Consider the following 143,623-nt stretch of genomic DNA (forward strand, 5'->3'; position numbering starts at 1 on the left):
GGAGAGCTCTGGAGAGCTGGGATGGGCCGTGTCCATCCTGGGAAGCAAACAAGAAATACAAAGGAAGAGGAGGGAATAAAAAAAAAAAAGAAAATAAAAAAACACGAGCTCGAGAAGAGAATGAATTAAAAGAAAAGATAATAACAATAATATTAATGACAAATTTTAATTAATAAGTGGCTAATTAATTTTCTAAGCACCATAAAATTGCCATAGCAGCCTAACTGCTTTGCTAGTCTTGCCACCAGGCAGGGAGGGGATGAAGAGCTCTAATCCCCTGGATTTCCAGGCGGGAGGTGCTGATGAAGGGGCCACGCTGGGGTCTGCAGGGACAGTGCCACCACACGGGGACCTGGCCCGGTCCCCACGAGGTGCCACTGTCACCTGGGCAGGAGGAGCAGGGCTGGGCCAGCTCCGGGGTCACCTGGGCGGTGCCTCTGACCCCCACAGGGACCACAGGTGGCTTGCAAATGGATTTCCAGTTTGCCATCATTCTGGAAAGGCATGAAGACACCGTGGGATTACTGCAGCTGCTTTCATCCTCTCTTTCAAGCCCTCTTACCCTTTTGAAAATATTTTTTGACTTCACGCCAGCACAGATTATTGGTTTTATGCTTCTTGCTCTGTAACAACCACGTACTTATAGGAAATTACTTGCAGGAGCTCACTCACAGGAACTGGGGGTGTGGAGATATCCAGCTTCCAAAGCCACAGGAGCTCCTCTTGATGCCCTTCAGGAGAGCCCACAACACCTCAGACTCGTGGGGTTTGTTTCTCTGGGCTGCCTGGTGTGCACAGCCCAGCCACCTCTTGTCCAGGGCACTGTTCTGGGGACAGCATGGTCACCTTTGAAGTAGTCATTCAATTAAATGGATTTTTTTTTTCTTCCTGAGCTGTTTTTGCCTTCAGTTCTGTGATGAGCAATTTGGATTCATCTGCATTAACCCCTCTCATGTGCTGGGTGTGTTTTTAGGAATGAGTCCTTTCTTTTCCTAAAGGTGGTAATCAATGAAACCGCACCATCATTTGCCATAATCTTATTACTAAATGAGATTTCATCTCATCCCACAATTCCTGAATAAAAAAAGCAATGTCTGGTTGGGGGCTGTGGATCCTGTAGGGTACAGCACAAATTCTATTATTTCACACAATTTGTGCTGCTGACTCTCCTGTCTCTGCATATTTATCTTCCTCCCATTCCTAACAAACTTGTTTTTTCAGCACTTCTTTGTCATAAGGATGATGAGGATTAACTAAATGCATGTAAACATAACCATAAAAAGGGGGGAAATTACACTGCATGAGCAAACCTGATACTCTTCCCAGTTCATTAGAATTTAATGAAGAAATACTCAGTGCCCAACAGGGGAATCCTAATTCATTATGTCTTTTGAATTCTCATTAAGCATATGCATGGTGACTACTGGAAACCCGCACCCTTTCAGCTCTGTTGTCCATTACCCTGACTAATAAATAGTCATTATACTTAAACACTGATGAGGAGACTCAAGGAAGTTTTATTCCTGTAATTAATTTTCCCTGGTTAACTCCTGATGATTTCCCAGTGCTTCTGGTGGTGGCTGAATCAAAATCCTTGCACAGGTGAGGTCAGAGAGAAGCTGCCCTAAAAGTGGTTGGAAGATGGAGAAGAGGATGGACCACAACAAAACCTCTCCACACCCACACAGGGCCACATTCTCCCCACCTTGAGGGTGTTGCTTTAGCTTTGAGGGGCTCTGCCGGGTTTTTTTTCCTAGGGGAAAAAACTTTTTATCCATTTAAATCACTGGAAGTGTCCAAGGCCAGGTTGGACAGGGCTTGGAGCACCCTGGGATTGTGGCAGGTGTCGCTGCCCGTGGCAGGGGGTGGCACTGGAGGGGCTTTAAGGTCCTTCCAAACCAAACCAATCTGGGATTTTAAATGAACTGGTTTGGGCCCAGTACCTGGCTGATGATGGATGTTGGCTGAAGTTTTCCCAGAGCTGATGCTTTGCACAGTTTTCCACAGTTTTGGGTGAAAGCTTTCAAAGAAAGGCTGTGTCAGGGAACATGGAATTACTGAATCCTTCCGACTTCTTATGTAGCTTAAGGTAATGTTTAAAAACTTTAAAATGTTTAAAATGTTTCATCACTTGGAGCTGCATTTTACTCCATAAGTGGGCAAAGGGTTTGTTCATTCCTGTATCCTTTCCCAGTTATTAATACTTTTTGTCTTTTACCTTTATTACTGAAGCTGGCTGATAGCTCTGGGAGGAATCTCTGGTGTGCTGGAGCCCAGAAATGACTGCTTTTGTCACAGCTGCTTTCCTGGGGTCTTTCTTCCACTCTTCCCAGCAGTTCAGCTTTGGGGGTATGTGGGGAATGTTTAGGGGGCTTTGTCTGTCAGGTGCTTGGGGGGTGCCAGCCCCCCAAAAATCCCCAGTGATGTAAATGCCAGGAATGGTTCACTGGGGTAGACAGGACCTGGAGCCAGGGGTGGGACACTTTTGTCCACATGGGAATTCTGAGGTGGCCCAGGGACTGAGAGGCAGCAGATGAACTTGAAATCAGAGCCAGAGCGGTGAGAAATGACTGGTCTAGGAACTACAAGTCCCCTGAAAGTTGGGATGAGCCATTCCTGGTGCTCCCAGCCCCCGGAGCAGCCAGGGCAGAGGAGAGGAACACTGGAGTTGTTGTTTACAGAGCTCGGGCTGGCCCTTGGCGTTGGATCAAAGCAGATCCTGAAAGGAGCACAGCGGGAATGCCAAACCCGGCTCCCAGCAGGATCCGGCTCCAGCACCAGCCTGGGAGCTCCCGGGGACAGGAGCATCCCCCTGGACTGTTACAGCTCCTTCTGTGGTCTTTCATGGAATTATACCTGGCATTAGACCTGAGAGCCCTCCCGGTGCCTGAAGGGGCTCCAGGAGAGCTGGGCAGGGACTTTGGGCAAGGGATGGAGGGACAGGACACAGGGAATGGCTTCCCACTGCCAGAGGGCAGGGATAGCTGGGGTATTTGGGAAGGAATTTTGGGCTTGTCCTTTGCAGGATAACTTTAAATCATTCAGTGTTTTCACAGTGATGATAGCCCTGTCAAACAAAGGATTCTTCAGTGCATGTGAAAATCAGCAGTGTCTCTGACCCGAAATCAATGGGATTAATTAGGAAATTGATCCAAAGCAGACTGGAGTTAATGGGTGTGTTTTGAGCAACCTCAGTGGCCTTCCCAAAGCTTCCCAGCAGCCCTGCAGGGATTCAGGTGAGTTCCCTGGTGGAGATGGAGCTGCTGCCCACAGGTTCCTCTTATTGTCCAGATATTCTGCGTGGGAAGGGCTGTCCAGCCCAGGGCAGGGGTGGAGTTCCCATCCCTGGAGGGACTCAAAAGCCCTGTGGATGTGGCACTTGGGGACACGGGACAGTGGTGGCCTGGCAGTGCTGGATGAATGATTTGACTGGATGATCTTTTCCAACCTAAACAATTCTGTGATTCCATCTTGTCCTGGGCTGAGTTTCCTTCACTGCTCCGAATGATATCCACTTTCCCAAGGCATGTGAGTTCTTCTCACATTTTTAGTGTTTTATATTAGATTTTATTTTTCTTATAAAGGTGCAAGTGACTGTAAATCTATAGATAAAAACAAACAATATTTGTTGGTGTCTTCTGACCTCTGGATTGCTCTTGACATGCCCAAAGAGCCCAGGCTCCCTCTCACTCTCCCAGGCTTTAGGAATCAGTCATTATTTGCGTCACTCCAATGACAAATCACCACTATCATCCTTTTAAAACAAAATAACTTTTATTAATTCCTTGATTTAATAATTGAAGCCTTGACTTTTAAAGGGAGGGGCAGGTGTTTGTTGTGATTAATAGGACACATTCCCTGCATATCACAGAACTTTACTAAATCTTAGTAAATGGTGTGGGGGTCAGTGTCACTGTTATTATAGAAATGATAATTATATCTTTGGGAAGCTGTCAGAAAAGTATCTTTTCTAGGAGTCAGAGCAGTGTAAACAGACTGTACAGGCAGGCACTACCCTTTCCATCAATAGGTAAACAATCTTTGTTAAGCTCATCTTGATAGTCTTATTTTGTTGCCACATTTTAATTACTCATCCTGTCTGTTTATATTCCGCTGCATTTTGCTGAAGATACAAGCTTTAAAAATCATTGGTATTTAGGAAAATCCAAAGCTGGGGTGATGCATGCTCAGGTGCTAATTTATTTACATCAATTAATTTCAGGCCCCTGATGTAAACCAATTAGTATTCAACACTTAATGGAGTCATTATCTGTCAGATTAGCTTTTAGAAATGCTTGTCACTGCTACAGGACCAGGCAGCAGAACTTTGCTAATAAAACTAGCAGAATTAATGGAGTGAACAGCATAGATAATGACTTAATGTGGAACATACAGTATAGAAAAGAGACTGAACAACTGTCTTCAAGAAATTAAGATATCATTGAGCCGGCTACTTTATTCCAAAACTGAGCTCAGATGGGCTCTTTGGAAGCATCAAAGGTGTCTCGCTAAGCCTTTGCAAAGTTTATTTCATAATAAAAAACTTCCACCCTTTGTGCCCCCACGTGCTCCAGCCCAGCTTGGTGTGGCACACAAAGAGAAGATTCCTGCTGCTGCTCCTTCCCAAGGCTTGGGAATTATTGGGAGCATCCAGGTTAGAGCTGTGCCTGAGTGTCACCTGCAGCTTCCCCAGGTGAGACCTTTGGGGGATGCACTCATCTCCTGCAGGGCACTGCAAAATGGGTTCTATGTGGGCAGCAATATCTGCCCATTGTTTTGTTCTTCCAGGCTGAATTTGGGTTTTTTGTGTGCGTTTTGTAATTTTCTGGGTGCACTCTGAGGTCAGTCTGGTCGTTCTGGTGCCTTGGGGAGAGATGACACCTGTGCTAAGTCATCCCTGCATGGAGGGGAAATCACAGAGCTTAATTCCTATTTGAGCTTTGAAAAGAAATGCAAGTACATCCTAAAAAAATCATAATGGTGTATTTGTATAGCAATTCCTGTGATTTGTGGCACCAGCCTGCAGATGAGTCTGATATCACTGATCTCACTGCAGGGACAGTCCTGCACCTTCACCCTCTCTCCTGTCCTGATTCAGGGATTAGGGGCTGCACTGGGGGCCATGGGGTCATCAATGTATTCATAAATGGCAAGGGGAATTCCTCTACATAATTATATCTGTGCCTGCATTTGAAGAAAAGTCACTAAAAGTGATTAAGCCACAGTGATGCTGTTCATGTTCAGGTGCTCTCCTCCTTGTCACAGCACCAAAACTTGAACTCTGTCACAAAATAAGAGAGAATAAAGCTGTGATAAAGCTGTGTTATTTACTGTTCTTAGAACAAATTGTGATGTCCTGCCAGCTCCATGCTGCCCACCTGAGCTCTTGTTCTTGCTGGGTAACCAGAGCAGCTCGAACAGTTTTAGGTTTTGCACCTTTCAGGAAACACTGGGAGAGTTGTCTTCAACCTCAGGGATAATTTCACACATTTTTTAAAGTCTTCCTTCTTTAGATAATTGCCTTAACACCCTGTGTATCTCCCCTGTCCTTACAGAGATGACGTACATTGATGGCCATTTATGCCTAGTTTACAATTATATTGGTTTTTGCATTGATTGTGCTTGTTCTCCTTGATAGTTTTTCATCTTTCCAGAGGGACTCGGTTTATGGCACAAAATCAACATTTACATTTGATTTTCAGCACAGTGAGTGGCTGCTGAGAGTGACTGAGTGGGAAATGGGTGCCTGTGCACCTCCCTCCAGGAAAACCACCTCGTTTCAGCTCCTCTGCCCAAGGAATTTCTCACCTTCCCCAGTCCCTAAGGCTTTCCAGGAGTGTTCCAAAGGAGGAGGGAGACCAAATGTGACTCTAAGGGTGTAGAGGAGGTGATGTTGCACTGCCCTGACTTCCAATATTGGGGAAATCCCTTGATGACAGCTAGACATGAGGCATCCTGTCCCCATCATATCCATCCCCTGTGGAACCACAAACATCCACTGTCCCAACACCCCCAGAGGTGACAGAGGTTTTAGAAATAGCGGTGACACAGAGTATCTGTGGATTTGTTTCTCAGTAATTGCAGCAGAAAATCCTCAGCAGTGTGATTTTCTCCCCCAGCTGTTTGTCAGTGGGATCCCAGGAGTGGCAGAACTTGGACCATGAGGAAGGAGACGTTTGGAAGCAGCCTCAGGAAGGTCCAAGTGGTGACAGAGGGACGTGTTTCGTGTCTGGGTAAGCTGGGCATCACTTTGGAGGGGCGGAAGACCAACAACCAGAGCATCTCTGTCATCTTTGTGAGCAGGAGAAGCTGATTTTATGAACTTCTGGCTCAGCTGAACTTCATTTTAATTTCTGTAAAGAAATTTCAACCTGGATTAACCTCCACTACACTCGGATTTCATTGTGAACATTTTTTACAGCTGTTCAGAGTTTTTTGCTGTTGCAAAGAACAATTAATTTGGGGAACAATAATTCCTGTCTTCAAAGCCTATATCCATATGGCTATCAAGGCAGTTTGTAATCCCATAATTGAAATCATAGATGACTGCTGCAGCATCCTCAGAGGGGCTGGGCTTTTTTGAATGGCTTTTTTTTGTTTTTCTACTACTTACCCTTTCTCATCAGCCCAAATATTTGCTGGTCTTACCTCAGGACTGGTGATGTGACCCTGCTGTGTCCTTTGTAGGGCACAATATGAGGTGTCACGATTCAGATGCTGCTTTGTGGTCCTACCTACTGGAGATGCCCCTTTGAAAGGAGAGGAAATTGCTGCTGGATAACACCACTCCCTCCACCACAGCTGCCACTGGCTGGTGCAGATACGTGTTTACATTTTGCTTGGAAAATGTAAACACTAATTAAGCATTAATGTTAATGGGGCCTGGGCCCCCAGCTCTGCTGCTGGCACTGCCCTGGCTCCTGTCCATCTCACCCCACTCACTATCTGTGTTTCCTGGCAGAAAATAAGGATAATTATTTATTCCTTTCCAAAGAGGGAGGGAAGGGACACCGGGGAGGGTCACGTAAGGACAAAATATTGTGTTACTGGGAATAAAACCAAATCCTATCAGCCTGAGAGAAAGGCAGGAGTGGTTGCTATCCCAGGTCCCACCGTGGATGTGATCACTCAATATCCTCTCTATTTCCTGTTCAGGCAGTTTGCTGGGAAAAGCCTCTCCAATTTGCCGTAAAACAGGGATAGGATGGATCAGCAGCGAGTGCAGGGGATGTGGAGCAGCATCCAGTCCTGCCATGGTGCAGAAAATCTACCTTTTGGTTTTAATTCTCTGTAAAAAAAGACTTTCCTGTGCCTGTTCCCTCTTTGTGCACCGCTGGGGATGAACTGGTCACCGAGGAGCCTCCAGCCCTGTCTGCTCCTGCCGTGGCTGTGGCCGTGGCCGTGGCAGGGCTTTGATGGCAGATTTCCCATTTTCCCTTTGCCAACGGCGGCGCTTCTAATTAGGGAGGGTAATTTCTCCCAAACGGGTCCTCTCCTTTTGTGAGCCCTTGGGTTTGCCAAGAGAATAAAAGCGCCCTGATTGTCCCCTCCTTTCAGCCCTTCCCCTGATGAGGAGTGTTGCTACACCTAATAAATTAAAGGACACAAAGTTAATGAATTTTTCATTTGAACTCACAGCTAGGTATGGATTAGCGAGGCTGACGTTGCTGAAGAGCTCAGAATTAGGAAGGGTCCTACAGGGACATTTTCCTCTTTGCTAAAATCTTTTCATTCACCTTTTCAAGCATTATCTTGCTGGGCAGAAAGAGTTCTTTTCACGCCGTATAGCCCGTGGGGTCTGCTTTTTTTTCCACATAAATGTGATCATTCATTTTGTTTGTCTAATGGATAAAAATAAAGGGCAGTGTGAGTGACATTCAGACAGCTTTTCTCCTCAAAGAGAAGGGATTCATGCGATCCTGAGCACTCTGGAGCACACTGAGCATTCAGAGTTCCAATTCCTTTAAATTCCAGTTGACACCAGCGGAAGGTTGGTTTTCCTCCCACTTGAGCAGGGCTGGGAGCTTGGCCTTGTAAACAAAACTACACTCAATTTACTTACAATTAATTTTTAAGTTAATGTCAAAGAACCTGAATGATTCAGAATTATTTTCTGAATATGGATTTCAAATGATTACATCTGCTTTTAGTGTGCAAAATGAGTTTTGCTTCCTGGAGCCAAACCTGCACAGGCTCCACTCAGAAAGAAACATTAATTTGTTATCCCTGTATTCCCTGCCCAAATTAAGCCTTTCCTTAAGAACTTCAGTTTGCCTTCCCTTGCTTTCTCTGAAAGACTCATTAGAAGAGTGAATCAGGTTTTTGGTTAAAACCAGAAGCTGTTGGAGTGCACATGAGGCTGGGGAGGGTGGTGGGACTGGGGTCTCTTCCCTCATGGAGTCCTTACTCTGGACCAACCTGAAACCCCATTCCCACCCCTCAAAAACATGGCTGAATTAACTTAGACATCATTTCTAATTAGAGCAGAGCCAACTGGGATCCCTTGTGATGCTGCAAGACAGGATGGGGAGGAGGGACAGAAATGACTGCCAAAACAAAAAGAATAAAAAGAGGGAAACCCCAAAGTAAATCCCAGCAGACTCTTGCAGAAGCCCTGGTGTCTGACACGTAGATCCATGGGGAAAGGGGGAAGCTGGAGCTGCTGGGCAGCAGGATGCACAGCATGAGGATGCTCCCTTCAGCCCCTGCTTGTGGCAACTTTTCCCAGCAATCTCTTTCTGCCTCTGGGCTTTCACCAGCCTTCACTACAAGAGGTGGCAGTGGGTGTTTCCCATTGGAAGAGTGTTTGCCCAAATCCTCCTGTTGGGATCCCACTGTATCAGTTTTACTGTTCAAACTGGAAATTGTTTTTATTCGATTTCTGCCCTAAGCCTTTAAGTTTTATTGCTGACTGCTTTTATAATAACTGCATGTTGCAGCTATAAATGCATTTCAGCAACAGATTATTTTATGCAATAAAGGTGCAAAGGCCTTTGGGAAGAGCCTATGGCCCATTTCAAGCAGAAATACCCCATGCAGGAGACATTTCCCCACCTCATAAATAATTTGGGATCAAAGATCCTGGCACTGGGTGAGACAGAGGTGAGCGTAAATCTGGCTTTAACTGAGATTCATGTTTCTATTAAAAAGTAATTGCAAAGAACAAATCCTGATTGTCTTAATAACTGATATTTATGTTCCTCAAGCAGCAGAATGGATACATCATTTTATATACAGCTCTGAAGAAAGGATTAGCATTCCTTGTATCCCTTTTTCCATTGCTGCTCCTACCCCTGTGCCCCCCATTCCCTTGTCTTGGATCTCCCAGAGCCCATACAAGCTACCTAGAATTCCTTTTCCTAACCTAGAAACTACTGTCACTTCCAATTCAGGTAAGAAAGAGCTGGAAAATGATCCCAAGTAGTGAAAATTGCATTTCTGGTCTTGGTGACAAGTTTCAAAACCCCCAGCAGGAGTGGTGATGAACAATTCCCCGTGCCTGTGGACCTGCCTGTGTTTGCACCATCTGCCAGTGGGAGCATTTGGGAAACTTTTGGGGGTGGAGGAAGGTTGTTCTGCAGGGAAATATTCCTCTAAGGATTAATTTTGTGTGCAAATCTCGCTGTCAAACACTCCAAAAGCTGATGCCCTTGTCAGTGGTGCTCTAACCAAGGTCTCTCCTGCTCTAATGGCAAAGGAGAAGGTTCCCCAACAGCTGCCAAGGGGACACCTTGAAGCTGCAGAGCAAAGTAGCAGAGATTAATCAAAATCATTAGTGAAAACTAATTATAAATGATGTCTCAGGGATTCAGGTTTTTTGCTTATAGAATAAGCAAAATTCTATTCTATTCTTCTGATTTTTTTTTCCCTAATATGAAAAGGAAGTTATTACAATCTGTTGATGGCATAAGCACAGAGTGGGAGCGATATTCCAATGATTGCTTCTCCAGTTAAAATATTTCCAAATGTTGTTCTTTCCTTTTTTTTCCAGGATGACTACTCTTACTGAGTATCTCTGTGGGTTGTTTTCTGATTAATTTTTTTAAAGTGAATGTAGCTTCTTGGATCAGAGAGAATTTCAGTGTGCACATTTGCTTTGTGGCGCTTCCTAATCTGTCCAGGCTGATTTGCAACTCAAATATTAAAAAAATGTAATTCTAGAAGTACTTTTTAATGGAACCAAAAGAGATTCCAGAGGAAATATTCAGAGAAAGCCAACACTTCTGCATCATAAACGTGCTGTGTTTCTTCTTATTTCCTCCATTCATTATCACACCCGCAAACAATTCGTCGTTGATAATTAATATTAATTCCATTCGCTTAATTGACAGAATTACCAGGGGGTGACGAGATCAGCTTCCCAGTATTAAATAATTTTTACCAATTTGTTGTGCTCAGCTTGCTGCTCTGCTGATTTCCCAGTTGCTCCATCTCCTGCATCCCCAGGCAGACACGGGGGGAACCACGGAGGTTTGGAATCCGCAGCTCGGCAGCCGGAGCCGGCAGAACTTCTCTGGGACACCACCGAGCTCGTGCCTGATTATCCAGCCATGGGATCCTCCTCCTGCTGCTGCTGCAACACCAGAGATTTCCACCATATATTGTTTGGGTACCATTTTTGTCTAATCAGGAGCTTTTCTGCTCAGCTTAACAGCGCTGCTGCGCACCCTTCATCACCTTCATCCGCAGCTGCGTTTGCTGTTATTACATTAATACTTTCATCTTCAGACACAGCAAAAATTGCATGGGCAGCCTGAGTATTTCTTGTGCAAGAGCTCGGAGAACCCCCCCAAAAAAATTTACAAAGAAAAATTAATTTCTGTTCTAGAACACAGACCAAATATTTAGCACATGGAACGGAATGAAAAAAATCCTGCATGAGGAATTCAGTTTGATTTTTTTTCAATTAATTGAATTTGTAAAGGCTCTTTTCTGTAGTACAAGAATAGTTACTCCTAGAAGAACCTTTTAGTGATGATTTCACTGCACAGGTGGTTCTGGAGTGCAAAGAGCTGTGTTGGCACCACAGATGTTCAGAAACTGCAGCGCTCACTAACAGCCTCAAAACTTTGCTGTCTGACCCCAGCACTGCCCTCACACTCCAAAGCACCCCCACGCTTCAGCCCACACCCCAGTGAATGGTTTTTTCACTTTTTTAATGTTCTTTCTCATTTTTACCTCCCCTAGGTTGTGCTGTGCCAAAGCACACCCAGCTGGGCACGGGTGGGGCTGAAACCCTCCCATCTCCTGGCTGATCCTTTTGGGCTGCCCTGTTCCCATCCCTCTACTTCCCTTTTCCTCCTCCCTTGTTTTGCAGAACAGGAGGAATTTCCCTTGCTCAGGAGGACAATGGGAACCCATCACTGCAGGGATGGCACTCGAGGAGCTGCCCCAGGGACACCTGGCCCTGCTTGGGAATTTCAGTTTATTTCAACACAGGAGGTAAATGATGTGCAAAGCCCGAGAAGCAGCACTGAATTCCTGTGACCAGGTTTAAAAGGCTGTGAAACCTGGTGGAACTTTCTCTTTTAATTTTCTTTTCCTTCTTTCTTTAAGTTTTTGGTTTCCATAAAGCACTTGGGGTGTAAAGTTTGGGATAACTGATTGAACCATACACCTTTTCTCACCTGTCAGCCCAGCTCTTCCTGTCCTCCTGTGTCCAGGTATCTCAGTCCTGGCTGGGTACCACATATTAGTTAACATTAAATTATGTATTTCTATTTATGTGATCTAATCCTGGCTTGGTAACTACCCTATGTTCTTAATTCTTCACAACTGATAGCATTTTATGTACATATATTTATTTTTTAATACTCTATTACAAAACAAATAAAAAAGGGTGTTAGCAATATAACAGAAAATAAAATAAATATCAATGACATCATTATATTTGATGTTTTGGCTTCACTTTTCATACACTTGTAATAACTGCCATTTTAATGACCTGTTATTTTCATTACCAACTATCAGATCAGATGTGATTTTGAAAAAACAGTGTAATTTTCCAGAGTAATTTGTTTGGGGTAATAGTAGGAAATAACACACTTAATGATTTTGCATATTTTACTTTCACAGCTCTTCTTAAGCAGGAGTTACCTCAAGCTCAGTCTTTGAGTAGCTCTCAGTAGCCCAGGGCTGCTGCTGGTTTGGGAGCTTTTGTCTCCAGACTGAATTTCTTCATCCTTTAGAGCTGACAGAAAGTTTATTTTCCTGCCAGGAAAATTCAGTGTAAATCCAGCGATTTGTGGTGGCAGGCAGAGGTTTTACAGGGCTGGGATGAGACCTTTGGGGCTGTCTGGATGTTTGTGAATTGTCCCTGTTTGTGGACACTCGTGGATGTACCGCGGGCATCTCAGGACACACAGTGAAATTAGGATGTGATGTATTTAGAAGAGAAAAGAAGCAAAAAATCTGCTGTGTTTGATGGGGCTGTACAGCCACTGTGAGATGTGAGAGCCCAGCAAGGAGCTCGCAGGGAGCTGAGCAGCCCCTGGGACAGGAGTGGTCTCCCAGCAGCCTCCAAAATGGTTCATTTTTATGTGTTTCAACTTAAAACCTCTGAGGACTGACGACAGGCACGTCTGCTCTCTGTTTGGCCTTCCCAATTTCTGCAGCTGGGGATGGGGTTGGGTGATCTGTGGTGTCACCCAGGCTTGTGATGTCACCAGTTTCTTTTTGGCTGTTTCACAGCAGCGAGTGAATATTGCGCTGGCTTTGTGTCCTCATTGCAACAACCCTGATACAAAGTGTTCACAAAGGAAACAATTCAGTGGTGGGAATTCTGCCCATGTCAAGCTTTTGCAAGCTTGGAATCCTTCTGTTCAATCCTGCTTTTCACTTCAGTGGGCAGATCTCTGTAGGTGATGCAACACAAACCCCACACAGCACCTTATAAACACAAAATCCTGCCCTGCTCAGCCCAAACTTCTCCCAGCTGCAGCAGAGAGAGGTGGAACCCACTCCCTCACTGCCCTCAGAGCAGCACCTCCAACCAGCCCCACGCTCTGCCCTTTTCCCTTCTCATTCCAGTGTTTGTTATGGGAACGAGGTATCATAATTTTAATGCCTGCTACGGCCTGTGAAAGACCATAAACATTTAATAGACCCATAAACACTGATTTAACCTTTTCACTGCGCTGTACAGGACCGGCCCCGCTGCCTGGCGTTCCCCAGGTCACCGCTGTGGACACGAGGGATCAAACAGCACCAATCCCAAAAAGGTCAGAGCAGCCCGGTTTATTATCCTCTCCCTTGGAATATATGAGGCGTTACAATTCCCACAGCGCGTTTTCCTGGCTTAGGCTGGGGCAAGAGGAAGAAATGGCATGGAATAAATCCCTTGGGAAGATAGCTGTGGTGATGGGGATTGAAACAGGCACCACTGAACTCATCCCTTTTACCATCCTTTTACCACAAGAACTAGCAACAACTCAGGATGAGAGGCGGATGTGTTTTCTGTAGGAAATAAGGAAAAAAACCTCAAGTCTTTTCTGCTACAAGAATTGTTTGGTATTCTTTCATTTGACGTGCTTTATATTGGACAAACCAGCAAAGAAAGTATTTTATAGTCAAGGATGAAGAATGTTACCGAGCAGGAAATGTTCACAGTGAATTTGACATTTGGAGATCTCAAACTGGTGTGCAGCACAGAAAATGGGCACAAAGCTGGGCAGAGTTTAGTTTGTAACCTGGATTTAGGATGAAGATCCTGTAACAAGGCAGAGTTTAGTTTTTGACCTGGATTTTTAGGTCCTGTAACAAGGCAGAGTTTAGTTTTTGACCTGGATTTTTAGGTCCTGTAACAAGGCAGAGTTTAGTTTTTGACCTGGATTTTTAGGTCCTGTAACAAGGCAGAGTTTAGTTTTTGACCTGGATTTTTAGGTCCTGTAACAAGGCAGAGTTTAGTTTTTGACCTGGATTTTTAGGTCCTGTAAGGGGTGCTCTCTCTCACTGGACCAGGTTGGAATTGCTCCAGGACTGTTTCTGTCCGAGGAGTGGCATTCAGAGAAATTCCACAGGGCTTTCCCAGGAAGGAAAAGTCCTGCACAAAGGGTTGAGAGCCAACATGGGTGTGAGATGCGCAGGTTGCTGTGCCCTGAATACCCAACCCCATGGAGTCAGAGGCAGGAGAGCAGATTACAGGGAGGGGAGCCTGGGACCTTTCCCAGCATCTGTTGTGCTCATCTGCATCTCATCCTGACATGGCTGGGAAAGGGCCACGATTTTCCCAGGTCCAGCTGAGACAGCTCCAAGTGATGCTTTACCACAAAGGTTTTCCACCACAGAGAACTGTGAACTCAAAATAAAAAATCAGAGTTTGTCATTTTCTCGTGCGCCATCCTGAAAAATCTTTGAACTTGGGCTTTGTACTTGAAATCTAATCCTGTTATAAATATCTTACTATGCAACTGCAAATTTTTCTGAGCAAACCACTGCCAGCCACATCACCATGTATTCATTTCTGCAGAGATCTTGTTACAAAGGCAGATTTTCTGAGGCTCTACTACAGATTTACTACAGTATGAAGAACACAAGAGAGTAAACCCCACACCATTACATTTTCCATTAAAAGCTCCTCATGGCTGAATAACTGGGAGTGTGTTGCATGCTCTCTCTGCTGCAGCTGGGAGAAGTTTGGGCTGAGCAGGGCACGATTTTGTGTTTATAAGTTGCTGTGTGGGGTTTGTGTTGCATCACCTACAGAGATCTGCCCACTGAAGTGAAAAGCAGGATTGAACAGAAGGATTCCAAGCTTGCAAAATCTTGACATGGGCAGAATTCCCACTACTGAATTGTTTCCTTTGTAAAGAATTTATATCAAAGATAATAAAGTTTTAAATCAATAGTCTGAACATATGCAGAGCTATAATCTTTGTAGATTTGGTAATCCCCCGTGACATTTACAGGACAGTTTCTGCAAACTCAGAATTCCAGAGCTGAATTAGCATTTCTGAGGTGTGGGAGATCCCCTGTGTCCGTGTGATGTGTGTGCAGCAGCAAAGAATCATAAACTCACGTCTGACAGTGTTTGTATTTAAGCGTTAGCAACTCCATTTCAAGATGCAGGGTGGAATAAAAAGAGGCTGTGGCTGATTTTCCCCTTCTGGGAGTGTTTTCTGGCAGGATTTGGACGTTTTCCCTGTCTCCCCCAGCTGTGGGGAGCCTTGGGAAGCCCGGCACAAGGCCAGCCCTGCTTTGCCCCCGTAACTCACGGAATTTGTGCCACCAAGTCGGACCCCCAGCACCTGCTGGGCGCCTTTCAAGCTGCTTTAACTGGATCACAAGTTCCCAACTGTAGATAGATGTAACAGAGACTAATCCCATAATCTGGACAGAAGTACAAGCCCTGGATGGGGAGCAGCTCGTGTTACCTCCAGTTGCCCTTCAGTGATGGCAGGGCAGCTCAGACACTCTCATCTCCCCCGGACATTTTTTTTTTTTGTAAGACCTGTGGGCTGATTTGACTTAATTTGATTTGATTTTTTCCTTCCCAAAGTCTGAAGATGAATATGCAAAACAAAACTTCATGCTTTGGCCAAAAAGGAAAACAACTTGGGCTCAGAAATGGCGCTCCTATGCTGGGTAAATATTATTTGTACTCGAGGAGCAGAAGTCAAGGACTGGCATAGTTTAAAAAAAAATAAAATCCAGTGATGGAATAATGGAGCAGCATTTTGGGTGTCTAAATAACACCAGAGGTGAGGAGAGCTGCTGCCCAGCTTTTCACAGTCTCTGTTGGGAATATCCCCATTTTCAAAGCCACTTTAGCAGCCCCCAGCTCCTGGGCTGTGCCAGCAGAGCATCGACCAGGAGCCTCTGAGCCCGGAGCCGCCGGTCGATGGCTCTGCAAACCCAGAGCTCCCAGAAATGAGATTTACCATTGGCTTTTTCACTTCTTGTTGACAGGCTCTCACCAGTGACAGCTCTTCCTCGCTCTCCTCTTTCTCTCCCATTCCAAGATTTAATACTGTTTTACCACTCTAATTGAGGATGTGATTCTACAAATATTTGCAAGGCGCCGAGGCGCTCGCTGGGAATGGGGAGCTGCGGATCCACCTACAGATCCCATCTCAGGCGTGTGCAAACCGTCCCTGCTCCCATCCCCACCACGAAAATGGGAGTTTTAAATCCTGCTGCTTGTCCTGCAAACTCTTTCAAACTCAACCCAAAACCCACTTGGGGTGGGATTTCCTAAACTGCTCTTCAGCACAGAAGTCTGCCTTTCTTTCCATGACATTGAACCAAAAGTTCTTTACTTTGGCCCTTTCCATCTCCTACAATGTTAACAAAAATAGATGCTTATTGCTTTAATAAAGGTTTTGATTTGGAAATTATTTACCATTTAGACTTTGTATGCTCTAATTGCTTTTGATTCTTTGGAATATCTCTAATGCAAAGCAGCTGAAAGACTGAGGTTTAAAAATGGGCTCTTGCACATTTGAAGTAAATTTTATCCTGCAATCAGTCGTAAAGATCTTAACTGCAGCTATCACATATCCTAAATATGTAATTGCTGTGGAGCCTTTCCAGTCTATTGGTTACAGGATGCTGGAAAAAGGGGAAAGTGAGCACAAATGTAGGCCCTGATGTCTGTGGGTATTTTGGGGGGATATTGAGCAGGATTGGTCACCTGCCTGAAATATTGTATATTTATTTTTTCCAGGATGGAACCCTGGAATTCAGTTGTGCAAAGATTAATTAATAACTCCATTTGCATGGTGAGCTCACTGATTACAGAGAAGCTGCTCTGGTGAGTAAACAATGAATTTTGTCTGGGTTTGGGGATCAGGGCATCCACCCTCAGCCCCACGAGCTCCTGGGGGAAGGACTGAGGTTTTAAATGTGCCTCCATGCACATGTGGCCCTAAAATCGGTGGTGGTTTTGGTACATGGATGCAGCCCAAGAAGACCTGGCTGCTCTCATCTGTTCTTCCTGAACCTAGGGGATCAATACCTAAAAAAAAAGAAAGAAAAACTTGAAATACTTGATTTTGAGAGATTTTAAAAACATCTTGGTCAAATGTAGCCTCAAATCAAAGGTATGGATTGACTAGTTCATATTTTGAATGCTCTATAATGACCAGTCTAAAGTGAAATGGCATCTCTGCTTACTTCTAGTAATTTTTTGCTTTCAAGAGAACCCTCTCCCATGTCCTGGCCATCTTTAAAGAGCACACCTTACAAATATTTAAAACTTAACCCAAAGGAAGCCACTGGTTCTTTTTCCATTTTCTTTCTTTTTTTTTTTTTTTTTATTATAATATGAAAAGCTTGGAACATTCAGCCTCAAAAATTGCTGAAGATGTTTAACGCTCACCATGAAAATCACAAAACCAGTGCAATTTATTGTCATCAGAGAAACACTTGCTTTCAGCCCTTTCTTTAAAGGATTGTGTGAGATATTTACATACTAAATTAATGTGAATGGCTGCAAAGTACACACCAAAATTCTTCCAGCTGGGAGACACGGGTGTGCAAAGGCCAGGCCACTTGGGTTCTTGAGGAGAGCGGAGGGAGAAGCTCCCCCAAGCCCAGAGGCTGCTGAGATGGAGCTTGGGGGTGGGCAGCTTATATAAACCCTGGATGTGCTCGTTCTGCAGCTACTTTTTTATAACAAAGCCCAAATTTGGAGTCTCTCATTCTTATGATCCTACCCCGTGCTTCTCTCCACCCCCTCCCGAGTTCTTTTTTTAAAAAAAAAAATCCCTAAATTCAGAAGGTAACTGTGAAGCTGAAGTTTCTCTCTTCCCTGCCCTTGGTTTGCTGGGACTTTGGGATGCTGAGCTCCACCCTGATGGGCTCAGCACCCCGAGGCCTCCCCACGCTCACCGTGATGATGGGCAGCAAAGAAGACAACAGTGATCTGTACTTAACATTAGGTGGCACAAAAGAGTTTCCTTTTGCTAGCAGGAACACTGAAATCGATGGGCAACAACCAGCGGAGATTTTCCTTTCTTTAAACGAAATTCTCCTATTTCTCCAGCTTTCCAGCAGCCTTTGAAGTGCTTCTGTTTATAAACTTATTTGATTTCGTCTTTCATTGCATCTCTTTTGTCTCAACCTAATTTGTTTTAAAATAAGACATAACCCAGCCCTCGCTGTGGTTGTATTTACAGAGCAGCCAAAGGGCTCTAAAACGGGCTAATTTCAGTGAAACGCCTTCTGTCCCTCCTCCAAAGCAAGGCTGCCTTTAGGAGCTTTGCCTCCCTGGGCCCTGCATGTTGGGAGGCACCGTGAGCCCGCAGGGCTGCTCTGAACCTGGAGCTTTTCCTGGTGTCCTCAGCTGGGGCTGTTTACAAACCACGGCTGTTCACTCCTGCTTTGGTCCCCACGCCACATTCATCCTGTTCTTGGAGCTGACTGAAAAAACGGGCTTTGGGGGCTTATATTTCCTTTCTGCCGCTGCTGTAATCCTTCTGGAGAGAGCTGGAGGTGGTGGTCCCGCTGCCCAGCGCAGGGGCGGCCGCAGGCCCGCTGCCCCCAAGGCCGCGCTGCTGCAGCTCAGAGAGATTTACCAATGAAATAAATCAGTTTTATGGTTCAGAAACAATGCATCGCCCACTGTTCGCATCCCAAATCCCTCTCGCTCCCAGGTGCAGGAGGGTTGGTGTGCTGGCAGTGCGGTGGGAAGGCGCCTGTCCACTCGCGTGCTGCTGCTGCTCATTGAAGACGAGAGCTCTCTCCCTGCTCGGGCCGCTTCTCAGGATTCCTAAAGGTAAATTTTTTTCCCCCCTACACTGCTGGCAGAAGGGTTGGGTATTGTTTTCTCCGAGGTTCGGCTTCAGAAAGGGGGAGAAGAAAAAAATAAAAAATAAAAAATAAAAATAATAAAAGGGTAGATTCGCTGGCGATCCCTCGAAGTTTTCTGCCGTTTCCCTGCCTCCCCCAGCACCCACCCGGCCGCCGGGGCCGGAGCTCCCCGCTTTGACGGCGCTGGATGTGATTAAGTGTTATTGTTCCTCCCGCACGCTGCCCTCCCCGCCGGGGGGAGCGGCCCGGGGCGGGGACGGGGCTCGGCTTCGCGGCCCCTCCGCTCCCGGCGGGCGCGGCCCGGCCCCGGTGGGCGGGGGGACGGGCGGAACAAAAGGAACTCGCCCGGTGCCCCGCTCGCCGCCGCTGCCCGGGGCCGGGACCCCCGGCCGGGCCGGCGGGGGCAGCGCCGGGACGCGCACAAATATTGATACACACACACACACACACACAACGCGGCTCCGGACACACGCTGCCCGGCTCCGAAAAAACCGCATAGATCCTTTTTTTCCACCCCAAAAGAGCTTTTTCCACCCCAAAGGCTGCGGCAGGTGCCGGCGGCACTGCCGGGATCGGCCCCTCGAGCCCCCCCGGCCGTGCCCGGGGCTGGGGGCCCGGAGGAGCCCCCGCAGCCCGGCTGGGCCAGCGCACAAACCACGCACCCGCACTTTTCTGGCTATTTTGTTTTTCTTTCGTAAAAATGTTTATTTAAATATTTTTTCTTTTCTTTTTTTTTTTTTTAATTTTTTTGTTTTCCTTTTACAACAATAAAATATTGCGTCAATATAAACCCCTTGACTAAAACTGCTCGACAACCAAACGTTACAGCCATTCGTGTGTTTCGTTATTATTTTTATCCGACACCCATTTAGACTTTTTTTATTTTGTTCTTGTTTCTTTCTGAAACGTTTTTTTTTCTTTTTTTTTTCTTTTTTTTAAACATAATGCGGAATTTATTGAAAATAAATAATTGTTGGCAACTGCAATAGGCAATTTTGGATAAAATAGTTGAAAAAAGCAACCTTTAATGAAAATAGCGTTTATTATACATCAGTTACTAAATGAATAAACTAAATGATCTTTCTTTAAATTAATAACTTCCAAAAAACGTTTAATATACAAAACTGTACAGTTATAAAGTTGGCAGAAATAGGCAGGTCCTCAGTGTCGAGTTATTTTTTTTTTCTTTTTCTCTTAATTTCTTTTTTTTTTTCCTCTTTTTTTCCCTTTTTTTTTTTTTTTTCTTTTTTTAAGCGCTTACTGAAAAATACTTGAAAAATATAAATGTCGAAAGGAAAAAATCTGGAGGAGGGGAAGGGGGAGAGGAAAGGAGGAGGGGGATGCTGTGCGGGAGCTGCGGAGCGGGGACCGGCCCGGCCCTCGGGGGGCCGCGGGTGCAGCCCCGGGAGCGGGGGGGGGAGCCCGGCCCTGCCCGGCGGCCCCGGGGGTGCGGGAGCAGCGCGGGGCTCGGGGGGTGCGCGCACACACGGACAGACAGACAGACACACGCGGACCCCCCGCCCTTGGGGACAACGCAGCCACGGGCTGGGAGGGACAGGGGGAGAGGGGGCGGGTGCAGCTCGGCACTTCCCTGCGCCCGAAAAACGGCTCCTGGCGTGAGCATTTTAGCCACTTTGTTTTGGTGGTTGAGGGGTTTTTGTTGGGTTTGTTGGGTTGGTTTTTTTTCTCCCTGTTTTGTTTTGTCGATGATTATTATGATTATTTGGTTTTTTTTTCTTCCCCCTCCCCCTAGAAAAGCTTTTCCACAAATCCAGCATCTCCCTGCGACGCGGAAAGAAGCTCAGCGTGAACCAAATGCGGGCGTTTTCTGTCCCCATCCCTCCCTCCCCCCGACACCTCATTCCTCTTCACTATCGAAACAAAATACAGAGAAACCGATTTCCGAAGCGAAAGCGCAGAAGGATAAAGGTGTTTTACTACAGACCTCTCAGTCTGGCGCTGATCAAAAAGCCCAACTCATCTTCGGAAAGAAAAAGACTGGCAAATGCCACGGGTTTGGCTGTGATGCTTAATTTCGGGTAAATCTCTTAGAAATAATTATTTTATATATATATATATAAATTATTTTTTTTTCCCTTGGGAGAAGAAAGCGGGGGGAGGTCAGGCTTGCGACCCGACCGTTTTACGGTGTTGGGAAGTTCTTGAAAAGGAAGAAAAAAAAAAGCTGCAACAAATAAAGCCTGTTCTTCACATCGGTGCGGGGCTCCGCGGGCGCGGAGGGAGCCCCATCTCCTCGGGGGGGGTGAGGAAGGGCCGCGGCCGCCCTGCCCCGGCCCCGCTGGGTGACATTGCCGGTGCTCGGGGAAGGGAGGAACGTTTGGACTGCTCAATTCGATACAAATTAGGTCACAAATATTGTGTACAGTTTGTAGTAAAACACCTCAGACATTTAAAAACGCTATATAAGTCTTTAAAAATGCAAAACTAGTCTATTGTAAAACAGATTCACCTGAAATACAGCTGATATAACCAAGGCGCTGGAAGGTTATTCATAGGCACACATCTGTCTTTCCTTTTTTCCTTTTCTGTCGGGTTTTCCGTTCTTTTTTTTTTTTTTAATTTTCTATTTTTCCGTGGGTTTTCCCTTTTTTTTTTTTTCCTGTTTTTTTTTCTTTTTTCTTCCTTTTTGTTTAGATTTTGTTTTGCGATGGGGTTGGTTTTGTTTTTTTATATATTTTTTGCGTCTTTCTTTTTTCGTTTTTTTTTTTTTTCCTTCGTTTTAGCGGAGACCGAAAACAAACCTTGTCTGCGAGTAAACACCGTGTGTGATCAGCGGAGAGAGGAAAAAAAAAAAAAAGAAATAATAATATTGCCGAGGCGGCGGCGGGCGGGGACCCCTCGCCGCGTCTCCCGAAACCATAAGTTAAAGCCCGGCGGGCAGTCCCGCGGCCGGACAGTCCCGTGGCCGGAGCCCGCGGTCAGAGGTCGTGGCAGGCCGTGTCCGTTTTCACGCCGTGCGAGTACACGTCGTGCTGAGGCTGCTCGCCCGGCGGGGTCATCCGCTTCTCCTTCTGCCGCCGGTTGCAGAACCAGACCCGCACCACCTCCTTCTCCAGCTGCAGGCTGTCCGCCAGCGAGGAGATCTCCTGGGCGGCCGGCTTGGGGCACTTGAGGAAGTGCGTCTCCAGCACGCCCTTGACACTCACCTCGATGGAGGTCCGCTTCTTCCTCTTCCTCCCCTGCGCCGCGATCTTGTCGATGCTCGTGGGGCTGCCGGTGGAGGAGTCGGCCTCCTCCAGCCACTTGTTCAGCAGCGGCTTCAGCTTGCACATGTTCTTGAAGCTGAGCTGCAGGGCCTCGAAGCGGCAGATGGTGGTCTGCGAGAAGACGTTCCCGTACAGGGTGCCCAGCGCCAGCCCCACGTCGGCCTGGGTGAAGCCCAGCTTGATGCGGCGCTGCTTGAACTGCTTGGCGAACTGCTCCAGCTCGTCCGAGGTCGGCGTCTCCTCGTCCGAGTGGTCCTGGCAGTGGTGGCCGCCCAGCTCGCCGTGCTCGCCGCCGGCCTCGCCGCGCAGCCCCGGGTGCAAGCCCTGGCCGGCGGCGGCGGCGGGCGGCGGGGTGAGCCCGCCGTGCTCCAGCATGCCGCCCACCGCGAACCCGCCCTGCGAGTACACGCTCAGGGGCTGCCCGGCGGCGGCGGCGGCGGCGGCGGGGGGGGGGGCGGCCAGCGAGGCGCTGTGAGCCGGGCTGGCGCCCCAGGCGCTGGGGTGGTTGGCGTGGGGCGAGTGGTGGGAGACGTGGGGCGAGCGGTGGTGGATGATGGCGCCCAGCTGCAGGTCCTCGCGGCCCGGCTTCACGTCGGGCTGCTCCAGCGGGCCGCCCGCCAGCGCCGCGGGCCAGGGCGCGCCGTCGCTCAGGCTGGTCACCCAGTGATGCCCCAGCGGGTGCCCATTGCCGGGGACGCCCTGCAGGTACTCGCTCTGCAGCAGCTTCTGCGGGCTGCGGAACGGGCTGCCCTGCTGCATGCCCGCGCCCTCGGCGTGGGCGAGCGCGCCGGCGCCCAGCAGGCCGTAGGGGTTGGAGGCGGCTGTGGCCATGGCCGCGGCAGCCCCACGAGTTATACTGTGCCGCCGCCGCCGCGCCAGCCTTTGACATCCACCGGCACGGCGGCCCGGCGGCGGCCGCGCCACGACTGGCACCCACGCCGGCCAATGGGAGCGCGCCGCCGGCCGAGGCGACCAATGGAAGCTGCGCGGGGGCGGGGCGAGCCCTTGTGGGGCGGGGCCTCGGGGCCGCGCGGGCGCGAGGCAGGAAGTGAATCACTCCGCCGGCACCGGGGGCCGGGCGCGAGGCGGCCCCGCCGCTTAACTCCTTCCGCGCTGGGCGGGGAGCGGCGGGGCCCGAGGTGGGGGGGGGGGCACGGCTTACACGGGGAGCGCCTGGGAACGGGGGGGCGCGGGGGGCACGGCTTAAATGGGGAGCGATTAGCGGCGGGCAGAGGTTAAACGGCGGCGCCCCGGCGGGAGCCCCGCGGGACCACCCCGGCGCTGCCCCCGCCCGCCGGCCCGGGCGCGCTCCGGGTGCGCGGCGCCCGCTCCGCTCCTCCCCCGGTGCGGCTGCCCCGTGTCTCCGCCTGTCCCGGGCCGTTCGGTCGGCAGGAAAAAAAATCTGAGAAAAGCCCCAAATAATAATAAAAAAAGAAGCCCCCAATGACAGGAGCTCCCCGCCGGTAAATCCCGGTGGATGCTCCTCAAAGTTCGCAGCGCGGGCGCGGTGCGCCGCCGGTGCGCGCCTGGCGGGCGGGCTGCAGGGCAAAACAGGGGAAAAAAGGAGAAAAAGGAGCGAGGGGTCGCGGGAAGGGGAGGGGGGGGGGAGGTGGGAGAAAAACGTGAGAAAAGGGAAAAGAATGGGGGGAAAAGGCGCGTGCGGTGGCCGGGACCCCCCCGCGGGAGGAGCGGGGGGAGCGCGGAGCCCCCGGCGCGCTCGGGCCCGGCGGGCAGAGCTCCGCACCCGCGGAGCCCCGGCGGGGCGGGCAGAGGCGCAGCCCCGGGACCCCCGACCCGCTCCCGAGTTCCAAAATGACCTTTCCCTGCATCGTTTTGGAGGTAACCGAGCTGCGTAATTATATTTGCACTTCCAGAAGACTGCATCAGAGTCCCCTTATTGGTTTGAAATTCCATTAAATATATTGCAAGAGCTCCTAGGTTAAGCTTGATTTAAATTTGCATACATTTTCATATATTTAGCAGAAATAAAAGAAGGCTTGCAGCTACCAGAAAGTCATTAAGGCATTAGTTTCTCTGAGAAGACAGATCTGAAGAAAATTCAAGAAAATGAGAAAATAGATCTAAATAAGGTGAGCGCTCCTCCGGTTCCTTCCGAGCCGGGTCCCATCGCTTTCCTCATTATAATAATAATAATCACAATAATTTCTCGCCGGGGCAGCGTGTGAGAGGGGTAAAGGCAGGGCTGGGTGGTGAGGAGCAGAGCGGGCTGGGGCAAATCGCGATATATCGGGGACTCCGCGGGTCCCCGCCGGGCGAGCGCTGCGCTGCGCACCCGCGGGGGTGCGGGGAGGGGGGGCGGCGACTCGGAAAATAAACCAAAAAGAAGGAAAAGTAAATAAAAAAATGAAGTTTGCGGGTAGAGTGGCGGCGGTGGGGGGGGGGTTGTGAGGCGGGGGGGTCGGCGGGGGGTTCGGGAGATGGGAGTGCCCCCGCTGGAGCCGCGCTCCCGGTGCGGGGCTGTGCGGGCGGTGCGGGGCGCGCAGCTCCGCGGCCGAGCCCTCCCGAGCGCGGGGAGGGCAGGGAAGGAGTTCTAGCAGCAGTTTCTTCCTCTTTAGTGTTTTTTTTAGCCTTTCCTTTTTATTTTTTCCCTTTTCCTTTTTTAATTTTTTTTTATCTCTCCCCCCCCCCCCCTTCTTTCCTTTATTTTTTTTTCCCCCCCACTCTCCGCCTTCACAAGCTCCTCGAAATAAACATCACCGCAGCCCGCGGGGGAAAAAAAGAAAACGAAAAAAAACCACCCAAAAAACCCCCCCAACAACATCAAATCCGCACTGTACAAAAACGTAACTAAATTATTTAAAATTAATTTGCACTTTAACTTCCGAAACAATTTTTCAAATCCCATTGCCCGTGAAAATAGATGTTCAGATCCGCCGTTTAATTAAGGCAGAGTCTCTGGCAGGGAAATAAAACCCCGAATGTCCCATTTTAATCTTTGCTGCAAACGTAGCTAAGGCAGAACCCGGCTCTGCTCCTGCCGAGGCGGCTCTCACCTCGCCTATAGCAGAGTATGGTGGATTTTATAGTGTTTTTATCTGCATATAGTTAAATCTTCTTGCTGTTCTAACTAATCTGCTGGAGAGGGTTTCTTTAGCTCTTTCCTGTCAGTCTAACTTCCCAAGTGTAACAGATGCCGCTCTCAAGCGGTCCTTTCTGCTGCTTTTCTTTATTCAGCCTCGCATATTTCTCCCCATGATCTGGGTTTCCATAGAGAGAGGAATAAAAGGGGGACCATGGCCACAAATCCCCTGCCCCATGCAGAATAAAAGAGCCTTATTCAATAGCCGACCCCGTCTGGACATGGGAGAAAAATAAGTACATGCAAAGCTACTGTTGCAAGAATTTGTAACTTATTTTTCATAGACCGAAACCCATTAAAGTTTTTATTATTATTATTATTATTATTATTGAAAAAAAATTTTTAAAAAGTTTTTGGGTTCCACTGTGCGCTCGACCCCTTTGGCTCTGGGTTTCCCCCGCCCCGGAGGGACCCGCGTTTCCTCAGCAAATAACTCGCTTTAATATCTATTTTTTCTGCTAAATCTTTGGCGTGAAAAAGCTCGCACAATAGCTGGAGGCAGCCACCGTCCTGGGGCAGCGAGAAGTCGCTATAGAGAACGCCCCGCTTTGAAGTGCAGGAGCTGGGATTGTGTGGAGTCCCCCTGGCACCGGCGGCACCGGGGCTTTCTGGGGTCACCCTGCTCCGTGGCTCGGCCCTCGGTGTCCCCTGGGTGGCAGCGGCGGTGTCACCCCCGAGCGGGGCAGCGCTGCCTCCCCCAGCCCCACGCGTTCCCCTTGGAGAGCTCGGGATGCGCTCGTGTTCCCCACGGGCTGGAGGTTGCGACCTGAATCCACGAACGCGTTTCTTATCGTCACAGAGCTGATTTTATTATATTTATTTATTATATTTAAGAGATTTTGGGGTTTTTTTCTTTTTTTTTCCCCTCCTCTCATTGTTCACCCGCGGGAGGGGAAGGAGAGAGAGGGGGAAAAAAAAAAAAAAGTCTAAAAGGGGTTCGTTTTGATTGTGTTTAATACAGCATGAAGCTCGGAGCGGTAAGCTGTGCCTCGGTGTCGTGACCTCTATATTGAAAACTTCACCTTCAACACAAGTTCACTTTGGAGACAGGACGAGTTAGATTGCGCTTGGTGGGAACAAGTGCAAATTTAAAAACAGAGTCAATCATAACGGGGGTGGGGGCTGGGAAAGGGCAATTTAACCGTTTCTGGAGCCAGGAGTTAAGGTTTGCATTGTGTACATCAGGCGCTGGGGCTCCTGCTGAAGCCCAGCCGCCCATCAGTGCTGAGAAAGAGGCTCCTGGAGCTCCGGAGAGGCTTTGAGAACACCTAACCAGCGTGAGGGAAGCTTAGGAAGCAAAAAGGAATTTACAGAGTATTAGCAGAAATTAGCCAATACCGACACAAGCTCAATTAGTTCCTTTTTTTTTTTTTTTTTTTTTTTCGGTCTCTGCTGGCTGCTCTTGAACGTGAGTAAATGCTGTGCAGGGAGAGAGGAGGGAGAGAGCCACACTGCCATCTCCGAGCCACAGCCAGGAGATGGACTGACAGATTGCAAATTAAACTAGTCCTAATGTAAGAATGAATGCAGCCCCCCCCCCCAAATCTCTCCCAGCACCAGCCCGGCAGCAAAGAGCCCGGCACGGAAGGAGCGTGGCTGCGGCTGGGCTGGTCCAGGGAGGGACAATAAAGCCAATCCCGGGCAGGAAAAATCACAAGGTAAATAGTATTTGTATTCTAACTGCTGCGATTTCCGAAGCGGTTTGGGTGACTCCTGCTCGAATCGCCTGTTATTGCTGCTATTATTTATTATTATTATTATTATCATTAATATATTTTTTTTCCACGTTGTTGATGTTTGAAAAATGTACTTGCTGAGGGGAAAAAAAAAAATGTCGTTAATTCGTGCACTACCCCGTCATGTTCAGGTCACTGTTATTTTTGAGCTGGGTCGGTTTTAGGAGGTCTCGTCTCGAACATTTGGTTGACGGAGCAAAAGAAAACAAAACAAAAAAACCATCCCATAAATATTCCGGGAAGTCTCTCCAAAGTGCACATTTTTGCTGCGGGACCGCTCTGGCCGTCTATGAAATGCACGAATTGGGTTTTGTTGTGTTTAGTGGAGAAGTGTGGATGGGGAGAGGCAGCGGGGAAGGGGCTGCGTGGCAGCTCCCGAGGTCACGGCAGGAGTTAATAGACCCCACAACAATGCCGATCCCTTCTCTTTTACGTAGGCACTTTCCTCTCCTTGCCATTCAAACAGATGTGATGACAAGAACGCGCTGGTTTCATCCCGGAGAGAAATCCCGTGGTTTTCTGGTTGTTGGTTGTGTTTTGTTGTTGTTTTGTATTTTGGTTGTTTTTTGTTTTTTGTTTTTGTTTTTTCTTGTGAAGCTTTTCCCAGCAATCGGGGGGATGCGATCCGAGATGGGCACCCCCAGCTCCTGCCACCCCAGAGGCCATCCCGCCCGTGCTTTAGAAATAATCCAAATACAATTCCCGAACTGACAGCTTTCTGCTCAGACATATTTAAAGGAGAATGGGTCGGATTTGAGCACGCACTAAACTGGCTCGCTAGTTAACCTCTGTTGACTAATGAGACATTGAAGACAAATCGCTCTGTTCCTTGGATGACAAATACCTGCGTTGCTGTTTGCTAGTTTACCAAGCAATTTCCATGTGGGGTTTGGGTTCAAGTGTTGTGTTTTTGCTTTCATTTATCTATTTATTATTTATTTAACTATACGCTTTTCCAGCTGTAGCAGTCGGCGTGCAAAGCATCCAGCGATGCTCCTGATCTCGCAGAGGGATTGAAACGCCTCCTGCATTTTGAAGCGCCTCGTCATCCCTAGATTTACGTTTATAAATACGTAGATGCTGCTGCTAATTCTTGGTTTTCTCCCAGACTTTCGTGTGTTTACGGCTCGGTGGAAAGTTTCCTCCCCGCTTCCTTCAGGTCGCGCCAACCAAAGCTGTTATAAAAATGAACTTTCAGGCCAGGCTGCGTTGCTAAAAGTCGTTTCCTTCGTGAACCGAGCTTGGGCAGTGCAGGATGGTGATGGTGGGGCAGGCTGGCTGGCCGAGACCGCGAGCCCTCCCTGGGCCCCCCCAAAAAAACCCCCAGCAGCGCCTGCAAAAGCTCCATGCGCTCCATCCCCAGCGTGTGCGGTTCCCTGGCACCTCCTGGCAGCTTTTTTCCCTGCCCCCCGCCCAGCAGACTCCCGGTGAAAGGCTCTGGAGGCTGCAGCATCCCTCGCCCTCCGTGCCCTGCCCGTGCCGGGGGTCCCGGGGGCTGCGGGGGAGAAGTTCAGGGGGAGGCGGCCGGGCGATAAATCACCTCGGGCCCCGGGGCACGGGGGAGTCGCCATCAAAGAGGGGGAGACAGCCCTGGGCTGCGAGAAATAAATGGGAATAAATCAAAGTGGGGGCTGCCCGGAGCAGGGGGTGCCCGGAGCCCGGGAGCGCCGGAGCGGAGACGGGGAAAGGCGCTCCGCAAACTTTTAATGAAATCACCGGCGCTATCGATTTTTGTGGGTTTTTTTACCGTGCTTCAGACATTGGCAAGTGTCCCTCTGGGGATGGGGGAGGGGGCAGAAAGCAGCGGTGCAACGCGAGCTGTATTGGATATTGAGTTATTTCATATTTTAGAAAATCAACGGCGTCTCTGAGGGTCCTCCAGAGAGGAAAGGACTCCGGGGGAGAGGGAGGGGGGCACTTGAGCCAACCCCCAGAGCTGGGGTTTAGCCGTGCAGGTATCGGTTTGCAGTCCCTTCGTGGAGCTCTAGGGGCCCGTGTTATCCCCGCGCTCCCTGATGGAGAACCCCGGGAGGGCCGGCTCTCCCCCTCGGACAACGCGTTCTGCAAGTGCCACGTCCAAGTATTTCCCATTTGCCTCTTCTCCAAACTGTTTAGAAATTACTAGTAGCGGATAAGTAAATTGCAAGTAAACCTAGTGAATTAGGATGATTCTCTATCAGTTTAATTTATGTTTTATAGTTAGTTTAGCCTTCTGATTTGATTGCCTTAGTAATGTGAATTGCCTACAGCTGCTGATGATACAGCTTTAATTCTGTTTTAAAGGTCATGTAAACATGTGCCTGTAGCATAAGGAATGCAAATTCAATTCCCTTTTAATGCTTCCTCACATTCACTTCACAGCCTTCACCTAGAAAATTAGCAGGATTTAATAGGGAACCGTGTGCTTGTTGTGATTCCATTAAAAGCCCCTCTCCCTCCCAGGCTCTCCCGGGCCACCCCACGCCCGTGAGGAGGACATGGAGAAACTTCCCACGCCCGTTTTGGTGGAAATCGAGGCATTTTCCGCCCCGGGACGGACTCATCCCCTTCAGCTGGGAGTTTTAGCCGCAGGTAACTATCCCAGGGCTGGAGAACCCGGCGGCACCGGGAATTACCCCTCAAAGGAGCCAGAGCATCACCCAGGTGTACACCTATGAGTAAGGCTGTAGTACAGCCGCGTGTTCCTTACGTCACGGCGAAAGACGGTGCTGGGAAAGAGAAAAATGGATAAAAATCCCTGGTTTGGGCCGAGGTGGGGTCTCCACATCAGCAGGAGGAGAAGCTGCGCCGCGATGCCAAGGGGATAGGTGTAAATGCGAGACGCCTGCGCCTTGAAGACGGGCATTTTCTAATTAATTTTTAAGCACAGCCAGCCCTGAGTTCATCAGAGATTGCTTCACCCTACTGCAGGGAAAAAAAAAAAAAAAAAAGTAAAAAAGGTAGAGAAAAAAATTATTACACCACTGTCTTCCCCCTGGTTCAAAGGGTTTTAGTGAAGTTGCTGGGAAGTTTCGCCTTTGAACGGGCGGGCTCTAACGAGCGGGGAAGAGCGTCAAAAAAAGCGACTCTGGAGTCGCTTTGAAAAGGGAACGATCTGTCTCTGCAAAGCGAGCCAGGGCCAGAGGCGATTCCGCGGCCCCTCCGGCCGCAGGGACCCGGCTGCTCCGGGCGAGCGGGGCCGGCAGCGCCCGCACCGGGACCGGGGCACCGGGGGCACCGGAGGGACCGGCCCCGAGACCCTCCGGGCTCCTTCGGGTCGCAAGGGGTCCCCCATACCCCCTTTGGTCACGGAGTGTTTTCCTGCGCTCAGGGGGAGCTTCTGAGTTCCCCCAAAAGCTTCCCGTCCGCCCGCGGGGTGCGGGCAGCATCCTCCCCCTCATCTTCATCGCCACCAGCGCCGCCTTCATCCCCATAACCCCTGCCTTCCCCCAGCTTCATCCTCATCGCCCCTGCCTCCCCCCAGCTTCATCCCCATCACTTGTGCCTCCCCCCAATTTCATCCCCATTGCCCCTGCCTCCCCCCAGCTTCATCCCCATCACTTTTCTCTCCCCACCAGCATTCCCACCGTTGCCTTCATCCCCATCACCCCCCGTCCCTTTATCTTCATCCCCCATCAGCCCTGGTCACCCAGTCTTCCTCCCCACCCCTCTTCCTCCCCAGCCCTGCCTGTGCCAGGCCCTGCAGGTTCACCCCACTCCCCACTTGCTGTGGAAATGGTTCGGTTGCCCTCAGGTGCCCCCTTTCCTTGCGGTGGCAGAGAGGAGCCCACCCTGTGCCCGTCTCTCTCCTTGGCAAAAATGAGCGTTTTTTAGCAAAATCTGAATACTTATAGTAACAGCTCATTGGTGATTCTGCTAATGTTGCACACCTCATTAAATAGCCCCAAACACAAGGAGGTTTAAATGACTTTATTGAATTAAAAATAGCATAGGAAATCACCTATGGTACTTTCATCAAATAATTACTGTAAACCCTATACATACAGCAAGAGATTCCTTTTAACAAATCTATTCCTAAAACACGGGGGGGTTCTGCTTAATGGCTGAAATAACTCAGAGCAGCACAACTCGCTTGAAACATTGAGCCACACTCGGGCACTTCCTAATATGTTCCTGTGTGTTTCCCTGAGTGTTTTTCTTCCTTATCTTTTTTTATATCTGAAGTTCTATTCCCCTCCTCTACTCCATGTATTTGATCATTTTTTCAAGTCCCTTGGCTGAACCAATCTCTTTTCATGCAGAGGATAAAAAGAGAAAAACTTCAAAGTAGGTTCAGGTAATTAACAGCTGAGGGGAATATAATCTAAACCATAGGCCCTGCTTTGCACCCAGGTCTGCTTTCAGAGCCAGCCGGCAAGGGAGTGCCTATTCCCTATAGCATCCAAATCTGCTTCCTCTGAACAGCTTTGCCAGGCCTCCAGTTATCACATCTGCATTTCAAACACCATGTCTCTGGCATTAATTATTAATTAGCCTACAGTCACCCCAGAGGATTTAAGTTCCAGCCTGCACATACTTATTCATTGACCTCTATCTTAGTTTTTGTTGGAAAAAAACCCACTAGAATGCTTAATAATTTCCTTTCTCTCAGACCCTCTGTTCCAGTTTCATGGCAGGGAAACAGAATATTTTGAGATGGAAAATCACAGGGTTGTCTAGAAATTTGTTTAGAGCAAAATGCTATGTCAAGAGTTTGAACAAACCATTTCAAAAGATTTAGAAGGAGTTTTGCTGGAGTATTTTTACCTTTGACAAATAAATTTATGGATTTCCCAGAACTGAGAGATGGTGGAGACAAATGCAAGGCGGTCTGGCTCTGCGTGGAGCAGTGCTCCATGTGCACTTTAAAAATACAAACTGGATTTAATTACTGGGTAGCACATTTAGAGGATCAAACCAAGGCAAACGTTTATGTGAAAGCTCTGGGGTTACCCTGCTATTGACACTGGTAAGAAGGAAAATAAAAATGCTGTTGCAAGGAGTGCCTGGGCATTAAATCTGAGCTCTGTCCTCAGGAATATTGGACTGAAGCAGCCTATTTTTGTATCAGTCCCAAGGCAGTTGGGAAGAGGCTCCTTAGCCATTAGAATAAGTACATATCTCACTGCTGCTTTCTCTGGCATTTTGGGTCTTGAGATTAAGGTTCAAGAAGTAAAAATATCAGAGTAATCAGGTAGAAACTGAGTTACACAATTCTTTTTTCTCAAAACTCCATGAAATCCAAAGTGCCTGTTAGAGTTTGGAAGAGCTGCTTATTGGATACTCCCTTTTGTTAATGGATTTTAATGCTACGATATCCCACCCCTCTGATGGGACCTCTTTTAATTCCTCATGCAATTATCCCTAGATAAACTTTTTAAAATGTCACCATGGTTTCTCATATTTTATTTGTGGTGGTGCTATCTGAAATAATCATTGAAACATGAAATATTGCTCCACTTTGCTTCCTAAGGAAGTATTTAGTCTGTAATCACGAGGTCAGACTGGTTGACTTCTATGCCAGCCTAGAATTGATTTTTGAAAGCATTTAATCTGTGCCTAAGACTCTTTGAATTCCTATTTAGTGAATAGGATATGGAAAGGAGCCCTGAGACACAAACATTTATACTTAAACTGCCGGGCTATCTCGGGAAACAAAAACGCGTTTTTCCAAAATTGCAGCTAAACTGAGCCTTTTGGAAAACCCTAAATGCTGAAATGAACACCTGAAAATAGATGTAGGGACCAAAACTGGTGACTTCTGTGGGGGATCTCTCTCCTCAATCCACCTGAGAGTTTTGAGGAGTTAGTTTTTTGCTGCTCTTTTGTTATTTTCACATTTTATGAGCGTTCAGCATTCAGTAATAACTATTTTTTCCTCCGCTTCAAATATTTAGAATATTTTTTACATTCAATTGAAGCAGCAAAAAATGCCTGTGTTTTACAAGGAAAAGAGGAACAGGCAATACTTCAAATTTAATTTCCAGGAAGATGGTTCCCATTTATAAAACAACAGATTGTATCTTGGTGCTGAAGAGGGAGGTAGATCCAGACTATTTTAATGAGACATCCAGGACCTTTTAATCACTTCTGCAGTGATACTAATACCAGTAATAACAGTGATAATGGAAAAAAAACCCTGGTGTGAAACCAGGGCTGGAATCTGTTCTCGGTAAATGTCAGAATGTTTCTGAAATTAAAACTTAGTGCTAATGTAGCTCCATTCCATTTGAATATTAAAGAGGAATAGGGACTGAATTTCTTCCACAGCAGAGTGAGATGTTGTTTTAGAAAACAACCACATGGCAGCTCGATCTGCAGGGATGGGTTTGGGGTGATTTTAGGGGGTGGCTGAGGGTAAGGGCAGCTGGGCTGGGTTTGAGCCCTCTGCTGCTGTCTGCTCCTTTTGCCTTTTGTTTACATTTATTGCCATTTATTAACCAGGTCCTTGGGATAAAGGTTCCATGCCCCAAGATTGGAAAACTGTTACCAGTGCTGTTAAATTACATTTCTGTGTGGTTATAGAGCCAGGAGTGAGGAAAGCATGAATGTACAGATACAGTGGGTTTGACATGTTGTGAAATATTTGTACTGTTCATGTTAGGAGAGATGAATTTCTATAAGAAGCCTATTTTATGCTTCATTTTATATATATTTGCATTTATAGCTTTCTGTTAAAGCTTAAATATTTTACTCTGTTGGTGAGATCTAACCCTTGGCAAGTCTGGAAATGCTTTGACCTCCATTCTTATTACACCCTTCACTTTTTTTTTCATTTAAAATAACACCTGCAATAGTTTTCCAGCCGTGCCTGACATCCACCAAGGACTGAGCTGGAACTGCATTTTGTATTTCGAATGTTTCACACGAACATGTCTGGAATTCAGATTTGGAGGCTGCAGATCACTTTTTATGTAGAGAAGCCACATGGGTAATTCTGATTTTCAATTACTTGAAGAGTGATTATGGTAAAAGACTGTTGATTCCTTGTGTGTTTGGGGGTCCATGGGCATCTCTTGATGAAAGCCTGGATGCAGTTTGAGGGAGTCTTTGCCACCTGGGCACTTGTAGGTGGGAACAAAGCTCTTGTAGAAGGGATGGGTGAAGGTGGAGGTGTCAGCAGATGTTTTCTGCATCAGCAGAAATGGGGTTTGATCAGTTTAGAGGAGAACGTGGGGCTGGGCCTTGAGCTGACATCGCTGGGCAAGGTGGTGCTGAAATCTGGGGAGCAAGGCTGGGTTACAGGAGCAGAGGGTGTGTGTAGTGTCACCAAAGGCTGCACGAGGGACAGAGGAATGATTTTGGGTAACGTCTGAAATAATCGAAGCCTCCAGAAGATCCTTGTCCTCCTCGGTGGTTTTGCCTGGCGATGAACGTGCCCTGGATGTGCAGAGTGGATGTGATGAGGGTGAGAACAGGGAGGATCCATGAGGAGCCAGCAGATTCCTGTGCCCAGGAGGTGCCACGGATGTGGGACAGCAGCAGCGGGCGCGTGAGGACTTTGGCATGGTGACCATCACCCAGATATTCCTGTACCCAGTCTGAGCCCACCCTGAACGTGCTGTTTCCCTGACTACAACCAGACCATACCTGTCCTCCTAAACTTCCCTTTCAGCCAACCAGCCCTGAAGCCCCCCAGATGTAACATCCTCAGAGCCCTTGCTGACCCCGCCCGGCGCCTCGAAGCGTGCGCAAACCCCGGCGTGTTCTAGCTCTTCCAAGGCAGGGAATAGCTCAGGCTGAGCCTGGCAAGTGGCCAGCCCACATCCCCAGCCCGTGGCCACCTAGGGAGGGTTTGTGGGATGGCTCCTGCCAGGCAGCCCGTGGCACAGCTGGGCACATCCTGCTCTGGAGCAGCTGGAGCGCCCACGCTGGGCTGGGCGCTGAGCTCCTTGGCAGTGCCCCTGTGGAAAGTTTTGAACCCTTTTTAGAGCTCCCCATCCTCCCACTTATATGTTTTCCTTTCTTCTTCCTAATTTGTTTTAGTTTCTCTTCCCCCCTCCAATTGCAGTAAACTCCATTTACTGCCCTTGCTGGGAGTTTGCAGTGGAATAAGATAAAGGCGTCAGGTTTAAGGTGAATTGTCACAGTTTGGGTGACTTCGATCAGCTGGCAGTCCAGCTTATTTGGTAGAAAATAATGTGCTTTCTAAAATAAAACCTTTCATCCCCAAAATCATAGAATATTGGAATGGTTTGGGTTGGAAAAGACCTTAAAGATCATCTCATTCCAACCCTGCTGCCGTGGGCAAGGCAGAAAAAAATACGAACAGCATTTTAAAAACCATTTATACACACAATCCAAAGAATAAGGATGACACTTGGGAATTTTTGGCTTTTATTATCATTGCTGTAAGTTTTGAAATCACAAACCCGAGTGTACGTGTGTGCCATGTAACTGCTACCACCAAATCACATGTAACACTCCACAGTAATTGTGTTCATAATTATGGAGTTAATTGAATTTCTGCAATAGTTAAAAATGGGCACATAAAAGTCTCTCAAGATTAAATGTTTTAGTTAGGGAAGAACACGCTCTTTTGGAATATTGAATAAAACGAAAGCAGTTCTCACATGCAAGTGAGCTTAAGACTGATAAAATAACCTCCCAAAATGAACCTTGTCCATAAATGCTGTTCCAGCCCAGGGGATCACACAGAAGTCAGGGATTTTTGCAGTTCCCTAAGAAGGAAAAGCAGCATGCACCGAGGTGTTTGTGAGCTGGAAAGCCACGGTAGAGGAGCTGCAGCCCCTGCATCTGCCAGGCTTGGGAGGTATTAGGAGTGCTCTAAAAATGCTCTGCTGCCAAATTAGCCCTGCTTTTAATGGGGTGATACTGTAACAATGTGTTAGGAAGTCAGATTTTGCTTTAGCATTTGGAAAGGAGAGGTAGCTCTTGCTTTTTTAAAAAATTATTTGTATTTTGTGATTTTGCTGGTGTTTTTGTGCCACTTTGGGCTAACTTTCTGATTCCACAGAGGAGTCATGAGATGTGAAACCACAGAGAATGTGAACCTGTGGGTCTGCTGTCTTGTCCTCTATGTTATCAACTGATTTATCTTTGGAGAGATAAGGGCAAGAATTCCCAATATGTCTGATATTAAACCTGGATCTCTCACCATGGGCAGAGTCATCCTCCTGAAAATGAGAAACGATTGATAAAAATGTACTGGAGTCTTCTCTTCTCTTCTCTTCTCTTCTCTTCTCTTCTCTTCTCTTCTCTTCTCTTCTCTTCTCTTCTCTTCTCTTCTCTTCTCTTCTCTTCTCTTCTCTTCTCTTCTCTTCTCTTCTCTTCTCTTCTCTTCTCTTCTCTTCTCTTCTCTTCTCTTCTCTTCTCTTCTCTTCTCTTCTCTTCTCTTCTCTTCTCTTCTCTTCTCTTCTCTTCTCTTCTCTTCTCTTCTCTTCTCTTCTCTTCTCTTCTCTTCTCTTCTCTCTTCTCTTCTCTTCTCTTCTCTTCTCTTCTCTTCTCTTCTCTTCTCTTCTCTTCTCTTCTCTTCTCTTCTCTTCTCTTCTCTTCTCTTCTCTTCTCTTCTCTTCTCTTCTCTTCTCTTCTCTTCTCTTCTCTTCTCCATCATCACTCTTCCCCCCTGACCCCTCCTCAGGAAAATAACTTTTTAAGTTTACTTATTGCAAGAACAGACAGACATTTTCAACAAAATGAAATTATTATGAAATAATATAAATTTGTTAAAAACAGCCCCAAATGTCAGCTAGCACAGCAATGACCCAGCCCTGTAGGAAATCCAGCTTTAATACCCCTTTTCCAAAGGATCATGTGTGGAGGTTCATTATTTTCTAGTAAGACTCACTGGAGACTGCTTCTTTTAATATCCTGTTTTTCCCACTGATGAAATTGGCTTGAGCTGGTAAAATATAAAATATTGATAATTAGACCTCAGGTCTCTCATCTTTGGCAGCTGAGAGTTTCCATTCACTGCTCTTTTTGTTAAAAGTTGCCTGTTCCTTTCGACGACTGGGCTTTATTTAAAATATTACTGATGTGAGCTGGATGGAGTAAAAAAAAAAGATGAAGTCCCCCCAAAGTCCCCCAAAGTCCAGGGGCTTTATTTGTGTGATTTCTGCCTCGGCAGCCCCGCTCCCCTCCCCCAGCAGCGCACTACAAAGCGTGTTGTACAGGGACTCCATTAATCCTACATTTCCTAGATGGTATCTGAGGCACAGTGGGTTTCCACAGAAATTAATTTGTCCTGACAACAGGCCTAAAGATTGGAGTCCAGGGATCACTTGGCAAATTCCCTTTAAACTGAGCACAATAATAAACAGAAAGCTGATAACGACAGTTCTGAAAGACCACACAGAGGCCGGAGCCCGAGCCGAGGCGCGCGGTGTGGATCCGCGGATGCCTCCGATAACGGAGCCGGGAGCTTTAACGCCTGATAGGAAAATGAGCCCCCTGATTTATGCACACTTTAATATCCCAGCACTGGGCAGGGCTTGCTCAAGCTCCAACTGGAATTTTTTAACTCTTTTCTGGAATGAAAGCAAAAGTTTGAGGCTGATGAGGTTCAGCCCATTCTTATTGAATTTTTCATTTTAACAGCGCCGGGGCCTTTTTTCGTGTCTTATTTTAATACAGACCCAGTTTCCTCAGTGCCTCTTCTGAGTGTAACCATTAGCAAAAGTTAGACAGTAAGATTATATTTCAAGGAATGAACCAGAAAAGTTCTCCATCTAAATCTATTTTCTTTGATATGTGGTAGTTTAGGGTTCAGTCGTCTCCTCTGTGGTAATTCCTTCTTAAATATAGTAAAAAGCATTTTAGACAGAGTTATTGCCTGTTTGCCTGGTTTTATTTATCTTTGCCTTTGCTTATTTAAATGCTGTTGTTTTCCCAAAGTTAAGGTCTGGAAATATATACTGATATAGGGAGTGAATAAACAAACATTCAGTGGATATTTTAGAACTTGTCAAGATAAGAGCGTTTCAACCCCTGATATTCATTAACATAGAATTTAGAGTTTTGATGATAATTAGGATTTGTGGCGTGTCAGTAAAGCTCTGCCAGTTGCATCTCTGAAAAAAGTAATCATAATATTAAGAGTTAGGACTGATAGGGTGATGTTGAGCAAGAGAGATGTTGTGTAACTTTTCACTGTTCAAGCACACGGCATATAATGATTTAAGCAATGAGTTAAAAAGTGGAGAACGAGCTAAAAAGATGTGTGGAAAAATAGATTTTATTATTGAAAGATACCTTGAAATTAACAGCTGATTTTGTTCTCGATGCCCAAACTCTGAAATAACAGCCTATGATGCCGAGGGGATTGTGTAACTATAAAAGGATGATCCTAAAGGTCTTTCCCAGCCTCAGCCCCTCTGTGGTTCTCCAAAGCAGCTTCCCTTGGCAGGCATGGCTGTGCACCTGAGCAGCAGGAGTCCTGTTTGATCGCTTTTAACTGGGCAGGTGTTTCTCTGGAGATGAAATCCCAGCGCTTGAGATACCCAAACCCAGCGATCCTCAAACACGATGCCTCCACCACAAGTTTTCCCAGCCGTGGAAGCGCTGCTGGAGGTGAGCAGTGATGAGCTGCTGTGGGTGGGTGATGCCCAGGAGGGCAGGAGCAGCTGGGGGGTCCATGCCCACCCCTCCATCCCTGCTCCCAGAGGGGTGGCAGCCTGCCAGCGGCTGCGTGGTTACGGCCTTGGAATGTCCCTGCCCTCGCCATTTGCCATGCAGAGGGTTTATAAATAAAAAAAGTTCTGTCCCACGTGCCTTTCCAGCACAGCCAATGCCCAAACTACCCCTGACTTTGATAAGGGCAGCACAAGATTCGTTAGGTAAGAGCTTAATGAGCTGAGAGGTGGGACTGCGTCATCCTGGCAGAGCGGGGTGTTTGCACCCCACCTCCCTGCTGAGAAATAAACCCTTTCACTTTCAGTATTGGCTTCAAATTAGTTTGTACACTACAAATTAATCAATTACCGCCAGCGTATTTTGGAGATGAAATTCAGGCCGAGCAGGGCAATTTGTATTTGTCACACTTAAGGGATTCCATTGTACCAAAAGGCAGAGGATTTGAGAACAACTGGGTTTAAAACTGTCGAGCTCCTCTTTCTAGAGCCTGCTGCAGGACCAAATTGACTGGCTGTGCCTCTTAGCTCTGCAAAAGAACAAACCCAAAAACTCCCCTCCACTTTTTATATCAAAACCACTCTGTGCATTTCAGTGTACGAGCTATTAGTTTTTTTGAATTTGGATCAAATCAGGCATTTTTCCCCCAGCAAACGGTCCTCCAGTGTGCTTTATACATTTGATTCAAAGGCCTGTGTATTATTTGATGTTCTTAGGAGATAAACAATAAACTTTTGAATATGTTTTTTCCATTTGAATACAAGCCTAGGGATGCTTCACCCTGCATCCTAAAGCCTGATTTCCCCTGGGACTCATTATCATGCAGCTCACATGTTCAGTCACCTACACTGTTGAACTTACTATCAAATAACCTTCGAAATGTTACTAGTTATTACGTGTCAGAGGGCAGATTTATGATAAACTAACTTTGAAACAAAATAATGAATTCTCAGCGTTCTGTTTCCAGCAGCATTTCTGGTAATTTGGCCGGATTTAAATTTTAAAACAGTAAGTTGCCTTTTTCTCTTATTCTGTCATATAAAACAGCTCCCTCCCCTCATGAAATTTCTCCCTCCTTAAATATGGTTTACGAGGATTTGAGCAGTGGCTATAAAGAATAAAAATGAGAACATTTGTCTGGGAGCTACCAAGCTGCCCACTGGAGTTCATTTGTGATTAAACTTTCAAAGCTTTCTAACTTGGTGAAAGTTAAATTAACTTAACCCTTAGCACAGTCCACCTGTGTCCAAAAAACAGCTGGGCAGTAGATGTTTGCAAACAGAAGCATTTTCTCCTCTTGCCAGTATTTTACTGCCAATATTTTAAGGTTTTTAACGGTGTTCTTGTATTAGGGTGACAAAAATCAACAGTGCTGTCTTCTCAGAGAGCTGGTTTTATTGCAGACCAGAAAGACTTTTCCAAGAGGACATCCTGAATTTCAGCCCCCAAAATCCATATTTAGGGAACTAAATAATTGGCCAATTTTCATGAAGGCTGAGTATGACTTCAGGGGATCTGTGGGCACTTGGCCTCTTTCAAATGGCAGCAGGAGCCACCGTGACTTTTAATGAGATTATATCAGAGGGAGGAAATGCAGGTAGATAAATGCCTTGCACCCGTTTTGGAGGTGATTAGAGGAGCAAACATCTGCAGATGAAATTTAAAAGCACTCACTATGTCAAGAATAAAATCTGGCTAATTTGGGGGAAAATGGGTGCGGCTCTTGGCAGCAGCGGGGTTTTGGTGGCTGCATTTGAGATGAGCACGGGGCAGATCAATGTCTGCAGGATTTTCATCTCCTACCAGACAAAGTCGAGGCTTTCAGACAGTGCTGATCTGTGAGACTGCACAGAAAGTGCCTGACCTGGGGTGGCTCTGTGAAGCTGGGGATAGAACCTCCATCTTCAGGGCTCCCTCTCATCTCCTTTGCTCCCCTCGCCCTGATTATGGTTCTCCAAGGGCACCACGGGCAAAACTTCCATAGCAGGCTGTCTATTAATATTTATGCAGCAATTCAGGAGGTAATGCATTGTTAAAATACAAGTTGGAAATGCACCAAATTTAATCACTTTTAGTACTAGAAATTATCTACTTCTACGTCAGATAGAAGGCGGCAGGGCGGGGGGGGGAGGGCATCGTTATATTTTATTTTTTAACCAAGTTATTTGCCAGTTCTGAGGCTGCTTGAATTAAAGGACAGCAAATGATCTCGTGTAGATAAAGTTTTTCTAAGGAATGCAAGATATCTCTGTGAAATTTAATGTGAGGAGTTAAAAAGTATTTAAAGTGAGAGCTCAGTGAGTTAGGACGTGCAGGGATCAGCCGTGCCACGTCAGCCAGGCCCTGTCTTCGTGTGTTGGATCTGGTGTGCACGGAGACCACTGGGATTTGCCCTTTGCTTCCATGCAATTCCTCCTGCCTGCACTGAGAAAGAATATTTTTATCACTGATATCACTTCATTTTTGCAGCTGTCTGCTGGCATCAGGTTAGTAATATAAACTCTGTCAGAGAGCAATCTCTGCCTTCCACAGGCTGCAAAAATCCACAATTATTATTTAGAGTTAACCTCCTCAGAAAGTGGTCCTTACTGAAACTCTTCAACCCCAAAAAGGATTGTTAGTTATTGTTATCTGAGGACCTCCTACAGCCTTCCCTTGGCCAAATAAGGCTCTTTTTTGTTTTCAATAGGACTTTTTTTCTGAGACCAAGCTCTGAGCTTTCGTGCAAGTAAGATAAATCCAGCGGAAGTAAAACATTAATTAAAATGTATTAAAAAAAATAATATAAAGAAAACGCTGGAGAAGAGCGTGGTGCTCAAATAGAGCTCTTTTTTTTCAGGTCACTTGGCTTTCAGATGTCATTTCTGGCAGCTTCGTTAGCCTGGCTCCATCACGTTCTGCTCTGAACGATAACGTGATGGGAGATGATCAAAGTGAGAATGCAAAAGGCTCAGGACATTTAAAAAGTGTTCTATTCTGGAAATTGTTCTAAAACTATAAACAGATTACATTAAAAATCTGTCTTACCCAACATGGTTGCTCATCATCCTTTTTTAGAAGGAGCTATTGAGAAGTTTGGGTAAACAGCCTTGAAGTCTTTATGATGGCAGGCTGGAAATTTCTCTGGGATTTTAGGCAACCCGAGCCTCTCTGAAATGGAATGTAACCCATTTCTGCTGCTAGGTGCCTTGTTTTAATCTTTGTACTTAAAAGTGGCAAAGCATATGGGTCAGATCATCCACTCCTGCTAATGGACACAGCTCCCTGGACTTGGGTGTCCAATTATGCCAGCTAAAGATCTGTCTGTTGCTGGGCTTTATTTCCTTATTTTTCTTGTCTTCCTGATCTCTGACCCTCTATCAAAGGAATGCTGTCTATAATATGATAATAATATGAAATTATGAGCTCTCTTTCTAACAATATACCCCAAAGAACTGTCAGGATGCTCACCTTTATGTGAAGAGCAGCTGATGAGCAGTTTCAGCCTCACGATCGTCTTTTCCTGGCACAGGGAGAAAGTTTGGTGCCTGTTCCAGGCCTCGTGGTGGGATATTAACCCTTTCTGCATTTCCAAGGAGCAATTGCTCTGTGGGCTTAGTGGGTAAATCAGCACATTGGCAAGTCAACAAAACAACAGGAGGCCATTTCCCCTGATTTTAGCTGCACTGTGTTGCTTGGGAAAGTGAGAAATTTGTGAGGTTTCTAAGGGCTCTGTCCTCTGGTGCTCTCAATCAGTGCAAGAGGCAGAAATCCACAGGCACTGTGACACCTTGGGTATGGAACGGAGCTACACAGGAGGATTTCGATCTCCAGGCAGGATTTGACTTTCTGTTTTGATTTATGGGCTGAATATAAATGTGTATTTTAAGGAGTCATTAGAGTTTGTGGTTTGAAATATGCAGGTTTGTGTAGGAAAGGGTGCCCGGGCTCCTTGCACAGCCCCACTCACTTCTTTATAGTAGAAAAAAATGGCAGAGAATTGTGTGTAGGGATTAAACCCTCAGTCTTTCAAATAAGTGATGGGATGGTCAGGAATGGCATGATCCACGAGATAGGGAATACCTGTGCTATGCTTCATTGTGAAACATCTATTCCAGGTGTATTTTTATCTAAATCAGTTTTGGTGGTGTTGATAGGGAAGTGCTTGAGAAGTGTTTGGGCTTGTAGGTGCAAATAAAGAGAGGCACAGCAGGAAGGAGCTCAGCCAGCTGGGATGTCCTAAATGTTGGGAGAGACACATCAGGACAATCCCTTGATAGCCTCAGTGAGAGGTTTTGGTACCTGCCAGGCTGCCCTGTCCCCATCCTGCTGCAGGCTGGAGCTCCTCTCCTTGGGTGGCAGCAGCACTTGCAGCTGGTGACCCTCATTTGGTGCCCTTTGGCTCTGCCTGGGCTCCAGCTCTCATCATTTGGGTAAATGCTGCTCTTCTTTCCAATAATGGGAGTCTGGAGCAGCCCCTCTGCCATTTCTCCAGTTGCAAATGTTGCACTGGGGGTAATTCCCATCTCCTGCCTCTTGCAGATGGAGCCTGGGAGGCTCCTTCCCAACATCCCCACATCCTCCTCCTGCTCCACGAGCCCCGGGTGACTGCACCAGCCACACCATGAGTCTGTGAGGATGGGGGAGCTGCCCTTGGTCTTTTCCTCCCCTCTCATCTGGCAGCACTTCCCACCTCCAAACCCAGCTGTGGCTCAGGACCCGTGGATGCAGCCCCCGGTTTCTTCCCCGCGCCCCGTGGCTGCGGATTCAGCCTGGAGAAAAGGCTGCCTGGCCACGACAAACTGTGCATTGGCTCCGTGATTTGTGTAAGCTCGAATTTTCCACTAATTCACTTATATATCCTAGATGGAAAACACAGCCCCGGGGCTGCCATAAACCGTGCTGCTGGAGCCACAAAGGGCCGTCCTGCCAGCTGGGAATCGCTGGAGCACGCGGAGCATCGGGGGCCAGGGCAGGACTCAAATCCAGTGGATGCACTTGTCAGAGTGGCTGTGATGTGAGAGCAGGTCCAGCCCTTCCCTGGGCCAGTTCCAGCCCTGGCTCAGCCCGCTCAGTGCAGGGACAGGCAGGAGCCAGAGCCGTGTCCTGGCCACCATGCCCGCTCTGGTCAGCGCTCGCTGCCTGAAACCAGCCCCTGGTCTGGGCTGTTTGGTGGCAAACATCCTGGCTTGCTGTGCTTTGCTCTCCTGCAGCCTCTGTGTGCCCCAGAGCTTTGTTTTGTGCCGTGCTGCAATTCCCCAGCATTAATTTTCTGTAGAAGCCACCCATAGATATTTAAGAGCGTTTTCTTTTAAGCACAGCAAGAGTGGCACATCGGCTGATTCCCCAAATGATTGCTTGTCTTGTGACAGAGAGCTGTTGACCTGCTCCTTTAATGTTACAAGTCTGCATCTAACTGCTCTCTTAATCCAGCCTACTTCCTTCTTTTTAATGAAATTGTCCCTTTAGCCTTTTTCCTGGGCTGGCTTTTCAACACTAACATTAGAAACAGGCTGCTCAGTTCTTTCCTCTGCTAACATCTTGCCCAGAGCTAACTTGCAGCTTCACTCTGTCAGCTGTAAGATATAGATATACTGTTGTCTTAATTACTCATATTTCTCCTGCTGCTCATAATTCTGCTTGTTCCACCAAAGAGCTCTTCAGAGAGCTTTACCGCTTCCCTCTCCCTTTCTTTGGGGGTTTAAAGGTTGTCAGATATATAAACGATCCTTGTTGCAGAGCTTTGGTGGTGACAGTGTCCTTTGTGGAGAAGATTTAGGGGGATGGGAGGACTAAATACGGATGCTTTTAGGCTCCATCTCTGAGGAAGGAGAGAACACACATCGTACTACCTTGCATAACAGAGCACCAGGGAGGGTGTTTGGCAAATCCCTTCTCTAATGAACAGCGAGGCAGCTGTTTCTTCTGTAGCTTAAAGTGCAGATGCTGATTGTCAGGAGAAGGGTTTTCTTTATCCACCACTGATTATCCGTGGCTGTATCTGGCTGACTGCTATTCCTCTAAAAATGCTGTTGAAAAGAGACTGGACACTTAAAAAAAGAAATCACTGCTGTGCCATAGGGAAGCTGTAGTCCTTTGTGGTTTCAGCTCTCTCTTTTATGATTATATACTACTGTTTCTGTTATCTCTATTAATTAATCTGTCTGCCACAGCAAGTATTGCATGTTGAGTGATGTAGAGCAGACTGACAATGTGGCGTCCATGGCTTTTTGGCACAGGATGGAACAAGTTTTGTCACCTCTCTGAGCTCTCCAGCGAGTCAAACCTTTGGCCAAAATCCTTCTCTCGTGGCTACTTTGGGTCCACTCTCCATTTTAGCAGCCCTCAGCTCCAAGGTAGTTCAGTGGCAGAATAGATTTTAGTATTCAGCTGGTTGTCTCAGTTCAGCTGGCTGACAGGTTCAGGACGCAGTACTGTGAGTTTATTGTTAATTGAATAAATTAGGAGCCTGTCAAACTGCTGTGGTTGAGTCTGTTTCCCTCATAGAGCTTGTACTGGTGGAGTGGCTGGAGGTGGGACTGTGCTCTCTATGAGTGGGGCTTAATCCCCTTGCTCCAGGTTTTGTTGTGGTTCTTTTATGTGTTATTTTATATATTTATATAAATTTTTAAAAATAATTACCTGGTGAAAATGCTGTGCAAGAAATATTTGCATATGAGAGTGGTGAGAAGTGGTGACACCAAAGATAACACACAGGTTTCATCTGATCTAATAGCAGTAACAGGCAAATAAACACCAGGCTGCAGTAAGTCATGACCAAACTCTTCCAGTAGCACAGACGTGACTAAAGAATCTGTTAGAGGAAGGAAATGGAAACAGATGAGAGAAACTGGTGAGAGAAATCAGAAATAAGGAGTAATTTGGTTCTGTGGAGAGGAATAGCATGGGGAAAATAGATCTTCAAGTCGGTGCTCTGCTCTTGAAGAGCTGAAAGGGATCAGAGGAGCTGTCTCGGGCCAGTCAAGTTCCAGGCAAGGTCACAGGAGTGAGGACACGAGGGAAATCCTGGAAACTCAGAGTCAGGGAACACCCTGTGGATACACACAGTGCAACCCCAGCCCCAGCCTGGACAAGAGGACTGGTGAGGATGGCCCTGTTAAAAGCCCAGGTTCCCAGATGTTTGCCACAGGAATGTGTTTGGTGCAGAGAAAACAGAGCCACAGGCTGTGATGCTCAACGTGGGCATCCCCCTCTCCTTGTGCAGGGTGAGCTCTGCCTGGGGCCAGGCTGCCAAGCACCTCCCAGCCTGGTCAGAGCCGGCCACCAGGGCTCCTCCAGAAGGAGTCTGGGGCCACCACCGAGCCTGGCACTGCTCTGAGGGCTGCTGGAGGCTGCAGAGGGCACGTGGTGAGAGGTATTTGGCTCTGTTTACTCAAGGGTTCCTCTTGGAAGCCCAGAGCTGCCTCCTGGAGCAGCTGTGAGGGCACAGGGCTGGGTAAGTTGGTGGCCACGCAGCTGCCTTGGCACCCTTGGGCAGTCCTTCCCTTGCAGAGGTGCTGGGCAAAGGCACTGACCCCCTGCCTCAGCTCTCCAAATATAGGGCTGTTTCCCCATGAACTCCTCTCTGCAAACCCAAGGGCTGTTAAAAGAAGAAGGTCTCGTGACTGTGTGGTACTTGGATGCCATGGCAATGTAATTAGCTGCAGAGCAATCTTACTAAAAATGTCCTTGGTGGAGGAGAGGACGGGGTGGGAGAGGATGGATGTTAAAGGGGAGGAAGTTTCCAGACCTGTGGCTTCACCACAGCTTGGCTGCTTAAGCCAAGTCCTTCAGCTCAAATGTGAATCCAGAGGTTCAGAGCACAATGTTTACTACGGTGTCCAAGCGGGAGAGAAAGCAGCGCAAACTCTTGGAGGTGTTAAGGGATTATGTAACAGCTTCCCACGCCCAAACCTTTCCAAGCCTTTGGAAAATTTTACAAAGTATCTTAGGCTAAAAACCTTTTTGAGCTGCTGGATAACTTGAGGCAAACTTCACAAAAGTATTCCCATTACTTTTCCCTTGTTCTCCTTTTTTTCTCTTCAATGTTATCTATGGATCCAGGAACTCCCGGGCTGCTTAATCCAAAGGAGGCAGACACGGGGTTCTGCATGGAACTCGGAAAGCCTCGGTGCAGGAAAGCTGTGCTGCTGATTACTTTATCTCTGTTACTCTGCCAAACCCTCAGAATTTGGCAACCTGGCTCTTTTTATATCCGTTAGGCCTTTTTTTTCCTCCCTCCCTCATGACCCCTGTGGCTGCATTTGCCAGAAGTTCCCCATATTAGATATGAGGCTGTGTATCAGCATCCACGGGGCAGACGCTCCCAAGCTGCTGAAGTATCGAAGAATTCCAGAAAATTGGAATTGTGTGAAGCTTTTGGAGTTCAGCTTCAGCTCTGGTGAGCTGGAAGTTACTGTAGAGAATCATTTCACCAAGTTCTGTCCTCAGCTGTGTCCTCCAGAGAGGAAGAAATCAGTTTCTATTGTTTGTGGTTAATCCTACTGCACGTTTATATAAGCAATTATAGATTTTATTTTTGGGGTTAAATGAAGAACAACCATAGTAATAAAAATAAGGTTTCATAGGGATAGTTTTTAAAACTGAAGTGAGATAGTGCAGTGACCCAGTGGAGGGTGAGAAAGGATTTGGTGGCATTTTGGTGGATTTCTGTGTTCAGACATCGTTCTCCTTTATTTGAATTTTCCTGCATGTCAGGACAAGGCACAGGCAGCCGTGTTTTCCATCCTGATGAACGAAACAGAGCTCAAGGAGTTGTGCTGGGATTGCCTTCCCCTGCAAGAAAATTTTCTCTTTGACACCGAATCATAATTTCAAAACATGACAACTCTTCATCAGGACAGCAGCGTTTTAACTCCTTCCATTTTGCAACCTGGTCTTTGCAAATCCCCGTTCACTGAAGTTGTTCAGAGTTTGCTCTGGGCTGTAAAAGTCTGCAAGGTCACCCTGATTACTGCACATCAGTGTGGTCCCAACAGGGTGTTCTCGAGGAGACAGCCATTGCTGTGACTTAATCCAAATCTGCTTAATCACGTATAATCCACATAACTCAAGTATGCTCGCCCAGGATCCAGTTTCAGAGCTGTACTGAAGGGAGGGAAAATCTTGTGTTGTCACAAGTCCTGCTGACATCAGTGGGGTTTCTTATTGATGCAGGACTTAGTGCTGGCACATGCAATTACAGCAAAATTCAGGGTTTAGCATATTTGCAATTTACTGTATTTTTAGGAAGCTGTTGCTTGGAGGTGAGTGAGTAAATGAACTCTGGGCCATGTCCAGCAAAATCTCGGACTGAAGAGTTGTGCCAAGTGCCAGGGAAAATCATACAATAATCTGAAAGAATTGCTGGTGTGATTTAAAAAACACTGAAGGTTTTGTTTATATTTTTGTCTTACAAATTTCACTTGCTATGAATGAAAAAAGATCCTGTGTTTCCCTCAAGGCGTTCTGTGTTGGGTCAGAAATGTTTCAACAACAAAAACCATAGGATTTGTCAGCAGAAATGACACCCAGATGTTATTGCAGAGTTACTTGTTATGATTTTCATCTCCAAGATCCCAAAATATACTCAGCCTCTGTTACTGGGATGTGCACGCAGCCCTGTGGCCTTGGAGTCCTGCATCCCAAACCCTGCATCCCAAACCCTGCATCCCAAACCCTGCATCCCAAACCTGCATCCTAAACCTGCATCCAAACCCTGCATCCCAAACCCTGCATCCCAAACCCTGCATCCCAAACCTGCATCCCAAACCTGCATCCCAAACCCTGCATCCCAAACCTGCATCCCAAACCCTGCATCCCAAACCTGCATCCCAAACCCTGCATCCCAAACCCTGCATCCCAAACCCTGCATCCCAAACCCTGCATCCCAAACCCTGCATCCCAAACCCTGAATCCCAAACCCTGCATCCCAAACCCTGCATCCCAAACCCTGCATCCCAAACCTGCATCCTAAACCTGCATCCTAAACCTGCATCCAAACCCTGCATCCCAAACCCTGCATCCCAAACCCTGCATCCCAAACCTGCATCCCAAACCTGCATCCAAACCCTGCATCCCAAACCCTGCATCCCAAACCTGCATCCTAAACCTGCATCCTAAACCTGCATCCAAACCCTGCATCCAAACCCTGCATCCCAAACCCTGAATCCCAAACCCTGCATCCCAAACCTGCATCCTAAACCTGCATCCTAAACCTGCATCCCAAACCCTGCATCCCAAACCTGCATCCCAAACCTGCATCCAAACCCTGCATCCCAAACCCTGAATCCCAAACCTGCATCTAAACCCTGAATCCCAAACCCTGAATCCCAAACCCTGCATCCCAAACCCTGCATCCCAAACCTGCATCCCAAACCCTGCATCCAAACCCTGCATCCCAAACCCTGCATCCCAAACCCTGAATCCCAAACCTGCATCCCAAACCCTGCATCCCAAACCCTGCATCCCAAACCTGCATCCCAAACCCTGCATCCCAAACCTGCATCCTAAACCTGCATCCTAAACCTGCATCCCAAACCCTGCATCCCAAACCTGCATCCTAAACCTGCATCCTAAACCTGCATCCCAAACCCTGCATCCAAACCCTGCATCCCAAACCCTGAATCCCAAACCCTGCATCCCAAACCTGCATCCTAAACCTGCATCCTAAACCTGCATCCAAACCCTGCATCCCAAACCCTGCATCCCAAACCCTGCATCCAAACCCTGCATCCCAAACCCTGAATCCCAAACCTGCATCTAAACCCTGAATCCCAAACCCTGAATCCCAAACCCTGCATCCCAAACCCTGCATCCCAAACCTGCATCCCAAACCCTGCATCCCAAACCTGCATCCCAAACCCTTTTCAGAGCCAGGGGAGCTGTACACAGCTGTGCAATCCTGGTGAACAGAGCCCACAAAACTGTGCAAAGTAATCCCTAAAATAATTATGGAAAGGGCAAAAAGAAAACACCACACCTTCCAAACCTTGAACCCCAGCCAGGCTTCAAGGTAAATACTGGAATAAATAAATTCTGCATGATCTGAGAGGCTGAATCCCTACCCATAACCACAGTTTGTTGCTCATCTAGTGAAATAATAAATACAAGGTGAACTTTTTTTCGGCTTGCAAACTGTGTCACCTCTGGTGCATTTCTGATGTGACTATGTTTTTTTTTTTCTCTGTGGCCATTTTGCAATTTTCTCTGGGTTTGTTTTGATTGTAAATAGGCACACACATTAGCTAAAGCCAGATAATTTTCTCCTGGCCAGCTTTGCCAGTAAATCACTGAGCTATGTAATTGGGTTTGTGTAAAATTATGCACTGCAAACTTGGGAATAAGTAAAACAGAAACAAAAAGTTGGTTTTTGTAAATAGTACCATTTTTTTACATTCAAAACTTCTGCTTGACTCAGTTTTTCTATTCCCTATCATGATCATTCTTTAAATGTTGAAAGAAAATCCAGCTACAGGATAAATTCAAGCAGAACTGGTAATAATTTCTGGTTTGGCTTGTAGGTGGAGTTGAATACAGTGGTTAACTACAAGCAATATGTTCTGAAGACGGTGGTGTTCAGACAAATACTCAATTTGATTCTGATAAATTGGATGCAAGACTTTGACCAGCATGAGAAGAACAGGTGAGAACCCTTGAGACTGATGCAGAAATAATCAGTGTTTTGATGGTCAGGAAAAATATTGCTCCAGCAGCACAATAGATCTTCTATTAGAAACTCAAAATACTAATTACAATCTGCCTAAAGACTTATTATAAATGAAGTGGAGATAGAAACATGTTTATATTATGGGGAGGCTTATTTGCAGATAAGCAGGAAACCAGTCACACATCTTCACAAACATAATTTTAGCTGTTTTAATTAGCAGGTTTGCTTTGATTTAATTTAATTCAGCGATTCCTTCTATCTTTACTGACACATGTGCAAATAAAATGGGCTGACCTGACTCCTGACACGCCGTTTCCTTTCTCATTTCTGGATTTGTTGTTGTTGATTCCGGCAGTGTTTACGGTGGAATGATGGGGTCAGCACTTCCTCCCAGCACGGCCACAGATGGAGGGTGCGGATGACAACTCCGCATCCAAGGGGGCTTTTTCCCCCCAGCACTGCTGATTCCCGAGGTGCTGGATGTCAAAGGCCAGCAGGAGTCCCAGTAACCTCCAGTTTCCAATTCTATTTAGGGTTGGAATGACAAAAAAATATACTTTTTTATATATATATATATTTTTTTTTTTTTTTAATTTTTTTGTGGTAAAAGTGAAGCGACCTTTATTTGCTATAGAGCCAGACCCTGGAAAGAAACCCCACGTGTTCATCAGCTTTGGGTGGAAAAACAAGCTTTAAAGCTGTCAGAATTCATATATTTAATGTTATGAGATTTGGTGGGTTTATTTAACAGTGAAAGTTGTTATTGACAGAATAAGAACACGTAGTCCAGGATAAAATCACAACATTAATGCGCTGACAAAACCCCAAACTGTGTTGACTTTGTTGAGCTTTTTGTTGGTCTGAGGGCTTGGAAAGTATTTTTTCTTCTTTATGTCAGAAAAAACGACTGTTAATACGCCAGGTGTTGTTCTCCCTTCCCTCTGCACCCCTCCCTCTGCAGCCTCACAGCTCTATGAAAGGTAATTAAAACAATCACCGAAATGTTTCAAAGCTACTGCAGCCTTTACTTGACTTTTAAAATTCCTATTTGAAGAAGAATGTTAAAATTAATTTGTATCTGGCTCAGCAAAGTGCTCTTTACTTGAGCAATGGACTTTACAACATTGCCAACAAAAAGAATGGAATTAATATTATATTTGCCTTTATCTAGGGTTATTCTGTTAACTGTTTTATACTGGAAATTAATTTCAATATCATACAGATGCCTACAAGTCTTGAATGCAGCAGTTTAAGCATGCAGCCACAGCTCTCCTAGTTCATAATTGTGGTGAAAATAAGAATTCAAAAGGAATAAACTTGCCAGGACAATTAAATGATTCTGCCCCCAGATTATGGAAGGACAAAGTTTATATTCTTGGACTGTAAAATCCATAAGAGGGAAAAGTGTTATTAAAGAGGTATTGTTTGGTTATTTTGAAAAGAATGGTAATTTTACAAGTTTGTCTTTCTACTTAGGAAAAATACTTTGGAGACGTTGGGATAGGATCATTTTTGATGTGGAAAAGCTCCTTTGTTTTTCTTCCCCATCTCTGTTTTTCGTATTTCAGCTCCCTGCTTCCGTAGGGCTTTGGTAGCCTGGTAATTCATCTTTTATGGAATTCTTGGTCTATGGGACAGGATTTTATTACTAAAATAAGATTTCTTGTAATGTATTCTTTTTGATGCTTCAAAACCCCTTAATCTTTACAAATGAGTGTTTTATGTCCCTGTAAAGGGGATCCTTCTCCCTCCTCTCCTGGCTTGTCCCTCTTTGGGATTGGCACTTCCCTGGCATGGGCAGGAGTGGTGGCAACTGCTGCAAGCAGAAGAGACAAGCTGAGGAATTTTTGGGATGAATGGAATTGGTTCAGGCTTCAAAAAGATTGATTTAAAAAAAAGGGAAAAGCCACAAAAGGTTTTGTGTCTCCCTCGTTGGTGTGTGGGGAATCCTTGCCTGGCGTGGAGGTTAATATGTGACTAAAGCAAATGTTTTTACCCGTTTGCTTATGGAAATCTGAGAGATACCAGGGAACAGGGTGCAAACCAAAAATATCAATACTGACAAATTCAAACAAGGTCTTTTCCCCATTAAATTTCAAATATATGACTATTTGTGCAAACATTTCCCATTTGTGAAGGACAGCATAGCCTCGTCCTCTGTTTTTGCTCCCTTGTGGACATTTTTAACTCCTTCATGAATGTTTCTAAATCCTTTTCTCCTAACCACACACAGGTATGGCAAACAAATTTACAAATGTGGATAAAAATACCACCTAAATCCTCATCTGCATCGTTGCACCAACACAACTCAATCTGACAGTGTGTTTTTGCCAGGTGGAACAAAGAGCAATAAATTAGTTCTGAACATTTATGATCTTGCATTATAAAGACTCCAACAGACTGTGTTCAAAATCAATTGTCAGAGTGATGGGGATTAATAACTCTGGTTCCGTAACCTTTTCTGTATCTGCAGCCTGGCTAAGGGCACGTTTCAAGATCTGCTGCCATATTTCATTATTCCAACCTCCATTTGAAAGACCTTTTTGATGCTTAAAAAAAAGAAACAGATTAGTTTTTAGTAGGGCTGGATGAATAACTCAGAATTAATAATTCACTCAGTGAATTTTGCCTCTTATTCTGTAGGAAGAATGAAGAAAAAATAGTTGTCAGAATTTTTCTAGTGACTCATTGGGTTTTTTTTATTAATCAAAAGCAGAAATCAGAATTCAGGCTGTGTTATGTATTTGTGATTGATCAGTCAGGTGGTATTGGTTTAATTCCCCAATTAATTGAGGACAAATACGAGAGTAAATTTCATGATTAAATATTTGAGGAGACAGTATTTAAAAATCCTTTTCCACCTGCACAGAAGCTTAAAATCAGGTTTGGAAAGAGCTCTTGAAGGCAAAAATCAGAGTGCACGAAAATTGTTAGAAAGGAAATGTAAATAAATCAGGAATGTGGCCAAGCCAAGTTTATTGCAAAACACAAATAAGTTTGAGGCTTCCACAAAGTTTCCCTTCTTAACTCCAGCACCTGTTTTGGGAGAAGAGTAATAAATATTGGGATAAATATGGGAGCAAGGTAAATGAGAGGTTTATTGAATTTCCCTGTGTTCCCAGCCACTGTGCCGTGTTTTATGGGATCGAAATGTTTGATGTGAGTGGAACCATGTGAAGAATTGGCATCTTTTGGCTCTCTCTGTCTCCCTGCTGGAATGTTTGCATCCCACCCGTGCCAGGCTAAGAGGCATCCCTGTCTTCTGCATTTTCGAGCACTTTACTCTGCTTTCTTCCTAAATAGAGATAAAACAGTTAAATATTTCCCAGGAAAATGCCCACATGTGATCTCCAGGGCCGTGCATACCATCAAACTGTCATTTCCTTCGATTAACCTTCACCTGACCTCCCTCCCCGAGGCGCTTTCCGATCCCCTTGTTCCTCCACTTGAGCCTGGTGCTCTCTCAGGTGAGTGCCTCTGTCACTCACAAGCTGGGCACGTTCCTGGAGAAGCCAGTGGAGATGTTGGGATGGAAAACCGGGCAGGATTTGTCCCGGATTTCACAGCCCAGAGCCGGGTGGGTCCGCAAGTGCAAAGGAAACGCAGCTCGGATAAGAGCAGGTGAAGAAACTTGAATTTTAAGAGTGTCTATTAAGTGTTTTATGAGTATTGTGAAACATTTGAGATCATAAAAGGTTCATGACTGAGATCTACAGGAGTTTTTTGTAGTAACTTCTTCATGTTCTCAGGAAGGGCCAGTTTGTGGAGAATGAAATCACGACCAGGAGAGGATCAGAGTTCATGAGTTCACCTCCTTACAACAACAGAGTTTGGAAATTGCCAGGGTAACCTATTTTACCATTTTGGAACCCAACAGGTCTGTGTTTAGTCTCAATTTTTATCCACAGGTAGCAAGAAAATGAAAATTAGGAAGGCCAGAAGAAATGAAACCTTTCAAAATGATTCATCCCTACAAAAATTTCAGTTACTCCAAACTGAGGTTTTTTTTGCCTGATGGTTTGCAAGAAATGCTGAGGTTTGTGTCAGCTTGGGACAATTTTATTTCATTTTTTTGTCCTGAAATTCCTCTAGAGAGAACAATATGGAGCTGAGATATTATGAATCCAGTCAGATCACACTTTGGGCTGACAGCAGAGGCCACCAAAGCCTACATTGAATCCATAACTTATGTTTATGGAATAAAATACATTCTGGGTTGATAACAAAGGCCATGTGTGGTGAAGAATCTCTTCATCCCAAGGTAAGCTGGCACAGTGGCACAAGCTGAAACTAAGCACTTTGGTTCTAGGCTTAATTTAACTGTTAAATCTCATAACTTTTGCTGAGAGATTAAAAATGTGCCATCAGAAGCCTCAGCATCACACCAATTCCTGTGGATGAGGATGGTTTATCCTTTAAATCTGTATGTGATGTAGTAAATAGGTAAAAAATTTCCTCAATATTTCATCACCAGGCATAATTTACAGATGTTACAGGATTTTTGTAGATAGAGAATCCTGGAAATGTTTAGTTGGAAAAGACCTTTAAGATCATCAAGTCCTTTTTTTACCCTGAATCCCACTTTGTCCTTTTTTTAGTTATCCCATCAACACTTAAAGAACAGAGTCTAAGTATGCAGCATTCCATGATTTCTGCTCAACCCCTGATATCACAAAACCTGTTGGAAAATGGTTTTAAAGCAAAAAAAAAATTGCAATGTAAGATTCCTGTGCAAACACTGGACCCATCTCTTCTGCCAAGAGTTTATAATCTATTTTTTAAGTTTTTATTCATGCTGGGGTTTTTTTCCCTCCCCCTATTCCAGTGGGAATGTCACATTTATAAATCAGGTGGAAGCAGATATTGCGGAAGTGAGAATTTCCAGCATGATGTGGTTGGTGGACCGGTAGCACCAAGTTCCTGCACTGGTGGGAACTGGTGTGACTGGTTCAACCCCGTTTTAATTAATACCTAATAAAAAAATTCTATAATTCCACAGGGATTATAAAAAATCCCACTTTTGGAGTAAATGTGACCCGTTAATGTCCCTGTTAAGGTTTTTGCTAATGATTCCACAGGAAAAAAAACCCCAATATTTTCTGTGCAATCCTCCCCCAAACCAATCTGCAGTGACGGGGCTGTACTCACCTGCTGGAGTGGAGAATTTAAATGGAAGAACAAAAAGAAACTGAAATTGCCTTAGGGATTGAGGTCAGGTGAAGGTTAATCAAAGGAAATGACAGTAAAATGGCATTCAGGGCTCCTGGTACATTTTTAATCATTCCTCTCTCTGTCGCTCATAAAAGACACAAAAGATGTCCAACTTTTTTTGCCATTGTATTTAGTTAAGGATGACTTTTATTTTTGTCTTGATTGTTTTAAAATAGCCTCTCTTTTTGATTTCTCTTGTAGATTTAGCTCCTGAAAACTTGCATTGCCGTGCCTTAAAGATGTGTGTGGGAAATTGGGAATGTGTGTGTGGGGGGAAGAAGAATGTTAAGAAAAGGGAGTAATTTTCCCCAGAATATCACTCATTTTAACTTCTCTTTCTCAAGTGATAGATTTTGAAGGATTTCTAGAAGTCATGGGTTTAGGGAATAAATACTCAGAAAAGCTAAATATTCACATTATTACACAAGTGTCAAGCTAAGTGAAGTTCACGATTGCAATTATTGGAAACAAGAACAGTTTCTTTCACATTCTGCTATCTATAAGTTATAGTTCTGGTTTTAAATCAAAGTATTTTTTATATTTTTTTTGTAAAAAATATTAGAGTAATCTCCACGATTGCTAGGAAATCGTGAAGTCATGTCTGAATTTGCAGGCTGTTGGTGATATTCTGAATTTGTGCATGTGAAAAGGCCCCGTTTGGGAACTTTTCTTTCCCGAGTTTGGAGTTGTCACTTTCTGCTCGTCACCTCAGATAACTTTGGCATAACTACAACAGGAACAGGAGCAACTTTATGTAACTTATAACTGCCCAAGGCGACTTTTAAAAAATGTGAACAATGCTTTATTTTTTTTTCCCCGACTCTGTTTGTATAGGCTCCCTTCCCCCTGTAACACAAAGGGTCCTAAATGGGATGGATTAAACCCAAACAGCTTTTAACAGAGGTGGTAACTTGGTGTAGCAAATGTGTTCTCCCTGCTCTTTTCATCAGTGTTGTGCACTGAGCCCCTTGAATGATGCAGCTGGAGCTGAGCTTAGGCAGGACCTTGAGCCAAATTTAGGCAAGACCTTAAGCTTTTGGAGAGGTTTAAAACCCACATCCCTGCAGCCCCATGCAGAATGTCCCCACTGTTGCAGAAAAATGAGATTTTATGCATATGAATGCTCCATATTTTTTGGGGGAAAAAAAATAAAAACAAAATAGTCTGGAAGTGATTTCCCTGTGTGTCCTTGTGCTGGTGTGGCCGGGATTGCCACTGGGAATGTGGCACTTTTCCGCCAGATCCCGCTTAGCAAGAGCTGCCACATGGATGCCAGATGGGCTCTTTGCCAGGGAGGAGGAGGAGGAGGAGGAGGAGGGAAAGCCCTGCCCACCCTGCAAATGCTGCTGAGAAAAGCCTGTCAGGGAACTGTAAAAATTGGAGAAAATGGGAAATGTGTATCAGAAGTGTTTGAGCAAAGGTTGAGTTGAGCTGAGCTCGCTTCCAGAAAAGGGGAGAGGAACACGGTGGGGAGGGCTCTGGTGCTGGGAGTGCAGGGGCTCCCTGCAACAAGTGCCTGCTTTTGCAGGCACAGAGAGATGAGGAACCCGGGGATTTCCATGTTCACAGGGTCTGACTGGGATTTTCTGGCTGGAACAATGCCAGTGTCAGGTTTATGGAGGGCATTTTTCAACGCAGCCTCAGCCCGAGCAGCCAGTTCTGCTCCTGTAACTCCCTGTCTGGTAAAAACTCTGTCCTACTAACAGAAATCCAAATGGGTTTTGGTGTGTCTTTGGCCAAACAGGAATATCTGTTTAAGAAAAAGAGCAAAACGTGAGAGAGATCATTTAAAATGAGAATTGGGTACCTGATTGAAGGCAGCATTAACTGCTGACAACTGGAAAACTCTTGGACTGAGGGAATGTGATTTTTCCACCTGGTCTGGTGGAAGATGCCCCTGCCCATGGCAGGGGAGTTGAAATGGATGAACTTTAATGTCCCTTCCAAACCATACCATCCTAGGATTTCTTTTTTTAACAAACAACATTACCGCAGAATTTTGCTGAAATAAACACTAAAGAACCATGGCCAGAGCATATCTCTATTTTTAAAACATGCAATAAAAATATTCAGTCTATTACAGCCCTGCCTGCCCAGATTATTCAAGTATGGCAAAGAACAAGTTGGTTTTATTGCAACTACTGGGATGATCACTCCCTGTCCTGCCCAAGGAGCCCATCCTGGATCAGCGCTGCTTGTGAGGACAAGAAGTAGCTGGATTAATGGCTTTGGGTGTTTGCAGTGTTGCAAAGTGGGATAAAATAGGAGTATTTAGAGTTTCCCTATGGGTGGAAAGTGGGGTTTATGGGCAGAAAGGGGTTCAGTCGTGTTCAGTCTCTGCTGAAGCTGAGGTGAGGGCAGTGAAGCAGCTGAGCTGAGGGGAAGCTCTGCCTGGTGTCTCACAGATTTTCAGGCTGGTTTTTACATCTTGTACCAAGTTTCCAGCCTGACAGGGGGGGTCAGGGTGAGGAACCTCGCTGGAGCATCAAAGGAATATGATAAAATATGATGGAGGAACAGCAACAACTGATGGCTTTGCATTTCCTTTCGCTCCCCATTTTTGGAGAGAAACCTTCCATGCGAGTATTCTCAGGTGATGCCTTGGTTTCTGTTGGAATAAATTGCTTGTCTCAGTTTGATCCCTGAGCTTTTTGATAAAAATAACGTGGTTTTGTGCCTTATTAGAAGCATGGCTGAGTCCAAACCCTGGCAGGGCTGTGCTGGGTGTGAGGGATCAGGGAAGGTCAGGGATGTGCTGAGCACAGAGGCTCTGGTGGCTGCTGGCAAACACAGGGTTTGTCTCTGGGGTGCTCTCAGCTTTCCACCTTCATTTTCCACCCTTCCACCATCAAGATGCAGGGATGTTCTCCCCTGCCAGAGCTCTCACCAGGCCACTGGGCTCTCACTGAGCACCCAAATCAGATCCCTTGTGGAGGCAGAACCAGTCATTGCACAGCAATTTTATTGATGAGGCAGCTCATTTTATCGTGAAGGTTTCTGTGATAAATCCTCAATGTAAGCAAGGTTTGAAAAAGAAAGCAGTCAAAGCCTTTGAAAACATTTCTAAGTGGGAAAGTTTCAACATTTCTAACTGGGTAAAGCCCAGTTTTCACCAGATGCCCAGACAGGTGGCAATAACCTCCATGATATCCTGCTGGCTCATCCCTTCTCCTGGTGCTTTGTCCCACCGGCTTTTGCAGCTCTGAAATGAATGAGAAGCAGAAGGCAGCCAGCCCTATTTTCAGGTTAGGGGAGCTAGATCCCCTTCCTGAGGTTATTTGTTGTCTCTTCTGAAGTTATTTTAATGCTTCAAATAGAGACAAACCAGTTCTGAGGGATTTTAACCTGGAAATGCACTGGGAGCAGGCACTCCCTGCCCTCTGTGCTGCAGGAGGATGGGATTCCAGAAGCAGTTGGACACAAGCCTGTGCCATGTGCTCCAGGAGGACCTCGCCTGAGCAGGGAGGTTGGCACCAGTGCTGCCCCAGCCTCACCCATTATTCTGTGATGGTCTGGAGGAGGGTGTTAACAACCAGCACATTTCTCTGTCGGGTTGGTTTGGAAAGAGGAGCTGCCTGGAAGGAGATCTTTGCAACCAGGGTGGTTGTCCTAACTAAAATCATCAGAAATTTGGGAGGGTCGTGGCTGCCTGGGCAGCCCAGAGAGGCTTTGGACCATTTGCTGAGGACACCTGTGGTTTTGGGTTTAGAGAATGCGTCACCATTTTACTCTTGCATCTGTTCAAAGTCCTAATTCTGTGCATCAGTGTCTTTCAGATGAAGAAAGTGAAATCTTTTCTTGCCCCTGGTGTCTGAGCAAATTGATATCAAATTCTCTAATGAAAAGACAACTGTTGTCAGCAGAGGCAAGCAACAAGAAAATCTGGGACAGAAGGTAACTTCATGATGGATTCTACATCCTCAGGGACTTTCTAAGCTCTGAGGATTAATTTTCTATTATATCCACGTGTGGGGCTTCCCTTAAATACACTTCCACTAACAACTTAATACTTTTTTCAATTACAGTATCATAAAATGTTACAACTTTTTTTGACATTCTGCGACTTGGAGGCCAAGGCTTTCATCACTGTGACTGTTGTTGCACCCTTTTGCTTTTATTAAATCTTTTTGCTGCCCCACTGAAGCCATGGTTTTGTGGAGAAAAAGGAAAAAAAGGGAGAAAACCCCTTAGGAACTGAACTTCTGCAGGGGTTTGCACTCCATGAGCTTGATCTACAAGTCCTGGTAGACTCGCAAATCCTTCAGAAGTGCCTCTTCTCAATATTTTAGCTCAGTTGCCTCAGTTTACTTTATTTTTTTTTTTTATTTCATTATATATTCTTTATTTTACCATTTCTATTTCCTGTACAGTAACTGTAAGAATTCTTTCAGACAAACAAGGGCATTTTTACTTGTCCACATGCTTGACTGTGTGAGATAAATCCAGAGCGCCAGAGATCCTCTGATCAGAATTTCCTGCAGTGCATCAGAATTTCATAGAGCACCTGAAAATGAATTGCTCATAGTTTGAGCCAATGGTTTATCAAGAAGAAGGATTTGGATAACTACAGGTTACAACCTATTTTAGGAGAGTGGTCAGTAGCTCAAATCATTTGGAGTTCTCCACCTGGAAGTGTAGGGAGCTGGAGAATGAAAAATAGAGTGAGGTGTCTGAAAATGACCTGAGTGCCAGGTGGGGCTGTGTTCCCCTTTGGAACACTGATGGATCAGTGCTGTGGGGTCACTTCTGGTAGAGCAAGGCTTGAGAGGACTTCTTCACCTGGGAGCTCACAGAACTCTATTGATTTTGCTGGCACTGAGGAAGAAGGATGCCCTGATTTCACAGAACAGCTCAAAACTCTGTAATTTTTGGGAATATTAATCCACTTGCCCCCAAGTAAATCAGTATTTTTTTATGTTTTTGTGATTTTATAACCAAAAGTAGGTATCTTTAATGTAGATATGTGATTTTATAGCAAAATGTTACTAAATCAGGACAAGATGAATTGAGAAGTTAGAGGTGATGGTAGAAGGAGCTTGGGAAAATCTGGAGATTCCCATGGGAGAGCAGAGGCTCCGTGGGCAGGCACAGGGCAGGCAGGGACCAGGAGCTCTGCCTGTCCCTCAGCCAGGATGGAATCATGGAAAGGTTTGGGTTTGAAGGACCTGAAAGTTCATCCAGTTCCACCCCTTGCCATGGGCAGGGACACCTCCCACTGTCCCAGGTTGCTCCAAGCCGTGTCCAGCCTGGCCTTGGGCACTTCCAGGGATCAAGGGGAGTCCACAACCCAAAGGCTGGGTCAATAGAAGTGCTGGAGAACAAGGCTGCCCAGCTGCTTTCCCACATTTTCCATCTCCTTCAGTGAGGAAAAGAGGGAAAAGCCTTCCTGACACAACGTTCACAAGGGACACGTCACCGAGTGTCAGCGCAGGGAACATGAACTGATCCCAGTTAATCTTCCCTGCCTCCTTCCGCACCTCCATTTTATAAACTGAAATTGGCAGGGAATTATGGCCACAAAACCTGATTTCTACCTCAGTTCTGCTCCTCGGCAAGGAACTACCTGACAATTAATATTTGTGTATACCTTTTGAAATCTGTGACCTTTGGGGAGTTGACAGAGCTATAATATTGGTCTTTGTGTGCTCGCCTGGCTTTTAAAGTCCCTGCCTGGTGGATGTAAGTTCAGTGGATACAGATCTGAAACTTGATTTCCTCAGTATAGCTGCATTAGCATTCAGCTGTGGGTATGTAAGATAATAGTATTAAAAGCAACCTTCCATCCTGTTGTCATGGATGCAGCACAGCCCAATCCTGGGAGCACTACACCACCAGTCTTTGTACAATCTCATTTTTATCTACAAATTTTGATTTAATTATACCAGAAATTCTGCAGCCGTCTATAATATATGATTTTATTTTCCATTTCAAGCATAAAAATGTAAGAATTGAGCAGCTCGAGCTCTTTGTCCAGCGCTCTTTTTTTTTTTTTTTTTGCATTCCAAGTATCTGTCAGTATTAGTTATGAGACTGTGTGAAATAAGTAGCCATGAAAGATGCCTGCTTTTATGACAGAATGAGTGGTTTCATGAATTTTAAAGGAGCACATTTGTATTTTCTGTTCTTGAACTACATGGGCTACTCGCAAATATGACAGAAGATAATTGTTTGAGGAATTATGATGCCTTTCAAGATTTTGCGGGATATTACTATTTTCATAATCTTTCATTTATCAGCTTCTGCGAGTTGATTTATTTATGGGTGTAATTTGGAAATTAAAGTACTCCCACTCTGGCAGCAAAGGTACATGTTTGCTTCGTGTGGCTCGTGCTCCCTCCCCTTGGCAAAAATAATGAATGTGCTAATTTTTGTGTCAGACACCGAAGGAAGGTGTCAGGGCTGGGGGCAGTCAGGTGTGATCCTGCCCCACGTGGGAGAGTCCAAAGCCTTGGGATGAGCGGGGATTTCAATCTCCAGCAGCACCCATGGCAGCAGGCAGAGCGTGTGCTCGGTTTGTTAGGATTTAAATGAGGGCATTGTTAGCAGGGATTTGGTGTGAGTGAGCAAAGGCTTCAAGCCTTTAATTGACTCAGAAAATCTTTTTAGTTGTGATTAGAGGGACAGATACTCAGCTGGTGAGGACTGATGGTGCTCCATTGAATCAATTTTCATACCCTGTCTGGAGTCAATGGAGCAGGGCTCATTTATAACCTTATACCTGGCCTGTTATTACAAAAAAAAAAACTTTCCAAACCTGATATCTGAGTGGTACAGTAACCTTTCATCAGGGAGCTGCTTGGCTCAATTAAAAAAAAATCATCAAAATCAGGGGTAAAATCCTTGGGCTAATAAATTCAGTGGAATGAGCTATTTCCTTTTGGTTGGGAATTTAAGGGTGGAAACCTATGGCTGTGCTTGAAAGCTCTGTGATGGATCTGCCATACTTTCATATTTAGCATAAGGTTGTCTTCTTAAGGACTAAAATGAAGCATCTCTATATCTATATAAACTATCTCTATGTCTGTACAAAGCATCTCCATATGAAGCATCTTTTAAAGACTAAATGAAGCATCTCTATATTCTTTTCTGGTTTAGCCTTGAAGTATTTTTATTTTTTCCCCTTGGTAATATTATCTCCCATTCCATCCCATGATAACTGCATAGAAAGATTTTCTTCTATGGTTAAAAACAACAACAACAACAACAACAACAACAAAAAAGACAAACCTGGGTATCTTTCTGTATTAAACTTGTCCCTAACATCTGAACGTTACCACTGAAAATCCCCTCTCGAAATTCCGTGCACGCCCATAATTAAACTGCTCTGAAAGGTGCAGTCAGGAGAACCAGGCACCAACATTATGGAGTGAAAATTAAAGAGGCAAAACATCAGAGTGTCTACTGTATGTGCCTGCTGTTAGACACTCAAGCATGGAGAACAGGATACACCTCTATGGATGGATGGCTTTCCTTATTAAAAAAACACAGTAGGACTCACAGTAGGGGAACGCACTAAAACAAGGCTTTGTAGTAATTTCCTTGAAAGAAATTTCCCAAGATAGCAACTTAAAAAAGCTTTTAATCTCACGACTGGCTCTATAGTGAGTTTTACTGGAGCTGGGATAAAAAAGGCCGTTAGATTGCAGCCAATCTGGTAGAGTTGGTCTGAAGCCTCTTCCCTCCCAAGAAAAGGATTAGGCTTTCCTTGCACCAGAACAAGGGTTGAATAGATTGATGTGATTCTGGCATATTGAAGAACCTTAAATACATATCTCTCAAGTCTGAAACAAAGTGGGAAAACAGAAATCCCCTTTCCCAGCTGGAATTCTTGACCAACCACGCTGCCGTGCAACACTGAGCTGATGCATTAGATCAAGGTTCCTTCCTCATGTCTAAATTTGAAACCACTGTCCCTCGTGATTTTGAGCTGATATTTTATTTTGGGTCTCTGAGCAGTGCCATTTCCCACTTGGGAGGAACATAAAGTGTTTCTCATAAATTCCTGATGAAGAATCCAACAGGACCGTGTCCTGCAGCAGCTTGTTGTGCTGCACTGGGCCAGTAACTCCCTCACTGGGATTTGCCTGACCTGTTGTCTATTCTACATGACTATTAAACGCCAAAGTAAAGGAAAAAAACACCCCCAAATCTGTCTAAAACCCCCATGCAAACCTGCTGGAAGGCTGGCCTGTGTGTTATAGTTACCTGATAACCCTGAAACTGCTGTGGCTGCAGCTCTTGGTGCCGGTGCACGTGTCCAGGACCACCATCTGAAGTCCTGTGGCTACTGCTCAACCTTCTCCTTCCCTTTGGTGCTTTGGCTTGTGGGGAGGTGGCCCCAGGGGTTTGGTAGAAGGTGCTGGAGGCTGGAGGTGAAGAAGGAGCTGCCCACGCTCCCCTCCAGGCAGCACCGGAGTGCCCAGCACCGTGTGTGAGCATCGGCGGAGGAGAGGGAACATCTTGTACCTATCTTGTGTCAGCGAGCTGAGAACAGGCAAGGAACATGTCTGATAATGTGTTTCACATTGAAATAATTAAAGAGAATTGTTGCTGGAGGGAAATGTGCCTTTAAAAATTAACCCTGACATCTCTCCGACAATTTGGCATATTACAAGAGATCCTTTTTTCCTCTCCTTTTTTTTTTCCCCTTCTTTAGTTTTACTAAACTTGATATGCATTTTTCAGCACTCTGGAAAATGCAGAGCCTTTGAAAACTTCCCTGTACGAATAGTCTATACTTACAAGAGCAGCCTCATCTATTTTCCACTGAACTACTCGTAGGACTGATGTTTAAAGGAACGGGGCTGAAGTAAATGACACGTTCTGCAATGCCCTGGAGCCTCTGCTAGTTATTATTGTTTGAATCTCTGTCTTGATTGCATATATTGCAGTCTTCTATCACACAGGGAGCCAGTTTTGAAATCTGAATGTTGTTCCTCAAATAACCATCGAGCAGCTCGCTTTATTATTTCTTCTTATGCTGAAAAAAATCCTTGGAAATTGAAAGTAGTCATTTCCATAAAGCACTCAAAGTTTAAAAATGTTCTTTTTGAAGGAGCTGGAGAATTTGAAAACAAATGTTAATGTCTGTAAATGCAGTATTACTTATTTTTTTAAAACTCAAGCTGTGACAACACCAATTACATTCACATTTTTGTCATCTGTAGGAAGTTAAATATACAACCAGGTATCAGTGATCAGGAAGTTTGGCTTCACTATATCATGGCTATAAAAGTTATTTCCACGTTGAAGAACTGTGCAACTTTTTATTGGGGTGAGATTCTGCATTTTCTGTTCTCCGTTCGAGGATAATTTGTTAGTCCATGGGTAGGAAATGTTGCGTTCCTCTCCCTTTGTTCATTTACTAATTTGAAGCTGCGTTCCCAGCCTGGAAAAGGGCACAGAAGGTGGTAGGACTGGTGAGGATGCTCAGGCTGCTTTTCCTCTCTGATGTGGCTGGAGCTGCCTTGGACCGTGTGAGTTTTCCAGGCTCTTTCCCTGTGCCGGTCACCAGGAGGAACCTGAGGATGTTATTCCAGACCTGATGGCTGGAATTCTGCAATTCCCTGGCCTGAGGAATGGCTGAGGTGCTGCTGAGGCATTCCTGGATTTCAGTTCCACAGCTAAGAAAACAGGCATGCAAATTGTCCTTCAGACACTGCAAAGTCTTTTTGTTTTCAATTTTTCTTTCCTTCCTTTCTTTTTTTTTCTTCTTTTGACTAATGTGTGGCCCAATGGGAGCCAAGCACAATGCAAAGTACAGGAGCAGGAGGGCACTTTTAATTCATGTCTGTAGTTCCCAGGTTGCAGGGCAGGTTCCTGGGTGACACTCTCCGTCCTGGAGCACCTCAGTCTGGGGTTTACACTGACAGAATTAACTTGCAGGAGCCAAACCCTCCTGCATTCCTTAGTCAAGGAGAAGAGATTCAGCCTCATATTTCCTCTTCCCCTGAACTCTTGATGATTTGGTGATCTTGGGCACAATCCTCCAAGATGCTGAGTACCCACATGGGCATTTAACCAGGAGAGCTGATGGTTTGTGATGCTTCCTACAACTGGGTGCTCCCTTAGTGAAATTAAAAACACAAAATACTTTAAAAACACTCCTTAAAAACATTTTTTCTTGACTTGGGAAGGATTTTTGCCCTTTTTATGAAACCAGCAGCTGAGGAAGTATCTGTTAGCTGCTGGGATATGTGCTATAAGCCTGGCTGTACACAATATCGCTGGGACGTACTTTTTGGCTATTAAAGGCTCATTAAAAAAATTAAAGTCCCCACAATTTACAATATTTTCCGTTGAAATAGCATGTTAACACATTTCTTTAATCAGTGTGTAACTGTCAGGGGAAAGAACAATTCATCTAGTATATGCATACATTAGGAAAAAAAAAATTATCAGATTTAATTTTATTTGTTTTATATTCAGGGCTTTTTTTGAAGGAATTCCTGCAGGGAAATGGTTAATCTATTTTTAACTAAAGCTTACTTTTGTAATCTATCCAGTGCTTAGAGTTCTGTCATTGATCTATGATTTATGTGATTTAAACCACCTCTTGGCTGTAACATTGGTTTCTATCCAAGATGCTGAGCTGAATACTAATTACGAGATCAAATTTATGCTGTTGGGCTAAGCAGCTGAAGGAGCTTTCCATGCAGGACTCCCTTAAACCACGCCACCGTTGAGCATTAGTGGAATATTTGGTGAGGGGGATGGGGAAAAAAAGCTGGAAAAGGGGGAAAAAAAATACAGCAGGAAAGCTGAAGTGTCCTTTGAAAGCTTTATTTTTAGTTCTCTTGAATGAGTGCACAGTGCTGGATGCAGAAATTCAGTGTGTGAATATGCACATGGGGCTGTTTTTCCAGCAGAATCTCACTAATTCCCCCTAACGACTGGGAAACCCACTGAGAAAAGCCAAATGGCACCAGCGAGCAAACAAATAAATATGATTGAGGAGATTTTATTCCAAGATGTATTTTATGCCTTTATTTTGACAAGTATCACGTTGTCAGAATGATTTATGGTATTTCAGAGCATACCAGTAAATGCACTGTAGGATGGGTCCTTACAGGAGGAAAGTCTGGGTAACAATAGCTTTGCTTTACCTCTCCTTAAAGCATTTTTGCTGAGAAATCAGCCAAGAGCACCAATTTTATAGAAAACATAGGTTTCCTTCAGTAAGAATGAGTAACAATTCCATTCTCCTGCATCACCTTTGCTGAGGAGGTCGGGATGGCAGCAATTTTCCTTGGGGGAAAAGGATTCAAAGCCTGTTCCAACAGCTCAGAATCCAAACCCCAGTCTGAAAAACAAAAGAAATTTCCTATTGGAATTTTATTGATTATAATGATTTTTGAGAGGAAACATGTTCCAATGCACCATTTGACTTTCACCTCTGTTGGTATAATGTTGAGGTGTTTTGTTTTGATGATGCTGAAATATTTTAGTTTGTTCAGGCTTCTTGTTTTCTTTTTGTTTGTTCATTTATTTATTGATTGATTTATAGTGTAGTTTTCCTGCTTCCGAATGCTTTGCCTCATATTTTGCTCCAATTGGGCAACTGGAACATTTTCAGCCTCCCACTGCACCTCATTAAAATGGAACATTTCCATAAAATGCTTTCCCATATTCAACTTTGCTGGAATCATTTTAGGAACATTTTCAGAGATCTTTTAAGAAAATTTAACCTTCTGCACTTGGGAAAACACTGGGATTTCTCACAGAATTCCAGGTTGTGACCATTTCTCCTGCCTTTTTAACCGGGGAGTGGCATGCTTTGCCCTCCGGGTTCGGGAAACGCGGTCTTGGCCAGCGGATCAAGGCGTAGGGGGTGTCCTCAGACGCAGAGCAGGGGAAGGATTTGGATCCTCTGCTGTTTCCCCTGTGATATCCGTGTTGCCACCAGTGTGGATCATTGTCTGGAGCCCCGTTTGGGGGGCTGTGTGTCCCCTCCCCTGGCAGAGGTTCCTGGAGCCAGCAGGTCTTCCCGCTCCAGCCGTAGGAGGCCCTTTAGTGGGGAACTAGTTTCCTTTTATCCTTATTCTTGCTCGCTTTAAAAACAAAACCCAAAGCAAATAAAAAGCCAGAAACAGAAATAAAGCAAACAGAAAACCTTGAAGAGGTTTCTTCCAAGGGTAATTTTAGACTAACGACCTCTGGTTGTGTATCTATTGCTCATTATCTTCCTCATTTATTATTTCTCCCAATTTTAATGTGGAGAAACTAATATTTCAGTTAGATCTTTTTTCCTTTTCAAAATTATATTATTTATAGTCCACTTGATGTCATACTTGCTTTTAACGTGCCTTGTTATAAACAATTTGCAATGTGGAAATAAGCTTTTGAATTTCCATATGCACACATGATGCTGAAGTGGGATGTGCTTGGGGACAGTGTCATTAAGAGGTGCCACAGTTCATGATCCCATTTGTGTATTTTGCTGTCCTGTGATGCCATCCTTGCCTGCCCTCTCCATACCCACAGTAGATTCATCCCTAAATGCTGCCAGTCTTAAACAGAATGAATTTCCTTACAGGCTTCAGTCTGCAAAAGGGACATTATTAAAAAAATCCTGGATGAGCCCAGGGACACTGGAGGACCCCCACGTTGTGGCTGTGATTGCAGTTAGGTCACTTTGGAACCGCTGGATGTGAGACATTCCCTCACTGCTTCTGCAGGGAAATAATTTGCACCCTCGGTGATGTTGTTGATCTTGAACGATCTGAGGTAAAACAACAGAAGTGAGGATGGGTCTGGAGTTAATTGCTGTCATGGTCTGAGGGACTTCAAAGGGAGGATTTTACCAGAAGCCTCATTAAATGGGCTGGCTATTTTACTGTGCTGAGCAGGTGGCTGGAGTGCTCCAAAGGGAAGTGTTTGGAGGTGGGAAGCACCTCTGGGACTCTCCATGCTCCAGCAGAGGCTCCCAAGGTGGGCCGAGGGCTGGACATGAGCCAGGGGAGGCTTGTGGGGGCCACAGACCCCAGGCCAGTCCAGTGGGGTCCCCATCCTGAGCAGGAGCTGTTCCTTTGGAGCCTTGACTGACACTGTGGAAGCCACACGGGGCCTGTGTGGCCTTGGGATGGTGGCAGTGCCCATGGCCAGGAGTCTGGATGTCATGGCAACCTTCTTTCTCTGCTCCAGGCCTTGCCCTGATCTCCACCTGCCTCTTACACAGCTTTTACAGAGCAAAAACTCACTAGGAGCGGAGAAATCCTCTATAAAACAGAATAAAGCATCATTCTAGAGGAAATATATACAATATTCTGAATATATGGACACATACACACGCACTAAATATTTGTTCTATTTTCCTTTTCTTTCTCTGCAGCACAACTGTTAAATTAACAATTGGTTTTGGCAGTGAACTGAGGGGATTTCAACTGAAAGTATGGAAACTAAAATTGTAGTGAAGTAACACATCCCTGTGCTTCCACCTGGGTATCGAAAATGTGATTTATACCTGATAGATGAGCAGGTATTTTATCTGTCTTCACAGATATATCAATAGTACATGAGGGAATTTATTTACTCAGACACAGAACCATAATAGAGTGGTTTGGATTGAAGGGGACCTCAAAGATCATCTTGTTCCAGCTCCTGGGCAGGGACAACTTCCCCTAGCCCAGGCTGCTCCAAGCCCCATCCAACCTGGCCTTGGGCACTTCCAGGGATGGGGCAGCCACAGCTTCTCTGGGCAGGGTAATCATGGCAGAGGAAATCCAGATTTTTCTCTGCCTCCACAGGGTGCTCTCTAATCCCACAGACGCAAAATTGATGAGTAAAAGGTTTGAGCTCAGCTCGGACTGCTGAGCGTTCGAGAAAAAGAAAAACCACCACACAAATTTTGCCCTTGGGAATCCATTTTTTCAGCAGCACCCAAAAAATGTGTCTCCTTAAGTTTAAATCCCAGCAAACAAACAGCAGAGAAATCCAAACCATATCAGGCTTTTGGGATGCCCATCTTAAGGAATTAGCAGCCCTGGAGGAGCTGAAGTACCTTTAAAGCACTGCTGGGTTTTCACAGAAAATGATTACGAGTTCAGAGATAATTTATAAAAGAGCGTAGGAGCTCTGTAGTTTCTGCAAACCAGTGGAAATTAATAAAACCCAAGGCTGGCTATTAGATAAACCCGAGCAGACAAAGTGTGTGTAACTACCCGTAGAGGGGCTGACATGATGAATGATGATGGATCCAAACCCATCTGAAGTTCTTTAGGAATAATAGCAGCATAAAGTCATTTCTATAGGGTACCTAAACATGCCTGAAACAACAGTATATTGAAGGTTGCATATTATGCTAAGAATGACAAGTATTTATGATTGGAAGGTGTCTGGGCTGGGATTATCACTTTTTGTAAACCTTTTCTCACTTCTTTAATCTTTGATTTAAAGACCTGTCCAGAGATTAAAAAAAAAAGGGGCTGATTCCTAAAGTTGTCTTTCAGAGATAGTAAATACCTTCTCACCTCAGTGCCTGGTACTACACAGGTGTTTTCCTTCTGGATGGATGAATGTTTTCCTGGGGGAAGAGTTGGAGAGAGCCACCTGAGTAACAGGAAGAAGGGTGGGAAAAAGTCCAGCTCAGTTAAGTTAAACTCTGTTCAGCTAAACTCCTTCCTAGGACTGGGAAGGAAAAATCCTCCTGTGTGGTGCCAGTTGTGTCTAGTGAGTTTTATATTATTGAAATTGTAAATGTTGTTGAGTTTGCTGTTTGTGGGGGTCTTTTAAGTGTTTTTTTTTTTTAATTTATGGTCACAGCACTTGTGGTTAAATGTGGAAGCTGGAGGAAAATAATGGGTGCAAGTGTAGAGAATGGACAGGAATGTGTGTAATCACGAGGGGCACGCAGTTTTAGAAGTAAAAAGGAGTTTTACTTTAAAAGGAAGTACTTTAAAAATTAGTTTTAGAAGTAAAATGCCCCTTCTGCAGAACTGCTGCCTTCCAGTTGTCTTTGTGCCTCTGGTGTTGTTGTCCTACTCAAATGAGAAGGAGAGATTTTGATGACAGGTTTTTTCTGAGAGTACAACAAACACAACCTGTGTTTGTCTCAGGTTTGGAAGGAGAGAAACTTTTGTGCCGTGCACAGATTGATTTCCAAAACCTGAGGGTTTCCAGCTTTCCCTAACCTTTGCTAACACACTGCAGCAATGTGTTCTGTGAGCATGTTGATTCTCTTAGGTCTGTAAGAGCCTTTGAGACAGAGCTAATTTTTTCAGCGTTGACTGTGGAGATTTGTGACTTCAGATGTGAATGTCCCTTTCTCAACCCCGCTGCCAGTGACCCACTGCACAGCAAGTGTCTCACATTATAAAGTGCTTATTCACAGAGGGCTCTGACCAAGGCTATCTGGAGGGTGGGAGATGCTTTCCTGGCAATGGGATGTGAACATCGTGGGGCAGATCTTCAGCTGGGATAAAAATCCTGCTTGGTCTCTGTGGCTCAAAGGACGTCTGTTAATTCATGTGGAAAATTCGCGACCCCGGAGAGATCACGAAGTTCAGTGTCCTTGAGCAAGTGCCACACTTTGCAGTCAAGATCAAAATGTCTTTCTCCCTCAAATTCCTTTGAATTTTAATTTTTCTAAAAGTCCTTTAAATTGTTTTATACTGAAACCTGCGGTATTATCCAAGAAAACTTGGAGGAATTCTCAGTGTGTTCTCCCTTTTTCTTTTAATAAGTTATTGAATTTCCACACTGGTAGGACTATGGAGCACTGAAAGCTCACCTGGCTCCTCTGCTCATGGGCTGTGCTCATCCAGGGCAGAAGCTGAGCTCTGACACGGTCATTACCACCAAGGCAGCCATCCAGGACTTTATTTGGTTATCCTAGAAGAGCCTCAGTCTTTGATTTCCAGTTTAGTTACATCAAGTATTTGAGGAAAGTCTCTTAGCTGGAGGATTTCGGAGGGCAGACTGGGAGCTGGTTTGCCTGCCAGGGCTGTGCTCTGGGCACTTTTCTCTTGTGTTTTGGTGGTGAATTGAGAGGTGGGATTGCCTTGTGCTGGAGCAAATCCCCTGAGCAGAGGATTTTCAGATTCCTTGGCATCGGTGCAGCGCAGCCAGGCAGCCCTCAGGCAGTGCAGCTTTCCTCCTCTCCTTTGGAGAGCAGCAAGGCACTTGGAAAAATGAATCATCTCCTGGCACAAAATCTTGCCTTGCTGCAGGAGCTTTTGTCTTCTTGTTGGGGCATCAGACTGCTGATGTTGTGCTTGTTCACCTCTCAAGGCACAGGCCATTTGTCAAATTCAAGCCAACAAACCCAGGAGGGTGAGGTGCATTAACTTGGGGACAGGAGGGACCATCACCATCACTTCACACACTTGGTTACATAGGAGTTGGGAACAATAGCCTTTGCTATTTCCCCAAAATTCCTCTTTTCAGCCAAGGAATGAGCCCTTTGTCCTTCATTCAGATGTATCAGAGGATCTTTATCTTCCTTTTTAATCCCTGGTCCGTGCTGGAGGTGGTGACAGGCTGGAGTGCAGTCCTATGAGGCTCCCCCCTCGTTAACACCTGGGTTGCTTCCCCCTTAATCCCACCACCAGGGCCCGAGTGCAGCTGTGTTCCACAGCCCTGCCACGTTTGAGGAGTCTGTTATCTGTGTTAATTTCTTTATTTTTAATAAGTTGCACACAAACATCTCAGAGACCTCCCCCCACTTCCCATCAGCTTCTCATCATGGCTTCTACTGCAAGTCAGGCAAAGTTATCTTTGCTACTGTGAATTTTATCAAATTGAAATACAAACAATTAAAAAGAAGTGGTCTCAGGCAGCAAGGTGGCCCTTGAGTGCCTCAGTCAAGTGTTGCATTTGTGCACTGAACTTTAAATTATTTCTTTTTTTTTTTTTACATTATTCTCTTGCACTTGTTGCTTTATGTGAGTCCATGGAGAAGATAAAACGAACCATTGGGAGGAAATGTGCTGTTGCTGTACAAAATAGTGTCAAGTGGAGAGAGGTTTAGTGTTTCTCTGCCCATCCCTTCCAATCTTTTTGGTTAATTATGACTTCCCTTATTACATAAAGCAACTGCAGACCTTAAAAATGGCTTAAGACCTTAAAAACTAAACTTCAGCTTGAAAATCTGAGGACTCAGTGTGGGAAAAGCTTTGCTCTTGAGAAGGTCTGTCACCTTTCCTTTGACTTACAAAGGGTTTCTGTAGAGAGATCAGTGTTGGGAAGGTGCTGGGAGCATGGTTCTGTCCTGAGCAGCATTACAGATAATTCCAGGTTTATGCATATAAAGATCTGTGAGTGGTTGTTATAAATAATCTACTGCTCTCTAAAGGAGCTCCTCACAGGTGGGAGGTTCTGGCTGGGGTGAGAGCCATTCTCTGGTGTGCTCCTCACTGGGGCAGTGGTGTCTCCCCCGTGGTCCTGGGGGTCACAGGGGACCCCTGTGCCAGCTGGGCTGCCTCTGCCTCCCACCAAGCCCCTGCTCTGGGCTGGGTCAAGAACCTGAAAGCCAAGACCTGTTCCTAGCAGCAAATCCATCGAATATAAACCCTGTGCTTACCTGAGAGCCATTGTGTCATTAACAGATGGACTTGATGGTCTTAGAGGCCTTTTCCAACCTAATTGGCTCTGTCATTAGCAGGATGAACCAACAATTCTATCTGTAGGCACATAAGTACCCTGTTCCCAAAGGTGACCCCAGAGCAGGTGATCCCCATGGCAATGCTCTCCAGGCTTTTCTCTTTTTCTCAGCAAGAAGCTTTTTCTCCAAGCTGATGCCAACCCTGCTGTCTCTGCCAGTTCACTCTGTGTGATGCATTTCTAATTTGTGCTATTTTGACCTTCTCCAGCAGAAGGTGTGGTAGTTCTTCAGCGAAGGGTGTGGAAGTGCCCTCGGGTCCTCCTTGCTCAGCCAGTGAGTGCCCTGCATGAAATGCTTTCTTTCCTGTTGTCTGAAAATCAGGATTGCTTTGCTCTGTGCAGCCACACCCCCTGGCCAGCCAGCAGGCTCTTCTGGAGACTCAGGCTTCCTGGATTCCATTAACATTTTGTTAATGAAATAGTGCTTTGTCAAAGAGTCTTGAAAACTTAAAAGGGTATTTAAGCTTCTTCCATGAGTCAATACCATGTAATGTCAACATTACCACGAAGGGATAATTCAGAGATGTCACACAAAGCTTGTGTTATGCCATTTGCAGTCTGGCAAAACAGCTCAGCATTTATGTTGTTTAATCCATCTTCAGAAATCTTTTGTTCTGAAAAAGTTTGAGATCAATCTTGTCAGTATTTACTGACACAAAGCTGATGTAAGTCACTGTGCTCCTATTGACTTCATCTGAGTTGTAACGATTTACCCCAGGCTCGAATTAAGCCCAAATTAGGCATATGAAAAACTCAATACCAAACTTTTAAGGAAGATGAAGCTGAATGGCTCAGACCTTGGAAATGAGAATGTGGATAGAAGTAGACTGAAGGAAACAGTCTGCAATGGCCTGGGACAATACAGACACAATTTGAAGAGACTTAAGGAAAAATAACCTTATCAAAAGCTTTGCAATGCTGAGATAATGTATGGCATTGATGAAATAATGTACCTGGCTAGAAGGAAAGAGGAAATACAGAACTGGAGTTCAGATCTGAGCACTGGCAGTGAGATTGGGGGCATAGGGACTGAATTCCACAATGCACATGCTGCAGCGTCCCGGGCTTGTCACTGTCACAGCAATTCTGGTCAAGGTACATGAAACCTTTTTTCCATTTCCCCTCCCTTTCTTTTTTTAGCACTTCTGTAATAACACCCACCACAGAAGGAAGCTGTTTCATCCTCCTGGACACTGCAGTGATGCTGTTTGTTTTACCTTTGTACTTTTTAATCCTTTTCCATTAAAGATCTCTGTAATTGATGTATTTGAATGTAGTGAGCAGTGGCCTCAGCTTGCTTTGAAGAAAATAGACTGCCTTACTTCATCCTTGGCTGAATCCAAAATACTTTCCCGTGATTATTTCTTGGCTGTGTTAAATCTATTTCCCTTTCAGACTCCACAGATAGATGGGGTCAACTCTGCAATATCTGAAGGGATGTGAAGTTATTTTAAAAATTATTCACATATTTTGGTGGCAAAGGTTTTGTGTTTCATTCACACGCAGATTTTTGTTTCCAACCAGGCATTGTGGAAGCAGGCAGCATCCCACACCTGTGGAGGAGCTCAGCAGGAGAACAAATGGGGGAAAATATTCCCAAAGTCTGTTGCTGCTGGTGGCTCAGGTATGCTGAGGTAATTTGTAGGTTCTTTGGGAGCAAGAGAGACTTTCTGGGTCGATTGCACACAGCAGGAAGAAAAATAGCGTGAGGCTCTTCGTTTGTACATTTTTTGCTGTTTTACGACCTGGGAAACATTTGGGGCATAAATCAATTGCTCTTTCAGCAAAGAGCCACGGAGGTCTTGCAGCCTCCTTGCTCCAGGTGAGGTCAGTGCAAGAGCAATGGGAGTGAGGATAAAACATGGACAAAGGGAAACACGGTGCAAAAGCAGGGTAAGAAACCCTCTGAGAGCAGGTTTGAGCACAGTGTGTGTTCCTTATGGTGTGAAACGGCCTCAAAATGCTCAGCTCTTCTGGAGAGATGCCTTGTCCAAACTGGGCTGTACCTGGCTATGTGCAGCACAAGAGGAATTTGGCAATTAAATTAAATTTTAGGCTTATGTCACAGATCCCAGTATACTTGATCAGGTGCTTTAAAGGAATAATGCATTTGCTAAGTAGAAAAATAGGAAAAACTCCACAAATGTTACGTAAGAGGCAGAATCAGACATAAAGTTTATGATCCATCTTGGCCTGCTGTTATAACCCAAATGCAGAGGGAGCACAGTGAACCTGAAACACCACAGTCAGCACTGCAGCAAAATGAAGCATGGCAATGGAGGGGATGTTTAAATTGAGGTTAAAAGGAAAACAAACCCAGAGACTTCTAATAAAAAGGAAAACTTGATATGGGGAGTAATGCAAGTGTATCTGTGAAGTGCTATTCAGGCACAGGCTGTCCCAAAGGCTTTACAGCTTTTAATAAAAATAAAGTGTGAATAAGAGGAGGCTGAGAAAGTGGTGCAGGATGGATGTGCATTTTAATCTAGTATTTTAAAAAAGAGAAAAGAGTCTTTGGAGACAACAAAAACTGGGGGACTATTGCAGGTGGGAGAAACTGCAGAGGTGGGATTTGTGGCTGTGGTGTGGATGTTGGAAGAGGAGGGATGTGGCCACAATCAGGTGTGTGATGGGAGTGGGAGCAGGGAGATTCAGCACAGTGGGGTGAAATCCCAGAGATGCCACTGCCCTCTCCCAGTAGCAAATAGGAGATTCCCTTGCAGGTGCAGAGCTGCTACATCTCATAAAATCAGGTGTTACAGTGATTTAATCTAAATTGTTCTTAAAAATATCAAGTGCCTGGTACAAAGACTCTGCAGATAATCCATAAAACCATTATGTTTCTCTTAATCCATTTCTGATTTTTCTTATCCCTATCAATGATATTAGACATCTCTACCTGAACCTGCACCTCCCCTTGTCTCAGCTCTCCATGTATAAATTTCAGACAACAGTATTTTCTTCTGTGCTTTCCTTTATTTCCTATGAAAATGATAAATTCTGGGGCAAGCAGCTCTGAATTACTCTGTGTTCAGACAGTGCCCATCCAAGCAGAGCCCTTATGTTATCCAGGGCTTTCCAGCTCTGATCATGGGAATTTCTGAACCAAGCAAAACATTTCCTCTCTATTTCATTAAACTGGGTAATTGAAAGAAATCAGTGATTTTGCCACTCCATGCTTTATTTGAGCAAGTGTTTACTGGAGTTTCTTTGTTTCAGGGAGTTTGAACAGAGGTCTGTGGTGGTCCAGCTCGTTGGAAACTTTTGTGCTCAAACCAGGAGGATGCTCCAGCTGGAGCTAATCCCTGAGTAAGTTTTCTGGAGGCCATTATGTCTCCCAGAGTTTTGAGCTTTTCTCTAAAGGAGACATTGCTCTGTGTGTGAGGGAGAGAGAAAGAGCATCGCCTCGAGGGTTTCAGTTATCACACTGGCTAAATATCCCTTATTTTTAGTCAGAGTCTTCTGAATATGAGATCCCACTACAGGTAGGTGAAGTGACCTCTTTGGGTTTGAATCTGCTCCTCTCTGGCGGATGCAAAGCTGCAGCTTTGAACAGGAGCCCCCTCCTGCTCTGTGCAAAGCTCTTTGAATTGCCCCTGATAGGCTTCTGAGGCTCCCCGGTTGCGTGCGAGGCACTTTGAAGATGAATGCCCAGAATGAGGGAAACATGAAACAAAACTTACTCCCTTATGTCAGAGTGAGCAGCAGATTCCTCAAAGACCTGCAGCACAATGGTGCTCTTTGGTGGGTGAGAGGAAATAGGCTCTGGTTCACCAGCTTGTCAGAGCAGAGCAAAATTGCAGAGCAGGGTTGTGCCTTGGGTGGTAGAGCAGCAAAAGGAAGGGTTTTTTTGGGGGGGCTCCACAATATTCAAGTCTGGCAAAACTTGTTTTGAGTTGTCTCCTTTGGGTCTCGCTTGATGAAGGGAAATTTATTCATTTTGCTTCCCCAGAAGTTTGCTTTGTGTTCATGGTGGTAGGTGTGCCACATCTTCTTGAGTTGGAATATTTTTCTTTGTTTCCATGAAAATCCTCCACCCAGCTCCTTAAACTCTCTGTATCCACCATAAGTTTTTGGTGGTGACCACCCATAGTCCTGGGAGCTGAAGAGCCCTTTGGGGAGTGGCACAACTGTAGGAAGTTTTTATTTGTCTTATTCCAAATATTTCTGTGACAATTGACATGAAAACATCCATTAGTGTCTTTTTAAAACCTGATGGATCAGTTCTTCTGACGTCACTGTGTGATCCAAAAGTTTTCATCAGCATCAGATGGATGAACCCACTTTTTTGAGGGGTTAATGGGCTTGTAATGCAAAAAAATTGAACTGACTCAGGAGAGACGGTGTGTGGGAACAGAAAGGAAGGGAACAGGAAAATAGATTAAAAAACACCAAGAGAGATTTGTTAATAGTGGTTGGAGATATTCTTCTCACCTGTCCTGGGTGACTGTTCAAATGCAGATGTGTGAACTGCTCTAAAGCAAATGAGGAGAAGCAGAACCCTTTGGGCCATAATTCTTTTCCATATGTGATAGATCCCTCTTCCTTCCAATCAATTAATTGCATCCTAAAAACATCTATTTCTCACCATTGACTTTAAAGGGATTTTAGATGAGTGGCTCAGATATAGCTGTCTACACAGTAAGTGATTAAAGTTGGGTTAGATGAGCTGGCAGACTCCACAGGGTTTTTTTCTTCCTTCATGCCAACCTGAAATCAAAAGGCATCTCATCAGAGTATTATAAAATACAGCCTTCAGAGGGAGAGTCTTCTACTTCCATATTCTGGCATCTGAAAGGAGGAGGGAGACTCCCATCAATTTAGAGAGAGGTAAAGATTTCATCTCCCTCTAGAAATCATGGCCATAATGGGAAATTCAGACATTTATGAGATTTGCTTAGCCAAGGCAGAGCTGAACATGTGGATGGTTCTGTTTGTAGTGTTGCAGCAAAAGCAGAATAAGAGAGTATTTTTAGGGGTTATTTTGATTCTTTTTCCTCCCTCTTTGATTAAGTTAATAGCCCAACTTGTACCTGGGGAGAGGCAGACATAGTCTGTGTGACCTCACAAAAGAAAACCCCTTATGTGCCCTCTCCCTGTGACTCCAAAATGGGGGTAAACTGAGAAATAGGGCTGATTGCAGGTGTTTATTAATGGGGAAACTCCCAAAGAAGCATTTACCAATTCACCAGAGAGAAATCCTCACAAAAAACCTCTTGCAAGTTGTGTCTGGTTTATGTTGCAATTTTAAAACCGGGTAAGGTTGTAAGAGAGATGAGCAAGTTCCTGGGAATTGGTGAATATTTCCCTTGGATTTCAAAAGTTGGCAAACCTTGAATACACTATAAATACCTTTTGCATACCATAAATATCCATATATTTTAAGGCAATGTGAATTCCAAGGGCACGAGAAAGCAGAGCAAGAACCGACTTTGTTTTAAATCAGAAAGGGACATGCATTTGTTTCCTCTAAACGTTAATTCCTCAACATAATGGGTAAAGTATCAAATTATTATTTAAACCCACAAATAAGGTGCAGGTCCCTCTTCCCATCTCTAAGTAATGTTTTCCTGCCAAAGGATAGGCATGGCTGTATTTTTTCCTAATGGAATCTGCATAGCTTTGCCCTGATAGTCCACTGCTGAATATTGATGGTGCAATAATTGGCTCTTTATTGGTATCTTGTGTTTTCTTGGAGATTTTTTGACTTCCTGCACTAAATCCTTTTTGAGTTTTGCTCCTTTTATGGTTTGGTGTTTACAAAAGTTGATAAATCTGGTGGAGCTGCAGGACTGTGAATAAGACTCAGGATTTTGATTTGTTGTATGTCATGTATTGGTCGCTGATATCTCTTCTGTTATCTTTTTTAGAAGAAATATCTCAGTTGTTGCTGTCTATATTTAGCAGAACTCAATCTCTCTCCTCTATCTGTTTTCTCCTATTTGTCCCTGGCTTGAAGGGTTGGTGGCACTCAGTGGTGGATAAATGCAAGGAAATCTAATAATGCCTTTCTAATATACCCATTTATCTGCTATCATATTTTATTTTAACTCTTCATGCAACTGTGCAATCATTGCTCCATTGCTATAATTGGATTTCAAAGTATATTTGTGCCATTTAATTACATCTATAGCTTCTCTGTAAGCGTATTCAGAGTAATTAGTAATCTTCTACTTTTTAGTGGAATTATATTTTATATCAACTGTGCTCATTTTTCTCTTCAAAATCTTCAACCCATTTGCACCAGTTTTGCTTTTTACACTGGAATTTCTGGCATAAATAATCATTAAGGGTTTTTTTTTTCCTCCCCACTGTGAATGTGAACAGAGTCTAATCCAGCTTTCACTGGAGTCAATGGTAATCTTTTCTTTTCCTTCAGTGAAAACTGGATCAAGTTAATAGATTGCAAATTGCATTCAAGGCAAAGTCACATCTTATCATAGAAAGAGTTGTGTAGCAACTCCTGGGGTATTGATGGAAGGTGCAAAATTGATTGTTTCCATTTTTTCTTACTGGATATTTTATAGATTCTCTTATCCAACTTTATTAATTTTTTAGCCCATAAGTTATGACATTGCAATAACATTTTAAAGTTTCATTTTAACCTGATTTTCATGACAAAGTAAAAACCTTTCCACTTGAAGATTTTTGTGAGTGGGTCTAGAAATTTGCTTTCCAGACCCCAAGTTTATCTATTCATCTCCATTAAGATGCTTGAGAGTGGGCATTTTTAAGTTTTAAAAATATTTTGTCTTAATTTTTGATTGTAAACCAAATATTTGGGAAATTTTTTTTGCCAGTTCTCTGTGTCACTTTAGAGCTGTGTCAGTCTGTGGACAGATTTAGTCCTCTTGCTGCTGAATATGAAAACCTGCAAGCACTTCCCTCTAAAAGTATAATTCCAGCAAATTACATTCCCAAGTAGGCAGAAATTTATGATGTTCACTTTTTCCAACATGTCAATTTTGCCACTGTGGGGTGGTAACTATATGTACTGAGTAAGATCTTTAAATTTAAAAAAAAGAAAAAATATTGCAACTGGCTCGTTAAGGAGTTATTTTTCTCTTCTGCACTGCACCCACTCTGTTGATTAGAGGTTTGTTGTTTTGGTAATGTGCTTCTCCTCCAGGCTGTTAATGATTACAGACACCTCTCTAACCTGTAATTTTGGGGGAAGGTTATTGACAAGGTGAGATGACAACAATTGTAATTGTTCCTATGGCTTAGAAATGTCCTTCATCTTTGCTGGTCACATGTCAGGACTCGGGATTTAGAGTCAAAGTGGAGCTGATGCCCAGGATTAGAGACACTTTCTTGCACTCTTTATTCCCAAATCGTGCCACTTTGTAAGGTTAGAAAGAACACTGGGAAAGATGGCAAATTGCTATTTAATGCTTAATGAAACATTGATGCAAATGGTGCCTGTTCCATCCCCAGCAGAAGGTGACTTTGGTAGGTTGAGGATGGAGCCCCTTGGGTCTCCAAGGAGAGATGCTCATCCTGGTGTGATTTTAGAGCCTCAGGAACCTTTGTGAGCTGGAGCATCTTCAGTTTCAGAGGGCAGGATGAACAAAAATAATTTTCTCATCCAGCCTTTTGATCGAAAAGAGAGCCATTGAACCATTTGTATTGGAGATTTTGTTATGTTTCCAGCATAGGGAAATTGTTTATGAGCCTTAAATATAAAAAAACCCTTAACTATGGTAATGGTTATAATAGTTCTATAGTTACTGTATAACAGTAATGAGTAGTAATTTCATTACTAATCATTTGAATGGAGCAGCGTGAGCAGCTGTGCACCTGAAATCCAAACTTTAAATCTTGCAGGTATTTGGATGTCATGAGAGGTGCCTCACCACTAACAGGAGCCACATTCCCACATCACAGGGACCCTCCTCACTGGAGGCTGGATTTTTCCAGTGGATGCCTTTGAGCACTTTGCACTGAAATTTTGTCAAAGAATGACTGGTGTTTTGCCACTTTAAAACCATGGAAACATCACAATGTTCTTTTACAAATGACTCCAGGAATTAATTGCAAATGACTTATTAATGAAACAAATATTCAGCTGTCACTGGAACCAAACTCCAAGATACGCTTAATGATTATTTTTTGAGAAAACACTTTTGTGTTTGTTTGATCTGCCTCGTGTTAACAGCAGTAGGAAAAGAGGGAAGCATTTGGTGTCGGAATGGAAACTTGAAACTGGCAAAAAGGAGAGGAAGAAACATCAGCCAATGACTGGGAAATAGGTGAGAAGCCCAAAGAAAGAGCAGATCCCTAACCATTATGTTAGAAATCTGCTCCCCCAGGCAGGTCTGGCTGGGTAATAATGATTAAGTCTGGGGACAAACAGAGGAATTTGGAAGGGAAGGGTTTCACAGTAACATTAATTTCGCCACATTCCGGGTCTAGAAAATGAGCATGAAAGAATTCGCCTCGTATGGGGTGGATAAATGTTTGCAAACTGCAGAGAGACTCTCAAGTGAATGTGAAATATCAGCTGTAGCTCTGCACATGACAATAAAAATAAATGTTGCTAATTAGGGAATGTGCATCCCTCATGGCTCTGGCATGGTCTGGGATGCACCACCAAACTTCGCTGCCCGGAACTGTGTGCTGGACCCACGGAGCTTCCCGGGTGCCCACGGGCCACCCAAGGGAGATTTTTCCACAGGCAGCTGGCTGAAACCATGCATTTTTCCAAGAGTTCTCCTTTGTGAGGGCCAGATATAAATAGGTAATAAAGCTCTTCCACGGCTGCTGTTTACAAGAGCAGGAACACCAGGCAGGACACGAGCGAGGCGGATCCAGGGAACACATCTCAGGTGTCCTTCTGCTGGTGCTGCTAAATTATTTACCACTCAGCAAGTGTGTGCCTGTGTGAGATATTGAAAGGGGGGAATCTGAGGTGAAACCCCATCCGTTTACCCAGAGCTGACACTGGAATATTCATTATCACATTAAATCCAACCACAGTGAAAATGAAGGCTTCCGTTGATTATGTGCTTGCATAAAAGGCTTCTTTGGTGGCAGACCCGTGTGCCAGAGATCTGAATATAAAATCAAGTAAGTGGAAACCATTTTTTTTTATGGTGAATTTGCCTTCTTGGAAGTTATGAGACTTGGCAGGTTTAAATTATGTTTTAAAACTGCGGTGGATTATGTGATTTTTCTAACTGGCCGCAAGCAATACGAGATGAGCGCACAAGACCCCAATCCCAGCCACAGGCTTGAGACAGGATTTCCAGTGCAAATAAAAAAGAAATACAGATTTTATATGCAGGGAATGGTGCATATTTATCTCAGTGCAGTGTTGGTTTGGCAGGGTTGGTGAGGAGGTCTCTTCCCAAGTGCTGGGTCTGCACTCGCCTGCCTTTCCCTGCCGCACTTCATCCTGAGCTTGTGCTGGAGCACAGCTCAGAGCAGGGATTGGAAGAGCCCATTGTATTTATGATTGTGGAAAAGTACAGGAAAATACACAGGACTGGCCAAAAATAGGCAGGTTTTATCCACCCATCCACCCATCCACCCATCCACCCATCCATCCATCCATCCATCCATCCATCCATCCACCCATCCATCCCTTGCTCCTTCCCCCTCCACCAGGGATCCTGTTTGATTAAAGACTTAATTCAGTCTTCTCTGGAAGGCAGCAGAAAACGTAGAAATGCTGAGATGAAGCAGCACCACGTGAAGAAAGGCCACCTCTGGAGCAGGTTGTCCCACTGGGAAGCAGGAGACCTGGAGGCTCTGGGTCACTGAGGGCTGTAAATGAGCTCCCAGGAAAACTGGCACAGCGAGGGCTGGTTCTGGTGGTCGTGGGCATGTACAGGAATGTGAGAACAGAACCTATTTCTGTTGGTGCTGAGAACGAGGATTCGCCCACAATTAGAAATTTATTGAAAGGTGTGACTGATTGCATCAGCACAAATAATTTAGAAATAGATTAAAAAAAAATAAAAATCAGTGTTCTACATCCCATAATACCTGCAGAAGACTTTCCAATCTGGCAAACAACAGGTAAGACACAAGATGATCAGAAACCAAATTTGCCTGTCTAAAGATGGAGATGGATGAGTCTTGATTTGGAGCATGATTGAAGTGAAACCATCATCTTCCAAGAAATCAAGTGTTTTTCTTCTGGGAAAGCCAGAGATACTTTACAGCACATTCTTGCCTTTCTGCCTCCTGTTTTCATCTGTAATTGGAAATGTATTTTGTGAGAGAGAATAAAACAAACATCCAGTAGATATAAAAACACCCAGAACCTTCAGCTTCGGCTAATCTCTACAGACAGCACAGAGAGAAACAAAATGATCTGTAGCTATAATTGAGAGGCAAAAAAAAAAAAAAAAAAAAAATCTATGTTTAATAAACATTTAAAGGAAGAATTACATGTGCCACAAATCCCCTTTTATATTGCACTTAAAATCTCCTTACCTGCCCTTTAGTTTTCATGGTTTTTCTTATCTTTGGTGTCACTTAATCATATTTCAGCAGGATTTGCTTCCTCGCTGCCCATCTGCTCTTTCTTTCTAGTGCAGCATTAATGCCACACCACCCTCCCAGCTCCCTTCTATGCCACTTTGATGTCAGACACCCTGGGATTCGGGATTTTTTTCATTCAGGTTCAGACAGAAAAGAAAAATACCTGGTTTGGGGGAGTGACAGATCCTGATTTCAAATGGAAACGTCCAGAGCAGGGAGGGGGATGAAGGGGTGGCGAACAAAACTTTGACTCCTGTGGATGTGGAATGTTGGAATCCAGAGGTGATCTGTCCCACTGCTGGCCATGGGGAGCTCCTCCTGGCCCTGAGGAGGTGCAGGCACTGCTCTGCTTCAAGTCTGTGCTGAAGAAGGGTCATACTCTGAGGATATTAACAAAATTAATTAATGAGTGCAGAGGGCAAGGCTGGGTTCTCCCCTGGACACCCACCTGGCAGTTGGATCTGCGTTTGATGAGTTAGAGGCATCATTTGGACGGTCTTCATGTGGTTTATTAATCCTAAAAGCATTGAATTAATAACCTTTGTGTTTATACCTTTCCTATTTTCAGAGTTAAGGAAGACTTTGTGTATTGTGTCTCACCAGTTTAGGAGCAAAATTCTCTCCTGGAAAGGGGAGAATGTTTTTCCTTAATGTTGACAGGAACTCTCCCAAAAAAATCTGCATTAACAAATTTTAAAAAACCAGTAAATGATATAAATCCTTTCTAATTGATCACATAGTTGTAAATTAGTCCTTAAGTCACTGATGGAAACAGGTCTGTATCACAGCTGAGGATATTCTCTTTTACTCCACTACCTTTGCTGGGCATTAAGTTCTTGTAATAATTCATAAAAACCCCTTTTTTAAAGCTATCTGATGCCTGCAGTGACCAATACTTGAACCTCTATTCTTGAAACATTTTTAAATTAAATCTAAAGTTGGGATTTTTTTCTTGTAAGAAAGTGACCCAAAGTGCAGTTAATCCAAATTCTGATGCATTGGTGCCAGCAGAAGTCACTCTTGATATTTCCAAATAATATTTGCCTCAGATCTCAGGAGGCAGAGCAGGGCTTGGCTGGCTGCAGGATTCCAGAAATTCCTCTGTATCTGAACGGGGATCAGGCTCAGCAGATGCTCGTTCATGCCCGGTGCTGTAAAGACAAAACACATCCAAGACTGGATGTGCTCAAGCAGTGCCAGAGGCTCTGCCCTTCCCTTGCTGGGACACGACTCTGCACCTGCTCCTCGCTCTGTCTGGGGTGGCCTGAGCTGGTTTTGGTGGGAACAAACCGAAATGAGGTGGGGCCACGCGAGTCCCGTCAAGGAAGGGCGCCCAGGAGGTGACAGGGGACAGAGGGACGCCTGGGACGCACCTTAAAGGACAAGTTTAGAAAGAAACGGTGGCTTGGAGGAAGATGAAAGTGCTTTTCTTCAGACGTGACAGTGAGAGGGAAGAAGGCAGAAGCAGGAGAGGAGGATGAAGCAGAGGTTGCAGCTGAGGCTGAAACCTTGAACAACGGGAGGAAAGGGTTTGTCCCACCTCAGTTTGGTCAGTGAATATGTGGTGAAGACAAACAAGCACAGATTGATTATCTGGGGGAAGAGGTTTCCAGAGGAAACGTGGGGCAGTTGTCTGAGGCAGAGGAGAAACCACCACAAGGTTGGTCATGGGACCGACACAAGTGAAAGGGGTAGAAAAGGAGGGGTGGCTTTAACAGTGGAAACAGGAATCAGCAAGGAAATGGAAAATTAAAACCACTCTGAGCCACATGGAAAGCATTGTTTATTGTTATTATTATTATAATTATTACTATTATTGTATTAACTAAAGGCTGACTTGAATCTTACAAACAGCTTCTGTCAGAAAAAGAAAACAAGTTTTAAATGTTGACTTTTAATTCTACCCTGTTTATTAAGGGCTGCTGGTTCTGTTCTGCTAATATCTTGTAAGTAAACAAATGAGAAAATTCACTGGGATAGAGATGATAAAGATGATGAACCACTGAAATTTGGTTCCACACTGGGCACAAAAGGGAGAAAAAGATGTCAATTAATGCATTACTAAAAGAGAAACACTACTAGAAGTAATAATAAGGGTTCTCTATTATTTATGGTTGATTTTAGAAGAGAGAGAGTTCATGTTTATCCCACAGCAGTCGACACGAGCACTGAAGGAAGGGAAAAAGCCCTTTAACCAAGCAGGAATTTCAGTCGTGAGCTGTTAAAGGAAGTTGAGCTGAATATTGAGGAAAATTCAAAAAGATAAAAACAGCTTCAATTTGGTAGTTCTTCACTGGTTCTGCAGTTTGGCAGCTGTCAACATCTCAAAATATCATCTCACCCAAACTGTTGAAAGAAAGAAACCCTTTGATTTTTCCCTTGAGACTCCCAAGCTGAAAATGGACTCTTTGTAGTCTCAGCCTCATTTCAGACAGTTTTTTTTTTAAAAAACATTCTTCCTGGCAGAAACAACTAATTCATAAATAGACTCTCTGTTAATTAAATAAGTTTTATCGTTTTAACTTGCCTTTTAAAATGAAAAAGAAAGTAAATCTCTAACATTTCCTGCTTTATTATGAATCTTAAGGGACTAAGCATCACATTTCTTGCATCATTAATAATGCAAATTAGCTTTTGTTTGCATCTCCTATATGTTTATAGTTAGAAGTAAATATTTAATGCACAGATCTAGGAAATCAAATCACTGCTAGTGGAAATTTTCCCTTAGAGTTATTGAAAGGTAATGTAAGAAAGATGGGAGGCACTGTGGTTTCTGTTTATTTAACCTTTCTTGCTCTTGCTTTCCTTTCAGTAGAACTCTTTGTGACTTGTCATTAAACACTTCTCTATTCCTGCAGTATCTGTTTTTATTATCTTTACAGGAGCCACAGAATTCAGCTTTTAATACCATTTAAAGGAGAGGTTAAACACATCTGTAGCCTACTTAGGGCTATAAGGATTGTAGTTTTGGTCCTGATTATTGGCAGGAAAACCAGGTGATTATTTCTAATAATATCTAAAAACTTGTTGACTTTGTAGTAGTTTTTCTTTGTTTACTTAATGAAGCAATGGCCAAATCAGATTAAACTTTGCCCAGGGCCTCTACATCATGAACAGAAATGCCTTGGGAGGGTAAAACACTCTGAGCTGTTTATTTGTTAGCACAGGACAGACTGAATTTAATGTATATATCCCAAACTGGGCTTTCCTCCCTTTTTTAAAATTGTATTCTTGCAAATATTGTACCACCCTCTGTATGAAGTGGCTGTAGGAATGAGATTATTGCAGACAAATTACAGCTGTTTCCCCACCACATCTGGGCTTTCTGCAGTGACTCTTCTCATGTGTGTGGTGGATAAGAAAAAATAATAAGTATCCTGTTATTTTGGGCGTGAAATCTGATAGTGAAAAACACACCAGGGAGAATTCTTCGGTGATAAAAATTTAAATAGGCCCATTTATCAATATGACAGAGATTTGACCTGAAAGTTAAAGTGTTTGGAAGTTAAGTGGGGTTGTGTAAAGAAAGTTGAGGCTGCGCTACAGATAGAGCGTGGGGTTTGTAAGTTATTAAATCAAAATAAAAGGTATTGACAAAACAATAAATTGCCTGGATCACGCCATCTAATAGGTTCTGGGAGCACTAAATACATTTTCCACGCTGAAGATGTGTGAAGCCTTTCCCTTTCTCATACTTTTGTTCTTCTCCTTGAAAACATTTGTGGTTGGTTTTATAACAGACTTGGCACCAAACTGGGCCTGGGGATGCTTTGCCAGGGAACTGGCTCGGAGCAGTGGTGGGAAGCAGGAGCAGGGGCATTGCTCTGTTACCAGCAGGATTATTGGGTTTTGCGGATGGGGTACAGATCACTCTCTGGGGGATTAAAATAATAATAATAGCAAACCTAATATCTTTACTGGGAGAGGAATTTTACTGATGTCTTCTGGGGAGAGAGCGCTGCAGCTCTCTTTGCTCTCCTCAGCACCGTTTCCATGCTGGAGATCTGTGGGATTCAGAGGGGGAGCAGCATCTGGCAGTCCCCTCCAGCAGGGATGCTTTGGGGAGCATTAATGCCACTTCCTCAAACCTTTCCCAGTGACCATCACCTTCCTGGGAAAGGGGCTGAGTGTGCTTATGGAGAGGAAGGAAAATACCCAAGGGACACGCTGGGATGGAAAGGTTGGCAGTGGGTGGTGGGGCAGCTCTTCACTCCCAGAGTCATCAGCTGGGCCCTGCTTTTCCCATCTCCACAGGATTGGGGGTGAGTACCCCCTACCTCCAGCTTCCCTGCCGAGGAGGGAATGAGGCTGGCTCTGTTTGTCTTGAAAATGACACAGATTTGAGACTATTTCCCCTCCTGCAGATTCCTCCGTTGAGAGGAGCATGGAAGACATTACTATTTATAGTGCACAGTACGTGTGCCCAGCGGGACGTCCCCGAGCAAACATCTACCAGTTTGGAGGTGGGATGATTTCCAGCTCCGTGGCCCCGAGATGCCCTGTCCTCTCTCCCAGGGAGGTGGGAAATCACACAGGGGGCACCACCCATCTCCCCTCATCCCTGCCTTTCTCTCTCTTCTTTTGACATGAGATGCTCACCCCCTGCCGCAGAACTGAGCCTGAGCCTTGGAGGCAAAGCAAGTTTTCAGCACAAATAATGCAAGTTTTAAGGGAGGGAAAGGACCCCAAAAAAATGAAGGTGTAAGGGGGCTGCAGGGCATCTGCAGAGCCTGTTTTGGGTATGGGCAGCTTGTGTGTGTGCAGGAAATGAAGATGGGAACATGGTTTAACTAAAAGGGTTTGGAAGTTTCGAGGGGACGAGGAGCAGCAGTGGGACCTGGGGTCTGTCACTCCCCCTCCCTGCCTGACCACCTGGGTGTTCCTGTATGGGTTTGGGATATCAGAACCTCTTCATCTAAGCTTAATCTTGATATGGAAAAGATAGCTGACAATGGCAATAAAAATAACAGTGAGCAGTTGGAAAGGCCCAGCTCAAATCGTGCTCTGTCAACAGCTTTGCAATCTGTATAAATATGAGAGGAAAGACAAACAGCTGTGATTTCTCTTTAAGAATGTGAGTATCCATTGTCACAGATTTAAATTAGGATGTTTTACTTGTACTGTATGTAAATTCCTCCTTGGCAAATAACCCATGTCCACTAATGTATGTGTATTTTGGGTCTGTATAGTTTGGGTCTCTGTGAAATACAATGAAATTTGATAGCACACAGAAATACTTGCATGCAATGTCAAATTTTTTGTGTGTGCTTCTCACATATCCATAAATGAGTTTACACATTTCTAATTACTCATTCAAAAAGAGACTTTACAGCACTTTTAAAAGAGAGCCAATTTTTTCCCTACTGTGTTCTGTTTTTACAGCTTGTGGAAAGCTTATTTAACGAAAGTTTAAGTAATCAGCGAAAGTCATTTCTGAGCAAAGACTGACAGATATGAAGCCTCTTTTCACACTTCATAAGAGGTGGAGAGGGTAGCCATAAAATTTACAGCTGAATAGTACTCTGTTCAGCCTAAGTTATAGAATTATTAGTGTTCCAGGCATGTGAGAGGTTTTTAGGGACATGAGCTAGTATTTAAAGTGATTCTTTATGTTTTGTGTAGCTGAGCTCTGAGTGCCGTACTAATAACAACCCACCCTTCCAAAGGCAGCGACCTGCACGTCCCGTGGGGCTGATGTTGTGCTAAAAATATGTGTTTGCAGCTAACTGAGCTTCATGATATATTAATAAAACCCCAGCAACGTGTTCCCTTTGCAGAGACTCACCTCTGGCTATGAAAGTATGAATTCCCAGGATATGGAAATCACACGGGGTGTGTGGGTGAGGAAGGAGTGGGGAGGGAGGTGGCACTGTCAGCATCTCTGTCCCAGCCCCTGCAGCACAGGGACAAGGTTTTGCTGTAGGAGAGACCTGGATACTGAGTGGTGGACAGTCAGTGACTTCTGCAGTTCATGAGCAATTGTGTTTAAAAAGGTGGAATAAAAGAGGAAGAGCTGGGCTGTGTTATTAGACTGAGAAATGGGAAATCTCCATTCCAGATGATAAAAATGAGCATGGCTTTTGGAGGTATTTGTAGGCATTTGAGTATGAATTGTTCTAAATATCATGAGGTGGCCACATGTTGAAATCATGGGTATTACATACACGTATTTATCATTAAGTCAGAGAATGGTTTGGGGTGGAAGGAACCCCTAAATTCCATCCAGTCCAACCCGCCTGTCATGAGCAAGGACGTCTTCAGAGCAGGTTGCTTACAGCCCTGTCCAAGATAACCTTGAATATTCCCAGGAATGGGGCACTTTCCACCTCTCTGAGCATCCTGTGCCAGCGTTCTGCCACCTTGGTAAAAAAATTTCTCCTTATGACAACATTAAGCAAACAAAAGAAATTACTAAAGGAGCTTCAATATTATGCTTGTTTTTCCATCCTTTCGACCTGTTGGGTTTTTGTTGGTTATTCTGTTATGTTTTAGCTGTACCTGCTCACCCAGGCACGAACAACAGAATATCTTTCGTAGTTCTTTAAAACAAATTGTATGAGATGGAATCAAGTGTCACTGCAGTCAACTTCGAGGTTGGCCAAGAACTGTATTGGGGAGGCATCTTCCATCCTCACTGCTCAGCCCTGAAGAACAGAGACACAAGGAGGTGACCCAGTGTGCAGCTGCCATCAGTACATGGTTTAAATACACATAGTGTAAAGTTTATATTTTTAAAATTCAGTTTTATGTGAGCCAAATACGAGCAGCCTCATAAAGCTCACTCTCGCACCAGATTAAAGAGGTGTCTTGGTAGCATTTATTGGTGGTTCATAAATCATGGTGGCACTTTGTTACTGTCCACAAGCTGGTTTTACTGTTAAAGGTTTCAGTCATGAAGATGTACAGTATTATTCCAGGTGCAGTTGTAGTCCTACAGAAATTATGCTGAGGTCCTTCTGGAGGCCAGAAATTTGTGGAAAAGCTGTGTGTATGATGTTAGAAAACTGAGGCGTGGGGTACCTTTAGTTGCTGTGTTAAGAACTTGAACTAAATACATGGAATATTGTCCTGTGTCTTTATGCAATTCAGGAAAGTCACTCATCATGCCAGTGTGCAAATTCCCAGGGTTTCCCTCCAACATCTCCTTCATCTCAATTCAAGGTTTTCTGGGCGCTGAACACTTTGATTTCAGGTAAAAACCTCAATTCCAGGGGCAGTGCCAGGATTTGTCAGACCCTACAGGTTTCCAGTTCAGGTTGTTAACACCAACAATTCCCAACCCTATTCCCTTGACTCCAAACTGTATTCGGGAGGCGTTTGGTGCTCCTGCATTCAAACAGTTAATTTTCACTATGTTCTGTTAAAGAAAAGGAAAACTGTCACCCTGTCATTTTAGAGTCTGACACTAAGCTTGTCAAAAGAGACAGCTGTTAAACTGAATTACTGTTGACACGCAGAGAAACGGCCCTTGCCAGATGTAAAGGACATCTGCGGCAATGAAGTGGTACAGGGTGGCTTTTAAAATGTGGTCATACTGGTATTTGAATAGAGCTCTATGGCATTAAAACGTGGCCTTGACTCAGACAGTTTAAGGCAACGAAGCAGAGCCAATGCCAAGCACAAAGAAGTGCTGATCTGTTGCTGTATCCATAACTTAGGCATGAATATGAAAACAGTGCAGTGTCAAAGCTATTAAGCTCTTATCGTGTATCCAGGAGGATGTGGGTTTAAAACACAGTAGGAAATATTTTGTATTTCTGGCTCCTTGGCTGTGCGGGTAGCTGAAGTGGAAATTCATAAGGTGGATTATGCGGGGAGTGAATGGAAATAAGTCGTCTTGTCTTCAGCTAACAACTGCTCAGACAAGAATTGCAAAGGGCATTAGGCTTAGGAAGTGGGGCTGGATGTGCCTTGCCGGCGTTCCTGATAACGCTCTCGGGATGTGGAGCACGTGGTGGGTGCTGGGGAGGTTCCCCTCTGCAGAGGGGAACAAATAAAAGCAAAAATCACTGAACAGAGAGACCTGTAAAATTCTCCTTGTGTATCTTAATGTGCTTTTCCTAAAAAAAAAAATAATCAGGATACCAAATTAATATTGAAAAAATGTATGGTTATTATGAATATTTTAGAACTTAGTAATTGAACCAATGGTAGGGAATTCTGCACATTATATAAGAGTGCAAGTCTTTGATTTGCATGTCTTTAGTGTAGGAATAAAGCTGTTTGGGGAAAAAAAAACTATCAGTTAAGCAATTTTGCTAAATGTATGAAAAATGAAATGTTATGAGATGAAGCATGTATTCATTACGAAATTAAATTGATGTTTGAAGCTAAAAAAAAAAATATTCAGGCCAAACATCATTTTGAATACGTTAGCAGATCATATCTTGATTTGGTTGTGTGTTTAGTGATTGCAGAAACCAAAGAGTTTCCATCTGGAGGGAAGAAGGCAAATGGTATTTTGAAATGAAATTTCAGGTAAACATTTCATTCAGGTAAACAGCACCAGCAACAACAGTTTGCTCTAGACAGGAAAAATGATGGGAGAGGTGGGGCTAAGAGGGATTTTCTTCTCCAAAAGAGGAAATGTTGCTTTCCAGGCACTTGTATGCTGAAATGCTGATGTCAGGTGAGGTGGACTCATTCCTCTGCAGGGTGGTGGAAAGAGCAGAGTTGGTTTTGGTCTTGGGATGATCTGGGCTGGTGCCCTGCGTTGCTCTGAGGGCATCCTTTTCCCATGGAGAACATCCCATTCCCATGGACAACATCCCATTTTTATGGAGAACATCCCATTCCCATGGAGAACATCCCTTTCCCATGGAGAACATTCCATTTTTATGGAGAACATCCCATTCCCATGGACAACATCCCATTCCCATGGACAACGTCCCATTCCCACAGAGAACATCCCATTCCCATGGAGAACATCTCATTCCCACAGAGAACATCCCATTCCCATGGAGAACATCTCATTCCTATGGACAACATCCCATTTTTATGGAAAACATCCCATTCCCATGGACAACATCCCATTCCCATGGACAACGTCCCATTCCCACAGAGAACATCCCATTCCCACTGAGAACATCCCATTCCCACTGAGAACGTCCCTTTCCCACTGAGAACGTCCCATTCCCACAGAGAACACCTCATTCCCACGGAGAACATCCCATTCCCATGGAGAACATTCAGCATCCCATGCCACCACTGCCACCACCAGGAGGTGTGAGATCCGTGCTCGTGGTCCAGCTGGGAGCCTTCCAGATGGCCAGAGACACGAGTTTAGTGTGAGTTATGGAGGGGCTCTGGGCAGGGCTGCTGCCAAAGCTGACCCGAGGCCACCAGCACGAGTGGCCAGCGGTGCTCCCACAGCTCCATATGGCTGTGGTTGGCTGGGTCACAGCAGGAGAGGGTGTAACGAGTCCAAATATCCGTGATTTAACACGGCCCATCCTGAAATCTCATTTATCAGCATCTGGCAGAGCTCTGCCGTGTACTCAGAAGTGTCAGGGTTTAACCTCTGTGGCACAGGCAGCAGGCACAGTGTTTGAGCAACCTCCAGGAGTCAGGGCATCCCTCTCTGTCCCTGCTGGGAGGCTTTGGAGAGGAGCAGTCAGGACAGACGTGCTCCCCTGGGATAAGAGAGCACAGATGTTTTGGGGTTCAGGATGTCGGGAGAGCTGGTTCCTCAAGAATAACTCTGATGAATAAATTTTGAATGTATTCTAGTCTGTGGGATGCAAGGGAGCAGGTGGCTGCCCAGCAGGACCATCCCTGGGAGCCTCTGGAGCTTCCAGCCTGGTGGAGTAAGGGCAAGACAGATTTAGGAGGAAATTCCTTTACAAAACCCTGGCACAGGCTGCCCAGGGAGGTGGTGGATGCCCCATCCCTGGAAACATTCAAGATCAGGTTGCACAGGGCCGTGCTAGGACAGGGATAATCCTCACCCTGCCTAAGACAGGAGTTACATGGGCAAAACCTCCCGTTCATCTCCAGAAGGAGGTTTTATTCTGCAATAAAAAGGGCTGAAATCTTCAACCCCCTTTGCACTGCTCAGTGCTGCAGGTTTTAGCCAAAGAAGACTCACCTGTTTCCACAGTCTGAACTTTGCTGTAATGATTAACTTTTTACAAACAAGCACAAAGTGGAACATTTAAATAAACAGGAACAAGCTTATTAATAGACGGCAGGTTTTTATTTGATAGCTCTTATAATGTCACCGTTAGTTTATTAAAGCTTACCATGAAAAATCTCTTTCTCCTAATCTAAGCTCTTTCATAGAGCTTCCCACTTTGATTGACACCAAAATAAAATAACTAACCTATAAATTATAATGTACAGTTTAAATGATGGATAAATGCATTATTTGTAAGGCATTGCAAGGATCAACATATGCAATTTCTAGAAGATAAAAAATATTTTATGAAGATAATAATAGGGCAGAACTCAGCTCTTTTTGTGAACATTCTCACTGCATACTGGTATTAGGTGATCCTTAAGGTCCCCTCCAACCCAAACTATTGCATGATTCTATGTTACTTTTAGAAATCAAACAGATCTGGGGAAAAAAAAGCCTGATGTTAACAACCATTTCAACCTCAGCATCATCTGTCCCAGGTCAAAAATCTTAGAATCACAAAATGTAATTTTATTATTTAATATTTATTTATTTATTATCTATTAATATTATTCATTAATATTATTTATTTGTTATTTATTTATTATTACATTAATTTTTTTTTAATCCCTTTGGGTTAAAAGGGACCTCAAAGATCACCTCACTCCAACCCTCCTGCTGGGGACAGAGGCCTTCCACCAGATCAGGTTGTTCCAAACCTAATCCCAATGGGGTTTGGACACTTCCAGGGATGGAGCAGCCACAATTTCTCTGGGCAGCCCGTGCCAGTGCTCCTTCTCAGAAACACCCCCAACCTCGTGAGTTCCCAGTAAGTAACTTTCTGTCGTTGAAGTCACCCCCAAATCCATGTCTGTAAATTCCTACTCACCTGTCTGCTGATGTTGGAAAGGTGCCTTTCTTTCCCATCTTTTTCCTGCCAAGGAGTGAAACTCCCTGAGTTCCCTGTGCTCCCTGGGAGAGGCTCCGTGCCTGGACAGGGCGAGTGGGGCTGGGTTATTCCAGCTGGAGATCTGTCCCCCAGCTGGAGTCTCCCCTGCAGTGTTGCAGGCATGGGAACGAAGTCATTTACCAGCAGAAAATAATACACAAAGGCTCCTTATAATCCGCCTGCTTGTTGGGAAAACAGGGATCTCCAGGGAGGGAAGGACTCCTTGCTCCTTTTTACACACCCTATTTTAAATTGAGGTTTTTAGTTCAGCTTTTATGTAGCCTGATAACTGTTCCTTACTGAAAGGAGAACCTTGGATAAATGGAATTTGCTCTGTCAGGGCTCTGCCTTGCTCAGTGAGGCAACCTCAGAGTGCTGGTGCTTGGTGAATACCATTAATGGGTTTGAATTTGACTCTGCAAGTCCCAGCATGGAAAATGTGGCTCTTGTCCCCAGAGTTTTGCAGCTTAAAATGAGTTAATAGCACATCTCAGGCTAGATCTGAGTGCAGATTATAAATGACTAATTTACTTCTCAAATTTAGCATTTCCCCTGCTCAGATTATGATTTCTATGAATAATTTCCGGTATAAAGGTATTTTTTCTCTCTCTTTCTTTGCGGTGTGAATTGAAGAAATATTTGAAAACTGAGGTGCTTGTTACCCTTCTGTGCTTGGGTGTTCATGGAGTGTTTCAGGCCAACACCTAAAATTCAGTTTCCAAGGCTGAAACTGAAATTCCAGGTTTCCAGGAAGCAGCAAAAGGCAAATTTTGTAAAGACAAAATGAGACCAATGGAAAGAATTTTTCTCCCAGCACATTGGGAACCTTTCCCAACAATAAAAACCACCAAAACGACCACGATGTGTGTGGATGTTGTAGCTCTGTGTTCAGCCCAAATATGAGGCAGCATTTCCCCTGGATTTATGGAGTTTACCAGTGCAGGGAGTTTGGGATCTTCACAAACTATAACCCATCTTTTATTTGTGCCAAATCTTTTGTGATCCAGGTTCATTTGTGGTGGGAATGGGCTCAAGTAAGGTCATGAGGAATTATATTGTTTCTTTATTTCCCTTATGTGGAATTCTCAAAAGCCAGTTGCTGACTGGGTTGGTAAATCATATCCTGCATAAATATATTGATAAATATCAATGTATCTTCAGTTGGAAGAATCAGAGATGTCCCAAGGAGGAAAATTACTCTTTTTCCATCTTTGTTTGCATTGAAGAGGTTTCTGGTTTCAATGATTTTTCCTTAGAACATCTTTTTGGAAGCCCTGTGAGAAGCCAGGTAATTCCATTCTTATCCTTAGTCCTGCCCCATGTCCACATTTTTAAGATTAATGTCACAGGTACATACCAGTTCTTCCAAACATCACCTTTTTCTCTTTTTGACCTTAAATGTTAAGGTACTCTTTCTGCTTTATATATTCTTTTCAGAAATTCTGGTTTTTACTCAAAATGTACATGCAGCAAATAGAAGTTTTCTCTAAATCAAGTGGAAACTCGACTTTTTGCATATATTTTCTCATGTAATTAGCTATCAGGCTGGTAAAGGGAAACTGATTTTCAACAGAGGAACAGACTTTTCTTTATTTTTGATTTATCTGTAGGGATTTTTCATATTTTATAAAAGCTGTAGGTACAGGTAAAGATAAGGAAAGAGGAGGGCAGGTACTGGTGTGCTCACTGAGTAACTGATTTAGAGAAATGGGGGTCCCCTGGGCCTGACTTGCAACAAAATGACCAAAACACTTTGCCTTTTATTTATTTATCCAGCTACTTAACACCTCTTACTGTTTCTCTTAAATGAATTAATTTACCCTACAAAGCACTCCTTGCAATAATCAATGACTCATTACACTGAAATCCCGCAGGAAATACTAATTAAATGAAAAATGTGCAAGAGGAATGTGCAACTTTTGTATTTCTAACGACCCAGATATTCAGTGCTTGCTTTTATTTTTTTTCCTGAGTTCTCATAAGTTGAAGGAGAGGTTTTTGCCTTCAGCCACAGTGAGCTGAGGTGGCTTGGAGGGTGGTGATATTTCTCAGACATACCAAATCCAGTTCATTTATCATCAATATCCACAGGAAACAATAATCTGTTTATACACCACATTTCTCTGAGCTCTGCGAGGTTCTAGTTATGAATTCTTTCCAGCTGCTTTTCTCATTCCCACAGCAGAATTGCTTGGGAAGGGTTATCCCTTATCCATCACTTACTCCAACAATTATTGACTGATAGCCACTGGTAATTCCAACTCTCCAACAATCTTTGATAAAGATTTTGTGTTGTTATTGTGCTCTAAAATGTCTCCTCACCCATAAAGGCCTTGAACTCCAGGCTGGGTAGAGGACACAGCCACCTTTTTGGGATCTTTGTGCAGGAAGAGTTTAATAATACAGAAGATGAAGGTTTTGTAAGGGTAGAAATGCTAAAAATGAGAGTGGGTTCAAAACTCCTGCTTCCTGCCCCATGGCAGGATCTGTGCCCTGCTTCCTTTGGTGAAGGGATGTCTGGAGCAAACGAAGTTTCTTTTATCCTGGTCAATGATTTTTGGAGAAAGTATGTTAAGCCAAGCCATGAAATAAAGCAATCAGAGCAAGGTAAAGAAAAACCCCCCAAAACCACCACCAGCACCAAAAAAACCCCAACAAAGAAAAAATAAGAAGCAGTGGCCAAGCTCCTTTCCTTCAGATCCTTTACACTGCTGGTTTTGTAGGATACCAGCTTTCTGTTCTGGTTTCTTCCCCACCAAACCACCCCTCAGATTTGTTCCTCCCTCTAAATTTATTTACATTTTTTTGCAGATTTATGCTTTCTTGTCCATCAGTCTGTACCTGCATTCAGGTGCATTTAGGTACTGCTGCTCCCATTTAGTTTAGCAGGTGAGCCAGTCCTGGAAAAGGTCAAGCCACAAAAACCAGAAATAATGATTTTTCTTTTTAAGTAACATGGGAAAAGAGAGAGAAGAAGAGAGGAATTAATTCCCCACTCAGTTTTAAGGAAGCAAGAATACAAGTAATTTTTGCTCCCTGTGCTAATTGATACTCCCAAAGAGATGTGAAATGTAACAACAGAGAGGATAAATTACTTAAAGTGGAGGTGACCAAGAGGAATCTGGATGATCACCATACTGCCTCTACTTTTGGTTTTCAGGCAATAAATTGCATTAAAAATGCTGGCAATTATTGAAGATTTTGGTAAAACTTTGTTCCCCGCTGAAAGGAGTTGTGCTTCTGTAGAGATATGTTGTGCTGCAGGACAGGGAATGCAGGGCAGGAAGGGAAAATTAGGGAGAAGATTTCAGTCCCAAATGGATGAAACTTGAGATAGAAATGCCTGGTTTAGCCCTTAACTCTGGATTTTTAGAGAGAAAACAAATGGTGGTAGTTGTAGTAGTGCACTGGATTTATTTTTTCTGTAAATCAAGAGCTGGGTATTTTCCTTGCTCCTTTGTAATTTTATTGAAGAAAAATTATAGAAATCTTTTCAGTGCTTCTGGGGATTGATACAGGTTACATTCCTGCCTTTCAGTCTAGTTTCCTTCTCACCAGTCTTCAGAATCAGTGGGACTGATGGATTACATCATTTCAGGAATTAGGACCTAAATTCTGATATCTACAAAACATAAAAGAGCTTGAATTGTGTATATTTTGCCCTCAACCTGCAATATATTCCTTAAAGACAATAGAAAAAAAAATCAAATTAAATTGTCTCTATTTGGTAGTACTTTAATATCAGAGGAGATTTGCTTCCAGCTAAGAAAACATTTCTTACAGAACTAAAAATGCTTGATATGCTGCTGTATCGGATAAAGTTTGTTAGTGCACAGTGGCACAGTGTTGATAATTGAAGAACTCACAGGATTTTCAGCAGTAAAAGATCCCCAGTGAGTGCTAAGCTCAGTGGGAAAATGTGATGTATAAATCTGCAGTGAGAGCAGAGGAACAGGAGGGGAGCAGCTCTGCACTCAACCCTGGGAACCCCAAACCACCACCAAAAGGACGTTAAAAAGAAATAAAAGGGAAGAGATGATATCTTGGGGCATAAAAGCTGTTTTCAAAGAATTTTTTTGTTAAATATAATGTTGGACTAGAGCCCACGGAAATTCTCAACTCACTGGAGACTCCTGCTGTCGCTTGGCATGGTCTGGTCTAGTGGAGGAATCAGCCTCTATCCCTGCCTTGTCCTGGAATATCTAATTCCATGAGGAGAAGAGGTCACTGGAGATACTGAGAGAGATGGGGGAAGTCCAGGCACGACAACCATGCCAAAGCTGGTGGATAAATTGGTTTTGTGTGATGGGATGAGCAACATCAGCTCATGAAGGGCTGGCGGCTATGCTGAAGGTTTGTCACAACCTGAGCCACCAGCCCTGGATGATTTCAGCAGGAATGATGAAGGTGAGCCTGGAAAGAGCCAGAGAGGGAACAGCAAAGCCACCAGAGGAATGTGACAACAAACTCCAGAGAGCAAAGGCAGTGCCACGGAGGGGAGGCTGCTCGGGCACCTGTTGTGACAGCTGTGACTAAGCATACAATGACCAGATCAGGGTGAATAATGAGACAATCTGCTCATTTAAGAGTGGATATACAAACCCAGCAGGGACATGAAACTGTTTTGCTTTGTTTTACTGATAATGTGTTATTGGAGTCATGTCTCTGGCTGTGTCCTAGAGTGGGTTCAAAACAATTACTTACATAACACAGGATATATTTAAGTCAGGGAAAAGCAGGGAAGGAGAAATGTGTGTATCTCAATTTCTGGTTAAGAAGGAAAATGAAATTATGTTTTCCCGAATAGATTTATTGATTCCCATTTTTCCAGCACAGGGATCTCCGTCTCAAGGGCTGGATCTCCCTTGCAAGACTTGAACTGGAAAGTAATCAATGAATGAGACTAAGCCCTGTATCCACCCCTTCCCAGCTGCTGGTTCCTACCCTAATAACCACTAATTATTCTAATGGCAAACTCCTTAAAAATAACTCAAGGCATTCTCCAAAAGTTGGAGCCCATCTCTGGATGCCTCCAGCCTGGTCAATGGTGGCCAGGAAATATCTGGTGCAGACCCTGAAATGCTGTTCTCTTGTAGTGCTCTGCTTTAGGTGTGATCAGATGTCTTCTGGATCAACTTTGGGGTTGATTTTGAGCTGGCAAATGCACTTCTTTCACAAGATTTCAACCACAGGTGAAAGAAATTTGTGTTTGCTGCTCACAGAGCAGAGTAACTTGAAGGATGACAGGGAAAAAACAAAAGGAAAAATTAAACTCCCAAAGCCAAGAAATAGCAGAGTCCAGGGCAACTGCCCATGCTGCAAACCTGATTCACAAGTAATGGCATTCCATGAAAGAGTGACCACCCCTGCTTTAATTTCAAATGAAAACCATATTGAGAAACTTGGAATACAAAGACAAGATTTGTGGAATGTAAATACTTGGTGGGTGCAGCCAACCAGCACAAAATATCTTTGGAGGGAGCTGGAGCTCAGTCCCTGCTGGAGCTCCCTGTGCCCACAGATCATCGTGTACAGGGAGTAATTACAGCAGGGTTTGTCAACTAATTTGGTGGAGGGATGAATTCTTTATCTATTAATCAATGTAGGGAAGCATGAAGCACCTATAAACCATTCATCTCACTTTAGCTCCTTGTTTACCTTTAATTAGAGTTGTTCTGATTTGATTGGGAAAAATGGAGGTACCTTGGAATGGTGTCAGCTGGAGCATCTTGGACAGTACTTCCTGCTGTGGGATCCTCAGGGGAAATGGGTCGACTAGTTTGGGGTTTTATTTCCAAAATGAGCACCCATAAATTGCTCACAGCGTAAGACCCCTAAATCAGAGGTAAATAAAAGGATGGTTACAGTGCCAGCACCTCACCAATGAGAGGGAAGTTTGTAGCAGCGTGAATTAATTAATTTTTCATTTATACCTGCTGTGGGTCTCCCCTCTTTTCTCACTTTTCCCCTTCCTTTATTGTTATATTTATGTACAAGGAGGATATTTTTATTAGGAAAATTTAATTTCTTCACTTATTTTTTTATCTACAGTTGAAACAAAGTGAGACCAATGTTATTATTATTATTATTTTATTATTTTTTTCCCCTTTTAAAATTGTTTACCTTTTCTTCCCAGAATTTCCATGAGGATTATAGATAAGACTGTAACACCTATACAGAGTTATGGGATGTTTTATAACTGATGTGTTGTGTTTGATGCAGATAAATGTAACTGCAAGCATAGGAAGTCCCAGTGGGTCACTCACATTTCATTTCATTTTAGCTTGACTTTAAATCAGTGATATTTATTTTATTTCTTTTCTAGAAGGGAAATCTTTAAAAAGCTTTTATAAAATGAAAAGTCCTGGTTAAGCCTTGGAGTCCTACACACAAGTGTGGAAAACTGCAGCTTCACTAAAAACCGTGCAGTAAATGTGCCATTCCTTGGTGCATGCTTATTAGGAGTAAATATTGTTCTCTGGGTAGTGCCTAGAAATTGTAATTAATTTCAAATACGCCCTCTTTTTGTCCACGTATGCAGATTTCAAATCTGTGCCTCCGCCGGTTTTGACACCGTGCAATGAAGCATCCGAGCTCTCAGATGTCTGGCTCTTCCGAGTTGTGAAATGAGAAAACAAACAAACCCAACCATTCCAGCCCTGTCAATCTACTTCTCCGTGGACAGATGCCCTGGTGCTGGAAAAGCTTCATCCCATGATCCCACACCTCTTGGCTGTGCCAAAAAAAAACAAAGCCAAAGATCTACTGGACACAAAAGCACGACAGTTCCTCACCTCAAAAAAATGGTGTTTATGGCCACTCTGGAGCTCCTGGGTGAGGCTGCGTGGGGAAATGTGTGCAGCCTCTTGTTCTGGCATTCCTGGTCTCCCAGATAATCCATCTGATCTGCTCCTGGAGGAAGGTGCCTCTGGACAGTGATGGGTTAACTGCTGAGGGTCCAGGTTTGTGCGCTGAGGTTTTCGGAATGAGCCGCGTATGTCGGTACAGTTTGTGGATTGCACTGTTAATTAATTAAATGGTATTGTTAATTATGGTTCTAAATATTTTATTGGGTGCTTATCTGGTGGGAATTGGCTAAACTTTCTAAGGAAAATGGAGATGTTGGGTTTTAACACAGCTCTCTGAGCTGTCTGTGGCCATGTCCCCTCGAGGGCCATCACTGGAGCTCCCAGGTCAGGCTGGGCACAGGATTTTTTGGAAGGGGGATGAGGCCTCAGTCTGGTGTGTCCAAGCAGTCCAGGGGACATCTTGGTGGGCACAGTTCCACCAAAGTCCAGCCTGGTGCTGCCAAACCCCCCAAGATGCACAAAACCACCCTGGAGGTCTTGCAAGGTGGGATTAAAGCCCTGCAGATCCCACTGAATTTATTGTACAGCAAACTGCGGCTGACTGAGCCAATGACCTGCTTTGATACCGACGAGGTTTTCTTTTTGGCTAACAATTTGTTTTTAGTGTCACATGTGGCATCCCAAGAAGCTGCAGCATTCAGGCCTTTTTAATGAATTCCTATCCCTTGCATATTAGTGGGAATATTTCCACTGCAGCAAACACCATAAACAGTTTCCACACTGGGGTGTGTTATACTGCCACCAGAATTGGTTCTTCTGATGGTTCATTTCTTTTATGCTGAGAATTCAGGACCAATTCAGCTCGGTTTTATGCATCATTAGAGATTTACAATTACTTTGCTATAGTTTCTTTCTGGAAGCCTATCTCTCATGGTTAATGCTATGGGAGTCCTGTTGTGTAGAGGCTGCTATGAGCCACCTTATAGCAATAAAGCATTTGAGAAGGATTTGGAATTATGAGTGGCTAAATTCTCCATGCAGTGCCTGTAATGCTGTTATCCCTTGCTGAGCCTGGGTTGAAACCTTTTTCTTCTTCTCCTCAAATTAGAAAAAAAAAAAAAGAAAAAAAAGTGCTGTTTTTTGAGAGGTTTTGAATCATTTACATGTAATTTTTTTTGTTGAACTGCTGCAGTCGGAAATGAGGAATTGTGCAAATTTCCATTTGGATTTCATGATCCTTAAAATACATTTAGCATGTATCAGTATATAATGAAATAAGGTCCCCTCATTTTCTTTTTTTTTTTTTATCTCACTTTCAAAAAGTCTAATCATTATTTGGGACTTTATTTTGGCCTTTGTATTTTATGTGTGTTGCTGAAGCCAGTAAATTTCACAAGCTTTGCCCTTGCAGAATAAGCAGTGGATCTGCACGTGTTATAATCCACATAACTCACATTTTACATAAATACACTATTGCATTGAAACAAACATGATATGCAGTGAATAATATGGGCCTGATCTAAAGGCCATTAAAATCAATGAAAAGATTTCAAATTAACTTTTATAGCCTTTAGATCAGGCTCTAAATGGGCAAATTACAGTTATGGAGTTTCCCATTTACATACCTGTGTGCTGCTTTTAATGTATTTTATGGAATTGAAATTACTTGGTCCTCTTTTTTCATGCTTTTTTAGGCTAAGAATTTGCCAAAGGCATCAACAGCAGTTTTCCCAGGCTCCAGCACAAGGATTATGTAGTCAATCCACAAATGACTCGAATCTTTGAAGAAAAGGACATGGTTATCAGAGAGGCTTTGACGACAGCAAGGACGGGAGTGCTATCTGCCTTTTTCCATCAGAGATTCCCATTCCCTCTCATTAACATACTCAGGACATCAGCACAGCCATGGGCCCGAGGGAATCGCTTCCAACTTTTAAGGGAATATGCACAAGACCTCGTCCCTACGTTGTTTCAGACAGATCAAACCAGATTTGCCTCGTGTAAGGTGAGAAGAAAGGCTGGGGCACGGCAGCATTAGGGAAGGGATTCAAAGGTTGCAGGGAAATTTCAAATCCATTGTTATATCTCAGTAATCTTTCTTCCTTTACAGGGTTCTTCAGTCCCACTGAGGATGTGGTGTGGAAGCTGCTGTAAGTGGGAAAAGGAGATGTCTCTACCTGCTCTCTCCCAGTGCCCTGTAATGAAAAATGCTTTTGGAGCAACACTGGAAATAAGCCATCAAAATATCTGATTAAACCTCTTAGGAAACTCTCACTAATCACCTTCTCTGCTCTTGATGGAATGTATTTATGCATTATAAATATACTTACTATGTGTGTGTGCTCCATAAATCACACCCAGCACTTGTACATGATGTATAAGCACATTCTATAGAACACACACAAATACAGATGCCAAGCTCCCACAGAGTTCATCACTGGCAAATGTTTGAAGGATCTGATCCTTAATATTTAATGAGCAAGATGCTATTTCCTTCCTCAGCTTTTATCTCTGGTTTGGCATAGTCATTAAATTTGTTGTTTCCTTGCAAGATTATATAATTTATGACCTAATTTTAGACTTTTGTGTAACCGCGTTGCAACACTCATGGCGTATCCCGATTTCTTCAGGCCGAGTGTTCCAGCATTAGACACCAGCTCCAGCACGACTTTCTGTCAGCTGCTCCTCAGCAAGGAGTTACAGGCATGAAAGGAAAACAGCCCAACAATATTCAGGCAGCATTAGAAGATTAGTTTGTGAGGGGTTTTGCCCTGCAAAAAAATATGATTTAGCAGCATTTCCAAAGCTGTCTGTGGTGCTGGCAGGAATTCCCAGGTAAGACAGGCAGCACCCAGCAACTCCTGTTTCTGAAAATATTTTCATGTGGCTGCTTCTGACTGCTGGGCTGACTTTTTGCTGCACAAGGTGTTGCTGAGTAACTCCAAAATGAATTTGTCTAAAGCTGCAGCCACATTTTTTTTGTGTTTTCTGTGTGTCCAGAGTAATTCAGTGGTGCTGTAAATAATGCCATGAGCTTCAGGTATTCTGTCAATTTAAACCATATTGTTGGGACCAGTCTTCCATCAAATTTAATATATTGGCTGTTGCATAAATGCACTTTGAGAGCATTTTATCCTCATCTTCCATAGGGAAGTGGCTTGTGGTTGAGGAAGGATTTGATGTTTCCTTTGTGCCTGCAGTGCTGCTTGGAGGAGTTTTCCTCTTTTTCCACCTTATCCTGATTATCCAGCAGGGATGGCAGTGTTGGGGTGCTGCATGCTCAGATCAGCAGCAGGAACACAAGGGACACCCCTCTCACACAACAACTTCGTGTACAGGGTGAGGGAGGTGCCTACATGAAGGAAAAAGCATCCTCACGAGAAGGGGACGTTAATTCTTGGATTAAATATAATTGGAGAGTTTGTCTCCTTGGCTTTAATGGAGCAGTTCCAGGAAAGCAGCAGAGAACAAAGTGTTTTCAGTATCACATAATTCAAGAGTAAAATCATAATTTCAATTACCATTGCAGCCACTTCTGGCCTTGGGAAACCTATGCTAATATTTATAATTATATGATTGACCTCTGATTTCTTCATCATTTACATTAGCAACCCTGATATTCTTAGTAACATCCTTTAAATTATAGAAGCAGGTGTCAACAGTGCATGATGAAGTCACATCCTGTAGATTTTTTATTTACTTAGTCCTTTTTTTCCTGGTTAAATAAAATTGTGAGATGCAGAATCTCACCTCCATGGGGCCCCTAGGGGTGTATATAATCATGGAATGCATTTTCTATAATCTCACAAAATGAGTCAATCCCATCAGAGGTACAAACACTTTTACAAAGTCAGTATTTCACTCCCATTACCGCCTGACATCATCTTCCACACAGCACAAGAAAATATTTATTTGGTTCTTTGACATGAACTGACACAAGGCCTTTGGAACAAAAACCAAAAAAACCAAAAAGTGAGAATTAAAATGGAATAACTTAATGAATTTAGCCTCCTTTTTGTGTGCTGGATTTAGATGTCAGATGATTTCTTATAATGTTTGGGATGGACATGGACACCTCCAATCCCTGTTCTTCAGTGAGGTGCCTACACATGGATCACAGAGTTGCCCAGAATACCCAAAGCTGGAAGCTGATCATCTTCTCCATCATATAAATATTTTCTTTGCATAAGTGAGCATTTCTGGATGAATTAAGATACTGCATTAATTTTCCAGGTGCAGTTGAGGTGCCAAGGGCAGCCTGGGGCTTCACACTGCCTCCAGCAGCGTTTATAAAATTGTATTTATCCACAAAGAGACTGGATTTTTTTTTCAGATTATTCTGGGGATGAGTTAAAAAGTTTAAATTCTCTGTCTCCCATATCCCCTGCTCATCTTCCTGCCTTGGTGCAGCTCCTGCTGCTGTTCACTTCCAGAGAGCACAGCCAGGGGCTTTTCAGCATCTCCTTGGGAAATGTTCCCCATCTGTGGAGCTGGGGAAAGTGGCACCCACCCGGAGAGGGCTGTCCTTGATCATCCTTGTCTCTCATCCATCATTTTTTTTACTGAAATTAGATTCTTCTGAACTTACAGTGCCTTAAAGGCTTTACCTGGCTCAGCAGGTGACAGGATTTGGGATGTCTGAGATTCTGAAACATTTGGGACACATTTTAAAGGTTTGTGAACCTTAAATTGTCAGGCAGGTGGGTCCTTCTCCCTTCTCTGGCCATGTAGCCCTAAAAGCCCCCTCTGATTTTTGAGTGTCAGTGGGGGAAAGGGTCAGAGCAGCCCCAGATCCAGTCCCTGAGAGCCACCAGTGTGTGAAAACCACCAGCAGCTTCTGCAGTGACACAAGTCACAGCCACGGGACCAAACACCTGCAGGGAAGCTCCTCAGGCGAAATTCCCCTCGGCTCCAATCAGGATTTTTCCGGAGCAGGGAGCGCTCAGGGCGATCCGCCTGCTCCTGGCTGAAGAGGCACTTCTAATCGACTGCTAAGAGACTTATTAGCAATGTAAAAAGGAATTGGAAGCAAGGAAAGTATTCTTCCTGGTAGAAATGTGCTTTGTAAAATTCGTTTTGCTGACAGGAGTAATTGGGTTAAACTCCTCGTGACTGTGGGTGCCGTTTGTTACCCCTTATCTTACCCTAACAAAAGGGTAACAAACACTTTGAACTTTGTAAATAATTGTTTCCAAAGTGTTGGATTTTTTTTTTTTCTCTCTCTATAAATTCTTTAGAGAAAAGCTGGTTTCTAATCCTTTCTCTGCCCATGCTTTTACAGCCTTTTCCCACTCTAGATTTATTTTCTTCCCCCTCTTTAGATTTTAATATGTCTTAGATATTATAAAAATCTCTTTTAAGGGGGAGTGCAGAGCTTTTGCTCAGGTTGGGAAAATCACTCCTAAAGCTTTAAGAAACAGGAGAGAGAGAGAGGAAAAAAACTGTGAAATAGAAGAATTTTATTGTGCACTGTGGCAGATGTTGGGCTGTGGTGTGATGTGTGCCCAGAGATTTCCCCAGTGTCCAGTGCAGGCTCCTGGACTTCAGTCTGGCTTTTTCTCACTCCAGATTCCTGGGAAGTGAAGGGTTTGGACCTTTCATTCCTTCTGGGCTCAACCAGAGCTAGGATTTACTCCTCCCTCCCCAACCCTACCCTGCCATTGCTCTCTCCTTTCAGAGCTGAGGAGAGGGACATCTTTTTCTTGCAAACACAATTTTTTCTCAGTTTTATTTCACTTTTGCATCCACAGTAACAAATATTAATGCAGAAACAGGACAGAGACTGTTCCAGAGTGTGCACAGAGTCAGCAGGAAACCCATAAACCTGCATAAGCTCAGGCCAAACCAGGGATGTGGGAAAACTGAAACTCTGGAAAAGCAGGACATTATTTTCTCCTTCATCCAAGAAAGTTATATGTGAATTCTTTTAGTTATCTGCTATTTATTTCTTTACTTATTTTGGAAAAAGACACAAATAATGAGAAATACCTCAGTGGAGCCTGGGTTCTTCAGCATGGGGGAAATCATTTCTGAGGAGCCCAGCTGGGACATTTCCTTCTTGTCTTCAAGCAGTGACTCAGGTCTTCCTTGAGGCTTCCACGAAGAATGATCTTCCCTCCTCCTCCTTCAGATCCCTGGGTTTCAGGTCTTGGATGCCACCAGCAGATCTCCAAGTACTTGACTGATGGTCTGTCCCCTGCCTGAAGCAGGAAGGAATTTAAAATTTAGAATCATGGAATCTTTTAAGTTGGGAAAAATCCTCAAGGTCACCAAGTCCAGTTGTCAACCCAGCACCACCTCCCTGTTCACCACTAAACCCCAGGGGCCACATCCACAGGGTTTTTGAGCACTTGCAGGAATGGTGACTCTATCATTGCCTTGGGTAGCCCTTTCCAAAGCTTTGAACCCTTTCCATGAAGAAAGATTCTCTAAAATCCAACCTGAGCCCATCCTGGCACAGCCTGAGGCCGTTCCCTCTCCTCCTGTCCCTGTTCCCTGGGAGCAGAGCCCGATCCCCCGGCTGTCCCCTCCTGTCAGGGACTTGTGCAGAGCCAGAAGGTCCCTCCTGAGCCTCCTTTGCTCCAGGCTGAGCCCCTTTCCCAACCCCCTCAGCCACTCCTGGTGCTCCAGCCCCTTCCCAACTCCGTTCCCATCTCTGGACTCGCTCCATCCCCTCAAGTTCTCTCTCCTCGCGAGCTGCCCAACACCCAACACAGCACTCGAGGAGGGGCTGCTATTTTTTTTTCCTGTGAAATAAAACTGAAATAAATCTCTGATTTTTGAGAAGGCACCTTCCAGCAGAGGCCGAGTGGGAATGTTTGTGTTCCATGCCATCCATCACGGCGGGAGCGGCTCCTCGGGCTGGCCAGAAGGAGCTGTCAGGGCCGGCGCGCTGGGCGGGCTGGGAGCCGTGCTGGCACCGCTCCCTCTGCACGGGGGATTTCTGCTCTGACAATTTTTGGCTCCTTTAGGTTCCTCCAGAGCTGCACGGAATATGTAATGCCCTGCACCGGGCTGACAGGGAACTTGGGTGCAGATTGCAAGGAGAGATGCTCTCCCTGCATCACTTTGTTTTGTGCTGCTCTGGAAGAATTTTCCTTGTTCCTGCAGCTCCTGTAAAGCCAGAAGAGCTTTCTCTATATTTTCTTCCTGGATGCCTTTCTCTCCTCTTCTTACAACTATAAAAGCAGCTTTTCATGCTCCAAATCAGAGATAAATGAAAATCGAAATGGAAATCCTTCCACAGGACTAATCAAATTGTGGCACAGGAAGCAGCCTTCAGCCAGTGCATTTTTTGAGAGCTATTTTTAGACTACATTTTTATTTTGTCACTCCATATGGGAAGTCAAACCCATATGGTTTAGGAGAATGGAAGGTTGTGCTTTTATAGTGATCTTGTAAACTATCCCATCTCAGCTTTGTCTTTAAACTCGTGTTTAAATCCAATTGTCTGAGGTGGGACTTGAGCACATCAGCTGCTCCTGAGGTTGTACCAGCACAATTCCCTCCTGAGGTGTAAAACTATTCTACATCTGTTAAACCAGTCTCCAGTTAACTCAGCTCTTCTTAGTTACAACTTTTCTCGTTCTTACACCTTCCATTTTTCCTTTTTTCAATTTCTTCATCTCTTCTCCAGTGTCCTGGTGCCCTGCTGGATGTGTTTTGTCCAGTGCCAGCCAGGATGCAAAGCTGAGCATCCACAGCCATCCCTCTTCTGCTCTTCACAGTAGATGCTGCTGTCTTCCAAATATCCAGATTAAAGTGATTTTGAGGAATAACACTTTATTCTGCCCACAACACCTTGGCAAATTCTGAGCATGCTGATAAAGCAATAATTGGCTAGAAAAGGTATTTTCCTTCTGTCACCATAAACATATAAAATTGGGAATGTATCCCCAGTGTTCATCCACTAGAATACCCACTTTATTCATGTCAAAAGTTTTTTGTGATACTGAACCAAAACTTATGTGTCTTTTAAGGAATTTTATGGCATGGTTAAAAACACCAGCAGGAAGTTTCTAACGTGGTAAATTTCAGAGGATCATTTTATGAGTTTTTCAATTGTAATCCTGGAGTTTCTTCCCTTTGCAGTTTTTCAAAAGGTGGAATTAAACAAACCCAAATGACAGGAAGATGAAGCTGGATGCTTTTTTAGGTGAAATAGTGAGAAGAGGCTCAGAAACATGGGTGATTTGGTTTAGTGGATATGGTGGAACTGGGTCAAAGGTTGGAATGGATGATTTTGGAGGTCTTTTCCAAACTTAGTGATTTTGTGATTCTGTTGTGTGAATTACAGAGGCTCAGGGTAGCAAACACTCCATGGAGCTGCTCAAACTTAGGAAAAAGTAATTTCCTACATTGGTTTTGATTCCAGAGCTGTATTTAACCTCAGTGTAGAAGCAGAGCTAAAGAAAGAGCAGGGCATTGGCAGTTAATATTTTTATGCCTTTTTTTTTTCCTTGGGAAACAATTCTCCCCTTTTTGAGAGGATAAAGTGCAATGGGAATAGGACTGCTCAGTGGAGAATTCCTCGTGGCAGAAGGATGGGCAGCATGGAGATTTCTGAGGTGGTTTGGATGTCACTTCCATCAAGTAGAAGGAATGCTATGCTAAAACTGTTTATCAAAACTGAAATCTCATGGTTTATTTTGTTGAAAAAGTCAAAAAACAACCACTGTTTTTTTTCCCTAGGGCAGAGATTTTGTGTTAGAGAAGAAAATGAGAAAACAACCAGGCCCCAAAAGAGAGGAAAAGGGAAAACCTGAGATTAGAGCAGAGAGAAGGCATGAAAATATGTAAAAGAAATTTGTTGAAGACCTAATTTTTTATGTATCCAAAATCCACGATTGCTTTGAAATCCAAGGAACTACTGTCACATTATTTGTTTGGAGGGGCTCTACAGTCAGAAAATTCCCATCACTTGCATCCCACTTTCAGAATTACAGTCTATTCCATTCTGAAATCCCAAAAGACAGGTAAAACACCTGGATTTATGACACTTGGGAATATTGCAATTACACACAAGTAGCTGGGTTTTCCCAGGAATGTTGTCCTGGGATATTTGAGTAACACAAGCTCTGGCAGAGGTGCTGGGGGTGTGATGTGGGCACAGGAGCACTGTGAGTTCATGATGTCATGATCATGGGTGATCTGTAGAAGACATTTGTGTAATTTTGCATTCTAAATGTGATTTATATTTATAAATAAATTTACATAAAATCTCCAGCTCTTGATGTCATAGTTCTATTCTATCTTTAATTCAGATGCTCAAAAAATGTAAATTATTTTTACAGCTAAATAAAAGCCATACAAAGCTGCCAGGAGAGAATAATGAGATACACATTGTGCCATGCAGCCATGATAAATCCAGCAGCACCATGGTTACAGCCAAAATGGGAAGACATCAGATACATGGAGGCCCTGATATTGTGCAGGGAATATCAGCACATAGAGATCCCTTTGATTTTGCAGACTAATCTGACCTGGGAGAAACTCATGACGCAGGTTGGGAAGGGAAAATATTTACCTGCAAGATAAACATGCCCCAAAAATGAGGAGGAACAGCTGATTTAGATGGCAGGGGCTTATTATATTTAGTATATTATTTATAAGGTGTATTTATCAGCCATATTTGGACCAGGCTCTGCATATATGCAAAATAAATATATTTTATATATAATAATAAAATAAAGATACCAAAATACTTGTAACAGAGTTTGCAAATGATAGGTGGGGGATTGCTAATGATGTACAGGCTTATAAAATATGGTTTGGCTGTGAGGATGGCACCAGGGAGGAGGGATAATGGGATCCCTCAGTCTTTGGGACCCTTGGTCAGTAAAATCTCCAAATGCCACAGATCTGGGTTAACCAACAGAATAAAACCAGGTCCCCCCATCAGCAATTAACTCAAACATTCGGAGCTAATAATCCCAAATGAGGGTGTGAAAAACCTTAGCTGAGGGTAGTCATAGAAGGGTAAATAAAAAGTGCAGAGAAGGCCCAGCCTCCTCTCCTGATGAAGAGGCTTATGGAATAAATTACCTGGATTTTCAAGAGGACAAACTTTGCATTCTATGGTTCACTGGGGCTGAAGCAGGTAGGTCTCATCATTCTCTGGTTTTATCTCATCTCTGACCATCTCCCAGTAAAACTGGGATTTTTTTTTTGCTGCCTGTTTGCTGCTGGAAATGTCTAAATCCACCTTTTTCTTCAAAGCTTGTGTGAAATGCACTAAAGCTGATTTTCACAGCACTGCTGACCTGTTTGCTGAGTTATGGTGGTCTTGCTTTAATTAAGCTCAGTGTTAAGGTCAAACAGGGTTAATATTAAACTTGCTATTAAGGTCAAGCCCTCCAAGAGATGATTTTGGAGGCCTTTTCCAGCCCAAATGATTCCAGATTTCTAAGAGTGGCTCTCCAGGAGCTGGGTGGCTGCTCCAAGACCCTTTGCAGGAGAGCAGGAGTGATGAAGGGATGTGTCCAGTGTTTCTAGATGAGTGACCACATGGAATTCTTGGAGGAAGCAGCTGTTTCAGGCTCTCCTGGAGAGCCTAAATTTTGCAGAATGTTTGTTCTAGAGCTGTCACTTTCCAATTTTACTTTGTGGTGAAGCGTGTATAGCAAACCTGTGGGTTTGGGATCTGCTGCTTCTCCCTTTGGGTTTCCTCTTCCACATCAAAAAAAGTAGCACTGGTTTTGTGCTAAATTTTAAACTGGCACCAGCCAGGCCCCTGCACTTGGTTCTGAGCACCTTTTTGAGAAGATGCTGAGCTGTTCAAGCCCTGTGGAGCCTCAGCATCCTGAAGGAGAAATCCCTGTGGTGCTCCCAGGCGTGGGGGCAGCAGTGGCAGTGGATGGGGACACCAAAAACTGCCATCAAACGCAGAGCTTTGCTCTGCTGAATTGAGCAGGGATGGTTTGGGCATCCCAGAGAGCCAGGCCAGCCCTGTTGGCTCCCAAGGACCACTCCTGTGGCTCAATTGAGGCAGCACCTCAGTGCTTTAACTGGGTGGGATCAGCACAAACATCCCTGAATGTCAAGCTCTCCTCTGTGTCTGTTTTCTAAAGCTAATGACCTGCAGGCATTAAAAACCCAGTTCTGGGCTTTGGAGATGCTGAGGCATCTTGTTTGTAAAGGTGAATGTCTTCACCTTAAAATAAAATGTCTTCACTTCCAAGATGTTGGAGCATGGGACAGCAGAGTGCTGTAAACTTCATGCCCTTGGAAGTTTTAAGCTATATTAAAATGTCTATAACTTTCAGAAAAAAAAGAGCAAAATAATGCTGCTTAGAAATATTTAAAAACAAAAAAATCACGTTCAGCAGACAGCTCTTATGACAAGGTTCTGCCCAGAGTGAATTTTTATGCTTGAGTTATAAACCCTTGAAAAATGGGGATCCTAATACAAAAGCTGACACAGCTTTAACTAAAGCAGCTCTAGTAAGTGCTGCTATAATTATTTGCTCATTAATTACAAATTTTGCAAGACATGAGAGTAACACAAATTGGAAAATAGGAATAATTATCAGTAATAACGCCACAGAAGCTGGACACATTGAAAGTATCTTCCTCTTTAAATTTAATAATAGCAAGACAGCTAGAAAACTAATAAGAAATACATAATTGAAAATTAACCTTGCAAATCTGCTGTTAATAAACCATGGTACTCTTGCACTACAATAATTTTACACAGCCCTTAATTTGCATTTGAAGTGTTATTCCAGGTAATACTTTGTGCCTTCACAACAATTAATGTTTCTTTGAATTAAAACAAAAACAGCAAGGTTGGATTTGGGACAGCTGGGGAGGAGGGAATAGTGTATCCTGTATTTTTTAGCAGCTCGAAGCTGGGATGGCTGGAAATCAAACGTACAATGGGGATTTTTGTGCAAAGATGCCTCAATGCTGTTTTGTTGTTGTTGAATTCGGGCATTGTGGCGTTTCGTGCTTTCATCCTCCCCTTGTGTAATCCTCCAGTTGTGCTCCCGGATCACTTGCACTTTCTCATCCTCCGAGGTGTGAGCCTGGAGTGCTTGGGGATGATTTAAACACCCAGGGCAGGGGGAGTGCGTGGTCCTTGAGCTCCCCTGCTGCAGCACAGGCCTGGCAGTGGTTTTCATGGATCTGATGGAGGCACTGGGATTTGCTGGGCAGGGAAAGTCGGTGCAGCCTCTGGATCAGTGAAAGGAGCTGCTGGCACCTCTTGCCTGCCGTTTTTTCCCCACTCAAAGGGAAGTGGCAATTCCTTATGAATGTTTTATATCTGTTAGCAATTGACAAAAGCCTCCAAAAATCTTAAATCAATCAATTTGCATGTAAAGATGAAGAGAATTGTTTACTCAAAACGCAGACTGAGTCAACTGCTCTTGCTAAGTATCTCCCACTCATAAAATAAACCTGATATATATCTCTGCCTGCACAGAAAACTCGGAGCCAAGAAGTGTTTAATAATTTTGGAGCTCATATCTAGCGAGCTCTGAGTGCTCAGCTGAAAGAAAGGATAGATTATAGGAAAAAAATCATGCCTGACAGCAGACTTGTATTATATTGCAATACTAATGGCAGCGGAGGTATAGCCAGGCACTCAAAGTTGTGTATGACCAAGCAGCCTTAAAAAAAATAAAATAAAAATAGAAAAAATAACCCAGGGACCTCCAGTGTTTGGCATCAGAGTGGAGGAACATTGTACACAAACAATTGGGTTAAGAGTGTGCACTCCAAACAGGGTTTCTGCACAATTCCAAACTCCATCAAGGGCTGCATGTAAAATGTTGGCTTCTTTGTGCAAACCCACAAATCCTGGGGAAAAGGCCACTCAGGGTCAGCAATTCAGCTGTTTGCCTGCTCACTTTATGTAAGAGGTTAGCAGCAGTGTGCTTTTTGTCCCAAGCCAGCAATAGCAGGAACAGCTTGTTTCTGAAAGGGCTGGGGCTCCCCTCGTAGTGCTGGAGAAGGGGTCCCGAAATAAACCTTGGATGGGGATAGTCTTTGATTTGACCTCTTCTCCATTATTTGGATTTGTGTGTTTGACTCCCGTCGCTCCCCTCAGCCTGTAAAGCTCAAACAGCACCAGCACAGGTATTTTCCCTTCATTTTAATGTTTTTCAGGGAGTTTCAAAAGCATGGCAATGTGGGAAAAGAAGGAATTTTGGGTGCCAGAGCTCTTACCCCGGAGGAGCTGGAGGGGTTGGATGGAAAGAAAACCTTCTATCTGTCCCCAGCCTCTGGGTGATGTCCCAGCATCATCCCAGGCCTCAGTGGCTTCAGCCCAGGGAGGGAGAGGATTTCACTTTTGGAATTGGGTGCACAGTTAAAAACAGAGAAATGAAAAATTTCTTTACAGTCTCTTCTGCTTTGGGGCAAAGATCTTTGAGCAGTGGAGTAGAACTTATTTTAGGGGTGTGAGGCCTGGCACAGGGAGCCCAGAGAAGCTGTGGCCGTTCCTGGATCCCAGGAAATGTCCAAGGCCAGGCTGGATGGGGCTTGGAGCACCTGGGATAGGGGAAGGTGTCCCTCCCATGGCAGGGGATGGATTTGTTGGTATTTAAGATCCCTTCCAACCCAAACCATCCTGTGATTCCATGATTTGCGTGAACTCAGTGTGACCAAGCTTAAACTTGCTGATGTGAAGGAGATTTCACTTGATCCATCAGGACATGGAAATGGAAGAGAGCAATGATGGCAATCCTCAGCTTTACCCTGCTCAGGGTTTAACCACTACATTTGTGAAAGTAAGAATTGATGGTAAGAGCCGACCAGGGGAGGGCTGTAGAAGGCTGGGTGGATAAATCTGCACTTCCACATGTCTGTAGGTCCTTCTGAGAATTCCATGCAAGCCCAGAGGGGGTTTTGGGGCTGTGCTGGATTTGGTGTGTGAGCTCAGAACTCAGCCACCCCACGGCCCATCTTTGGCAGAGGCAGCCTCGAGAGCCACACGGATGAAGCGGAGCAGGGAACGGGCAGCCACAGAGCCAAGCCTGGGGAAAAGGAGATGGAAAATACCCTCTCCTTCTGAAAACCAGCAGGCTGGGGGAGAAATGTGCCTCTAATGCAGCTCCTGAGGCTGCCTCTGCCAGTGAATCCCAATCAGTATTCTGTTCATCCCTGCTTTCTCAAGGAAAGACATAAAGGAGCAGCGTAGCCAAAAGGAAGCTATTTTTAGAAGATGGAGAGATGATTTCTTCCCCCCCCCCCACCCCCCAAACCATTCTGCTGTTATTTATGTTGCGTGGTTCTTGAGTTATTTATTTCAGTGGGAGCTGATGCAAAGTGGGATGGGGTTTAATGTGTGGAGGGATGGTGAAATCCATCCTACAGCTGTCCTTGCTATTTCAGGGCTGGCTTCAAAAGTCTTTCCAACCTGCAAATTGGAAGGTGGCGTTTTGGATGTCATCAAGGTGTTGCTGATGGCCAGGGGTGTGTTTTTTGTCCCCAGTCCCTCCAACTCCCAGTGCCCTGGCCATTCTCCTGTGGCTGGCACTGACCATTCTCCTGTGGTTGGCACTACAATGCATTCTAACCTGGCACTTAAGCCACCCATATGCATTTTTAAAACACTAAAAAGGATCATTCCAAGTGTGCTCCAAGGTAAAAATAAAAGATGTTAACACTTTTCATCGATCAAAGCTAATTTATGCAAACTGGGCTCTGCTGGCAACTGCAGCAAGGTATAAATGGTGACATCATGGAGCGTGAGCTCTGCCAACCTGGGTTAGTGCTGGAATGACAATGGAGTGATTTAGCTATTATGAGCTCACTTAATATTTCATACTTAAAGTGTAGCCTAACCTGTAGCTCAGGGTTATGTGAAGTGCACGTTGTGGAGTTGTCTCAGAACAGATTTTGACACAAACTTTGCAGTTAAGGGAGATGTTTGAGTGACACACATATTGCATATGCTGTTACTCTGCAAGGCTGGTGAAAATCCTTTTGGAAAGGAAAAACTTACTGGGGAATGTTTTCTATTTTCTATATATGTGTGCATGTACATAGACACATGCATACCAAAGGGTGGAAAATCTGGAATGTTGTCTTAAGCTTTCTGCTATGAAATCATCACAGGAGAAGAAAATCACTTGGATCATACAAATATAGCTGCAGTTTTTAAATCCCAAACCCTGTCACTCTCACAACAATGACAACAAAATACTGTAGATGTGATGGGTCATGAGTTTGAACTTTTAACACCAGTTTGAGATTCCAGCCTCTTTTACAGAAACAGTGCTGAAAGTGACCTCCCATTCAGTGAGGGAAGTAATGCAGCTGGTCTGAAAAAACATCAAGTAAAGCACCAGGAAAAGAAAAGCTTGTTGTAGTTGATACTTTGGCTTCCCAGGTTTTCAGCTGATGAGAGAGGATGTGCTTCTCTCCAAGCCTCAGTGGCAGCCCCTGCACTGGGGCTGGGAGCCTTCTCTTGCTTTGCTCATCTTGCTTTTAGAAAAATTTATTATTAATTGTCAGAGAACTGGAATTACATTTGGAATAACTAGCTTTCCTGCTTAGTGCATGATGAGAAGAGTCAGAGGCTCTGACTGAGTGTGTTTAGTGACTTTAGGCTGAGTGTGTTGGTGAGGAACAACATCCAAGATAATCATTTCCAGGTTGTAGGACAGCGACAAAAGAGCAGGTGGGGACTGGAATTCTTGCAGTCAAAACCATGGGCAGGATGCTTTTATATATTTGGGATAAAACACAGGGGCTGTAGGGGGGATAACTTGCTAACCTTGGCCACTGCAGCAGGAGGTTTGGAGAGCTGAACCATGAGAAGGTTTTCATTTTTAGGTGGGTTTAGCCACTTTTCAGACCCTTTAAGGGACAGGAAGGAATTCTCTGGGATTATCCTAGGAATATGGTGATGCTTGCACCTGCAGTTCAGATCTAAGATTGGCAAAGTTTCATCCTTGATGACCTTAAGGACCAGTATTGCTGTTCTTTTTTGGAGAGAACAAGGACAATGAGTATCCCAGAAGAGACATGGCCAAGCCTTGAGCCTGCAAAGTGCCTCATTTCCTGGAAAATGCCTTTTTTACCCTCTGAGTCTGTCATGTTCATCAGGTTCTGTGTCACAAAGCCACGTCTGGTTGCACATTGTTGGCCACCAGCAGCCTGTGTTTGAAAGCACATTTTGGGGGTTACTCTGAATGTCTGAGATGTTTCATATTTAGGGAAGCTGTTAATGGTTTTTTACACCCAAATTTGAGGCTGTTTTGCAATATCTTCTACAGCAGTGAAATGATTGTGCCACTGCTATAAACACTTATCCAAAGCAATAATTATTAGTTCAAATGTTTAAAATAGAGTGACATATGAAATACTCATCAGTATGATTCTTTAAGTTGAGTTAGAACAAGACAAAGAAGTGCAAATCCAGAACGGTAGGATTTTTAGTTTATTTAAATGCTACTTTAGGATCTTTTCCTGCCCACAATGAATTTCCACTGTTCCTTACAGCTGATTGAAAATTTTATGGTTTTTCAATCAGAATTAGTTCAAGCCACTAGAAAACACCCTTTGTTCCTATATTGATAGGAACGCAGTATTCTCCTTTCTTCCTGTTTGGCCTCCTCTGCCCTGGATGCAATGGGAGTAAACACAGTGGAAGGATTTGTATTCCAACAAAGAAGAACAATTGCAGCAGTGTTTAAATTCACAAGGTTTGAGGATTGTAATTGGAGTTTACTTGAGAGTGGGGGGAGGAAATATTTATCCCACTTCATTTTAGCTGCTCTCCCTTTTCCTTATCCGTGCTTATCACAGAGGGACAAACGTCTTTCCCTGTAACGGAAATAATTCCGATTCTATTCCAAAAAACAGCCTAGAAGCCATGGGATCCCAGGAACAGGCTTCTCCCTCTAGTGGCAGCAGAAAGGGAGATGCAGAACTCTTGGACCAGGTAGTTTCTTTTTTTTTTTCTTTTTTTTTTTCTTTTCTCCTTTGGGAAATCATATGAGGTAAAAGAGCTGCTGTTTATTTACAGCTTCAAAGAAATATGAATATGGCACAAAATGTCTGTAGCTGCCTCCTGGTTCTCTTTAGTCATTGAAATTATTTAGAACCAACACACCGAATGGTGTTTCTCTAATTTATAAGACCTGAAGGCTCAAAGTAGAAGGGAGACAACTTGAGAACCAGAAATTCTCGTTAGTTTGGTGTCCTGCTAATTCCTGGTGGCAGGACCATGGAGCAGACACTGTACTTGGGAATAAGTGCTGGAATTAGCTCAGCATCCCTCCCTGCAATGTCTGGCACTGGACAGCCTGCAGAGAGGGAGGGATGGGGAACTGCCTTGGGGAGTGTTTGAATCATACTGCTGTGTTTGTTTGGCACATCAAATGTAAACCCACGTGCTCTCAAGGACTAAACTGGCCCTTGTGCCCCTGCAGGAAAAGAAATTTGTGTCTATAAGCAGGAGAGGCTGAATACCACCCATAAATCCAACAATGAGCACAGTGAATGCAAGAGGAGCTGTGGCTGCCCCTGGATCCCTGGAAGTGTCCAAGACCAGGTTGGACAGAGCTTGGAGCAACCTGGGATAGTGGGAGGTGTCCCTGCCTGTGGCATAGGGTAGAATGGGATGAGTTGAAGGTCCTTTCCTACCCAAACCATCCTGAGATTCTATAAAACCTACCTCTTCCATCCTATTTCTGCTTTTTATCTCCTGATGGTGCTTTAACTACCCAAGAAGAGCATAAATCCACTAATACTCGTTTTAGATGGGCAGAAAGGTTGATCTGTGGAGGGACATTTGTCCCTGGTTGGCTTCTGAATCTGTCATTGGTGTTTTAGTCCCCATGACTCAGTCCCTGCTTCTGCTGAGATTACACAAAGGAAAGGTGGAAAATCTTAAATTCAGGGGGAATGTGTCCTTCAGGCTCTGGTGCTGAAAATAATGTTGAGCCAAAGGATGTTCTGCTGTCAACAGAAAACACAAGACACACTCATCCCCAGGGTGATTGGGGTGCAGCTCAGGTCCCCTGTGATGTGGGGCTGCAGAAGAGGTGCCTGCAGCTGATTTGGGGGTAGAATTTGTGTAAACTCCCACTTGTGCTTGGGAAGCTCCACCTGGCTCTGAGGGTGGAGAGCTCTGCCTAGGGAAGGCCTGAGGAGGAAAGTATGGCCAGAATCTGTAGTGACATTATCACATCCTTGGGACACAGGAAAGGTCCACCTGGCCAGGGAGGTCACATGGATTGGTCCAGGAACTGGAAAGTCTTCCATGAAGGAGGAACCTGGTGACTTCAGAGAGTGAAGTGCAAGCTCTGTTCCTTCCAGCTGGGACTGGTAATTGTCAAGGCAGCCAAAATCCAGCTTCTTTCTTCAAAAGTTAGTGATATTTCTTGTGTCCTTTCTGAGGGCTGTTTCTCTGGGAGCTGTTCCATGTTGGGATTCTCTGGGGAGAGGACATACCACAGGAGGTCTGGCAGGGCTCTGAGGGATGGTGGTGGCTGCCTGGGCTCACCCAGGTTGGGAGACCTTGTCCAAGGGTTGTGTTTTCCTGTCCCCAGACCCTCAGGACCAGCTCAGCTTGTTCTGGTGTTTGCCCAGGAGACCTCCTCAGGCTGCCTGGGGGGGTCATAAGGACTGAAAACTCTTTCTCTTTGGGATTTATTTCTTCCATGCTGCCTTCTGTGAGATGGTTTAAATTTTAGTTACTTTCCAAATCACAGAGCAATATTCTAGGTTTTTAGCACTGTCACTTCTTTAAGTAGCATCTTGTCCTGACTCTGGCAGATACCTGGGCTGATTTTCCAGGCTCTTGTTTCCTCCCTGGACCTGAAAACTGTTCTAATTTTATTTTACCTCCCTGTAAAGTTTCTTTGCATTCGCTGCCTTTGCTTTTCTTATCGCTTTTTATGCTCTCAACTTCATTATGCAATTGTTCCAACCCTGCTCTGTATTTGATGTTTTATAACTTGTGTCTGCCTTTTCTTCCACTGTTGATTACTTTTACATTTTGATGTTCCTTCACACTGGCTTTACAGGGGAAAAAAATAGAAAAAAACAATGTGAACATTCCCAGTGCAATTACTGGGAGGTGGCACACACAACCCCCGGGCATGCATTAATTTATCTTCGAACACTTTCTATTTCCTCTGTGTCCTTTCTCTCCCCAGCTTTATCATGTTGAATTTCACCCTGCACTTACTCTCCCAACTTTGCTCCGCTAAAATCTAATCTACTTGTTTTCTAACTTCTGGTTGAACATTAATCCTGGTGAAATCCTTAAGGGCTGAGCCCAGAGTCTCCCCCACACTCGCATCCACTCATAATTGCAAGTGCAGGAGCCTTGCTCAGGAATTATTCCTTACAAAAAGCCACCTTCTTCCCAGACATTCTTCAGATTATGGAAAAAGATATGTGGTGGGACCCCCTGCACAGTAAAGGAATACTTTTTCCCCAGATCCCCAGGTGCTGCTCACATCCTCTCCCCCTCTCCAGATTTGCCTTTCCCCCTGAAATGGTCTCAGCTGAACATTTCAGCATCTGCCTGATTTTGGGATGTGGGTCTCGAGTGCTGCAGTTCTGAAACTTCCATAAACTTCCTTAAAAAGGAACCAGCTTGGATTGCTAAGCAAAAAGTCTTCATGTTTATCAGCAGAAGTCTTGAAACACTCTGGATGAGCCCTGGACTTTTCTAGACCTGTAGAACTATTGTCAGGAAACTCCTGGAGGTTATTCCCATTAAAAGCACTTCTTTATACCCACATAAGTTCCCAATACACATAAAATTCTATCGGGGTAAAAACTTTCTGGGTGTGTTCGTCTTGTTCTTCCATATCTTTACCTAGTTCTTGTATTATATGTAATTAACACATTTAATACTGACTTTAATTGACCTCATCAATGTCATGGCTTATTAAGCTTTTTATAGTGTAATGTTCTTCTTTTTTGTCTCTATTGAATGATCACATACATTTGTTTATCATAAATTGAGTGCATGTATTTTGGAAAATAAAATTGAAATGCCAAGTGCTTTTCAGAAATTCTTTCAAGCACAGTAAAAGAGATACCTGGGTGTAGTTAAATTTTTATAAAGTGCAACATGAAAACATGTCTTTACCTTCATTGCTTTTTCTGTCTTCCACCTACTGCCTTTTTTCCCAGAAAGGCAGCTGACAAAAATAAGGAGTATTTATTGTGTTAAATGAAAACAACTTAAATCTCTTTTTATTTATTTGGTATTTAATCTCAAGTGGAAACTTGCAATCAGAACCTGTGCTTTCCGTTCAAACTGGAAAAGTATTCTTCACAAATAAGTGTTTGTTTGGAGGGGGAGAAAGCTCTAATTGTAACTCTTGGGTCTCACAATAAATATTTCTGTAGTGAATTTGAATTGATTAATCTGTCACTTTTTTCAGTAAAGTGCAAAATCAGATCAGCTTCCATCTTGCTTATTTACACGGTCAGCTTTAATTTGTCATCGGTTCTATTGAGTAGCAAAGCTTTTAGTGCAGAAGATACCTCTTCCACTTAATGGATAATCATTTAGTGGAATATAATTTAAAAGGATTTATCTGGTCTCTGTGCCATGGCTGTAACCTAACCCCAGCATGATAAACTTTCTCCAGGAGAAGGATTAGCATTTTCTGGTGGCTTTTCTTTGGGAATTGGTTCAGTTATTAGTTCAACATCCAGCTTGGCCAAAGTGCCCTGAGAGCTCCACTTGTAAAAGTATTTCTGGGTTTGGCTGCACTTTGCATTAGACCACTTTGTGTCAGGTGATTCAATAGGATTTGAATCCAAATCCCTGCCTTGTTTTATTTGGAAGATAAGAGCAAGAAATTCAAGGCGGAGGCCAAGAGAGTTGGAAAGACTTTGTGTGAGACATGGGGCTGGGAGCTCTACCTGGAAAAAAGAGGGAATCATAAATGAAAACAAGTTCTTGAGCAAGTTATGAGAAGAGATTGGACTGATGGTGATAAGAATTTTGACTTTCAGTAAAGGTTCATGAGAGAAAGAACTGGTTTTGCTCAGGAGCTGCTTTTCTAGGCACCAGAGTTGTAACCCCCAGCCAGAGGGATGGGAATGTCAGCCCTCCCAAAGAAGCACCCTTAATTAGGGATGCAAGTTGCTGTAACTTTTTACACTCCTGGAATCTCAAATGATGAAGAATCCTGACTTCAGACCATATTCTTTCTTCCCCAGTGCTGAGCTCTGGCCTTCCTAGAAGGTGACAGTGGTGGCACTGCAGTGTTATAAACTCCAAAACCAGGACAATTCATCTTTGTGCCTCTCCAGCACAGGGCAGGTGCTCTGACAGGTGGAGTTTGTTTTAAGGAGTGAAGGTTTTTCCCAGGAAAATCTGCAGCAGGAGCAGAGGAGCACTCCTCTATAGGTCCAGGTGTGACATTTTTTTCAGGGACTGTGTGAGGATATTTTTGGTGGTTGGACTGATGTGCTGGGACAGTGACAGCTGAAAGCTGGACCTGGAGTCACCAAATGAAAGCTTTAGGGCAAAAACTTTGAATGAATACATCATTAATAGCTGAACAAGTGCAGCACTCCTCATCAGCATGGATTGACCTTGCTTTTAGCACTAAATGTAGAAAAATCAGGCTGCCCAGGGCTTTCATTTGGTTTTCCTTCATTTAGCCTGGGTCTACCTGGGTTCCAGAGCTGTCACCACTGTGGAACAGGATCATTCCAGCTCCTGCTGGAGCTCTGTCAGCAGGACGTGGCCAGATGTGACAAGAGGGTTTTGGCTGAGTTTTTTTTTTTTTTTTGAACCTGCTGCTTTCCTTTAACTCTTCTATTTCTCTTATTGCTAAAAGAGAAGTTTTAAACTCCCAAATAGCAAAACCCAAACACCCACAAAAACCTCTCCAAAACTCCATGTTGCATTTTTAATGATCTCTTATGTTTGTGTAATAACCCAAGGCAACATTTTGAAGCTTCATTTTTGGAAGGGATTAACAGGGACTGTTTTAATCTTTCCTGTAGTGTATAAACTGCTGGAAAGCAATCCAGTTATGTTTTCACTGATGCCTGGAATTGAAATACTTGTTGATTTTTACTTTATTTTTTTTGGCAACGTTTCTACTTGAGGAAAGAACTTGAGTGCAATCAATTAAAGAAAGGATCTGATTTGCTTTGTAATTGTTTTTCTGTCTCTGTGAATGATGTAAGGGCATTTTGGAAGAATTTACTTCACTACTCTGTCTTTTCTAAAATAACAGGTTTACTGGTTGATTTATGGGTTGTTTGTTTTGTTTTTGTTGTTCTGTCTGTAGGTGAGAAAAAGGTTAATTTGCTTGAGAAATCATGTCTATGCCAGAGAAGGTCAGCTTGTTCCATCATCGTGTTCTGCCATTGGAGCTGACCTCAACCTAAGCACCGTGCTTTAAGGCAGGAATTAGGCATCCTGTTTTTCTCCATGCTTTTCCCAGTATTTCTTTTCTCCTGTTGTCGTAGTTTCTCAGAAAAGGCAGGAGGGTGTGACTCCCAGGAATGAATTCTGTTCCTTCAAAAGTCATATTTTTGACACTGTGCTTCAAAAACTTCAATCTTTGCTGTGGCTGTGCCAAGCTGTGTCTGGTGTGACTGCCCACGAGCCAAAACACCAACAAGTCTCTTTGGGAATTGTGTCAAAGGCAGAAAAAAAATCTTTGAAAGCATAAAAATTGGGAAAGACTGGAAATATTAACTTTGTTAAAGTTCATGGATATCACAGCAGAGTGGCCCCTGTGGTTCCTGGGGATGTCCCAGCTCCTCTTCCTGTGTTATTTCCATGACTTGTAGGATGCTGACCACAAATGATGGACCAAGGCATCCAAATCCTGCTTTTCTTGGAGCTTGGATTCAACTCTAGTCAGGGGGAAAGGTTCTAGGAAGCGATTAAGAAAGATGAAGCAAACTCCCAACAGTGTTTAGCTGCAGGGTTGAGGAGAGGTGATGGAAGGAATGTTTCATCAAAATGTTTAATCAGTCTGTAGGATTCACTCTGGGTGTGCTGGAATTCATTTTGGCTTCTCCCTCTGTCCCTTTCTTGTTCAAAAGTCACCAGAAGTTTGTAAATTGGCTTGGAGGTTGCACCTCTGATGCTAAATCTGGCCTGGGGAGGCTGTGAAGCTCCCAGTCTGAGGTGAAGGAAGATGGTTTGGTTTGGAGGGAGAGGAAAGGGACAGCACAGGGAATAAAAACTGGATTTTGTTGGGAATATGACAAAGCACTGACAGAGGGGAGGCTCTGGCTGGAGACTCATCTCCACCCAGACCCAACTTCTACAGTAGCTTTGGGGAACTAATGTGAATGAATTTTGTGACAATTCAGTGATAAAGTCGTGGTTAAGAGGGCAATGTCTGGATGACTTGAGATGCAAGTCAGCAGGAGTGTCTGTGTGTGTGTGCAATTTAGGTGTGTTCTATGTTGTTTCCCAGAAGATCCACATGGAAAAAGAAGCACTTCAATAAATTTAGGTTTTTGTTTCTAGTTAGTCTCATACCTGGGGTGATACTTTGCTTTTGTGGATATGCAATTGGATTAAGTTACAAGGGATGCTGCGGTGGGTACTGGAAAGAAAATAAGATTTTTTTCCCCCCTTTCTTTTACTGGATGAAAGTGTAAAATGTGATTGGAGTTTGTCAGCATGGAAACAAATGTCTGAATTTACTTGCAACACCTCAATATCTTCAACCTTTTCAGGTGTAAAACCCCCTGCAGTAAAAGGCACATGCACAGGATTTTACATCATTTACTATTTTTGACGAAATATCACATCAAAGTGACACCTGAGGCCCCTCATCCATCGCCCTTTGATAAGAGTTGGAAGTTGGTCAGTCTTGTTCTTGGCATTTATTAGTGCTGATTCCCAGGGCCAAGGAATGGCAGGAAGAGTTGGTTATACAGTAACTTCAGAGCTGGAGTGGCAGAGCTGCTATTAAAGACTCTTGGATTTTCTTTAGGCTTCCTGTCCATCAATATAAAGCTGTGGTGGGCTCTTCATGTCCTTGCAAGTCTAAACACTTGATTTTTCTTTTTCTTTTTCTTTATTTTTTTTTTGTAGATTCTTGACTTTTTTAAAAAATTGTTTTTCTCACAGTAGTTGTTAAAAAGTTGGCAGAATAAATTCTGAACAAAAAAAAAAAAGTGTTTGTGGGTCCATTTTAAATTTCAGCAGAGCACAATGGTTCCTATTGTGGGTTTTACCAACCTACAGAATTGTTCTTGGCTTTCCCCTCCTCAGGGCAGATCGTGTGTCGCACCCTGTTTAACTCCTTCAACAGAGACACAAAGAAATTTCACTTCTACAGAGCAATCAGACCTCCCCCTGCCCTTGAGCCTTCATGGGAAGGATGTATGGGTTGGGATTTTCAAGTACATATTAAGAAGTTTATTGCCAGTGGAGTGTGCATAGATCAATATTCAATATAGCTGTAAACACACGTCCTTCACACAGATCCTGGATGTCCTTTCTTGGGCCTGCAGCTCCCTGAACCACCACTTACAGCAGGCCACAAGCAATAAAACATCATCTCTCTGCTTGCCTGGCCCAGTCTTTGCTCAAGCAGATGCTCAGAGGTGAGATTTTTACACTTTTGACCCATTGGTTCCACCTCCCATTTGATTTTTTTTTTGATATGAAGTATTCAGGTGAGGAGAGGTTTTCCCCAGTATTTTACAGAGTTTTTTTACTGCTGGCATTTATTAGGAGCTGGTGTTTCCTGTTTGTTGGAGCAAAAGCTGGATGAAGTGTCAGGTGAAGATCTCTGTGCTTTGCTGATGGAGAGAGCCCTTGGAAAACTCATGTGAAGGTCAGCTGGGGCCACAGCATTGGTCTGTTAATTAGCATCTTCCAAGAAAATTAGCAAAAGTTGGACCCTTCTCATCCAATAAACCACACTAACTGCAAATCTTTGGGAGAAGGTGTCCTGGGGTGACTCCCTAAACTAAGACAGAAGGGTTCTCCCAACCCAAAAAAGTCTCATCCCTAAAGTGAGGGTTACAAATCCTTCTGTGTTAAACTGAGGGGGGAAGTTGTGGTTGGTTATCAAAGTTAAACTGCTGTCTAAGGAATTTCTGCTTATTTTGCTGTGTCTTGTTTAGTCTGAGATTGTTTTGAACTGGGCAGGGAGTTTGTAGGGATCTGAGGGCTGTCATAGCTGAGAATTGGGCTTTTTATAGTGCAGGAGAGTCTTTATTCAATTGTTTATCCTGTGTCAGAAGGGCTGTGCATGACAAGTAATTGCCAGGGAATAAAACTCCTGGCAGTTCCCACTGAACCCACTGCTTGAAGTGCCATCCTAGCCTAAACATTCAAAATAAAACAGGGATTTCTTCCCTTCTGTGTGGATTTCCTGGTTTGAGGTGTCTTGTCAGGCTGGCAGAAATAATTATTACTGGGAGAAGATGGGAATTCTTTCCTCCAAGATTCCTCATTCATTCATTCATTCACCAGGAGAACAATTAATGACAACTCACTAATGGCTGCAACATTTTTTTTTTCCTCTTTGCAGTGGCATGTGCAGTCCCAGGTTTCAGAGTGCTGGGTACTCCCTGCCTGGCCCCAATTACTTTGGCAGGGAGGATGGGATGCTGCAGAGCCTCCCCTGGAAAAGCAATTCCCAGCCAAGAATAGGTTGGAGCTGCTGGCACTGAAGTGGTGTCTAGGAGCAGCACTGGGTACTGGGAATCACTGCCTGGCTCCAGCAAAGGAAGAGCAGTTGAGGTTTTAACTGTGTAATTAATTACCACAGATTTGGATGAGGAGAGGGAAGAGAATTTGGGCTTCAGGGCTGAGTGAAAATATGGGAGACTTCCCAATTGACCAAGTATTTCCTGTAAGATGAAACCAATGAGAGCAAGAGACAGAAAGATCTTTATAACAAATATGCTCTAAAGTTAAAATAAACCCAAATTTGCTCCATCCAGTTTCCTTGTCAAGGCTTTTGCCCTGAGTCTGCAGGTGGAGCATGGGTTGATGTCAGTCTGTGACTTAAGGCTGGGAGTCACCAACATTCCTTGGTCTGTTTTATTGACCTGGTGGCTCAAAAAGCTGCAGGGCTGAGATGGAAAAGTCCCCTTTGGTCAGTCTGGAGCCTTTTGTCCTGAGGCATCCACCAAGCCCAGCACCAGGGTAGGAGGAATTAAACATCACAACCCCAAAACCCCTCCTGCTCCTCTGACAAGTTGCAGAGATGAGAAACCAACTGATGTGGCTGGGAGAGCACCAAGTGTTTCCAAAATCCTTGTGGATAAATTCAGTATCTTAATATCAGAGGCCAGGAGCTTGCCTTTCACGTCCACTGAAAATGTTATTTTTAGTGCATTACATCTTCAGACTTGAAAAGAGAAAAGCTCAACACTAACTAATAATTAAGTGATTAACTGTAATAATATGCTGCACATTTTGAAGTGAGCAGTATAGGTTCAGATGAATCAGGAGTGAATTTATACTTTAATACATATTCAAAAGTGTGTTTTATGATTTAATTACAGTTCTAAAGGAAACAACCCAGAGAAGGAACATAATGCCCTGATGTTTGCATTACTCTTGCACAAGAAAACATCCCAAGTTTGCCTGTTAATTAGTGGATTCTGCCTAATTTATTTGTATCTGCACTGCCTTTCCTATTGTGCTGCTATGGCTGATCTTAGGAAGTGGAGAGGGGAGGCTGAGTTCAGGAAGGGATCACTCCTCATCCCCAAAGTGCTGCTGTAGCAGAAACAGCCTTTGATCCCAGAGAGATGATTGTGAGATTTAGGACTCACAGCGTTCCCATTGCTGAATATGTAATTTAGGTCACTGAACTATGTTTTGGTGGAAGATACTTATCTATTCCACTTCTTGCTGATGTCATGTGCTGGGAAATCAGATGTTAGAGTGCAAAAATACATGAGAGGCCAGGCTTAAAATGGCATAAAATATAAATGTCTCTGTGACTGGCTGCAGTTCCTGGTGGTGGTTGTTGGGGATGAGGGTCACATCCCTTCTTTTCTGCTTTATTATCCTGCTCCATCCAAAATCTGATAAAAAATAAAAAATAAAAAAAAATCTGATTTATCTCTCCTTTGATTTTTAGTGCAGAAGGGGAGCAGAGCAGCCCCAGAGGAAACACAGTCTCCTACTTTCTCTCCTCTAACACCTTTATTCAATTTGGAAAAGCTGAGAGGGTGTTAAATTCAGGTGTTTCCCCTGTATCTCCAACAGAGATACTCACTGATATCCTTTGATAACAAGAAAAGTTAATTCAACCCAAAATATTCCTCCTACAGAGAATGAGGGGTTTAAAAGATGTGTGGATACCTTGTTTTGAGAAGAATTAGTTAAATCTTGTCCTGGTTTAATGCAGTCATGGCAGGCAGTGACGGTCTGTAGGTAAATTCTCCTCTCAAGGTTTTCTGTGTGCACTGCCAGCGACTTCTGTAGTTTTCCAAACTATTTTTTCCCTTCTCCCTCCTTCCCCTTTGAAATCCTCCGTATTTTTACTTTAGGGAAATTGTTAACAGGGAGCAGACTTGGAGGAAGATATGGAAGGGCTTATCTTAATAGTAAAAGTATTCAGAAGTTCAACTGATAACAGCAATGCAAATTTAAATAAGTAATAAAAACCCTCCAAACCTCATCCTTGGGTAACAAAAAAGAAAATATGGCTCTGACATAATTCATCAGACAGTGCTCAGCAAACACAAAGAGAAAAATACATTTTTTTCCCCCTTCTAATTCCTTCAGGGTAGAAGAAAAAAGTCAGGAAGTTTTCCTCTTCTATCTATGAAGCTTTAGCAAATAGTGATCAGTAGAGCAGTTGTGGGAAGCATCAGAAACTCTTGCTAGCTTGTATTTGAAAACCTCTAATTTATAGCAGCAGCCGATGTCAAGATAGCAATCTGGATTTTGCAGATCAATCTCCTGCAGCTGCTGAGATCTGAAGTATCAGAACTACCAAGTTCACATTTTCTCTATTTTTCTTTATCAGATTCCAACCCATCTGTAAAAGTCCCCAGCTTTCTGACACTGTGGCTATTGAACAACATAATCCAGGGTACCTACAAATCGTTCATGGTTCACCTTTGCAGTGAAACCTGAAGATTTTGGAGCAAGATTTTCCTTACTTAGGATCTTCCCCTTGCTCCTGAAAGATGAACATACTCAGTGTTTATATAAATAATGTCTATATGAGCATTATACACAAATGCACTTACTTATGTTTATTATTAGTTGGCTGTACTTATTTGTTCTTGCTAATGGCTAATTAATTTGGGAAAATCTTACAAAGCTAATGATGTATAATATAACAGTAAATTCCATGTTAAATCAAAGATATCAGCCTAGAATTTACTGTGAAGTGGTAATTGCTGAGGTTATCAAGTAGAAGGTGTCTGCAGTTTGGCATAATTTGTCATTTATAACAACTCTTACTAAAAGTTCCAGGATTTACAGATGAGTTGATCCAGATCACCTTTGTAGAGCAGTTAATAATTAGCTCCTGCACTACCAGCTTTCACTTCTAAATTACCTCCTTGCTCCTTCAGTCCTTCTTTTAAAAACAGTTTAAGATTATATTTGCCACGAGGCTGCTGAATTTATCTTGGGCACTGGTGACTCAAACTCCTTGCTGAACTCTCTCAACACACCTCAGAGTGAAGCTGTTGCTTGGATTTGTCTCCAGAGTTATTAAAGGGATCATTTTTTGGGAGTTTGTGGCATAAATACTGAGGATCTCCCTGACAGACAAAAGGCACAAATAACTCCTGATCTCAGATAAATTCCTAGCATTTCCCCTTTCTTCAGTAGCCTGCCATTGTGGAATTAAAAAAAAATCATGTCCAAAATAATTAGGAAGTGTCTGGGAGATTTCCCGCACCAGCAGGGATGCTGCAGAATTCAAACTGCAATTCCAAATGTTCCTGAACCTCTTCAAACCCTCCCCAATTGCACAAACACCGCTACAGTGGGGTGGAAAATAAACAGAGGGATTATTCACCAAACAGAAATTTAAACTCATAGTCCTTGAGATGAGGGTGAGATTTTGCTGCTGGGGTGGGAGAGGTGGGAAAGGGGAACAGGAACATCCAGGGATTTTCTGTTTAGCACTGCAACTCTATTTCTAAGCTGAATACATGTTATGGTGCAAAGAAAAAGTCTTTTGCAATTCCTTATCTCAATAATTTTTTGTTGTTTTTTCCCGGATTATAGTAACTTTTTGTTTGCTGGTAGATGGTTCCTTTAGCAAGTGAGATATATTGAGACATAATTCAAAATGACAGGACAGGAGTAACCAATACACGGTGCACAAATGACTCCCTGTTAACATGTCACGTATTGCATCCTTTATTAAAACCAGCCCCTGCTCCGTGTTGGCAAACAGCATTCCCAGCCATCCCCCAGCCCAGCTTTATGATGGATTGTCCTGGAGCTTGGTTGTATGTGGAGTAAAATATTAGCATCCATATAAACACACGATGTTGTTAAAATGGAGGGGTTTTCCTTTATATTGTCTTTGTAGGGATCTCCATTCAAACAATCTTTTTAATCACAGCTCATAGTTTTAAATAGGCTTCCCAAGGCAGCCTGGATTGCAAAGCTTGGAGGTATTTCAGCATCCCTCTTCCGCACAATCAATTAATCTGAGGGTTAAGACATACCTGGCCAGCTGTCTGCCTCAGGTCTGCAGCTTCCTTGAATTTTTCCCAATATCCTAAGTTTTTGTACAGCTTCCCTTGTACCTGACGCAGTGACTTTTCAAATAATATTTTTTCCCTTTATATAAGTTATCACTTGAATTCCATTTAAAGAACAAATAGAGCTGCGCATGAATCCCAAATTGCTCTATAAAGGATTCAGAATTCCCACACGCTCTGCTCAGCTTTAGCCTCTGTGCCCAGCTCTGTTTTCTTTTGTGCTGAAGCTGGAAAATCCTGACTCTTTATTCCGGTGTCGGTGCAACAGATGTCTGAGTCCCATCCTTGGCCGCTGTTTCTGGAGCAGCCAGTGAGTAGGGATGTTGTTGCTGCAGGATAAGGGAGGACTAAGAAATGACAGGGGTTTTCAAACTCTGTGTATTTGTTCACAAGGCATTGTTTTAAAGCTGAGCCTATAAACAAGAGTATGTCCTATTATTTATTATTTATTGATAACGTCAATTATACAATGTGAAAGCTTTGATCGGGAAAAAAATTGTAGGGCATGATCTTTGCAAATAGCCAAGAAAGCCCAAACCCTGAGGGGTGTGGAGGTGTGGGGAAAAGGATGGAGGGGATGCAGAGCCGGCAGGTCTGGCTGCTGTGGGAATCCCACTCTTGGGTACGTCCCTGCCAGCTCTCCATCCCAGCACTGGAAAAACGCCCTGTTCCCGTGGTGAGAAAGGTGATGGTATGTTTATCACACAGCCAAGAAATAAATAGGAGCCATTACAAAGGTGTATAATTCAGCAATTACAGTTATTTGTTTTTTCTGACACCCCCTGCAAACAGTTATCGCTTCAGTCAAACATAATCAAATTATCTTTTTTTTTTTTTTTCCTTTTTCTTGGTACTGTATATTAACAGGGCAAATAAAAGGGAAAATAGTGCAGTCCCTTGTAATAAAGAAAACAGCAGCAAACTATTAATGCTCTTTGAAAAGAGTAGTTTTAACAAAGTAAGCAAGAATCATTTTCTTTGGTTGAGTGTTGATTCCCCAGTGTGCTCTCAGTAAGTAATTAGAATGGCCCAGTGAATGTCAGCATCAGCTTGTTTATTCTCATTATTTTATCATTTTAAAAACCCTCTAGGTGATGAGACATGCAGTATAGAACATAATTACCATTATTAGCATACTAATTGGACACAAAAATAGGCCAACTACAAGGTAGCCAACTGAATAATTTCACATTAATCAAACACCATAGTGAATAAGCCTATTGTTAAATTGACAGCTACAATAATTGGCAATATTTCGCTGCGCAATATAAGAAATTCCTTGTAATATCTCTGCCACGTTATATAATTCAGTAATTTCCCACATTTCCAGCCTTAACTTTGTACACCTAGTTCAAGTTCAAGAAAACATCGTGATAAGATTATTAGTCTATTATCAAGTGGACAAAGTATATAAAGACCTGCTTGTTAGCATTCAGGAATAGATTTGCTCGATAAGGAAACAAAAAGGCTCCCAATTTAGTTACTTGTTGCTTCAGCATTGAAAATATATAAAGGTTCTCGATAAGAATTTTTTTAGCCGTATATTAAAGTCCAACTCGCCTGTTTAAGAAACAGAGAAAATGGTAAAGAAATATTAAAAAGCAAGTGGTAAAACTAACTAAAATAAAATAAAAGCCAAGTGGGAACTGTGACTTTCAGCCTCCAGGATATTTTTCTGGTTGGGATTTGTCTGGTGCCGTCCCCATCTCGTTGAACGGCGAGCTGGAAAGTTGCAAAGCCGTCACCAGGAGTGGGAATTCATGAACTGCTCAATTAGAAGCAGGCAGGAAGGGAAAGCTGGCCCTGGCTGGGCTTCCCTTTGAAAACCTTGGGGGAAATAAGACAGGAAAGGAGTGAGTGGAAAGGAGAGGAGAAACAAGGATGGGGAAGGTGCGAGAGGGGGAAAACGCGGGTTGTGGCAGAGGGAAGGAGAGCGATAAGGAGAACAGAACCAGATGGTGAAACCAGAGCAGCAGAGGCAGGAGAGGACGAGAGGAAAGAAAAACAGTGAGGAAGAAAGAAAATAGTCATCAAGAAGAGGGAGGAAGAGAAGGTAAGGTGAGAGTCGGGGAAGGCAGAGCAGATTTGGAAGAGTATGAAACAATATTCTTCTTTTAGGAATTCAAAGGCGAGGGGAAACGAGCATCTCGCTGAAAGAAACGTTTCCTTCCCGCTCCCCGGGCTCTGGGACGTGTGGAGGCTGGGAAGAAAGGCAGAAAGGAATCACTGAAGTCTCTGTTTATTTCAATAAGGAAAATATATTTGGAAACTTGTTATAAAAATTATGTTTCAGGCAGTCACTGGCATGAGTATTGGATGCTTGTTAAAGGTGGGGCACATGGACTAGGACAGGTTTGGAACCCCTCAAATATTTTTGGGTGACTTCATGGTTTGATGAAATTCCGAACTGTGCGGTTAAACTTGATGATGTGCAGTTTGAAATAAATGAAAAGGAGGGTTGGAATAAGAAATAAGAATGGCATAGCCTGTACAAAGTGCTTGTTTTCACAGAACCAGACGTGTCCTCTCTGGCAGCACCTGGAGAAGGGAAACTGCCTTGAGCATGGGCCAGCAACTGCCTGAAATACCCTCAAATAATGGAATTATTTCAATTTCTGTCACCAAAGAGGTAATTTTTGCCATGGATTGGGTCTGGTAGCAGTGGCTCTTGAGAATCTGCTGATGTAATTTAAGGAAGAAAAAAGTTTTCTGGAAGAAGGGACCTCCAAGTTTGCTGAAATTTGGCTGCTTGTTTTGAATTAAGCTGTAGGGGGAAAAGAAACCACTGTCTCACAAGCAATAACAACATATTTTTTCCAGCTGTTCTTTGCTTATTAATCTGTTAATGGGTAATTCTCTGCTAATGGTTGGGGATGCCTGTTAATATATCATAATCCCAGAGTATTGATCAGCTGCTTTATTTCCCTTTGTATGGCCAGGCTCTTCAGCAGCAAAGTCACAGGAAGAAAATAAGTAAACCTGTACTTCAGATATCTCTGGGCTCAGAGAGGAGCCACCATGGGACATATCAGAGGGTACTAAAATCAGCTGAAATACGCAGTATGTGCTCAGACTTTTCTTCAGCAGAAATGTACAAGCTCCAGCTTTGATTTACTCACTGAACTTGGGAAATACATCTCTGGGCGCTCATTGCTGGGAAGTCTCTCCTGGAGCCAGCTCTGTACCTATAAATGACTGTAACAGCCTGGTCAGGGGGTCTTGGAAGAGCTCTCAAAAAGTGAAATAATCCACCTTTTATGGAGCAAAACTTACTGTGCAGAAAGGGAAGAGTCCTGTGCCAGGTTTACAGCAGACTTAAGGATAACAGCCAAGGCCATACTTTTGCTAATACATTAGGATAGCTCCGAAATGTGCCAACTCCAGAGCTTGGGATAAAGCAAACGACAAAACTGAAAATATCCTTGACAAGATGTCTCTCTTAACACATTAGGAGGCTGTCCAAACTGAGAAAAAAATCCTCAGCAGTTCCTCTCCTTCTGTCACAGAGTCTGTGCTCGGGTGGTTGGAGTTGCAGGGCTCTGCCACACGTCAGGTGCCGGGAGAGGAGCAGCTCCTGGGCAGCCCGTTGGACACACATCGTGTCTCACCTGCTCCTTCATGTGCCAGACACAGAGTGCACTGCAAAACCCCCCCAAAAACCTGGTGAATTCTCCAGGGAGGTCTGGGCAGGGGGTTTGGACAGGCATGCACAACCTTCATATGTTGTTATTATGTCAGGGCATTGTAAATCAGATGTTTTCTCATCCCTGAAATACACCTGGGTGATCAATGAAAGCAATCCCCCACACTCTGCTCCCCAAAAACCCCAGACAAACCCCAGAGCTGAAAGCAGCAGGAAAGAAGGCTATTAAGCACATTCAGGCACAATAAACACAGAAGAAAAACACTGCAAAGGATAGTTGTGGAATACATTTGAATAACAAATACATTTGAGGAAATCCCAGTCTGCTTGGGGACAGAGAAAAGGAAAATAAATTCATCACATTATTCATTGGAAATTATTTGTTCAGCTCCGCTCCTTAATGTGTCAGCTAAAGATGATTTCCAAGAGTGAAGATTTTCCTTTCTTGCTTGAAATGACTCAAAAAGAAATGAATATTCCAGCCACCAAGTGAGGTTAATATATGAGTTCCATAGGCATTTACTCACCACTGCTGTTCCCTGCAGAGTAATGGCACTGGAGGTGCATTCTGGGAGTGCCAGGGGTGAAACCAAAGTAGATGTTCCTGAATAATTTAGTGGTGTATGAAAGCTTATTTCATCATCATCAACAGAGTAATACCTTGCACCAATGGAGTGCTTTACATCTCTGGGCTCCAAAGCTGTGCAAGTATCAGCATTTCCATTTTTCAGCTGGGGAAACTTGAGATTAGAGGGAAAAAAAAAAACATATTCTAAAGGGAGTGAAGGCAGTGGCAGAACTGGGATAAAAATTCAGGTTCCTAGGAGGAGTCACCTGTAATGTCTGAGTTGAGTGTGGGTGAAGATGCTGCAGTTTAGATCTGTTTGTGCTTAGTGAAAGATGAGAACTATCTAAAGGAAAGTATTTTTCTATTTCCCTTTTACAGTAAAATAATAATTAAATGAAATGATAAATTTCTAGGATAAATGAAATTTCAATATATCACCTTTTTTTTTTCTGTTCACTGGTCATTCCAAAGTGGCAGAGCAGCTTCACATCTAATTCTTGGAATGGCAGGAGGCTCCACTTCCATTACCCAGAGATTATTGCCGTTAGGCTGAAGGAGCAGAGAGCCCCTCGTGCCTCTCTTTGGGCTGTTTACACATGCATGTAGCTGGTAACTTTTTTTTTTTTGTGTTTAAAGAGTCTAACAGCTCATCAATCTTATTCTTCCCTGAATGTAGATTGGTCTTTAATGAGATCAATGAATAGTGCTGGTACTTTGCTGGCCAAAATTGTAAATGTGCTGTTCCATTTCCTATTTACCCTGTAGCACAGGGATTTCGGCGAGTTACTGCTAATGTGTTTTGCATTCTATTGCTCTCCCACAAAATTTATGGCCAGAGAGAGACTGCAAGAAACAGTATGGGCAGGGAGAGCTGGATCCTAATCTCTTTACTGCACTCAGGTTTTTAAAAAATATTGGGGTTTGGAACAGTTGAAGGAGAAATAGCAAAGAGGGAACTAGGAAAGGATTTCAGATTAATTTAATTAAAACAAAACTTTTGGGGCTGAGGTATGTCAGAGGCAGAAAAAAATGTGGCTTAAAACATCTTTAATAAAGGTGGGATGTAATATAAGTGCCTTTAGTCAAGCTGGCCAAAAGCAGAAGGAGAGAGGGGCTGTTGGGCTGGGAAATCAGTGTTGGAAAAGCATCCTGTGTTAATTACAGCTCTGGAGTGGCCTGAGATGACAGGTGTTCTTCCAGCCCAGTCCCTTCTCCTCACTGCCCTTGTTAGCACTGTTTGGTCATGCTCCAGCTGTGAATTCACCTCTGGAACCACCACCCCAAATCCTGGAGGGTTTGGATCTCCTGCAGCAAGAGTCATACAGACACAGAGTCATACAGAGTTCCCCTCGGTGTATGGGTATGAAGGTTGATGTTGAGGAACCATGTCTGGTTCTGTGACCATAAAGTGATGATTTCTGTCTTTCATTTTCTCTTTTGGAGCTTTCCCCCATGACCTTTCCTCCTGAAGCAGCTCCCAAGGAAGTTGTGTCCCACAGGGAAAACATCATGGTGCCAGGGAAGGTTATTTGGCATCCTTTACATATTAATCTTTTTTTTTTTTTTTTGGTGCACAATGGTCCAAAGCCAGATAAAAGCTGTAGTCTGAACCTCTGACATGACTCTGTATTAAATGGGAAATCAGTGCAGAGGGTTGATATCTTTGATCAGCTTCTCTTGGTCCATTTGGGGCAGGTGCGTGCTGAAGGAAATTTCCTACTGACCATCAGCTTCACCCAACAGGTGGCAGAGAGGCTGGATGGGCTGGTTGATCAACTCAGTGAAATGATTCCTGGAATTCCTCCATCCTAGAGGAAATTCAGCCTGGCCACTCAGGGACCCTGCAAACATCCACGTGACAAATGTGGTATTGCTGTCCCACAGCATGTTGTGCCTATTAAATCTGAAATATGGGGAGGACCCCTTCTTTGGAAAGCAGGCAAATACTCAACCACATAGAAATGGACTTGGGAAATTTGAGAGAATGTTATTGTATGTGTTATCTGTCAGGAAAAGTGAAATCCTTCTGAAAAGGGCAAAACTGCAGAGGAAAAGTGACTTTGCCCACCCCAAAGGATTGATTGCAGAGAAATACAGCCACAGATTGCAGGAGCTCACTGAAATCCTCCCACTGGGTTTGATAGTGCCAAGCCTCTAAAAAGCCAGTAAAGAAATCCCATAGTAAAGGGAAATCCCTCAGCAGCAAAGAGCAGAGAAGTATCTGCTCATCTTTTGGCTTTGGTAGAAGTGAATGCCTCAGACATAAAGGATGAAGCTCAGAGCTGGGGCAGAAAAACAGGTTCTGCATCCCCTGCACACCAGGAGGGAACCACTGGCAAGTGGAGGTGATGTGTGGGGAGACCAAATTTACAGGAACTTCAACATCTTCCCTTGTACTGGGACCAAACTGAGGCCTGAGCTCAGCATTTCCTTTGCCAGGTCAGCAAATTGAGCTCCACACCGTGTAATTTCAGGAGCTGAGTGGAATAGTGTAGATGGTGACAGCAGAGAGAAGAAAATATGAGTGGCTTTTTGGGGAGGTGGCCCAAATTCTGTTCTTTTTTACTGTGATTTAATAACAATTCCATTTGGACCAAAGCTTTCTCAAGAGTTCATATTAATCTTAACTGATTCTGATATTTAACCTCCGTGCTCTGGACAATATGATTTCCCATGCACTTCTTCCATGTGAGATGCCCGCTGTATCTCATGCTCTTACCCAAATTTCCTCTGCAAAGAGCAATTAATCTCTCTGCTGCTTTATCCAGGATTTAAGTGCACGTTCTCCTTTTAATTCTGCACACTTCTTTTTTTACCTTCTGTCTTTCCACCCTTAAGTATCACTGAGTTGCCAGATAACACAGTTATTGTTCATATTGCCAGAAGATTTTAATGGATTTATATAAAACTCAGACAGTGCCATTGTTCTTGAAGTCCATTTTATTGTAATGAAGTTCCACTCTTAATATTCCATGATCTTCAATGTCCTTTACAAGTAACTTTTTATAAATTAATCTATAATAATCTAATTCAAGTCAGTTAAAGTGGATAACTATACTCCAATTATGATATCGGGAAGAGTTTTTACATAATGAGGGCTTTTATATAGATGGTTAACGCTAATACTGTAGTTTACAACATACTGTATGAATCACTAATTAAATGCCTAAGTAGCAATAATGGAAGTGGAACTATCAATACAGAGACGATATCAGTGATGTAAGGCATTAATAAAACTTTATGGTCCCATTTAATCTTTTTTTATAGGTACTCCATTATGTCAGTTAAAAGAAAAGGCAGAAAAACAAGAGAGAGTGGGACTTAAAGGGACCAGGACATGGAAACTAAAACGGGCTTTCCCTTGTACCGTGCCCCCAGAATGGGCCAGATGGAAAAGTGATGAGAAAACTGCCCAGTGGAAATAAGTTTATCACATTTCTAAAAATATGGCTGTTTGCTGCAGCTGGATGGTTTAAACGTTCCTTAAATAACCCATATTCTTTCATTTAAATGAAGGGCAGCTTAAAGAGCGTCTTCAAAGAGGGGTCTGAGTTTAGCACCACTCTGGCCCAAAAGGAACAGCTCAGCTGTCGTGCTCCTGCCATTGGCCAGCAGAGATGACTAGAAGGGTAAATACATAAACATTTATATTGGAAGGAGAAACTATTAACAAAGGTATTTTATTTTGAAGGCAGAGCACAAGCTTGGCTCCGGTGCTGCCCAAGGAGCGTTGGAGGCGGCCGGGCTGCCCTCCTGACAGGACATCTCCTCTGTGTTCCTTGGCCCCCAGCCAGTGTCCCCTGCAGGAAAGCAAGCTGCCCATTTGCATATCAAAGCCGAGGAATAAGCCAAGCCCAGCAGACCTCTGAAGGGAAGTGAGAGTATATGGGAATTTTTAGTTTCAACTCTCAATTAAAGAAAAAAAAAAAAAAAAAGACCACCTCCATTCCTTTCACGCAACAGCCTCTTCAAATGTCTTTTGCAACACATTTGAGCAGAAATAACAATTTAACCCCTCAAATCCACTCACAAGGTGTTTCAATCCAGGCTGTGTTTTAACGAATAAAGGGAAGAGATTTTTAGTTTTTTTTTTTACTGGTGCTTGATAACAGCCCTTGGAAAATCATTGCACTGAGCTCTTTAACACACCTTGACACGCATTAGGAGTGTGCAGTGCCAGGCTTGTGTTTCATGCTTGCTGCTGTTGAAGTGACATGTTTATTTAGCACAAGATTTCCAGCCTGGTGCCTTTTTGTGCCTCGTAGGAGGAATTTGACATCACCTGCATTGGATATCAGCGCAGAGGTTTGGCTCTGAACTCCACCTTTTCTGGATGTCCATTGCTGGGCAAATTGGAGCTGACAACTGGGCTCACAGCCTCTAATAAAAATAAATCTTTCTGTATTATTTTAAAACTATGACTTCAATATGGGTAGATGAAGAGGCTGTGGAAATTCTGTGCCAGAATCAGTGAAGATTAGATCAGAGAACTGGCGTCTCTCTGTGATAAGGAATCCATTACTCCCCTTGCCCATCAAATGCAGCTGTTGGCAATGCTCTGCCTCCATACACAGAGTGGGGACATCAATAATCCCAAAAATTTGCAACTGAAGCCGAACCTTTGTGCAGCCCCCTTTCTTCCCTTGTATTGCTCTATTTCACAGCCACCCCTTCTCCCCTCTTCAAACACTTTTGGAGAACTGAAGCTTAACTTGTGACTTTCTGGCTTTTTAGGTAGCCCTCTTTCCACTGAGTGTGTCGGATGTGTTTTTGTGGAATGACAAATGTAGCTGAAATGCAGGAGCAGGAACAGCTCTGCCTCTTTGCACCACCTCTCAAACCCTAGGCTTGCCATGAGTAGTGTAATCAAACCTAAATAATGCTTAAAAGGTACCTAAAAATGATGTGGGTTTCCCTGTGAGTCTACCCTTATCACGTGAGCAGAGCTCATCCCTGGTCACTGCCTTTTCTTCATAGAGAAGTTTGGGCTGGAAGGGACCTTAAAAAGCATCTAGTTCAGATTTATCAGCAGTTTCTCTAGAGCAGCCATTACATTCTGGCTGCCAGCAGCAATCAGCCATGGAATAAACTCCTTATCAGATTAAAAAAAGCACCATTCAAATGATTTGTCACGACCAAAGGTTTTCTGGAATCACACAGAATTCACACAGGAATGGTTGTGATTGTCCATCCTGTTCTGCAGTTCACTGGAAGAAGTTCTGCCAGAAAGCTTCAAATTCAATATTTTTTACTCTTTCAATAGCTTGTGGTTTTTTCACAGGTCTCTTGGTAGATCATAACAAAAATAAGATAAAAAGCTCAGTGAAGGTTTGCTGTGCTTTAATGATTTTAGGCACGGTCCCCTCTCTTTCAGTGGTCTTGTCCCCCATGGCAGCTGAGCACCATAAAATGCCATAAACCTGAGACCTGCTGGTAGTTTGTGTCAGAAATCCAGAAATGGCACTAATGGACAATAAAAAATAATCAATGAGAGGAATGGAGGCTCAGCTGTGTCAGCAGGAATGGCTGGAGAGCCTGAGCTGAGCAGGGGGACCACAGCAGGACCCAGCCCCAGGCTCCTCCACCTCAATTTGAGTAAATAAACTCCTGGTGTGGAGCCCCACTGAAGACACAGGTTTATACCTAAGGAAACTGAGGCTGTGATCTCATTTTTAGCAGCAGATTTCAGAATAATTTGATTTGTTTTGTGGGGACTCTAAATTGTTCTTTCGGCACAGGAAGCTCTGTAGGCTCTATGCAGGGGGAAAAGTTACTGTAGGAGCTGTCTTAAGATGGGGCAGAAATTTTTTGCTTTTTTCAAAGAGTGTTTGGAGAAATACTGAGACTTTGAATGCAGCTTGTTCTGCTGCATCTCTGTTCCCTTTGAACACACCTACACATTCAGTGTCACCTCCATTTGGTTTATCGTGCAATAAGATGTCAAGTTTAATTTTATTTATGGGCTTAATATTCAAGTTTTTCACAAGTTATTTTTCCCATATGGGCCTTTAGAAATATGTTAGAAAAATCATCATGTACTGCTGTTAGGAGCAATGCATTAATAAGTAGATGAGCCTCCTGCTGATGGGCAAAAATCTGGGTTTTTTAGCACCATGTGAAGGCACTTGGTCCAAAATGAGCCATGAACCAAAGAGCTTACGGGTTATGGATGACTGGAGCATCGTAATAGTTTGTGCACCAGCAAGTGCAACGCTCAGTCCTGTTTTAAAATTAAAATATCCTCTAAAATGTGCATTGTTGGGTCACCCTGACTCTGCTAATGGGAGTTGCAGTCTGATTTCTGTCTCCAGAAATCAGATTTCTGTCTCCAGAGTGTTCCTGTGCTATTTGGGAGCTTGACCAGAGCCAGGAAGGTGTCTCTGTTGTCGAAGTGCTCCATTTCAGCCCCTGGGTTAGAGCAGGAGCCTTCTGGGTTCTGAGCATTTGTACAACTATGAATGAATGAAGTCTGCCTGATACTGTATTTTCTTAATTTTTTTTTTTTTTTCATAATTCATCAAGAAGCAAATCTGGCACAAGCACCTAAAGTGATGACAAAGATCAGTTTTCTGTTCTGGTCCCTTCCTGGCAGCCTGTGATATCTCTGCTGGCTGGGAGAGATGGTTCTGTCCTTGAAGGGCTCCTCAACTTCTCACGTTCCCCGTGAGCGGCCGCGCTCGCGGAAAGCGCCACTTTGGGAGCACTTTTGGCCCTTCCTAAATGAAACCTGTTGCGGCCTTGAGCCTGGGATTGACAGGGGAAGGGGAACAGCTGTGATGTTCCTCTAAAGCTAAATGTTGCCGCTTTTGCATAATCTGCAAAAATATGTTGTCAGGATGAGCGCTCCAGCTGGCTCCCTGCCACCTTCCCCTCCGCAGCGCGTGCTGCGGGAGCGGGCAGAGCATCTGGAGAGCGGAGGGTTCGCTCTGACACCGATGTGTCAACCTAATATAGCAAAAAAAAAAAAAGAAAAATTAGGGAGAGATAGATATTTTGGTAGCTCGAGTTTTTTCTTGCGAGGGGCGGAAACAAAGGGAGACACAGCTCCGAGTCCCGCGGCGCTGGAGGGTGGTTGGAGTGTGGTGGGAGCAGCGGGATGGCGACGGGCCGTGGTGTTGGCATATGCACGCCACAATCTCCTTAATACCCATGGTAAATCCTGCTGGCTGCTACAAGCTCTGTGGTGAATGTTAGCCTTGTTTGCCTTCTGTTTTTTAAGCTCCTAAACACTTTGGGGCTGAAATTCCCACAGAAGGTAACAAGAGCTTTGTTAACCCTCTGCGATGGTCTATTGAAAGGAGATTATCTTGGGCAAGTGGGGCAGAAGGACGGGGTGAGCTGGGGAGTGGTGGGGTTTGGGTGGTGGTTACTCCAGGTTTAAGTTTCCAACAGCACAACTGCGTTGGGTTCAGCAGGGATTTATGGAAAGCATATGGGTAGAGGATGACAACAGTTCTGAGTGGTTGATGGATGGATGTTGCTCATCTGCTTAGACCCAAGGGTCAAGAACTGCTGTTTAAACCTGAGTTTTTATTTCAGTCATGCTGCTGTTATTATTTCAGGCTGACACATATGAGGTTTCCAGGATTATGTTCATTAGGGTCCATGCATAAGGTTTTGTGATGTTATAAAGTGTTCCTGTGCTCTGAGGAAATAAAATTCTCAGGGAGATTGCAACCAAGCAGGTGATTTGGTGTTCTTTGATCCTGGTTCCTTGCACCAGAAATCTTCTGGTTCTGATGGAACAGATAAGGAATCAAAAAAAACCCTGCTTTGGGCCCTTGCTACAGTTTTTCAGCAGTAAGTGTGAAGGTAGCACTTGGTTATTGTTCTTAAGTAACAAAGAGAAAAATTATGCCAAAATCTACATCTAATTTACATCTTTAGAGCAAAATGTTGTTTGCTTCAAAAAAATTGAGTTGGACAAAAGCTGAGAAGAGGGTGAGAAACCAGGAGTGCTGCTCTAGCCAGGGTGTGAAGGAGGCAGGCTTGGCTTTTGTGGGGAATGTCATGGAGAATAATGAGCATAAATCCTGTAGGGAGGATTCAGAAGGGGTTAAGATCATTTAAAGATTGGTTAGAATATGTTTTACAGCTGCCAATCTCTATTATGAAACAAAGTCTCTGAAATGGGCTGAGTTTGGATGGTGGGTAGGAGCTGTGGGTTTGTTCTCCGTGTGAGTGTGTGTGCAAATGCTGGCTTGAAAAGAGGATGAGGGCAGGTGTAAAAGGCTATTTTTCAATATTTGGCCAGAAAATGCCTTTTCCTGGTCCATGGGCCCCTCAGTGAGGTGTTCCCACCTTTGTCTTCCCAATCCACACCCTGAGGACAGGGCTGGGCTTCGCTTCCCTGCACACACCTCTGCAAGAGAGAAAGTTGTTAAGTGCTAAAATACTGAGATTATACAAACACCAAAGGTGGGCTCGGCTTCATCTCATCTAAAATAACAGCAAACTCCTTTTTTTCTTTTATTTATAGCCCTTTATGTATAGAATGTGCACATATATATCCCGTAGTTCAGTGAGGAGGCTGCTTGTCCTCTGCTCTGAGCAGACTAATAGACAAGTTTCCCCCAAATCTGTGCAT

The 143,623-nt window shown here is 44.0% G+C and overlaps 2 protein-coding genes across 5 annotated transcripts; one reads left to right on the forward strand and one right to left on the reverse strand.

The window, feature by feature from the left end:
• Nucleotides 1-19,592: 19,592 nt before the first annotated feature.
• Nucleotides 19,593-22,829, reverse strand: POU3F4 (POU class 3 homeobox 4). Its single transcript, XM_005526123.3, has one exon. It carries the CDS (start codon nucleotides 22,806-22,808, stop codon nucleotides 21,690-21,692), a length of 1,119 nt encoding a protein of 372 aa, XP_005526180.2. The 5' UTR covers nucleotides 22,809-22,829; the 3' UTR covers nucleotides 19,593-21,689.
• A 1,118-nt stretch (nucleotides 22,830-23,947) lies between these two features.
• LOC148183054 (uncharacterized) lies at nucleotides 23,948-103,993 on the forward strand. 4 transcript variants are annotated; one of them, XM_088062690.1, is made up of 8 exons: nucleotides 23,981-24,067; nucleotides 29,256-29,384; nucleotides 49,886-50,007; nucleotides 74,365-74,464; nucleotides 76,060-76,149; nucleotides 100,939-101,231; nucleotides 102,901-103,211; nucleotides 103,317-103,993. In XM_088062690.1, exons 3-6 carry the CDS (start codon nucleotides 49,995-49,997, stop codon nucleotides 100,979-100,981), a joined length of 246 nt encoding a protein of 81 aa, XP_087918816.1. In that variant the 5' UTR covers nucleotides 23,981-24,067; nucleotides 29,256-29,384; nucleotides 49,886-49,994; the 3' UTR covers nucleotides 100,982-101,231; nucleotides 102,901-103,211; nucleotides 103,317-103,993. The 4 variants fall into 4 exon arrangements, 3 of the variants coding, with proteins under 3 accessions (XP_087918816.1, XP_087918815.1, XP_087918814.1); XR_015773869.1 differs by lacking the exon at nucleotides 29,256-29,384 and having other exon boundaries at nucleotides 23,948-24,067; XM_088062689.1 differs by lacking the exon at nucleotides 100,939-101,231.
• Nucleotides 103,994-143,623: the final 39,630 nt, after the last annotated feature.

The sequence above is a fragment of the Pseudopodoces humilis genome, chromosome 15 (assembly GCF_049639895.1).
Source record: "Pseudopodoces humilis isolate 2021_Gansu_Grassland_sample_001 chromosome 15, ASM4963989v1, whole genome shotgun sequence".
NCBI classification, from domain to species: domain Eukaryota; kingdom Metazoa; phylum Chordata; class Aves; order Passeriformes; family Paridae; genus Pseudopodoces; species Pseudopodoces humilis.

Bases quoted from the DNA above. Each gene is read 5' to 3' on its own strand.
- POU3F4 (XM_005526123.3), bottom strand. From the start codon at position 22,808: ATGGCCACAGCCGCCTCCAACCCCTACGGCCTGCTGGGCGCCGGCGCG.
- LOC148183054 (XM_088062688.1), top strand. The intron at 74,465-76,059 runs GTATGCTGAGGT...TCTTTGTTTCAG, and splicing joins TGTTGCTGCTGGTGGCTCAG to GGAGTTTGAACAGAGGTCTG. The intron at 76,150-80,667 runs GTAAGTTTTCTG...TAAATCTTGCAG, and splicing joins CAGCTGGAGCTAATCCCTGA to GTATTTGGATGTCATGAGAG.